Source organism: Xyrauchen texanus, chromosome 5 (genome assembly GCF_025860055.1).
Source record: "Xyrauchen texanus isolate HMW12.3.18 chromosome 5, RBS_HiC_50CHRs, whole genome shotgun sequence".
In the NCBI taxonomy this organism is placed as follows: domain Eukaryota; kingdom Metazoa; phylum Chordata; class Actinopteri; order Cypriniformes; family Catostomidae; genus Xyrauchen; species Xyrauchen texanus.
In genome coordinates, this window is record NC_068280.1 from 4,607,668 (window position 1) to 4,731,330 (window position 123,663).

At 38.9% G+C, this 123,663-nt stretch overlaps 3 protein-coding genes across 3 annotated transcripts; all 3 read right to left on the reverse strand.

The window, feature by feature from the left end:
• Positions 1-1,096: 1,096 nt before the first annotated feature.
• LOC127643712 (actin-related protein 2-B) lies at positions 1,097-13,294 on the reverse strand. Its single transcript, XM_052126533.1, has 9 exons — positions 13,179-13,294; positions 10,664-10,774; positions 9,962-10,177; positions 9,794-9,866; positions 7,014-7,150; positions 6,779-6,928; positions 5,327-5,472; positions 4,011-4,143; positions 1,097-3,680 (listed from the first exon to the last, which is right to left on the reverse strand). The coding sequence occupies exons 1-9, from the start codon at positions 13,224-13,226 to the stop codon at positions 3,510-3,512; spliced, it is 1,185 nt and encodes a 394-aa protein (XP_051982493.1). The 5' UTR covers positions 13,227-13,294; the 3' UTR covers positions 1,097-3,509.
• A 1,828-nt stretch (positions 13,295-15,122) lies between these two features.
• LOC127643908 (cysteine protease atg4da-like) lies at positions 15,123-28,007 on the reverse strand. The gene is made up of 11 exons (XM_052126848.1): positions 27,712-28,007; positions 26,033-26,251; positions 23,901-23,984; positions 23,272-23,445; positions 21,723-22,080; positions 21,426-21,490; positions 20,952-21,103; positions 19,552-19,630; positions 19,391-19,467; positions 17,067-17,186; positions 15,123-16,874 (listed from the first exon to the last, which is right to left on the reverse strand). The coding sequence occupies exons 2-11, from the start codon at positions 26,208-26,210 to the stop codon at positions 16,695-16,697; spliced, it is 1,467 nt and encodes a 488-aa protein (XP_051982808.1). The 5' UTR covers positions 26,211-26,251; positions 27,712-28,007; the 3' UTR covers positions 15,123-16,694.
• A 3,371-nt stretch (positions 28,008-31,378) lies between these two features.
• mast1a (microtubule associated serine/threonine kinase 1a) lies at positions 31,379-94,294 on the reverse strand. The gene is given in 27 exon segments (XM_052126847.1): positions 31,379-34,239; positions 35,507-35,694; positions 35,827-35,960; positions 36,200-36,322; positions 36,441-36,670; positions 38,433-38,666; positions 39,059-39,318; positions 43,680-43,840; positions 44,169-44,278; positions 44,365-44,487; positions 45,478-45,579; positions 45,960-46,125; positions 46,236-46,368; positions 49,141-49,279; positions 49,826-50,034; positions 50,279-50,355; positions 50,645-50,712; positions 52,304-52,436; positions 53,884-53,985; positions 54,269-54,451; positions 54,453-54,479; positions 55,665-55,740; positions 56,206-56,363; positions 59,679-59,751; positions 67,232-67,307; positions 67,399-67,487; positions 94,137-94,294. Coding segments are annotated over 27 exon segments (5,148 nt in total). The 5' UTR covers positions 94,157-94,294; the 3' UTR covers positions 31,379-32,485.
• Positions 94,295-123,663: the final 29,369 nt, after the last annotated feature.

Sequence of the window (123,663 nt, forward strand, 5' to 3'; positions counted from 1 at the left end):
AACACAATCACCCCCCTTCCCTTTCCTACACACACACACACACACACACACACACACACACAGCTCTGCAAGATGATTGTATCACTAAGACCTCCAAAAAGCTCTTGAGAAAAGAAGACGAATAAGAACATTAGACTAGCATTATCCACAAACAAACTGATATAAAGAAAACTCTTGATTAGCTTGACAAAAGTTGTGGTATTTCATATTCAAATGTATTTTTTTTTTGTTTTGTTTGTTTTTTTGGTGCAAATATTATTTGCATATTTTTTTTATTTTTTATTGTAAATGTTAATTACATTATTTATTTTGTAAAATTGACATGAACATAATATCAGAATGCTAAACAGATAGATAGATAGATAGATAGATAGATAGAAATGTGTATATGTGTGTGTACAACCGTCTCGCACATTACAGCACTGGTTGAAAACACTCAGTTTAACGATTGAGTAATAAATCAACTTTATTTAAAACAGTGATCTGGCAGTATGCTACAAAAAAAACAAAAACAAAAAATGCAGAAAACAAACAAACAAACATCATCTGATCAAACTACAATACCCAAACATGGCACTGGAAGAATGCATGTAAGTGAAGTCAATAGTCATTAATTACATGTGTGAAGAGTTAAACACACAAACATCTCTGACCCACCTTCCAAACAACTGTCATGAGTACAAACATGAAAATTATTATTATTATCGTCGTTATTATGTCACTCATATCAAATCATTACATAGCGGCTGCCTTTGGGTCTGGAATGAAGCGTCTGACCGAGCGTCTGAGCCTCTTTGACACTCCCTGGACATTCGCTGGAGCTCAACTAGAATGTGAAAACTTGCTCCCCGACAACAAACAGAAAAGAAACAAACATGAATGCAAAAATGTAAAACACAAAAAAATAAGACAATGTGAACAATCATGAGCTTCCTCTGGGGAATAGAACAACACTGAAACTCATGATGAGAAGAATGCCGGGTTATTGTGATTGAACGACGACATGCTAATTAAAGCCAGACTCGAGAACAGCAGCGCAGCCGTTGCAGGTATGAAGGTGTATTAGGGTAACAGATGCATGCTTGAGCTGCTGGTGTTTAAATTCTGCATGTACAACAGCCAGGGGAATTTCACGAAAACATGTCAAGGTTGCACTTTTCCCCGGAATTTAAAGAAATAAAAATAAGAAATTGTATTTTTAATAAGAAACCTATTTTTAGGACCATTAAGACTTGTTTGGAATGTGACAATGTGACAAATGTTTTCATGACAATTAAGCACATTTCCATTCCCATAATTTTAATTACCCTAAATTGTCCAGATTTATTTTAATTATTACTCTCAATGGTGATTATCATTTGCTTCTCATTACTCTATTAATATGTTAACTAATATTTTTTACTGTATTGCAATTATGGTAATGAGAAGAGCATGTCTTTCCACATTATGATAATAAAAATGGCATTTTTGCTATTTTTGCAGTAATTAAAATAAATATTTTCTCCTTACAGTAATGATAATTGCATTTTTGCTATACTACAATAATGAAAATTGCATTTGTTTCTCATTATGTTAATGAAAATGGCATTTTTTCACATTATGCAACATTAAAGTTATGATTTATTTTTCTCATTATGGTAATGACAACTGTATTTTTGGTACATTACAGTAATTGCAGTTGCATTTTTTTCTAATTATGGTAATGCAAATGTCATTTTTCTCCCCACATTATGGTAATGACAATTGCATGTTTGCTACATTACAGTAATGAAAATTGCATTTTTGCAATATTATAGTAATGAAAATGGCATTTCTTTCTCATTATGTTAATGAAAATTGCATTCCATTCACATTACAGTATTGGCAATTGCTTTTTTTCTCATTACGGTAATGAAAATGTCATTTTATCCCACATTATGGTAATGACAATTGCATCTTTGCTATATTACAGTAATGAAAATTTATTTTATTTTCTCATTATGATAATGACAATTGTATTTTTCCCTGCATTATGGTAAGGACAATTGCATTTTTGCAACATTACAGTAATGAAAATTAGAAATAAATTATAATTACCATAATGGAAATGTCATTTTTGGAACATTACGGTAATGAAAATTGCATTTTTGTCCACATTACGGTAATGAGAATTGCATTTTTATTGCATTATGGTAATGAGAAATGCTTTTTTTTTGCATTACGGTAATGAGAACTGGGAGGGGAGGATGTGCTTAATTGTCATGAAAATATGAAAAAATCTTCATGATTATTAAAAAAATCATATTCTATTGAAAATGTTATTATTACTTTTGGTGAGATTTACACAGCTACTGAGGCAGCTTTAATGGTGAAAATTTCACAGAAAACAGGTTGTTATACCTTCCATTCAAATAAAGTGTGAAATTGATACAATTGTTTATGAAGCTCCTTTAAACTTCAAGGAAAACTGTTCAAGGAACAGCAGGAATGACATTAATAGAAAGTCTATATGTTACACATTTTCTACCAAAATAAGGTCGACTAACACTGCTCGTCATGAATTTGGACTTGAGTGCTTTTAAAGTGAATCAAATGACATGAGAGCACTCTTAATTTTCCGTTAAATGCTGTGTGGGGAAATATGGTCCCAGTTGCTCCCGCATTTTCTGTCAAGCGCCCCAAACACGACAATTAAAGATATAGAAAGACAATACCTTAAGATAAAGAAAGGAGGTAGACATTTCAACAAAAGTAGTTTGCTTTCAGATCAATGTCTATTTGATACCATCGGCCACAAATATTGTATTTATTTTCTATTTTTATTTCTTTACAGGGATATTTCACTTAAAATGTATATAAAAAAAAAAAAAACTATCAACATTTACTTGCCCTCATGTTGTACCAAACCCATATGACAGATGTCCAAGCGGCTCTGTCCCCGGTCATCATTCACTTTCATTGCACTCTTTTTGTGTAACACAGGTTTGAAACGACATGAAGGTGAGTAAATAAAGACAAATATTATCTTTTTTTGGTGAACTATCGCTTTAATAGTAAGCTGGCTGCATTGATTTCAAATCATTATTACAAAAACAATGTTTAACCAAAGCAACTTATTTTTTTATTCTTAAAAATACCTTTTTTGTATTGTTTTGTCCCTCTACTTCCACCCCAGCCCACAATCCTTATGTTTCTTGCCAAGTTTTGAGCGATATTTCGCTTCATGAAGGTCAATCTTAATTGATGAGCAAATAAAAAAATGATGATGCATGAGGATTAATTTTGGCAGCATAAATGGGTTAGTTTTATGTTATAAAATGTTGGTTTCCTGTTCTCAGGTGGTGATTATGAACCATTACATTTGGAATGTCGTACAAACATTGATCACTTTTTTTGGATTGTGAAGGAAGTTCAAGTATTTTATCGATATTACCAAGTATATTTTCATATCTACGCTGCCAAAATGCCACCCTGCATGTCTGCGAGTGTGAGTTCAAGTACGTGACGTTGTGCGTGTATGCGAGCGTGATTTATCTAACGGTGACCCCCAGCTTCTCCAGAACACGCATGCCCTTCTCCTGGTACTCCTCTCTGGTCAGCCAAAAATTGTCTTTGTCCTTCATGATGTCAGCTAGCACGGCACCACCCAAAAACACCATGTGTTTACGACGAGGAGGATCCTCGATACGGATCTTAAATTTCTACAGAAAGAGAAACACAAGGTTCGGTATAATAGCAATGCTAGGTATGTGAGCAGCAATTACCAAAAAAAACATTTCCTCAAAAAGGTCAAATAATGTCCCTGAAAATCAGTTCTGGAGGGAAATATTGTGCCTTCATAAAATAAGTTCCTATCTGAGACTGCACTTCCATAATAGTTGATAACTAATCTCTAACATGCTGCTGAATGATGATACTGCCACCTTATGGACAAGAGAAGTTCTTCCTGGTCATTTCTAGATAAAGTGGAAATTGGCAATTCAGCATCATGTGCTGATTGTGTTTATAGATGTTTGTTGTGTCGTCTGTACCGAGAGTTTGTCGACGTCTCCCTTCAGCACTCTCTCCAGATAGAGCTGCTTCAGTTCGCGCTCCAAACGAGACGGCAGACCTGGATACATCGTTGAGCCACCCGACAACACGATGTGTTTGTAAAACTCAGCCCTGACACAAACACACAGAAAAATGAATAATATAAAGTACATGCAAAAATATAATGTTAAAATTGTAAAATTGGCTCTAACTTTACACAGAAAACTTTTATTACACTAAAATCATCTTAACACACATATTTGTTTATGTCTTGTGGCTATACTTCTGAAACAGTGAGTATTTTAACGTTTACCGGTTGGCCCCATTGACTTCCATTAAAAGTGCTTCACTGGAACCCAGATGTGCTTATTTGTTTTTTAATAAATGAGGGACGAGTCAAAATTTTCTTTTTGTTGTGGTTAATCAACATTATGCCACAAATGCTGTCGATAAGGACCGATACAGATTTCCCAATTCGATTTTACTAATATTTTATTGGTATTTTGGTCATTTTAAAATGAACAAATCCATATATTCAATCAATAAAGAAGATATTCTATTTCCTATATTATTTGTATTATGTTTATCGTTCAATAGCTTAATTTGTACTATTTACAAGTATTTGCGTTTGTTGTGCTAAAAACAGTACTGTCTCTTTAAGAAAACAGGCATTTCTGTAAAGAGTGTCTGTTGATGAGCTTATATTAACAAGAGAGGACTCGAACGTCTTTATCTCATCTGTGCCATGCATGATTAGAATTAATGTTCATGTTTTTGTTGTTCAACTGATTTATGAGAAATGAGATTATTCAATGTAAGATGGGTCATGTGGATCATGCAAAACAACTTCTTTTTGTATTGAACATGGAATATTCCTTTAAACCATAATTTGCTAATTCTTTTAAAAACAATGGGAATGCAGTTTTATGACCAAATATTAGTAAGAAAATCATGTAAAAATGATTTGAGGACTATTTAAAATGAAGGCAGAAATAGTGAAAATCTTAAAAGTAAAGGTGACCAGTCACAGCATCTAAAATACCCACTTTCATACATTATGCATTTATACAGTATATACTGTAAGCTAATATCTTTATGTTGATACAAATCAAGTTCATGGACTTATGACACAAAATCAGCTTCCCTCATCTTAGGAGTTTATGCCACTTATATCAGAGTAACATTTCAGTTCCTAATAAAGTTATTGACCACTGGTGAATAATAATAAAGATGGATGTGACGTTTTCTTGCATTTAGTGCTTGCCACGTGTTCGTTTTTGGAGCTAGCGTCTCTCGCTGTTATGAAAACACTGACCTGGTGTCGATGTCAGCTGCCTGGATGGTGTTGAAGAGCAGTTCGGCCACGCCCACTCCCTCAACGTTAATGAGGTGAGGCTGAAACAGAGCCTCCGGCGCCTCGAACCGCTCGCCGCCCACTTTAATCACCCTCCCGTCAGGCAGCTGCAAACAAACAAACACACACACACTTAGAAACAAGCTAGCATTCAAATTTTCTTAAATAATTAATGTAATGTTCCAGGTTCAATATATGTTCAAGGAACAGTTCACCAATAAAATTTTAATTATCTCATCATATACTGACACTCATGCCATCCCAGAAGTGTATGCATTTCTTTCTTCTGCTGAACACAAATAAACATTATTTTAAGTTCTGTAGGTCCATACAATGCAAGTGAATGGTGACCAGCACTTTGAAGCTCCAAAAAACACAAAGGCAGCGTGAAAATAATCCATACGACTACAGTGGTTTAATCCAAGTCTTCAGAAGCGATGATATTGGGTGTGGGTAAGAAACGGATCAATATTCAAGTAATTTTTTACTATAAATCTCCACTTTTACTTTCACAGTCTTCTTCTTTGTTTTTGGCGATTTCCATTCTTTGTGCATATCGCCACCTACTGGACAGGGAGATTTTAAAGTAAAAAAAAGACCTAAATATTGATGCAGTTCTCAACCACACTTATCATACAGCTTCAGAAGATATGGATTAAACCACTGGAGTCGTATGGATTACTTTTATGCTGCATTTATGCGCTTATTGGAGCTTCAATCTTCTGGTCACCATTCACTTGCATTGTATGAAACTACAGAGCTGAAATATTCTTCTAAAATCTTCATTTGTGTTCAGTAAAAGTAGAAAGTCATACACATCTGGGGTGAGAATTTTCATTTTTGGTGAACTGTCCCTTTAAGTTCAATCAAAAGTACTTGTGGCATAATGTGATAACCAAAATAAATTATTCAGACTTGATTTTCGCGTGAGAAAATGGTTAACTAACCTTGTATATGTAAAGTTAAATCCATTATTACAACTTTGTTGCCAGGACGATGTAACACCGGTAAACCTTGACTGGCCCCATTCATTTCCATTGTAAATGCCTTAATGTAACTTCAATATTTCCTTTTTTTTTTTTTTTTTTTTTTAAGTCTAATTATTTTTGAGGTTATCAACATTATTCCACAAATGCTGCTGATTAGGCACAAGCTTCCCTCTTTTCATTTTGAAACCGTTTTGAGGGAGCTGAATAAACAACACACTGTTAACAAAATGTTTCTTTACATTCTCTGTGAAGGATACATGTTATGTGATTCACCCAAAACGAGGTCCCTAAGTCGGCAGCATCCTCTCGCCTACCTTTTGGATCAGCCTTCAGATCGAGAGCACTCCAGCCTTAAAATGCTGCCTACGAAGGAAGCAAACTAGGTTTTGGAACAGAGCGCGTGTGTAGAGTAGTCTGAACTCACTGTGTAAGACTCCACCAGCACTGTGGTCTCCAGCGCCAGCTTCTGCTCCTGCTCGACGTTATAACCCACGTAACACAGGTTCTCCTTCATCATCCTCACCGTCTCGAAATCTGCCGAGTGATTGAAGGCGTAACCCCTCAACAACAACAGCTAGAGAGACAGAGAATGTGTGTTAAGGTTCCTTTTTCACTTGATACAGTAACGGTGAGAGTGTGTGTGCATTTATGGCTTGTACCTTGATGAGGTAGCGCGTGATGTCTCTTCCTGCGATGTCCAGTCGGCGTGTGAGATGAGGGAGAGAAAAGCCTTCGTACACTGGACAGATATGAGTGACACCATCGCCAGAGTCCACCACCACACCTGTCAGCAAACCTGCAAACGCACACACAACGGGTTGATTTTTGTTTTATTAAAATGAACAAATTTCAACTTTTTTCTTTTTGTTATATGAAGGTCACATTAAAACTAAACTGGAAACTTTTTACCAGGCCTTCATCATTTATTTTTGGTGCTTTTTATGTGTAGATTTGACTGTTTTAGCCTTGTCACAGACTTTTCAATATAAAAAAATACATAAAAATCTAAGCAAAGAGTGAAATAAACAAACCATAACAATTTTTATCGCAGAATTTTGCACTTCAATAATACCAATGTATTATCCGTAAGTGTGAAAAGACCGACTTCACGTCAAAATAAAAGCGTGACGTGCGAAATTTAAGAAATTACAAAAGAAATAGATTACTAGTGTTTAGTTAAATGTATTTTATTATTATTATTATTGTTGAAAATATATCTGAAGCAAGTGTGCTGTGTTGTGCAGCACTTTATTTGACAGAAACAAGACCAATGTTGTGTTTTAGATTATGTTGTAAGGATCTTTACCAGAAACTATTTAGGAGAGACGGGCCACTTCTATTAAAATTAATGGGAGAAATTGGAACGCCCAACGGTCAACGGATGTATAAAGGAAGTCCCGCCTTAATGGTAAAAGAGCCAATCTTTAGCGTAATATGAAGGAAAAAAAGCACAATTTACATTTACATTACATTACATTTATGCATTTGGCAGATGCTTTTATCCAAAGCGACTTAAAGTGCACTTATTACAGGGACAATCCCCCCCAGAGCAACCTGGAGTTAAGTGCCTTGCTCAAGGGCCCAACAGAGGCATCTTGGTGGTGCTGGGGCTTGAACCCCCGACCTTCTGGTCAGTAACCCTGAGCCTCAACCACGGAGCCACCCAGCCAGCATGACTGGAAATAACCTCCCGAGAGCATCCCAAAGATGGCCGACAGTGGACTGACTTGCTAGAAAAACTTTGTCTTTACTAAAGCTCTTTTTTTTATTATTTTTAAAGTATCTGTTCGGTTTTTACTTGATTGAAGATTTGATTAATTTAATTAGACACATTCGGATTAGTGCGTACTCCAGGTAGGGAAGGAGGTGTTGCCCCAAGTGAAGGAGTTCAAGTACCTCGGGGTCTTGTTCACGAGTGAGGGGACAATGGAGCGGGAGGTTGGCCGGAGAATCGGGGCAGCGGGGGCGGTATTGCACTCGCTCTATCGCACCGTTGTCACGAAAAGAGAGCTGAGCCGGAAGGCAAAGCTCTCGATCTACCGGTCAATTTTTGTTCCTACCCTCACCTATGGTCATGAACGCTGGGTCATGACCGAAAGAACTTGGTCGCGAGTACAAGCGGCCGAAATGGGCTTCCTCAGATGGGTGGCGGGCTTCTCTCTTAGAGATAAGGTGAGGAGCTCAGTCATCCGTGAGGAGCTCTGAGTAGAGCCGCTGCTCCTTTGCGTCAAAAGGAGCCAGTTGAGGTGGTTTGGGCATCTGGTAAGGATGCCCCCTGTCCGCCTCCCTAGGGAGGTGTTTCAGGCACGTCCAGCTGGGAGGAGGCCTCGGGGAAGACCCAGGATTAAGTGGAGAGATTACATCTCCACACTGGCCTGGGAACGCCTCGGGGTCCCCCAGTCGGAGCTGGTTAATGTGGCTCGGGATAGGGAAGTTTGGGGCCCCCTGCTGCCCCCGCGATCCGACTTCGGATAAGTGGTTGAAGATGGATGGATGGACATACTGATTATGAAATTAAGTAACATTTAAATGATAGAATTCAGAAAAAAGGAAAACGTGTAATTTGGGGAATTTTTTTTATAGAATTTAGATGCAATGTTTACTTAATGGTGCGTTCACATACAACGCGAAGAAAATTTTCGCCTCGCATTGCTCGCGCGAGTTTGACCGCTGGATTATAAATGTGTGTTTATATGCGAACCAGCGAGTATTCCCAGTTCTCTTCCGGAACAGGACAGGAGGAGGGTTTTCTACGACTTGGTTCATAGTAAAATACAACCAATAGCTGGAATCAAGTAGACGCGCATATTTCCAGAACTTACCAGGTAGTCCAACATCCTCACTCACTTTCCTGCAAGCGATGTCTTTTTTTCGTCCAGTCTCTGTACATGTATGACGTTGTGTCACACAATTCCAGGTGCCCACGCACCGCTACAACCATGTTTTCATAAACGTTTCCAGATTTCTTCTGCTACTCCATCAGTGACATCCGGACAATCTCAATGCTGATTGGCTTTCGCGACAACGCGTCATGTGGATATTCGTTCGAATTGAAAAACTTCAACTCAAAGCGAAGGTCACGTGAATTCGCTTCATTCACACCACCTTGCTCGAAATCACGTCTATTCGCATATTTGCATTGACTGTGTGTAAATGTGCGATTTGTACGAAATGCTCGCATCGCGATGTATGTGAACGCACCATAAGAATTGAGAATTGTTTTAGGCCTCGTTCACACAGCAGCAGAACGATTGTCAGACATGTTTTGATTGCTAAATATGGTTGCGTTCACACATAGGACGGTTATTTACAAGTGTGACAGCCGCGTTCTACAACCGAACTGAAATAACCAACCCGCACATTTTCAAGCCAGAAATGTGAATATTTTACATGGAAAACTTCAAAAAAGGGGTTTAATCTTCATTAACAGGTTAATTACCTTGAGCGTAGAGAGTGAGCACAGCCTGAATGGCGATATAAACCCCTGAGAACTGATAGGTCTCAAACATTACCTGCAGGGAGACAAGAAGGTCAAAGTTCAAATAAACACAAACCTTACTGAGCCAGCAAAGTCAACAGAATGCACCAAATAGGAGCACACACACACCTCAATGATCTTCTCGCGGTTCTTGGTGGGGTTCATGGGCGGTTCTGTGAGCAGGATCTTGCAGTTTTTCGAGTCAATGTTGAGTTTCTCTGGGCCAAAGGTGTAATCCCACAGGTGCTTCATATCGTCCCAGTTTCTCACGATGCCATTCTCCATCGGGTAGTTCACCTCCAGCATGGAGCGCAGCTCGCTCGCCTCGTCTCCCACCATCAGGTCCTACAGGTCAGAGTGGCAGAGGTCAAAAGGTCAGCAGACTCAATGACTCAAATGTTATCTTTTATTTCTAACTGAGCTGAGGCCGTTTATGTCGATAGAGAATTTGTCTTTTTTTTTTCAGATTTTCTCCCCTTTTCACCCCAATTTGGAATGCCCAATTCCCAATGCGCTCTAAGTCTTCGTGGTGGTGTAGTGACTCACCTCAATCATCCATCCATATGATCTCATTTGTTTATGCTTATAACAGATCTAGGATCAACAACTTAAGCAACATCAAGCCAAACTCTATTGAAATTGTGAGTCAAGCGTGCTGTGTGCTATTTGTATGACGCACGGTCACTTATGAGGTTCCATCGCTGTCAGCGTGCTGCCTTAGAAGGCAACTGCCTATGTAGGGGGTAGCCAGCATGACAGATAGAACACTAGGTTTTGGAACAGAGTGGTATCTGTAGGGAAAGGTGTAGGATGCCGTTTTTAACAAAATACCTTGATCTCAATGTTTCCCACTTTGGCAGTGGAACGGATGATGGGTCTCCCGACCAGAGCCGGAAAAATGTGTTCCGGGAAATTAGAGCCGGCATACCCACACTTCACAAACTGAAACAAAAAGAGAAAGAGTTGAATAAAATGACAACAACAAAGTTACCATCCCAGATTTTGCCCTGAAAATACATGTCACACATCAAGACATTACATTTGAGGGAAAACAGAGAAATCTTCACAAGTGTTCAGTTGAGAAAGTAACTTAAAGAAACTAAAGTATTGCATTATTTGCATGTGTCTGAATCTGTTGTGTAAAGTGTGATTTGAAAACAAACCCACTTCCTGTATGTTTAGCACTCAGTTTGGTGTGAAAACTTCAGGCCTTCATAGTGATTCATTCATACAACTTATGACTTTTTATTATAAGAAAATACCATTGCATTGTGTTCTGTGCGTGTGAATTATTTTTATATTTTTTTTTTCAGACATTTATCACAGTAATGTTGGCTTGGACATATTCCACGGTAATACAATGTTTTGTAATATGCAGTATTACAAATGTAAATGTAGTAATATTTTTAAAAAATAAATATATATATATATATATATATATATATATATATATATATATATATATATATATATATATATATATATATTAGACATTTATCGTGATAATATCATGTTTATCTTGGATATACATGGTAGTACTGAGTTTTTTATTTTTTTTATATAGTAATATTTAGAATTAAAAATAATATTTTTTATATTTACAGTTTTTTTCAGACATGTACCATAGAAAAACAAAACTGTTAAAAAAAATATGTACCATGGTAATACTATGTTTTTTAGACATTTACTGCAGTAATGAACAATTGATGTATTTTTTGGATGTAATATCTAGTAGTAATGTTTTTCTTTATATATTAATATTTTATTCAGGCATGTACAAAGGTAATACAATGTTTGTTCGTTTTTGGATGTGGTGATATTTAGTTGTAACAGTAAATTTTTTTTTTTTTAAATATATATATTTTTTAGACATGTACCATAATAAAACCACATTTTAAAAATAATTTACTAAGGTAATATGTTTTTTTTAGACATTTACTGCAGTCCTAATGATTTTCTTGGATATACAAGGTAATAAAAAAAACTGTTTTTTTTTTGTTTGTTTTTTGTTGTTGAAATATTTAGTAATAATAGTAATATTTTTTTCAGATATATATTTTTTATATTTCATTTTTTTTCAGACATAAACTATTAAAACCTTGTTGTTGCATGGTATCATGGTAATACAAGATATATATTTTTTACATTTACCATGGTAACAAGGTAACACAAGGTAATAAGGTAATGTTGTGTTTTTTTTATATAGTAATAATTTTTCAAATATGTTTTTTTTTTTATCATATTTACATATATTTGTTCAGACATGTACCATGGTAATATTGTTTTTATTATTATTATTATAATCTTTATTGATTGATTGCATCAATATTTGGTTATTTCTTGTACATACAAGGTAATAAAATATTTATTTGGATGTAATAATATCTAGTAGTAACAGTAATATTAAGTATTACTAAAACAAGTCGTATTTGTTTCATATTTTCAATATTTTATCCAAACATGTACCATGGTAAAACCATACCTGTTCAATATGTACCATGCTAATACCATGTTTCTTGTGAAATAGTAATACATTTTCAGACATGTCCTGTGGCCAGGGGTGTAGATTCGTAGATGGGTAACCACCCCAATAATCAAAACAAGCAAGTACAACAAAGTGGAAAATTGCCATGGCAATATTACCATGTTTTTGGGGACATTGACCATGGTAAATCTTTTTAAAGACATGGTCAAAATGTATTTTGGAAAATGTACCACAGTAAACCCATCAAATTATTTGAATTATCCTAAAGTACCGTGTGAATACCACGATGCATTAATATATCTTTCTGCACCATGTACTCAAATATTACGTGAGAATCTGGTGAAGAAATGTTTCAATGGTTTCGCGTGCAACTTCCTCTCTCGGCCAGATGTGAGTGAGATTAGAAACTCGGAAGTTAGTCTGACATTATCTTTACCATATCTTTATATAGACACAAATGCACATGCATCATTGATCTAAACGTGCAGAAACATATAAAATCATTAATAATACACAATCTGACTGTGACCTAATTAAAAAATAAATGAAACCACTTAAAAATATCAATCATATCAAATCGAATAGATAGATATGTACGGTTCATGCAAATTACATTCATTTATAACCTATCCTGGACTATATTTTCAATGCATATGATCATATGTGTTGTACTGTATGTTTTGCATACTTCAGGTCGTGTTTAAATCACAGATTATCACAGTGAAAATAAGGTGCTATCAGCACACACTTCCTGTTCCGCTTCATCTCTCTCATACAATCCCTTGTAAAAACAAGCACAGCCCCCAGATAAAGCATCATCCGGGTGGGATAGACCCGTGTGAGGTCCCGCGAAAGACTCACCCCTGTCCCGTTGTCACAGACCACCACTTTCCTGCCCTGACTGTCCATTATTCCTCAGTGTCGGTGAATCCGCCCTGTTATCAGCGCTGATGCTGCTGTCTTTGAGCAGGCGGAAGTCAGCGCCCAGCCCTTCCCACCACGCAAAAAAATAAAAGTCCTCGACGCACCTTCATAATAAGAGTCGCTACAAAATAAATGTTTCCCATACGGCTACCGAATAAAAAATAAAAGTCCTACAACTCTCACATTCCTCCTCTGCCAAAGCGAGTCTTGTACAGAAGACAACCCTCCGATTAATTAAATCCTCACGAGAGCCGCGTGCAACATTCACACGCTGTTATTATGTTTATACCCTACACCTAAATCTAACCTGACCACTAAAGTTAACCCCTAACCTACTGTTGCCACCTGTCCCGTAAAATACGTGATCGTATTTCAAGATAAAATGATGAGTTTCATATTGAATCAATACGGTCAGATTCACCATGGTGAAATCATTCCAGATCGCCAATTTAACATAGTTATAAGTTGGAAGATTTGCCTATCGTGGGTAAGGGAACGTCTGAAAAGTCCACACATTGTGCTAAAATGATGGAGTGTGTTGTAAGGGAACGTCTGAAAAGTCCACACATTGTGCTCAATCTGTGGAGTTTTTTATATATATAAATGATCAATAAGATCAAACAACGAATGAATACAATCATAAAGACAAGTACAGGTGAAAGAAAGAAAAAAACAAATAATGAAAATTATAAAAAATATAATAAATAAATATATATATATATAAATCACAGGAAAGTTCTCATTTTAGCATATAAGAAAGGATATACATTTTTTTTATTAATAATGCATATTAACTCAATGCATTTGTTGCTAAAACTGTGGAGGATGTGGTTAGTGTCCATTAACGGCTCAATATACGACAATCTTTAATTTGTGTGATATGAGCAGTATTACTGTCCTGAATTTAAAACAATTTGGTCATGCAGTTTACCACTGTGACTGTTGTTTTCATTGACTGATGAGTTCTGAGGCAACAATTTATGTCTATAACGTTTCCGCAACATTACACTCACCTGTATAATGCGTTCTGTATTAAAAATCTTAGACGCTTGCCCAGTCTCAAAGCCCACGGCACAAGCCTGATATACACTCACTTAGAACTTTATTAGGAACACCTAATAAAGCGCCCAACATGGTCTACTGCTGCTGTAGCCCATCCACCTCAAGGTGCTACGTGTTGTGCATTCTGAGATGATATTCTGCTCAGCACAATTGTACAGAGCGGTTATCTGAGTTACCGTAGACTTTGTCAGTTCAAACCAGTCTTGCCATTCTCTGTAGATTTTTTTCAATGTTAGCCAATCACAAGTGTGCATTTACATTGAAGTCTTAAAGGGCCAGGCAGCTTAAAACGGAGCGTTTCAGACAGAGGGCCAGAGACAGGGTGGAAAATTATTATTTATGACTAAATTATGACTGTTTTGTGCAAAAACAACTTTACTAACATTCTAAGTGTGTATAATATATATATATATATATATATATATAGAGAGAGAGAGAGAGAGAGAGAGAGGTCATGAACCCTTTAAGGGCAGCTACTGTACAGTGCTAAGTGAGGACAATTGAAAACTTACAAGCAAATTCTCTTCTCATATTGCAATATTTCTTAAATAAATCTTACATTTAATTTATTGTTTTTATGTTTAAATTCTGAAAAAAAAAACTCCACAAAGACAGGCAAATTGCCCTCGTGTTCACTGGTCCAACAGTGTAAGCATGTTCTGATAGCCTTCTATATATTATATATATATTATATTATACTATATATATATTATATTATACTATATATATATTATATTATACTAATATATATATATATATATATATATATATATATATATATATATATTACAACTTCTCAGTTCAAAAACATTTGTTCAAATGGTGATAGCAGTTTAGCTTTATCAGTTGCATCCTCAGACAGAACAGTGCTATAAACATAAAATAAACCGCTTTAATAGGATTTAACAGTAACAGCTAATTCTGTTGACCTGAAAGAAAAATCTGAAAATCAAACATTTACACAGATTCCGGCATCAAAATCGCTGACACACGGTCTTCAGAGCTTGAGGAGGTACTAAGGCTGTGATTCCCATTAAAAGGCTGTATTAAATGCAAGACAAATTCAAATACAGCACACCTTTTGTTGAAAAACAAAAACAATCAGTTCAAGCACAAAGCTGTGAGAACTTACACAAAACTTTACAAACCTATGCATATCATACAGCAACATGGAGGTTTACCCAGACCAGAGGTCTTATTCAGTGTCATAACTACCCACATTACCCACCAGCTCTAAACATGGTCTCAGACAGAGCAAAATACTTAAAATACCCGTTTACCTTCAAAAAGACAGCAACACAACAGCAGGATTGTGTGAGAAAGACAAAAGAATGAGCATTTCGTATGCGTGTATGTGGTCGAATCAGTATAAAAATGGCAATTTTTACAAACTGTCTATAAATGGAGATGATTTAGTACTGTAGCTACTCTCCCTAGAAGTAGCCGTCCAGCCAAGATGACTCAAAGGGCACCACAGAATCCTCAATGAGGTACAAAAGGAACCCTTGAGTGACAGATAAAGACTTGAAGGAATCATTGGAACTGGTGAACATCTCTGTTCATTAGTTTACTGTATGGAAATCATTAAACATATATGGTGTCCATGGCAGGACACAACGAAGGAAGCCGCTGCTTTCCAACTAAAACATGACTGCACACCTGAAATTGACCAAAGACCACCTTGACAATCCACGATTCTACTGGTAAAACGTTTAGTGGACTGATTTTATTGGGAAGAACACGCAGATGGATTTAATGCGTTAATATGGCCGAATCAGCTTAAAAATGGCACAGAATGTTCCACATATATTTAGGGATCAATGCCACAATTATGGCCGACTCTCACAAAGAAATGGGATATCCCCCCCCCACAAAGAAATAAAGAAATGGTTTTAGGACCATTAAGTTTTAGGCACAGTGCTATGTACATTCCCCACTCAAATTCTCATTACTGTAATGTTCAAAGAATTTCATTCTTTTTACCGTAATACACAAACGTAAATCATTCAGCCTGGACACAATGAGTTTTAACAATTTAAATATGCACAATTGTACAAATACTTAATTTCAATAATATTTAATAGCTTTTGCATAGTTTTGCATTACGGTAATGACAATTTAGAGTGGAAATGTGCTCATTTAACATGAAATGCAAAAAATCTTAATGGACTTAAAGATAGGCTTCGCTTACTTGATGCGACATATAATGTCCTTTGAATTTGGGGTGTACTATGACTTGGACATGTTCTGGCAGGCTTCTTGAGATTCACCCTTACACAAGTCAGCTTTGCATGAGGCACTGTTTGTAAGCAGCCATCATGTTTTGCAGTGCACAAACATCAGGAACAGCAGTTTATTTCAGTGCAGCAGGATTTGGGGGTTATATGCTCCTCACAGGAGCACAAACTCATCTGTGCTTCCCCTCTTTGTATTCCTGCTCAGTCTGTTGCATGAGAAAATGTTTGCTGAATCATCCACGGCCCCGCCGCTCTGCTCCTCCAGCCCATAGTTCTGCCCCCTGCCCTCCACAAATGTAAAGATAGGATACTTCTCTTTCGAAGACGACAAAGCCTGCAAAACAGAAAACACATGCTATTATGAGTAGAGTGACACTGCGAAGATCTTATATTGCACATACTGTATATTCAGCGTTGTATATTTAGAATAAAAAAGGTAAAAAAGGTGAAAGAGAACCAAAATATTAATAAAACAGGGAACCACAATGAGCTTGTACGGTTTTTTATTGGTTAACAGGACACTCACTTCACTGACCGCTGAGCACAAAGACTGAAAATCTTCCTTAGTTCGTGCGTAGAAGCCAATCGTACAGCTGGGATCCATGCGATTGAAGTTCATCTTCCTGGGCGAGTTACAGTGAAACGACTAGAAGGAGAGAAGAGCAAGGAAGATTCAGTTTCTCACTATATATATATACATAGTCAAACTTATAGTTAAAGATGATAATGAAACCATAACAAAGTCCCTTTATAGAAGAATCAATGTAAATGTGCTATGTTTATGTTTCAAACTTGTTTAATTGTCAAAAAGTACTTTTTATCCAGAACTTTTGATTCATCTAGAATAATTTCCTGGATTTTTCAATCATATTTCACCCCTAAATCAAAAGGAAATACAACATTTTATTTTGCTTTAGAAAATGAAGCATATGTTTTGCTAAAAATGCCTATTTTTGTTATATATCATGGTAATATTTGTTGTGGTAACATTGGTAATAATGGGAATATTACTGCCTTCAATTTACGCTGATTTGAAAAATCTAATCAGAATTACAGTGGCAAGAAAAAGTATGTGAACCCCTTTGAATGAGCTGGCTTTCTGCATTAATTGATCGTAAAATGTGATCTCATCTTCATCAAAGTCACAAGTTTAGACAAACACAATGTGCTAAAGCTAACAACACACAATCAGTTATAATCTTTCATGTCTTTATCGAACACATGCCATTAAAAATTCACAGTACTGTGGAAAAAGTAAGTGAACCCCCATACGCTAAAGATGATAAACAAGCTAATTAGAGTCAGGTTAAAGTTTAGAGTCAGTTAAGTTAGCCATTCACAAGAAGCATCTGCTGATGTGGACCATGCCTCACAAAAGAAGAGATTTCAGAAGATTTGTTGCTTTGCATTAAGCTGGAAAGGGTTACAAAATTATCTAGAGGAGTTTAGATATTCATCTGTCCACAGATAGGAAAATTGTCTATAAATGGAGACGATTTAGTACTATAGGTACTCTCTCTAGAAGTGGCCGTCCAGCCAAGATGACTCAAAGGGCTCCGCAGAATCTTCAATGAGGTACAAAAGAACGCTAGAGTGACAGATAAAGACTTGAAGGAATCATTGGAGCTGGTTAACATCTCTGTTCATGAGTCTTCTATACAGAAAACATTCAACAGGCTTAATGTCCATGACAGGAAACCACGAAGGAAGCCGCTGCTTTCCAACAAAAACATTGCTGCACACCTGAAGTTTGCCAAACACTATCTTGACACTCCACAACGCCACTGGGAAAATGTTTTGTGGACGGAGTTAAATTGTTTGGGAAGAACATGAAGCACTACGTATGGTGTAAAAAGAGCACTGCATACCAACATGAAAACATCATCCCATCAGTGAAGTACAGTGGAGGAAGCATCATGATCTGGGGCTGCTTTGTGGCCTTGACCGCTTGCCATAAGAGGAAAAAAATTAATTTCCAAGTTTATCATGATATCTGACAGGATAATGTCAGGATGCCTGTGCACCAGCTGAAGCTCAATAGAAGTTGAGTGATGCAGCAGGACAATGACCCTAAACATCAAAGTAAATCCACTACAGAATGGCTTCAAAAAGGAAATCCACCTTTTGGAGTGTCCCAGTCAGAGCCCAGACCTTAACCCCATAGAGATGCTGTGGAATGACCTCAAGAGAGCCGCTCACACCAGAAATCCTGCAAATATGGCTGAGCTGAAGCAGGTCTAAGGAAGAATGGTCCAAAATTCCTTCTGAAAGTTGTGCAGGTCTATTTAGGAAATTACCAGAAACGTTTGGTGGAGGTTATTGGTGCCAAAGGAGGATTGGCCAGTTATTAAATCCAAGGGTTTACTTACTTTTTCCACAGCACTGTGAATGTTTAATGGGATGTGTTCAATAAAGACATGAAAGATTATAGTTGTTTGTGTGTTGTTAGCTTTAGCATATTGTGTTTGTCTATACTTGTTACTTTAATGAAGATGAAATCACATTTTATGAGCAATTCATGCAGAAAACCAGCTGATTCCGAAGGGTTCACATACTTTTCTTGACACTGTATAAGAAAAATAGGACACATTACGGAAATGAGAATTAACGATGCATTAATAAATATGCATGACTGTCATGAAAATTATGTCAAAATTTAAAACATTTTTTTTTCCTATTTTTGCTTTTGATTTTGGGGTGAAATGTGATCTGAAGATTGTTTTCATGAGATTCACCCTTTAACCCACACACTTTCCTTCTCAGATGATTCAGTGACAATTCAATTAGAGGCTCTGATGTAACTGAAACTCTTTTTATTTATGAATAAAAAAAGCTTGTTTTCAGTCTCACCTCCAGAGAGAAGTTGCCCTGGGTGACATCCACGACCGGCTGACAGTAGTGCGGGTCTAGATACAATAGCTGCTCATCTGGACGACAGAGAGAACCAATCAGACAGCAGATAGGAATGCAATGTCCATCAACAAGTAGTGCTTAACAGACCTTTTACTAACCTTGAAAGCCAATAAAAAAGAGGGAATGCTTGGGTTTCCCTCCAATAATTCCTATACAGCATTTCATTTTGAGAATGTTCTAGAAAACAACAGATCTTTCATAATCAACAAATGTCAACATGCGACCACTATAATAGAACACATGTAACATAATGAAACACTTTACAATAAGGTTCAATTCATTAACATTAATAAGTTAGCTTATGTTAGCTAATGTGAATTCAAATTAACCTCTTAGTAATTAATAGTTATACTTAACTAAATTTGTAAACATGACTTAATTATTTATAATATAAAAAGTAGCAATTCTAAAATAAAATAATATTGAACTTTATTTGTAAACATAAACAGAATACATTATTTTTATATAAAAATCATTATAAATGTTTTATAAAATAATTTCTATTTATTTGTCAGATGAAAAAGTGAAAAATGTTTAATGTTGCCTTACAATTATTTAGTTATTTTTTTGTTAATTCATAAATATAGGAGACTACAAAAATATTTCTAATACAAAGAATAGCCATTTAAAAAAAGAATAATATTGTACAACATTTGCAAACTAAATGAATATAAAAATCAATATAAAGTTAATATAAAATAATTTATATTTATTTGTCAGTTTAAAAATGTTGAACTACATTTGCCTTTAAAAATTATTTAATTTTTAAATTATTTAATTAACAAATATACTGTAGGTAACTACATTTCTAAACATTACGTAAATATTTATAATACAAAAATAGCCATTTTAAAATTATTATTGTACTACATTTACACATTAACCAAAGACATAATTTTAATATAAAAAAATCAATATAAAGTTATTATAAAAATCTCTACTTGTCAAATTGAAAAATGTTGCATTTTAAAAAAAAAGTATTTATTTTTTTATTATTTAATTAATAATACTTAACTACATTTGTAAAAATAAATTAAATTTTTCTAATTCAAAGAAATGCAATTTAAAAATGTTATAATAATGTACAACATTTGTAAACATTAATTGAGTACATAAGTTGAATTTAAAAATCAATATAAATGTAATATAAAATAAATTTCTATTTGTCCATTTGAAAAGTGATTTAAAATGAAAAATATTGAACTACATTTGTAAATATTAAATGAAGGCATAATTTAAATACTAAAGCTATATAAATTAAATAAATCAATATAATATTATTATTATAATATTGTAAATTAATAAAATGTGTTTATCTGAACAGGGATTTATTCATTTACACTTATTACAAATAATTGATACACATTATAATTGATATTTTTTTTATTTTAGTTTTTTTTTTTTAAAGTAGTTGTCCTCCATAATAACGTACTGTTTTTTTTGTTTTTTTAGCACAGATTTTAGTGAACACATTTAAAGTATATGTTTGTACTGGTACCTTAACACACTCAATGTATGACGGGTTTAATGATTCTCCACCCAGCCGTACTGGCACTAGAATGATGATTGATTTCCATGCTGTACTGCTAGACTCTGGCAGCTCTTGCATCAGTGACACGTCACACAACCGCATGACATCTCCTTTATATACTGCACAAAACAACACAAAAACAGAAGTGGGAAATAACAGTCTCTTACAAACATGCACAAGATAAACTTGTAAAATTCCAGTTTTCAAATCAAAGCAGAATGCAAAAGCAGTAAGACTAAATCAATAAACATTTGACTATAGCTACATTTGGATTTGATCCTACCATACTACTCTTTCTGCTGTTATAATAAACGTCAGAATTAGTAAGAGTTGTAGAATCTCTACGATAAATGGGTCATGAGGTCTCCAACTATGTCACTATGGGAAACTGTTTCTATGGTGATCTTTGCAAGTGATCATAAATGCCATTTTCAAACGCACCAGTGCAGTCCTGAGCCACGTATACAGCAAGGTGGTGAAACTCTGTGGTTCTAGCCACTGCTTTTCTGAAAACACACATACAACCACATTCATAAAGGTTATTAATCCCTCAAAAGAAATGATAAAAGTTAATAAAAAGTGAAAGTCATCCAGGTTTGGAACAGTGAGTAAATGAAGAGAGAAGTTGCATTTTTGTGAATTTCGTGAAGAATTTCTATGAAAAGAAGATTTAAAAAAACATAATCAAGAGAATGAGATTACCAAAGGATTTATTATCTGCACAGAACTCTCTCTCACCTCAGCATATGTGCCACGACCGACGGGCCGTACCAGTCCCCTGCTCTCTTCCCGGACTCTTTTCCCAGCTCCACCAGCTGGTGTACACTAAACGGAGCAGAAGGCTGGTCCCCAAACCAGGACACCACCTTCCGGTGCAGAGCTTCCACCTGAGGGTCATGGGTGGTTGCAGGGCATTGCCCGTACACCTGTCTGTGACCCTCACTGATGCCAGAGGATGGGTCCTGTTGGGAAATAGGGCTACTCCAGGATGAAGTGAAGGAGGGCAGGGACATGCCGGCCGGACGGGATGGGGATCGGGGCTTCAACACCTCAAAGTCAACATCTGTCAGCGGGTGACAGTCGGGCCACCTCCAGTCTGGATTACACAGAGGAACAGAAAGAATGCTTGTGTAAGATTTTCACTCTGGCATTACTGTTTTAAGATCTGTACTTAACAAAATATCAGTGTCCACTGAAGGGAACTATTGTTATCCAGATTAAAAGGCAATTTAATAAAATAGATTGTTACGAAAGTCCTGTAGTGGTCAACCTATATGGGATTTTTTTAATGACCAATGTAGATACCAATCTAGCAAGCAGAGTGGGCAATATATATATATATATATATATATATATATATATATATATATATATATATATATATATATATATACATTAATGTCTAAACTGCTGGCAACAAAAGTGAGTACACCCCTAAGTGAAAATGTCCATGAAATGTAAAGTATAAGTATAAATGAAGAAAGATTCTAGATGTTTTTAAATAAATAGTAAAAAAGAATAAACAATTGTATTATTATTATTATATATCATATACATATATATATATATATATATATATATATATATTAGTATATACAATAAAAACACGAATAGCTGAAAAAAAAAAACATATTCAGACACCTGTTGTTGAGAGTGTTACCGTGGAGACATAGTGCATGTGGAGGCTTCACGCTATTCTCAGCGGCATCCACGCACAACTCACCACGTGCCCCACCGCGAGCGAACCACATTACAATGACCACGAGGTGGTTACCATGTGACTCTACCCTCCCTAGCAACTGGGCCAATTTGGTAGCTTAGGAGACCTGGCTGGAGTTACTCAGTCGAACTCACGTCTCCAGGGGTGGTAGTCAGCGTCTTTACTCGCTGAGCTACCCAGGCCCCTTATGTTACTTTGTAACACTCTTTCACAGAATTGTCTTTGTTTTTCCGCAACATTCAGCACAACACTTGAACATGAACATAATTCATGTTTTAAATATATTCTACATTATTATTTTAGAAATGTGTGTAAACTAAGTAATGTATACTAAAGTAATTAACTTAATTGAAAATCAGTAAATGTAATCTGATCACAAGAATTTAAAATGTAATATGCTACACTAACTTTTGCACCGAGATTAAAGTAATTAATTACTTTTTAATCAGATTACACCCAACAATGGTAATAGGCCACTCGTGTCTGTGTGTTACAGAGATTTTAGGAACTTTGACACATATTGTTTTATTATATCTGCAATTATGTCCCAGACAAGGTAGATTAGACCTGAAGGCATGTGGTGCTGCATTAATCCCTGCGCCAGCAGCATTTGTCCACTGCGCAGCATGCAGCCCCAGCCGCAGTCTGTGGTGAGGCCGGACCCGTCCAGCTGAGGAAACTCCCTCCTGTATGTGAGCCACACACAGGACACAAAAGCATGCCGGAAACGATCCACCTCATCTGTCCAGGAGAGAACCCAACACACATCCTTTTCAAGACATCAGTATCACATTCCTATTTTTACTTCATTCAATTAATTAGAGGTGAAGTGTTAAATTTTTCTATGTTAAAATATCCTATTAGTTTAATGTGCAGATTACTATAAGCCATTAGAGTCCCCCAAAAAACTTGTTTAAGCAGCCTTACACAATCAATGCCAGAAAGTTATGCCCACTTTTCATGATCCAATCAATTCTGATGGATAAAGTCAAATCCGCCCTATATATTTATCTTTGAATATCCTGTTTCACTCGGAAACACAGTGTGTGCTGTGGGTTGTGTTTCTTGTTGACACATTTATCTTGTCACAGATTAGGCATGCTATCATCACCATCTAATTTACAGTCATAACGAAAGTTATATCAGGTATAGAAAGAGCCTTCCAGTGTGCCTGTGAAAGAGATCACATGACTTACCTTCGCTATTGAACAGATACGACTGGCCCATGAGTGTCAGAGGAGACGTCTTGTTGAAGGTAGTTTTAGATTTAACAGACCATCCTGAGTAAACACAAGAAGACACAGGAACTTGATCATTATTCACAAAAAAAATGTCTTCATCGGTATTATTGTCCCCCTCCCCATAAAAAAATAACTAAAGATCCTTCAAACAAGCTACATTTATTTAAGAAGCAAAATTGAACATAACAAGTCTTAAGATAATATATTTTGAATTAAGGTTATTTTCCTTAACATTTTAGAGTTTTTTATAAGGAAAACAAACAAAGATATTTTGATGGAGATAGGGTATAAATATACATCAATACAATGTAAGTCAATGAGGTCCAACCCATCCAAGCTCCAAAAAGGACATAATGGGACCATAAAGGTAATCCATTATTGAGCTTCAATTCATATCCGCACCAAGCAGAATGCAGATGTCAAAATTTATTGTGAAAAGGGGGTTCCATTTTCATCTATTCTTCCCCCAAAACAGATCATGGAGACCATTTGATGGAGCTCGAAAATTTGGTCCCTACCAACTTGTACTGTTTGTATACATTAACAAAGTTATAGCATTACAAAAAGTATTCATCCTAGTGTCCAAAAACATCTCCAAACAAATAAAACATAATCATTGTACATAAGAACTAATTACACATGCAAACACAACAATGCCTAAAAGTATGCATAGCACGGACACATGATTTTAGTAATGAGATTTCACAGAATGATTTTCATTCTGTGTCATTGAGTCTGTTTCATGCACTTGGCTCCCTCTCCTGGTGGCCATATGTAACAGGCACCAATCAAATGTCTCTCTGCCCAAATATGGATGATTTTCGTACCAATCTGAACCCAATCCGATTGGTTTAGCATTCCATGATGCTACATAATTTCTGGTGACGTCATTTGATAAAAGAAAGCTAACGTAATTTCAGCCAGATTGCAAGACGCCAGATGCTGTGTGCACTGTGCATATTGTGCTTTGTGTCAATTATCTATTGATCTATGCATCCAATTACCTTGTGTGTGGGTTTTGAAAGATAATCGCCATTTCTAAATAATGTTATGAGATATTTAATGCTCTCTTACATTTTTGTGAAGTTATAAGCAAAAACATGGGTTATAAGAAACACCTTTTTACATGTAACATGTAGAGCGCAGGCATATGCGCAATGCAATGCCTTAAGTCATAAGCAAAAATTCAATGGACAGGGCCATGAAGTTTTGGTATTTTCTTTAAGTCTAGGTGCAAGTGAGTTTGGAGAAGTCAACAGCACAATGTGCAAAAGGCTGGACCAAGTCCAATTGAATTATGATTGACATCTGCATCCGATTATATAGTCCATTCCCTAGAGCACCAACGATTTAAAAAAAGGCAGAACATTAATACATTGGTAGTGTAAATGGACTGTATACAATGAATTAGAAGAATTGAAAATTACGTTCTTCTGTGCATTAACTGCGTCCTTGATGAATGTTAGACATATTTCTATGACAGAGACACACTCCTTTTATACACATGGAAAATGTGATTCTCGTCAGAATTTGAATGTATGATACATCAAATTAAGTAATTATTATTAATCATTTTCATCCACTGACACACAAATCTCATAAGATTTTGTTTCAACAAACGGCTTCAACAGTGATTGAAGGGACATTATTTGATGTTCTGTACTTTCAGAATTTGGACATGAACTTTACTACCCCCTGCTGGTGAAATCTCTAAACTACAAATACATGAACTGAAATTGTACTTTGCGCTGAGTTAAGAAGTGGTGTTGAAACGTCTTAACGCACCGACCAAATTCTTAGGAAAATTGCAAATTGCACTTTGCGGCACTTCATTTACATACAATACACCCACAGTAGTGCAAACACTACTACACTTAGAATAAGCGTTCTCACGAAAATACTTTTTTACTCACTATATTTTCTTCTGGAATTAAAACAAATAGTCTGGTTGTATTCTACTCTATGAGCTTTCCAATGATATATGACACATGGCTGTTTGAAGAGTTTGATGTTTTTACTGATTACAAAAATATGTACAGTGCAAAACCTGGTTACTAAACCACAATGATCATGTGCATAAAACCAACCATATTTGACATTGTTCCATGCTGACATGAACTTGGCTTTGAGACGATCCACTTCAACGGGTTCTGCAGGCACTGAGCCATGGCCAATGTGGCGTCTGGACTGTGGTGCTGCGGGCTTCTCCTCGTGTGCTCCGGCACCTACTATATATTGAACGGCACTTGGAGACACGGAGTTCATGCTTCAGGCTGTATTCAACAGCACTACAGAACAACTCCAGTCTGAAAGAGAGAAAGAGAAGGTGTGCTATAAGGACATGAGAGGAAAGTTTGAGGGAGACAGGATGAAACTGAACATAAGACCAGGTTCATCCATGGCATTACATCTGCTATACATCTGATAGCATCACTGTGACACACTACAGCCACAGTACATTTTCTAACAGTCACGGAACTTTAGTTGCTCACTGCATGATGATGTCATTGTATGCACTTTTCAAACTTCAAAACATTCCACCTGTGTGTTGTGTAAACAAACAAGCAGTCTGCAGACAATGAGCCTATCACGTGAGATCTGACTGAAAGCAGGTGTGGTGACTACCATGAGATTTTTAAGCACACATTAATTAGGTCATTTTACAACTTCCTTTTTCCTTGTAAAAGTAAAGCTCTAATTTATCTTAAGGAAGTATGAGCTTACGGTCAAATAGAAGGAAACGAAACATGTGACTAGTTTAGAATAGGAGAGAATGTTATTACGCAACAATGCAAATTCTGAGATTCAAACCAAATAAATAATAATTTGGTTCATCCTAGTGCACTACAACTGCTTAGTGGATGCACATGCAGAATTTTAAACCATGTGACTTATGATTATTCAACAAATAAAGTGAACACCCAAGTTCATTACAATGGCCATGTTTAGAATAGAACACTACCGTATGTACTGTACTAGTCCTGTAGTATGCAGTATGTGTATTGTGGAATAAAGCATACTGTTTCACTTACTATTAAAAAATAAAATAGCAGGCCATTTACAGTAGTACACACTGTGTGCAGAATTCAGTAAGTAGTAAGCTAATATTCCATTCGGAATGGCATACTATCTAGTATATATGGCAGAAATACATAGTATGTATGGCAACTATATTATATCATTCAGCTTTATTCTATGCATACAGAAAATGTGCACCCTGTGCACAGTATGCATACTACATACTGCAGCAATAGTTAGAATAGTATGGTAGTATGCTATTATGAACACAAAATGTCATATTTCCCACGATTTTTACCGTGACTCATTTTATTGGGCCACCAATAAAGACACTAAATATTTTTATTTCTGAGATAATAACTAAACACCATTAGCTAAATTAAGAATGCAGCGCAGACGTATATCGTAACATACTATTGTTTTGCATACTATTTTTAAAAAGTAGTACGCAGGATACAGTCCGTACTGCACAAAATGTAGTACAATGAATAGAAGTAATCCAGTGTGCACACAATCAGGGAGATGAAAATTGTGTGGCTGAATGAGCAATAATTTCACTGGAAGTCATTCATTTTAAAACTGTATAAGTATACTATACTGTCACCTACTTTCCATCATAATACTTATAATGGGTTACACCCCAAAAATTACCTAATAAATGGAAATTGAAGACCTCCATTGTAGCAAAAAGCCTTTATAACACATTTGGTCTAGCAAGACTAAATATTTGAACTATTTAAGGTGTTACCTTCACGTTAAACCCGGCATTTCTGTATTTCCTCTAGATGTTTCCCAATTTATCCAATAGATAGTACAAGATGCCCAGTGCCGAGCTGCCCAAGCGGCTGTCTGGATGTCTGGCAAGGACAAGCGCAATGTGAGACCGATTTCAGGCTTCGTCAGACACCGTCATCTGGTCGAATATCGATAAAAGCTGAAGTCATGGGTTTTAGGCCTCTTTGTAACCTCGCACGGCGGTTGAACTGTCTGCTGAAATAAATAGTGCTTAAAAAAGTGAGCGATTAAGAAGTACACAGCCGCTTCCTGTTGTCATTGAGGATACACTCCCTCGACCCTCCCACCAAGCGACGTGATTGGTCAGATTTGACAGTTGCCGTTGGATGATTGGAGGAATTAGCCATCGATCCACACTTACGAGACACTGTGATCAATGAATTGAGCTTTTGTGTGTGCGTGTGTTTGACGTCAAACACATAGAACATGATAAAATTTCAATAAAAGAGAAATATAAGCAAAATAATAGTTTGGGAAACAAAAAATAAACAAATCATACATTTGGAAAATGATCAAACGTTTACAAGTTCAGATAATTTTTTGTTTGTTTTTCCTCCGTTTTACAGTCATAAAGTAATTTTTCGAAATCTGTAATAAATACTACAATTTTGGTTTATTTGATTATTATTTTTTTTAAATAAAGAATGCAAAAATAATCTTATAAAAAAAATGATTGGTTATGTGTCAGACCATGCCTGAATTTGTTAACTTTTTCATTTTAGTTTATTTGTTTAATAATTTTACATTATTAAGAAATCGTATTTATTATTCAGAATAATTACAAAACCCCAATTTGATTGAATCCTTTAAAAAAATATATATATACAAATAATAATAATAATAATAATAATAATAATAATAATAATAATAATATATATATATATATATATATATATATATATATATTTTTTTTTTTGGTACTATACCATATTCAACAATACAAATATTATATGGTTGAATGGAAGTGTGGTACAAAGCAATTATGTTGTATTTTGCAGTAGGACTCTGACATTAAACTTAACGGGAAAATACTGTAAGTTATGTGTCAGGCATTTACTAATGCACACCTGAATATATTCACAGTAGTAATCAATAAACAATAAAGTGTTGTGGCAGTGTTATGCTTTATTTACACTGGAGTAATTCTGTTTGCAGAGCACTAGTAACATCATAAACATTTTTTTTCATGGACACAATGTCAACTTCACTCAGTATGATAACAGCAGCATCTAACCTGTTTGTGTTTTTGCAAAATGTCATTCCAATACTGTGAACTAATAATCAATAACTCATAGTGTAATAAGGGAGGTCAAAGGGTCAAAGATCTATAACTTAACATCTTATTATCCAAAAGCAAAAGGAAAGAAACATGTAGTTTTATACAATCTCTTTATTAATAACTTCACCATGCACCTCAGGTTATGGTTTGATTGATATTTGCTGCAAGTGGTGTACAGAACAAAATAAATAGAATAAATAGATTCAAATTGACACAGCCTGTCCAAAATGCCGCATGAGTGAAATACTGTAGGTATTACCATTCAAGACTCTACTGAAGGACATTCACAATAGAACAGAAATCTGTATGTCTTCACCTCTATGTACATTACTGTACTGAATTTTGGACAGTTATGTAATACAACACAGAACGTATACAGTATATACTCTATAAAAACAAATCGGACACAAAATAAAGTGCATTCTCAAAAAGTAACCTAAAAAACGGAATTATAACACAAACACATTTAAGTGGAGAACAAACTTTTTATGTGTGGATTCTTGTTTTCCATAGGACACAGTTCACTCTGATAATCTTTTCTGCCATTTTAAATCAAATTATTCACAACAGAGTAAGACACAGGTTTTATACTAGATTAACTGAATATTTTAAAACATTAGTTGCGTTTGTTTTCAATAAATGATACTGTTATACATAATATATAGTGGAAACATTCAGGCCAGTGAAGTGTTAGCTTTCTGAAACCACAAATGAGAATTTGTGCATGTAAAGGGGCCAAATATGTAAAGAATCATAACATTAAACATGTTAACACAATCACCTAAAGAGTAATCTTTACATTTCTGTGCATATGTAATTGTCACTACTCCATTTCACATAGATATAGTCTTCCAGTATATACCTTTTTGTTTCTGTATAATACAATGTACTGTAAACCTATTGTGATTTTAATAGATATAAAGAAATATACACAATCACTGAAACAAGATACAAAATGGCAAAACATATCTGAGATGAGAGAACTGTTTGAGAGATACAGTGATAAAATACTTAGGGAAGAATTAATAGATCCCAAAGGCATTATCATGTTACTGTAAATCTATACCTATGTATGGTATTATGAATTACAACTTAATAAAGCACTCTTGGTAGCGTAAGATGTAAAATAACGACAGTGTCCATGTTAGCCATCAGATGTCAATATAATCCAATCTATTCCTGCCATGCCTTAAATATCTTGAAGATTAATTTGTATTATTAACCAATATGTTTATATATACAGCTGTGGTAAAAATTAAGAGAACACTGCAAAATGATTGTAATTTAGAGCAATTATTTGCAGAAAATGACAACTGATGAAAATTACAAAAAAGATGCCGTGTTTACAGACCTCCAACAATGCAAAGAAATCAAGTTCATATTCATTTATAAACAACACAATACTAATGTTTTAACTTAAAAAGAGTCTTGGTATGCTCTCTCTCCCAGTCTTTCACATTGCTTTTGGGTGACTTTATGCCATTCCTGGTGCAAAAATTCAAGCATCTCATCTTTACATTTTACATTTATGCATTTGGCAGACGCTTTTATCCAAAGCGACTTACAGTGCACTTATTACAGGGACAATCCCCCCAGAGCAACCTGGAGTTAAGTGCCTTGCTCAAGGGCCCAACAGAGGCATCTTGGTGGTGCTGGGGCTTGAACCCCCAACCTTCTGGTCAGTAACCCTGAGCCTCAACCACTGAGTCACCACTGCCTATCTTTGTCTGATGGCTTGTGACCATCCATCTTCCTCTTGATCACATTCCAGAGGTTTTCAATGGGGTTCAGGTCTGGAGATTGGGACGGTTATGACAGGGTCTTGATCCGGTGGTCCTCCATCCACACCTTGATTGATCTGGCAGTGTGGCATGGAGCATTGTCCTGCTGGAAAAAACAATGCTCAGAGTTGAGGAACATTGTCAGAGCAGAAGGAAGCAGGATTCATGCATCCTTCACAAAGAGGAATCTGCCCGATTCAAGCCTTTCTGTAGCACTCCCAGATCATCACCGATCCTCCACCTGGTCATCTATGATTGGACGGAGGCCCGGAGAGGCCTTCAAGCCACAGTGTCTCGCACCAACTGTGAAATTTGGTGGAGGATCGGTGATGATCTGGGGGTGCCACGTACAAGGTTATCCTGGAAGAAAACTTGCTTCCTTCTGCTCTGACAATGTTCCTCAACTCTGGAGTGTTTTTTCCAGCAGGACAATGCTCCATGTCACACAGACAGATCAATCAAGGTGTGGATGGAGGATCACAGAATCAAGACCCTGTCATGGCCAACCCAATCTCCAGACCTGCACCCCATTGAAAACCTCTGGAATGTGATCAAGAGGAAGATGGATGGCCACAAGCCAAAGCTGAGATGCTTGAATTTTTGTGCCAGGATTGGCATAAAGTCACCCAACAGCAATGTGAAAGCCTGGTAGAGAGCATTCCAACATGCATAAGTTAAAACATTATTATTGTGTTGTTTAAAAATGAAAATGAACTTGTTTTCTTTGCATTAGTCGAGGTCTGAAAAAATGTCTGATCTTGTACAGTAGTGATAGACCGATATTGGCCAGGCCGATTAATTTACCTGTACTTGGCCATTCTGAGATTATTGTATGTTAGGCCTAAAAAGTCACATTTTGCTCAAACAGTTCCATATGATTCAGTTATATGAAAACAGACAGTGTGGAAATTGCTTAAAAACAATTGTTTACAGATATTTTCTTTGCTTGTTAGTGAACTATAATCAGATAACAGAGTAAGGCCAACAGACTGCAGGCTATAGTGAGCCCAAATTGCCGTAACGGCATTGACATTTACTGATGCTTGAATAAATAGTGTATATATTTTCACTATACAGACCCCTAAAACCACCATAAATGTGCTGTTCAAACAATTTCTGCAATGTTTATAATCCAATACTCATGTAGGATGTAATCTAAAATCGTTCAGATATGTATCACTTAAATCCTTATGAATTTTCTTTAATGATCTCATCCATTAATAGTCATATTTCTATCGAAATACCCAGCGCCTTGCAGAGGTATTCGGTGTATTTTAATATTTCTGTTTGATTGTTGAAGGAAATAGTGTGTTTGTCACCTTAGAAAATGGAGGGAAATTGTTTTGGTGTTCACAGTATTCAGCATCATTTGATCTGTTAAAGCACATTGACCCTGCCTTTATACCTTGATGCACAGGCACCACAAAACATGCACACATTCACTCTCTTATACAGTATACAAACACCCAACACACATTCACATACAATACATAGGTCATCATTTCCAGCTCTGAATGTACAGTAAATAACAGCCTTGTAGTCATTTTCTTTTGTTCAACATACTTGTCTTCACTGGCTGGAATGTTCCTAAATGTCTAAGTGCTTGAAAATACTGAATTTGGCTAAACCACTCAATAAAGGCATTTATTTCCAAGACTACTATGAGATCAAGAGCCATTCTTAGGAGTGCTGGCAGTCTTCACATGCAGAGAGGTGCAAGCAGGGCTTTGATCGAGCCCTTTGGAGCTCAGCCGACACCCAGAAGCGGCCTCAGTTTTTCCTGGTGCACATGCTTGTGTCATCTCCAATGAAACGGTGGTATCTTTGGCCATGGACCCCTCCTGCGTTCCAACCTTAATCGGGCCTATGGATTTCCCAGGGCTGGTCAACTGAGTGAGCCATCCACATCTTTCACCAGGAAACTGAGGTTGAGATTTGGCAATATCTGGAGACAATCCGGTTGGAGAAGGTGTAGGAGATGGAGAATGCTCCTCAACAACCTCCAAGAGACATTTGTCCTCCCAATCAAACGTTCCACGGTAGCAGCTGACCGGAGCGAGACCCTTTTCCTGCCTCAGTTTGCCCAAAGCAGAGCACTGCACCTGGGGTGGATGAGATGGTAAAACCCCTTTGGCTGGAGATAAGGCAGTTCTCACCCTTACGTCTGAAGTTCTGGAATGATGATCTAATACACCCTTTTTAAGACTCTCACTATCAAAAGGTGCTTTACTTGCTTTGGTTACCTCATTGCCTGTTGTCTTTCCAGAGGCAGAACATGGTGTAGTTTTCTTGAGTGAGGTTGATGTCTTCCCAACTTCTTGTTTTACTTCTTTCTTGCCAGCATCCATTCCCAATTCTTTTTCCAAAGAGTCTTTGATAATGACACTTAACGTACTCACAAAGGTTGAAGGTGTATTGGTTCCTACTTGTTGGCTTTGGGTCGTCTTACTTGGAATCTTTGAAAGACTTCCTTGTTCATCATTGCCTGTTTTCTTGATGATCCTGGGATCAGTAGTTTTGGCAGAAGACACTGTGGTCAGAGGTGATGGAACAGTGGAATCTACACTAGGTTTGGATTCTGTTGCTACTGGAGAAGATTTGATGAACGGAGGCAGCCCAGTCTGGTGTTTGACCAGGCAACCTTCTTGTAGAGTGTAAGAAATTTCTGCACTTGGAGATTTCCCTACTTCATCAATTCCAGGTGGACTATTTCCACCAGAGGGAATCTTCTCTTTGACCAACCCAAGTTTAGGATCACTAACTTGGCTTGGTTCACCAGTCCTCTCCTTGTCTCGTTCCTTTTCTCTCCCAGCAAGCAAAACATCTCGACTCAAAGGGGACTCCTGTCTGCCCAACTTCCTCACTGGCTTAAACATGCCCGTTTCAGGTGGTGATGGAGAAGTTGCCGGGGCAGATGCCAGATTCTCGCCTTCAATTTCCATCAGACTCTGCAGGCCTAGCTCGCAGTGGAACCCATCCTTACGATAATCCGAATGTCCAACCTCCAAGCTATGCTTCCTCATCACCCCAATACCTTTCTTCTCAGATGATGCTGAAAGAGGTGACCCAAGTTTCTCTGCTGACTGCACTCTTTTGAGAAGTGGTGACCTGGGTGGCTCAGCACTCTTGGGTCTGGGCCGAATGATCGGTGGGGATGAGTGAAGTTTGGCTGGGAAGGTTTGGGTGGTATTGGAACTCCCGACTGTGTGCCCGGGCAAAGGAGGTGGAGAAGACTGAGTGGGTGATGGTGTATGAGCAAGCGGAGAAAGAGGGATGTTGCCGGCAGACTTGCAGCGGGCTGACCGATATTGGCGGTGTAGTTTGGGGGAGAGTCCATGCAGGGAGCTGGGCCGCATGTGCTGGGTTGTTGCAGGGGAGTTTGGGGTACTTGAGGCTGGAGAGCTGCCCTGAGAGGAGGCACCTGGGACAAAAACATCAAAAGCCAATTACACTGATTCTAAAATTACATTTGAAATGTATTTGTACATTTAAAAACCATTTTCTTGTGAATGAGCTCTACTTCTTATTCACCAATTATGTTTCCTAAACACAGCAACCAATGAGCATGAGAGCGCTAAGACAGGTATTATTATAACAACATCTCTGATTTAAACCTCAATACATTTCTATCAATCAGTTCTTTCAAACTATTCATTTACTTCATTCAATAATACTCATGGCAATTTACATGCTCTAAAATATCAAAGTAGATGTTATTTATTATTGTATATTTTCACATCGGTGCATAAATAACATTTAAACTTCATTAAATATCATTCTTTTTTGTGCGTAGTGAAAAACATGCCTAGATTGTTTGTAACTATATTTTAGAGTATTTTATTTTTTATATACTTATTTATATACTTTTATGCCATTTCAGATTGAATATATAAATATCAAGATTGGTGTTTCTACAACTCTGGGCAATTTCATGTCCCATGAGATGATTTGTATTTAAGCAAACACTTTTTAATTTAGAAAAACTTTAACTTTAGAAAAATAAAGTTAAATAGCCTCTCCATTGTAAACAAAATAGTTTTTTATAGGGCTGTAATTTTGCCAAACTATGCAAAAAGTGTGAACATTTCATTTAATTGTGTATATTTAGGATCATGTAAGCTATAAAATGAGCCTTAGCAAAAAGGTAGGACATTTTCTTCCAAAAACTTTGAAGATGTAACTTCCTGTTGAGTGACTCCAGACAGGTTTCCTAAGCAACCAAATTGGCCCGGTTGCTATGGAGGATAGAGTCACATGGGGTAACCTCCTTGTGGTCGCGATAAGTAGTTCTCGCTCTCAATGGGGCGTGTGGTGAGTTGTGTGTGGATCGCGGAGAGTAGCATGAGCCTCCACATGCTGTGAGTCTCCACGGTGTCATGAACAACGAGTCACGTGATAAGATGTGCGGATTGACGGTCTCAGAAGCGGAGGCAAATGAGACTTGTACTCCGCCACCCGGATTGAGTAACCGCGCCACCATGAGGACCTACTAAGTAGTGGGAATTGGGCATTCCAAATTGGGAGAAAAAGGGGATAATCAAAAACAAATGTAACTTCGATGTAACAACCACAGAATTATATTAAATACAATACATCATTTAAGATAGTGGTTCATAATTTAAGATAGTGGAAATGACACTGTGGTGGCCCTTTTAAGCATCTTTTTTGCTCTGTTTTTATCTACTCACCAAGGTGGGATGAGTCGGGGCTTGAGCGATAGCTCTGTGTGGGGGAGTGAGCAGACAGACTGTGTGTAGGAGAACCAGGGAGACTTTCACTGGACGACAGGGATCTGTTCAGAGACGACAGACTACGACTCGTATGCAACAGGTTGGACTGCTTAGTTAATTTGCGGAACAAAGAGCCACGTCTCTTACTGCAAATGATAATTGAGAGAAAGAACTCAAAACTAAAGGAAAACTAGCTTGAGAAAAATACAAATAGACAAGATTTGCTTGATGTTGATGTTCTTCAAATGAGATTATGAGTGTCGTCATGCACATTGTACCTCTCCTGTCCCTCTTTGACTGTCCTCTTACTGAGTCTGGCCATCTTGGACTTGTAGGTGGACTTGCGTGCTGGTCCCACTTTAATGGATGTGTTCTCAAAGGGCGTGGTGGTCACGGTCACCTTGTTTCCACTCTGAACAGTGAAAAAGAAAGAATTATGGAGGCCTTTTTGGATCTTTATCAGTGATGTTTTCTAGGGCATGCTTGACTACTAGTATTGCTTATACTAAGGGGTAAAATCCTAAACCCAAGTATTAAACTTCTGTTCGCACCTTGTCCCATGACTGACATGACATGACTGGTATTTTAAATAATGTGGCTAATGCTATTACTTTTTGAGCTGTGACTTATGATTCTGATATGTCGTCTTACCTTAAGAATGAGCTCTACAACCTCAGTATGGACCAATCCATGCACAGATTCTCCATTGACGTGAGTGATGAGGTCACCAGCACACAGTCCCGCCTCCTGGGCGGGGCCTCCATCCTCCACATGCTTGAATAAAGACAGTTATAGCAATTAAAAGATTATAGCACCTTTTTGTTTTAAAATGAGTACAATACAATTATAGCTTCATTGAAATTTTCTGTTCTATCATTTTTGTCTTTCTTACCCAGACGATGTGATGTACACTATAGATGTTGGTATCTCCCATGTACACTCGAATGGCTCGCAGGGTGAAGCCGTACTTCTTGCCAGAGCGGTGGATGGTGATTGGTGACCGGGGAATCGTGACTGTGGGGCAGTAGTCACGGCTGGGGGAGGAGTCTCGCGATGAGGGGTTGGACGAGAGAGAACTAGGGGACATGGGACTGGCCAGCGGAGAGCTACTGAGCTGCTCAACTAGATATTGATGATTTAAAAAGCAAAATATGTATAATATAGCCTTACGTGTAATCAATGGGCAAATCTCACGAAACATGTCCATGTCACATTTCACCTCAAAACAAAAAGTATATCCTTTTCATTTAAAAATGTATTCCTTTTTTTAGGGATTGTGACTAGAGCTAAAATTAAACCGTGAACGCATGTAATTAATTAAAAAAGTTTAACTCGTTAATTTTTCTTTATCACGATTAACACATTTACCGTTAATACAGCATAGACCAGCATAAACACTGGTTGGAAGGGTGAAACCGTTGTGACATGTCCGCCCGGAGTCATTACACAGACTCAAACCACAAACACACACAAAAGTGATTCAGTGTCAGTGATAAAATTGTGAGGAAAGGAGCTCTTAATGCTATTTGTTTTACAAAACAAGCAAAGATGAAACTTGTGAAAGAAATCAAGTATTTTTCAGCCTATGTAAGGCACATTTTAATTACCACAGAAGCACGTCAAGTCTTAACTCTCATCAAAACACAGAATGAGACGTTTTTGTCTTCAAGCGCTTTTCATGTGGAGTTCAAAGCGTTGACACCCTGATGCGAAGGGTGAACGTGGCGTCACGCTTGCTGTAACAAAGCAGATAGCCACAGTCTGCCGGCTCATTAATATTGTGGAGGATGACAATTTGAGATTTAAAGCCCATTGCAATGAAAATGCAACCTATGTGGAGACTAGTTCTTTCAATTAGTCAAACTCCCGCTTAGACTTTGAGAACCGTTTAATGTTACTTGAATTGGTGCAATTTTAGAGTATTTCTATCTTTATACTGTGGAAGGCTTTGTTTGGAAAATGTTAATAAAGCATTATATTGTTACATATTGTTTTGTTTTCTTTCCTAAGATGGAAATAAATGCATTTTGAGAAGAAAAGAAGTATATATAGTGTCACATTTCAGCACTTTCAAAATCTGCGATAAATCGCGATTAACTGGCGAAAAATCAGGCGATTAATCACGATTGAAAAGTTATTTGACTAACAGCACTAACTGTGACATTATTTTCATGACAATTAAGCACATTTTCTCTCCAAATTACATTTTTTAAAAAGTTTTCTTCACATTATTTTTAAATGGTGATTCTCATTACAGTAATTCTTTCTTATATTATACCAAATAAAATAATGTAATACAATGATTGTTTTGATTTCAATCAGCATAAATTTAAGGTATTACATTAAATACAAGCATTGCATTAATACTTTATAATTTCAGTCATATGTAATAATTTCAGAATAGCATTAATTGTCATAAAAAATATGTAACAATGCAAAAATTCTTCCTTTTCTTTAAAGGTAATTTGCATTAATTTTCCTATCTAGATTTTTTTACTAGCTAAATATGCAGTAAGAAAAAGAAGTAATTTGTTTGTTGATTCCCCAGAAAAGTGTGGCTCTGTGGCTAAATCAAAACATTGTTCTGTTAGTTTGAGCATCCCAAAATCCCAACCAATGGAGTGAGTTTGAGGAGGGGCTATCTGTTTTTTGACAAATGCCAGACTGTCTGTTAAAAATAATACTTATTTTCCAATTTTGTTGCCGATCTTACATCTTACTCCTTGAAGTAAAAATAATATTTTTTATATTTACTTTTTTTTGTTTTTAATGGGGTGAATTATGTTCTTGAGAGGTTTCGTGAGATTCACCATCATACATAATCCCACAATAGTGTTCAAGAAGAATGTATATCTCCCCCTGGTGTTTGGAGGCTGAACTTTACCTCCAGGTATGATGACAGACAGCGCAGTGGTAGATGCAGATTTGATGACCTTGTTGCCAGGCCTCGAGGTGCGTTTCTCCCCGTCGCTGGACAGTTGTTGATGACGAGCTCGCCGCAGCACCAGATCCTTGGTCGCTCGCTGACTGACGGGGTCACCTGCAGCAACCATATCCCTGGAGACTGCAGCAGGTATGGCTTGTGGTGCTGTTATCTCACCTGGTCTGGATGGCTTATCTGCCAAATTTACATTTAAAGATTTACATTTCTCATAACAATCTCAGAATAAGGTGTTAAATATAGTCTGATCAGGCTCAATCAGTCCATTTAATTGCACTTTCTCTATCTGGAAAGCTCTAATTTTATTGGCTAGCTTTATGCAACTGCTGTGAGTAATGAGTAATGCTTTTTTATCGGTCTGCCTGGAAAGCAAGTTGTGTTATAAATTACTGGGTTGATAAAATTAGCGCTTTTGAGGAATAACTAATCAGTTAGTGGCATTACTGTAAATCTTTGATAGATACTCAGAGCATTGTTTGAGGCTTTAATTGCAAGAAAAATAAATATCCACAAGCAGAACTGTGCATTTTGTGAAATAATCAGTACATTTAGCTTTAGCATCCACTCACCTGGCCCTTTACAGGCACTTATTACTTCCTTCCCAGCGTTTCTCTGTTCATTAGCACTGGGTGAGGATGGAGCAGCGACTCCCTCTACTGATGATCCGGGGGCTTTAGCGCCAATCTGTCGTGCGACAAGCTCTCCATCATCCACTTGAGGAGGGGCAAACCGGTGTGTGTCCATCAGTGCTGAGAACCGACGTCGGGCGCCCATTGGGGGACTGCAGTCTCCCTCCACATACAGAGATTCCGAACACGACAGACGCTTCCTATGGAGATAAAATAGACAGAGAGAAAGAGAACGTTTGAATGTGCCACTCTATAATTGGAGGGTAATTAAGGAGATACTTAAAGGGACAGTTCACCCCCAAATTAAAACTCTCTTATCATTTACTCACCCTCTTGCCATCCCAGATGTGTATGACTTTCTTTTTTCTACTGAACACAAATGAAGATTTTTAAAATAATATTTCAGGTTCATACAATGCAAGTGAATGTGACAAAGTCAGCATAAAAGTAATTTATATGACTCCAGAGGTTGAATATACGTGTTTAGAAGCAATATGATAAGTGTGGGTGAGAAACAGATCAATATCCAAGTCACTTTTTACTATAAATCTCCAATTTCACTTTTACATTTTTCTTCTTTTGTTTTGGCAATTCACTTTCTTCATGCATATCGCCACCTACTGGGCAGGAAGGAGAATTTATAGTAAGGACTTAAATGTTGATCTGTTTCTCACCCACACCTATCATATCGCTTGGACCAACAGAGCTGAGATATTCTTCTAAAAATCTTCGTTTGTGTTCTGCAGAAGAAAGAAAGTCATACAAATTTGGGATTGCATCAGGGTAAGTGAATATGAGAGAATTTACATTTTTGGGTGAACTATCCCTTTAAGTACCACCTTAATTACCCTAAAATTACAGAGTTTTGGGTGAACTTGAAGGTGGCATTTTAATTTGAACATTAAAAAAATTAAACTCATTAATCCAATATTAAACCCTGGATGCAATTTGAATTATATATATTCTTTTTAAATATATTAAAATCACTAAATAATTCAAGAAAAAATAAATAATAATTTACTATTGGCAGACCTGCTCTTTTGTTTTATAACTCCTCATTCAATGTAATTGGAACCACTAACATCACTGGGAAATATAATTATTTATGTTGATTTTCAAGATGGAGGAAGATATAAAAAACTACCTTTAAGTTTAATATCACTGTTAAAGGTGCACTCAGTAATTTTAAATTTTTATTTTTAACTCCTAAAGACATGAATTATATATAAAATATAATAAAATATGAAATATTGGAATATAAGTAGGAAATCATGAGCACTCACATTAAAATGAAGACTCCAGTCATATCAGTAATCTTATAAATGCTGTTTTATTCTACATGGAGAGGGTCCGCACATGGGGGCGGCCATGTTGGAATCACATGACCAGCTGAATACTACTTGCTAAATCTCAGTAACCGTCCTGTTATTTGACACTCTCACTCACTGATTAAAGTCATCATGGCTGACTGTGAATACTAAATTTCTACAATAGCATCTGAAACTGAAAACTATTGATTTTAAATGATGCTGCATCCAAACCACTAGGTGTCAGTGTCAGTACAAGAAGACACAAAGACAAAAGATTCTGAGTGCACCTTTAAGTATAAATGTTTGCAAAGAAATTTTTATTACAACCAATGAATTGTTTGATTAAGAAGTGCCTCGCTGTAACCTTGATTTTTGCTTTTTATAAAAAGTTATTTTGTGTCAGGATCCTGTCATTTTGGTCAGTCATTGTAATTGTGTGGTGACAGGATCCTGACTCTTCAGTCTAGTTCGGTTTCAGGTCTGGTTCAGGATCCAGACACTCATGCTCCATGTCTCATCTTTTGGGAGTGCATGGCTTCGGGTTCAGTTCTCTTGCCATGCGCTCTCCTGTCAGTCTGGTGTGTTGTGTGAGTGCACATGGCTTTGTTTGTCTGCCATGTGCTTCCCAGACTCCGCCTCCTCGTTTCACTCTTCTTACTCTCCCTCTTTGTTCAAAGCTCCTGATTGGTCTTGTATCTCAGTGGGTCTTCTGTTGGTTTATCTTTTAGCGTGTTTATTGACCTGGGGCCGTGTGTGTGTAATTTTACTCTTATTCCTAGACTTAAGAAAAAGTGTGATTTATAAGGTGCATAAGTGTTAAGACTTTGGCCTAAATTGTTTAAGAGTGCTGGAGAGGTATCCTAACCTAGTTAGGAGTAGCACAATGACTGTTACACGCAGACAACACAGGAACCGTGTTTTGGACTTCTGAAAGTGGAATTTGGACTAATTGGTTTTGTAGTTGAGCTTAATGAAATCCATCAATCATATTTTTTAATTGCAGCACATTTTTTCATTAAATTAATATATTGAGGCTCATTGTGTTGAATTAAGCATTTGAAAAATGTGATGGGCTACATACCTAAACTATCAGAGGGCTGCAACCACTAATTAATAAAATCTAAATATAAGAGCCCTTGACTACCAGGGGGCCCTTGACTGCCTGGGGGTGCCCTGGGCTTTAAGGTTGCATGATGTAGTTTGGTGACCCCCCCCTACTTGAAAACCATTTTGGGCATGAACAAGCCTCCGCTCAACAACTTTTGGGGACCCTTGGAGATACTTGGCCCCAGGGCCTTTGCAAGTCATAATCCGTCCCTGGCTATGATCAAATATCGCTGATATGTTGAACGTCAAATTTCCGCCAAAATGGAACCGTGTTTAAATGAAATCTTACACGTAGCTGCAATGGGATTGTTTTATTTGTTTAATTATTTCATTGTGTGATTCAAATTGTCTATTTACATTACAACTATGGAGAATTTTAGATTTGATAACATGAAAAGCATGTGTGATTATATTGCAAGATTTTGCCTTCAATTTAGTCATTGTTTGAGGAAAACATTCGGCAATATGTGGAATAATGTTTAAAATACAGGACATTAAATTTGGCTTTCTCAATTGATTAATCAGAAAATGACCTATTATCAAAACATTGTTTTATAATGTGTTGTATTGAGTCATGAATGAATGAATGGTGTCATACCAGCTGAGACATATTACCCTTCCAGGCTCACTATTGGCTGATTTAGTGTTTCACAACACTTAAGTGTCACCTCAATCAGCACTTAAAAATCAGTCTTAGACTTTGCTGAAAGTTGTTTTTAGCATCTTTATAAAAAGCTCCTACTCTGCTAAGAATATTTTGACACTTACATCGAATCCTTAGACTATTCTTAAGAGCATTTCTGAGAAGTTTTATACATACGGACCCTGATGTGTTTTTTCTCTCCCTTCTGAGAGCTTTTGTTTGTACTTTGATTTATTTTAATAAAGCCCTTCTTGAAAATTGCCTGAGAGTTTTTATAAAATTAGTGACAGTAAAATGAATGATTGCTTCTCTGTACATTTGAAATACAATTTATTATTTTAAATTTTACTTATTTTTTACCAGTGTTGGGTGTGTCTGATTACAAAATAATTAGTTACTGTAATCGAATTAATTCTTAGTCAAAAAAGTAGTCTAATGCATTAAACTTTCAATCCTTTAAAGTAATTACTTTTAAGTACATGACTTGCATTAAAGTAATATGTGTAATACATTTAAAGTACGTCTGTTAGCGTTTCAGTGACTGCTGAAAGGAGTGCGACAACGAATGAGGAGGAAATATAGACGTTTTGAATCTGAAACCGAAAACTTTTCTGGGAAAAGTGATTTAGAAGGTTACTTAAAAGTAAAATAATTAGTAATAAGATTACAGTTTAGATTAAGTAATTAGTAAAGTAATCTGATTACACTTAAATAAATAAATAAAATAAAATGACTTGTTTTGAGTAACTTACCCAACACTGCTTTTTACCTTTTTAGCAGTATCAACGATCCTATATTTCACTACTAATCCTACTATTTTTATGATATTTTTATATATATATATATTTTTTTTATTTTATCCCTTTTTCTCCCAAATTTGGAATGCCCAATTCCCACTACTTACTAGATCCTCGTGGTGGCACAGTTGCTCACCTCAATCCAGGTGGCGGAGGACAAGTCTCAGTTGCCTCCACCTCTGAGACAGTCAATCCGCGCATCTTATCATGTGACTCGTTGTGCATGACACCGCGGAGACTCACAGCACGTGGAGGCTCATGCTACTCTCCGCGATCCACACACAACTCACCACACGCCCCATTGAGAGCGAGAACCACTAATTGCGACCACGAGGAGGTTAACCCATGTAACTCTACCCTTCCTAGCAACCGGGCCAATTTGGTTGCTTAGGAGACCTGGCTGGAGTTACTCAGCACGCCCTGGATTCAAACTCGCGACACCAGGGGTGGTAGTCAGCGTCAATACTCGCTGATCAACCCAGGCCCCCTTTATGCATTTTTTAATTGAAAAATATCACTACTCAGTTGCCTTTATTGTTCTGAGTAAAACATTGTTTTGAAACACGTGGATTTCTATATGAACTGTGTACATTGCAGTTAGATTTTCTTGCCACCTAAAATGAGTGACAAATGCATCTTCATGTGCAGTAGTATAGTGATATATCAAACAAACAGACATGTTTTCTCCTGTCTCAGACACGTACATCTCAGGTGATCCTGTTCTCCAGCTCTTATCCCTCATACTGAAGCTCCCCAGACTCTCTCTCTTGGCCATCTTGTCATCACGGCGACCTTTGTGCTCTCGTCGGGTGACTACAGGGGTCTTCTGCTCCAGTTGGGACAGATGTTCCATACTGCTGTACACCTGAAAGACACACAACAGTGCCAATGACTGCTTTGACTACACTTTACTTGTGGCGTATGCTCAGGGAAGGCTTGATTTTTGCAAGTAACGTGTCAAAGAGCAAACATGGTAACCTTATGTTAAGGCTCAGTCATATAAACTTTTGCACAGTGAAATTCTGCAAGCGAAGAAGGTATTGCCGGATGTAAAATCTGCAAAAACGACTTCAGGACGCTCCCTATGTAGTCAGTAGACAGCAAGGCAACACACAAAGTGTGTTTTTGTGCATGAGAGGGTGCATTTGAGAAAGAACGGATGAAATATGGATGCCGTTATGTGTCAGACTGACCTTGCTAAAGCGTGGTGAGCACGACGAGAACTGTCTTATCTCCACCGGCTCATCATCGTTCGTGTCATCCTCATCGTATGAGTTGATGTGCCGATAGCGCTCAGACCGAGCTGATATAGAGGGAGAGAGAGAGCTATGATGAGAGATGTAAGGATGAGTCAAGGGCAGAGTTAAATGCAAATGTGTGTGTCCTCACTGTCGAAGTAGCTGGTGTCCTCTTCCGACTCCAGATGAGGGATGAACTCGGCTTTATGACGGAGTAAACCGTTCCAGTCCAATCCCGAGAAAAACAAATGCTGCTTCACTTCAAACACTCCACCTGTTCGCAAGAACACAAATGTCAACAAACACACAAAAGACGATGTAAACAAATAAACTGGCAATCCTAGTTAGATATGGCTGCTATGCTAATGCATTGTGGTACAAAATATTTAAAGGAATAGTTCAACCAAAAATGAAAATAATTTACATTTACTCACCCATTCCAACATGGAAGAGAAAAGGAGATATTTTTAGTGCATGCAAATGAGATTTGAGAGCTACGGTGGACTAGACTTGTAGTGTAATGGTGCGTTCACATACAACGCAAAGCGAGTGTTTTGCGCGGCGTGATTACATATAAAGTCAATGCAAAGATGCGAATAGATGCGAATTCACGCCAGGTGGCGCGAATGAAGCAAATGGCTCGACTCAAACTCATAAAATTTCATTCGTTTCATTTGCATATTCGCACGTGTTGAAATTCGAAACTCGAGCGAAAAATCCGTATGGCGCGTTGCCGCGAAAGCCTATCAGCATTGAGATTGTCCGGATGTCACTGACGTACTGACATAGTAGCAGAAGAAATCTGTAAAAATGGATGAAAAAATTGTTGTAGCGGTGTGTGGGCACCTGGAATTGTATGACACAACGTCATACATGTACAGAGACCGGACGAAAAAAGACATCGCTTGGAGGACATTGAGCGAGGAAGTTGGACTACCTGGTAAGTTCTGGAAATATGCGCGTCTGCTTAAATCCAGCTATTGGTAGAACTTTACTATGAACCAAGTCGTAGAAGCCCCTCCTCCTGTCCTTTTCAGGAAGAGAAGAGGAATACTGGCGGGTTCGCATTCATCATCGTGTCAATGCGTCCCATTTGCACATGCACCTGCTGTTGACTGTACTAAAGAGTTTCACAAAGTAGCCATAGTGTGCATGCGCCAAACGTGTTCATCTGCTGAATATACTTAAAGATTTTACCTTGAAAGTCTGAGCGCTTGACTGAGTGCAAGAGAGTAAACGGGACGCAATAAAGGATGGTGTTTACCTGTACCCAGTCGCACAACTGGGTTGGTCTGCAGCAAGGCTGAAATCAGGCTCTGAGAGTCACTAGGCAATGCCTCATCCCCGTCCGGCCATTCAATATCATCTACGTAAACAAACATACACAAATCTGTATTGTATATATATACAGTATATATATATATATATATATATATATATATATATATACACAAATGGTATATACAGTATATATCTGTATATATACCATTTCCAAACCTATGCTTTGGAAGAAGTTTTTGGAGGAAAAGAGTATTAAAACACTGCCTGTGTTTTTTTGGCACTAATCAACACCTCTGTTACTAAAGTTAGTGCTGGTGTTGCTTGGAAGCACTGATGTGAAAGCATATTAGCAGCAAAGCTCAAAAAGTGAGACATGTCAGGACAAGACGTGTGAAGCCTAATTACACTTTAGGATTCCCCTTAGTGTGAGAGACAAGATTCAGTCACGACTACCGTTTTTATTACCTGTGATCACCTGGCCGAAAAGCTCTTCGGGTGTGTCTCCAAAGAATGGCACACACCCCACCAGGAACTCGTAGAGGATGATGCCCATGGCCCACCAGTCCACTGGTTTCCCATAACCCTGCCTGAGAATCACTTCTGGAGCAATATACTCCGGTGTGCCGCACACCTGATGACACAGAGAGATAACGGCCATACACGTACTGTAGATAGATGGGCTACACATAATGTTTTAAGGTTATTGTTTAAGACTCACGTTTGCCACATTGAGCTGCATACCTGTTTGTCCAGGAACTCTCTGGTGTCCTTCTCGATGTGTCCCTCATACAAGTTAGTGGTGAGATTCATGAGTCCCATCTTTGACAGGCCGAAATCAGTCAGTTTAATGTGACCCATCGATGTGATCAACAGGCTGTGGAGAAGAGGTATGAGTCATTAGTGTACACTTAAAATCAGATTACATCAGAGTATTTGAAAATGAAAAACAACTAGTTTGATTCTTTTCTAGCACTTTACAGTAACTTTTCTTAATAAGTTATGCTTAAAGCTGAAGTGTTACTTTTTCGGTGTTAAAGTCTTTCTCCTATCCCAGCTTAATATGTAAAGACAAACAGTGTTGGGGGTAATGCGAAAAAATAACGTGTTACGTAATCAGATTACTTTTCAGAGTAACGAGTAAAGTAATGCAATATTTATATTTTAGAACACAATATCTGAGTTACTTTTTAAATATTCCTTTTTATACACCACTGATGTCCCTGTATTGTGAGAAATCAGGAGTACAATTGTGCAAACTTCGGGGAGGAGACATAGTGAATGATTGGCATTGTTGTTCTATAGAGTTTGAGGCCAGAGTCACTTCTATTTAAATGAATGAGAGAAACTGGAACACCCAACCAAGAAGCTGTAACACCCAACAGTCAATGAATGCAGAAAGGAAGTCCCGCTTTGCAGGTAACAGCTAATCACCTTTTAGATACAGACATCGCCTGTCAATCAACTCACTAATGTGCATTTCGTGTTTAAGAGTAAAATGAGGTCAACATTCGGTTGAGTGAAACACGGTTGATTCATGTGTTAATATACACTGCATTCAAAAATCAGTAAACGCATTTAGCCAGAGTGATTATAAATTTGCGTTGCGTTGAAAAGAGTCAGTTGAGGTGGTTTGGGCATCTGGTAAGGATGCCCCCTGGCCGCCTCCCTAGGGAGGTGTTTCAGGCACGTCCAGCTGGGAGGAGGCCTCGGGGAAGACCCAGGATTAGGTGGAGAAATTACATCTCCACACTGGCCTGGGAACGCCTCGGGGTCCTCCAGTCAGAGCTGGTTAATGTGGCTCGGGATAGGGAAGTTTGGGGCCCCCTGCTGGAGCAGCTGCCCTGCGACCCGACTTCGGATAAGCGGTTGAAGATGGATGGATGGATGGATGGATTATAAATTCGGTGGCACAGAAATTTCACACAACAGCTTTAACCATTTTTTTTATTTAGAAGATATACTATGAAAATTTTTATGACTTTTTTTGCATTTATGAATTTCCATTGCATTTCCAGTAAATGCATGTAAATCATAAACTTTAACATTCCATGACAATGAGAGCCCTGAATTTAGTTATTTTGTAAAATATATTGATAAAAAGTGCATGACAAATAAACAGAATGACAGTCAGACAGACAGACAGACAGACAGCCAGGTAGACAGACAGACAGATAGACAGACATACAGGCAGACAGACATACAGGTAGACAGACAGACAGACAGGTAGACAGACAGACAGACAGGTAGACAGACATACAGGTAGACAGACATACAGGTAGACAGACAGACAGACAGACAGCCAGGTAGACAGACAGACAGGTAGACAGACATACAGGTAGACAGACAGACATACAGGTAGACAGACAGACATACAGGTAGACAGACATACAGGTAGACAGACAGACATACAGGTAGACAGACATACAGGTAGACAGACAGACAGACAGACAGCCAGGTAGACAGACAGACAGGTAGACAGACATACAGGTAGACAGACAGACATACAGGTAGACAGACATACAGGTAGACAGACAGACAGGTAGACAGACATACAGGTAGACAGACAGGTAGATGGAAAAAAGCAAGATATAAAAGAAAGAAAACAAGGCAAGACTGAGAGAGAAACAAGCAGATTAAAAGCCTTGTTTACATTGAATTGATTAATTTTTTGATAGTTAGAATTTGATTAGTCTTTTCCCATATAAACATTTTGTTAATGTACGTTTATGGGATGTTTGGGAATACTTGATCGCCCCTATGCGAAAACCATAATTCGAATCAATTAGAAAAGTCAAAGCAACCCGAATCAGAACAGCCTGATGTTTGGTGGATGTAGCTCTAAGAAGATTCACAGTCAGAAATGTTGGTCTTGGTTTATGGATTTTGAAAAAAATCACTTGTTTGTACAGCAAATATAAATATAAAGTGTCTAATCATAAGACAAAATGCACAGCACTATAAGATTAAAGCTGATGTGTTTTTAGATGTTTCACATGTTTGTAGGTATATGGATCTAATCTAAACTAATCTAAATCTAATATATAGACCTGGAGCGTATTAAGGTAAACATATATCGCTGTGCTGTCCAAAGAGGAGGCAATCGAGACTTTTGGACTCATTTGAGAAATGGAAAGACAATTAGAAATGAATTAAAAATGCCAGTGGAGGGATGCCTTGAAGAATCATCACCGGTGCAAGGTAAGATTTGGGATATGATTTGCAGGCCTAGATGAACAAGCTCCTCCCGAACTTACATATGGAACTTAATTAAAAAACTTTTCTCCGATCTTAATATGAAGAGAAAACTATAAGTAGACATTCATAGGTTGATTTCCTCAAACACTGCAACTTGCGGCTCTGTAGCGCTTTCCAAAATTGGTCTGTTGCTTTGAGTGGCCCATCCAGACTGACACCACAACACTGCCTCAACCAATGGAGTGAGTTTGGGGCAGAACTATCTGTTTTTTCTACCAATGGCAGATGGAGTACGTGTTTGGAAATCTGTCTGAAAACAATGTTTATTTTTAAAATTCCATTTAGTGATGCTACTGTTAGTAATTACACTCTTCAACTGAAGCAACTCAAGTCAGCTTTCATTATCTATTTTAATAATGGCAGAAACTTGAGGGTATTCTCTCTCACTCACTTATCTGGTTTTAGGTCTCGGTGTACGATGCCATAATTATGAATGTACTCCAGAGCCAAAACTGTCTCGGCAAAATACATGCGAGCCATCTCCACAGGCAGCGCTCCAATGTTCTTCAGCAGAGTCGCACAGTCGCCCCCTAGAGGAGAAAAATAGAGGGGCTTTTAATGGTTACAACCATCAAGAAATCGCAAACTTCCTCCTCCACACAATTAGGCAATCTCTAGTCTACAAATTCTCGGTCTGGTCAAGAACTGCTCTTTTTACACAGAGTGAATAATTGCAGCAAACAAGACTTTAAATCGAGAGAAAACAAGAATATTCCCTCAAAATTCCCTCAAAATGTTGAAGCTGAAATTGTCCATTGTCTGACAAGACTGATGGTAAACACTGGAAGTGACAAAATTGACACTGAGTGCAGTTAGACGGTTATTGGCCAATGCTGATAATTACAAAATGGCCAAATATGAATTTTTATATCTATTACTAGTAATGACATCAGTTAAAAGGCCTGCATCACATGGTGAGAATCTGCTAATACAAATAAGCTTATAAAAATAAGTCTCATCTGCACGCTTGAATAATTTACATACTAATGTGCATGTTACGAGCACACACTGCTGAGAGACTGCAGAGAAAGTGTGTGTGTGTGTGTGTGTGTGTGTGTGTGCGTGTGATGTCTTACCCTCTACGTACTCCATGACCATACACAGGTGTCGACGAGTCTCGAATGAGCAGAACATGCTGACTACGAATGGGTTTTCAGCGAAGGTCAGAATGTCCCGCTCCACAAATGCCTGCTGGATCTGGTTCCTCAGGATCAGGTTTTGTTTGTTGATCTTCTTAATAGCGAAGCGCTGCCGTGTCTCTCTGTGTCTAACCAAATACACAGCTCTACAAAGAAAGATTTTTAGCCATATTTAGACACATGCACAGCTCCAAAACCTAGCAGGCTCCCAATGTAGGCAGCATTTTAAAGCTGATGTGTGTCATTTTTTCTCAGTGAGTAATTTAAAGGTTGATTTCCCTGAAAAGTGTAAACACTGTGGTTCAGGAGCACTATTAAAGAGCCATCCTGTCCACCTGAAAGAACTGCATAATATCTATATATCTATAAAAAGCGTTCACGTCTACTCACCCATACGCTCCATTGCTGATGAGTTTGATAGTCTGGAAGTCTGATTCACAGGGTGGTTTCATGGCTTTGAGTTTTCCCTGAGAGGAAACCAGAGAAAAGCGAAAATTAATACAGAGGAAAAAAGTCTAGTGCAGCATAATTTCACTCTCTGTGCCGTTTCATTTCTAACACTTTCATCCTGAATCTCTTCTGCTGGAATAATTGCCCCAGTTGTGCTGTGAAAGTTTGCAAAGTCCTAATTAAAAGTATGTTTCCATGTTTTAATTTTTGAGTGAACTTTTCCTTTAATTTTAGATTTTTTGTTGTTGTTTTGTACAGCTAAACAACAGCATACACATTTTTACTCCACACATACACACAACTTACTTCTGCTGAGTCATCTGTCTCTGGAGTGTGCGGTCCCTCGCTGTCATAATTCTCCAAATTCACCATATCTGTAGGCGAGGATGATATTCAGTTAATAAACATGTTATTACAATGTAATTTTTACAGCCTTTGTGGACTAAATGTTTATGTTTGTATATATATGGTTTGATAAACCGTGTTATTCACACGGTCTGCTTATGTTTTGAACTTTTTTAGATTTGTAAATCAATGTTTACAAAAAAGTTTTGTTACGATACCACAATGATAATTGGCTCTATTTTCATGAATGCGCAACGTGCTATGATTGCGCAACGTCTTGAGCAACGTCGCAAAGTGCAAATGGCCATGGGTGGGACTGTTGTGGGTGTAGGCGTGTAAACTGTGGGAGTATTGTATCTAAATGAAGTGGTGCAAAGCACAATTTGCTATTTTCTAAGAATTTGGTTGTTGTGCTAAGATATTTCCATCACCTCTTAACTCAAGCGAAGCAAAGTCCTGCATTTGCAGATTGGAGATTTCACCAGCAGGTGGTAAAAAAATGTCTAAAAAGGTGCCGGTGGGAAAACGAGGGAGTAAAATATTTTTTTTTTACCACCTGATTAAATTTTCATTTTGTTAACTTGAATTTGGAAATTTTTTGGTTTATTTTTTTTTTGTTCCAATAAATGTATAATGTTTTTTTTATCAATGTAGAAGTAATCACCAGTCATGTTTCAGCATTATTTATAGTTATTTATAAAATAAGTCTTCAAATAAGATGCACAAACATTCAACTTTATTGAATATATATATGTCTATATATATGTCTTATAACCAATTAAAACTATCTTATGGATGTTTTTGTTACTGTATATATATATATTACAAATATATATATACAGTATATATATATATATATATATATATATATATATATATATATATATATATATATACATTATAATTTTTGCAGAAGAAATTGGATAACTATGAATAGGTAAGAATTATAATTTATGAGAGGTTATAACATATTATAAGGTGTATTACAAGACATTACTAATGCATTATAAATATGGTCTTCATAGATGTTACCAAAATTTAATGTAGTTCCAATGCAAATGCATTAAGTATACTTCCATTCAAAAAATGTGTATTGATTGCATCCAATGAAATATTCAATAGTGTTGCATTAGCATATTTGAATTAACTAAATTGATCAAGCAGTAAAAATCAATTTTATTAGTGCTTTTGTCCCTGAAATGCCATGTGTTATTTGTGCATTGAGGGCAGAGAACAGTAGAACAGAGGGGCGGTTTGTAATATCTTTATAAAACAGCTCCATTACTCTGAGCTGGCTGCGTGTTGTCAGGTTCACAACAAAGTTAACACCTTTCCTGTGCTCTTGGCATGAATACAAATCTCCCAACAGCTCGAGATCCACATTCACCTGTTTTATAATCTCAACATTCTCTTAGTATGACCTACATTTCCTTGCCTACCTCTAGTCCTCTTTCTGACTTTTTATACGTTAGATGCTGTCAATAAATTAATAGTGTATGTTACAGTGTCCATCCAATGAACAAAAATGTATGTGTGCATGTTACATAAAATGCCAACAAATACAAATGAGATTCCCTCTTGAAACAAACACGTTTCTTTCATTGAGTTTGCTTCTCTCACCTTCCAGAGGGTCTCTGGTCAGACCGAGCTGGCTGATGATGTATCGTGGGATGTCCGTTTTAATCAGATGGCCCTCTTTAGCATGGTCTTCTGCTGCCTCCAGTAGATGGTAGAATTCTTCAGGGTTAAACTCCTGAACAAACAGAGATATTATTTAATGGCGCTGATGAATGCTTGATTCGGATTGCTTGATGTTTCAAGTGTTTGAAGTGCAAAGTGATACAAATAGTGAAACATTCCAATACTGATATTTTAAATATCAGCACACTTATGCGTGTCCAATCAGATTAGAGGACCGAAACAAACCGTTGTATAATATTTGATATATAATTGGTGAATGACGTTTGAGCTCCTAAACGTGTGATTCTCAGAAAACCTGTCAAGAAAATGTCCAGGTCATATTTAACCCACATCAATAAAAAAAGATGAAATGATATGCATAAAGAAAACAAACAATTAACAGATCAAAATAAAAGTCCTTTTTAACCTAAATCTCCACTTTCACTTTCACATCTGAAAGTCACATGTGGTGCCTGTTTGGTTTCACTATGACATCTGAAAGTGAAAGTGGAGATTTAAAGATAGAAAGGACTTATTTATTGTTCTGATCTCACCCACACGTATCATATCACTTTTGAAGACATGGATTAAACCACTCATTTGGGTTACTTTTATGCTGCCTTTATGTCCTTTTTGGAGCTTCAAAGTTCTGGCCACCATTCACCATTCAAAAATCTTTGTGTTCTGCTGAAGAAAGAAATTCACACACATCTGGGATGGCATGAAAGTACATTTGAATTTTTGGGTGAACTATTCCTTTAAATAATATATAATTTTTTCACTTTGTGGTAATGACAATATCATAATTACAATCTTTTTATTGCATTGCGGTAATGAGAATTGTGCGGTAAAATGTACGTAACTGTCATAAAAATAATATAAGAATGTAAAAAAAATTGTAATGCCTTCATTTTCTATATGCAAAATATAACTTATTTTTTCTTTCTTTTGATTTTGGAGTAAAACAGCACCAGGACTAAGCGAGCAGTATGCGCAAGTGCCTGGAATTATCTGCACTAATTAGTGGGTCCACAAGGTGCCCGTTGCTCTCACGAAGGAGGGACATTAATACGAATTTCATAATTTATTGTGCATAGTTATCAAAATGTGGCATAATACATCTCCAATATTTCCAGAAGAGAATTACAGGAAAATAACAAGCATGCTGGTTTAATCTTGGGCCAAAAACACACAATAACACAGTCGGTTATGTCTGAAGTGAAATTAAACAGGAAGGACAAAAAAACTTTGATGTGTGTTTAAAAAAGATAGGATTTGTATGTTACACCTGGCAGTGTACTAAACACATGTTCCTGGGGATTTTGTTTGATCATATCAGCTGTTGTTTTTGTTACTCTGAAGCTATTCAGCGCATCATACTTTCTTCTGCTGACCCTTGGCGACCCCATCAGACAGTTGCCATGGCGACTGCAGAATGTAGGCTAAGGAGACGACCACACCAGTGACGGGCGGTTCAAGTCGCATCTGTTTCAGTGTGTGCTTGTGTGTGTGACTCTTACCAGGCATTCGAGCAGGCGGGCAGGGCGAGAGATGATTATGAAGAGTTTCTTCACCAGCTCTGTGATGAAGGTGAGCTCTGAACTCTCTGATCGCTCATACGCCTGACCAATAGATCGAGAGAGGATGATCATTAAAAAAATAAAGATACATAAATAGTTGATTCTTCAACAAGGAGCGCTTTGGACTACTTCAAACTACTGCATTTTTCAAGAGGACAGAAAAGTTTGCTAATTGTAGAGTCACTCACTTAAAATAATAAAAACCCAAATGATAAACATTGAGCTAATGTAATATTACTTTTAATAAAGTGAGACTTGACTTTATATACATTATCAGATGAAAATCACACACATAATCTGGCTATACATATCGGCACACGCTCACATCATTCAGTAGTTTCTCAAGGTTTTCCTGGAGTTCATAGAAGTATACGGTGGTGATGAGGCCTTCACGAGATTTAGTCAGGCAGTTTCGGGAAAGCTCGGCGATCTGATGGTGGATGAAGCTGAGGACCCCATCGGCCAGCGGCAACACGTTCTCAGGTGAGTATGATTCGATAAAGTCTGCTCAAACGCTCCTCCATCTGAGCTGTGGCCTGAACACAATGCAAGGACAATGTTTAAATAACATTTTATTAACAAACCATCCTAACTGTTCATCTTGGGGTTGAAATCAGGGTCCAAAATTAACCATCGTTTAAAGTAAAATTTGGCTTTGGTGCGTAAAAATTAAATTTTTTATTTGAATCAGTATAAATTGAAAGTACTATTAACATGATATGAAACTACTTTACAATTAAATTTTTTTTTTTTAATGTTTAATATAATTCATATAATTTAATTAATTTAATAATTTATCAAATTAATTTACAGCAATTGGCTGATGTTGTAAAATTTGGACCCTGAGCGAAACATCCCGCCAAAATATAAGTATGTCCAGCGATTAAATAACATTTGGCAGATGTGTCCCAAGGTGCGTCCCAAACCGCACATTTCAGCACTAATCTACGTCATTTTGTAGTGTAAGTAGTGCGAGTAGTATGTTAACACTGAAAATGCAACAAAAATATGTAAGCACGAGTACCCGTATGATGTCATTCTTGTTCCGTCAAAACGGAGCATGGAATGTTGGACACTTGGCTTGCCAAATGTAGCGGAAGGGCGGAATTATCTGGCTGCGTTGCTGATCAGACAAAACAATTAAATAATGGGAAATGTAGCAACTAGCAACCTTACAAATGTGAGTTGAATGCTTTATCATCACCCAAAGCTGTCTGAATTTGTACGTTGTTTGAGATACAAGTGTTGAACTGAGGTTTGCTAACGCGCTAAAGCTAATGACAACACATGGCATACTTCCGTCAGCTGTTGAACGCTGAATGTGCATGCAGTAAAAAAAATTTAAGTGTTAAAGTTTTACATTGCAACTGGCCCAAAAGTTGTTTCTGTATATCGCGGCACCATTTTGTGGTCCGTTCTGCATAACGCGGCGGCTCATTTTAGATTATCACGACCCATTTGGGCCATTACGCGGCCAACACACCGGCCCGCTAGGTTCTCCTGATGGCCAGTCCGCCCCAAGTTGTGTCGGCCCACCGGGAAAATGCCTGGTGTATATTGTAAGTGCATAGTGTATAGTGCGTCATTTGGGACAGCTAAAATCTCTGTGCTATAGCTTATATCCCTATAAGCGCAGGGATACACAAATTATAAGATTTAAAAAACAGTGAAGACACTTAATGATCTTATATTAGGCTACAGAATGCATGTGTTTCTCTAACCTTAGGGAAGCGCTCCTTATAAACATGGTTCATCATAACAATCTCATTGTCACAGCAGGAGGGTGAGCGCCCTGGACTACACAAAGAGAGAGGTAGAGAGAGGAAGAATGTTAAGTACAGGAAGGAGCATGTGAGGTGTTTTAAAATAATTACAATTATTGATATTTAATCACTACCTGCATCTAAGAGCATATACACTACCAATCAAAAGTTTGGACTCGTAATTTATTTTTTTCATTTGTAACATTTTCGGATTAAAGTCATCAAACTATGAAATAACACAAAAGGAAGAATCAATATTCTTCTTATATAATTAGCTTCTTCAAAATCCCCTGCATGAGGTGCATGCCCAGATGCTTTTTAAACAGTATTGAAGGAGTTCCCCACATGCTTTCATAAAGAAAATATCATGTAGTCACAATTTACAATTATCTAGAAAAGTAATTTCAAGCACTTAAGCATAAGCCTTTAGATCATTTTGACTGGTTGTGTATGTATGTATGTACTTCAAGAGAGTTTGCTGAAATGTGCAGATGTTTACCTAAGACTCCGAGAGCGTGGCCGCACATGTGGTGATCTCCTGCCATCATCATCAGTGATGCTCTCAGTGCTGCCGAAGTGTTTGGATAGAAAATGCAGCTCGTCCAGTGTGGGCTGAAATGGCAACTGATGCAGCCGCTCTTGAGACGAACTGGAAGACTTAAAAGCATAACAACAATAACAGAGTAAACAATAACTCCATGCATATGAATGCAACACATTATACTTCAGTGTAGGGCTGGGCGGTAGGACGGTATACTGTGCAACGGTAGAAATGTGGCAACCAGTAGAGATTTTGCTACACTGTTCATACCGTAGTAGATCTACAGGATGGCAAGAAAAAGTTTGGAATTACAAGCATTTATGTACAAATTTGTCTTAAAATCTGGTTTGACCATCTAAGTTGCAATAATGAACAAACACAATCTATTTTAACAAATAACACACAAATTATTGTGTTGCTCTTGTACATACTGAGGACATCATTTAAACATTCACAGTCTAGGTTGGAAAAAGTATGTGAACCACTAGGCCATTGACGTCAACAAAAGTTGAGTCAGGAGTTGGCAAACCTGGCATCCAATTAATGAAACAAGATTAGAGGTGTGGGCTAAAGTGACGTTGACTTAAAGCTTAAGAGAAACGCTTAATATCTCTGTTCATGAGTCTACTATACACAAAACATCAAACGGGCATAGTGTCCATGGCAAGACACCATGAAGGAAGCCGCTGCTTTCCATCAAAAACATTGCTGGGCATCTGAAGTTTGTCAAAGACCACCCTGACACTCCACACGCTACTGGGAAATGTTTTGTGGACTGATGAAACTAATGCTGAATTGTTTGGGAAGAACACACGGCACTACGTATGGCATAAAAAAGGGCACCGCATACCAACATGAAAACATTATTCCAACGGTGAAGTACGGTGGAGGGGAGCCTCAATATTTGAGGCTGCTTTGCTGCTTAGAGGCCTGGACTGCTTGTCAGCACGAGGGAAAAATGAATTCCCAGATGATGAGATCACAGTTTATGACCAATTAATGCAGACAACCAGCTAAATTCAAAGGGTTCACATACTCTTTCTTGCCACTGTAATTGTGTGGATATTTACATGTGAGAGCAAGAAACATGAAGTAATGTAAAAATAAAGAGCAAGACATGTTTCAAGATGATTCAACATGTTAATAAGGGTTGATTGTTAGGCACAACCTAAAACAGAGTTGAGTTGTTTGAGAGAGAGACAGCCATGTTGCACTTGAGCTGTATAACTTCATTTATTTGTGGATTTTCGATGTGTCTTTTAAGTCCAGGGCAGACGTACAAATGAGTCAAGTGAATTGTGAACAAAAGAACCAGGCCAGTGTTAATGATTTTAGCTTCCACTTGAGAATCCCTTGTGTTTGTGAGTGAACGCCTTTGGCTTTCTACACAAACATCTCACTGTAGACTCAATGAGAGGCTGTAAGCAAATCAACATCTCTTTCTCAGTATCAATGCCTCTGAAAACACATTAACCAATACACTTCTTCCAATTAAACCATCAATTCAGCCAACTACATCCTCCATTGTCGGCCACTCAGATCCACAGATTTGGTTAGGGAGTGATTAGCCATTAGCATAGTCACCTCAAAAATAAACAGATTATAGAACCCATGAAATGGTTCGACAAACGCAATTTTCTTTCCTGTGTATTGAAATGGGACATATTGAAGAGCTTGTGCTTGTTTTTAAGGAGCCTATAGATGAAGACACAATGCCAAACCATGATTTGCTACATGAAATTGCTAGTCAGAAGTAGGTGGTATTGGGACAGGTACATACACATTTTAGAAAGCCGTTAATTGGACATAAATGTGTATGTACCCCTGTGAACGAGATGAGTCATCAATAATTCTGGTCTGCAAGAGAAAGACTGTGTATATTAATCTGGTAAAAGTTAATGTTGTTCATTTTTAGGCGTACAAAATATTAATATCTACATTCTTAACCAACACATAATAGGTAGCATTTTAAAGCTACCTGAAGCTGTACATTACAGTGCATGTTGGCATTATATTTCAAAGTGTTTAGATAATTTATTAACAATTTTGCACTGTACATATTATTGTAATCTGTAAAAACATCAAACTGATCAAATAGTCATGTTTCATATGTCATATGTACTATCTGGCAAAAAATACATTCGCTTTCCTGGATCAGATGATGTCATCGCAAACGATATAGTACATTGTTCAGCATCCTTGAATGCTAGACCAAATGTATAAGGATTCAGATCGCTGCAAACAGATATGGAAGTCATCCAAATGTGGGCAGAGAGGAATGTTCACTGTAATTTCATATGGCCACCAGGTGATGGCGCAAGTACATGAAACAGACTCAATGATGGCTCAAATGACACAGAATGGAACTGAATGAGATCTTGTTACTCATGCATACATGATTTGGGAAGAGAGCATACCTTTATAGTTGTTTTGTTTGCATGTGCAATTATAAATATATTTGTTTGGAGAGGCTTTTGGACACTTATAGATGTTTATGGTCACTAGGATAAATTATATTTGAAATGCTATAACTTTTGATTACTTTGTTGTATCGACCCAAATATGTTCTCCATGGTGACATGATAGGAAACAAAACAAAAGCATTTAGGAGCTACCTTATTTAAACTCTGGAAAATATCCTGTCAAATCACCTTGTTTTTCATTGTGTTTCTATACCAGGTTTGAGAGTGGCTGAAGAAAGCAACAGTGAGAGTTTTCTGAAAATGAAGTGACAAGTCTCATCAAAAAAAAAAATGAGGATACAAACCCCAAATATTCCTAAATGGTACATGTAACTCCTCAGAGGTATCCATATTCATGAGCGGAATGTAACGTTGAGCTAATTATCTTCAGTCAGATTTTTGGCGAAAATACAAATTCTTATTAAATCTTTCTCAGCTTCAGAAGTTTTATATAACAGATCTTTAATAGCAGAAATAAATAGGTGGCAATGATCAAAATATAGTATTTCATACAATTAATAGAAGATTTAATCTTCTACTCTATTCAATCTACTATTTTTAAATTCTCAATTCATTTTGCTTCACTCTATTTTGACTCCAGTTTTAACCCTTCCCATATTGTAATTTTACATACAATTTCTGAGGTTTAAATGTGCCGTTACCTGACAGATATCACTCAAATAGGTGTCCTGAGAAATAGGGCTGTACTAAACAGCAAAAAAAAAAAAGAGTAATGTGGAGCGGCCAACACTTTTAAACCAATCAGAAACACTCTCTGCCTGTCAATTATTTTGTGTGTTCAAGTTATCTGACATCACGTTGGCTGATATATCTTGGAGAGCGGTTTTTAGAAACAGAGGGCATGTTGTTGAAGATAGTGAGCGGTCTAATGCAGTGAAACTGAAATCGCTTTTTAATTGTTTTTTATTTAACTGCCCTACTCAATAAATTAGTCTATTTCTCTTTTACCGTTGAGCTGGGTGTGTTGGTGCCATATCCAGAGGAGGGCAGAGAGGCAAGAGACCAGCGCCTGCCATCAGCCCTACAGAGAAAGATAGAGAGAGGAATTCATCAGCATACTGTGTGCAGTGAAGCAAAATAATGTAACCCTTGTGAAAATGTACCTAAGTAACCAGAATTTTTCAACTGTCTGTTGTTATAAAACAGTACATTTTCAGACAGTTTTTTATGAAAAAAAAAAAAAACGAATGGGTAAAATACTTACAACTTACATGCAATATAATACTAGAACCATGATGGCTGAAAAAGTGGGCGGGACCTGTTGCACTCTATTGTGCTAGACATAATGTCTCAACCAATGGCGTGATTTGGAGATAGGACTACACGTTTGTCCAAATAAGTGGAGTGTTTTTTATTTTCACTTTATCAAAATTTGCTTTATACTTTATAAATTTAGTTTGGTCCTGCTAGATGTACAAAAATTGCACACTGCACCTTTAAGCAATTTGTTTAATGTTAAATGTAACTGGATACATCAGCTACTAACTGGAGTTATCACAGAACCTCTTTGGGAGAGATAGTTATTCTGTTTCATGTGGTGGGTAGCATTCTTGTGTGGTTGCTAAGCAACCACCATATTTCTGCACTGTTTAGTGTAGATTTTAGTATGGGCAGCATTCCCAGTAGTGTCATTAAAACTGTCATCCCACGACATTAAGGAGAAAGCGCATTCAAAGGAGAAACTGTGTGGGTCCACATAAAAGACAACCAAAATTTTGGTCTAAACTAAACTAAAGACAACTAAAATATATATGTTTTAATTTTATTGTAAAAAAAAAAAGTCAGACATACACATGTATAAGTAGGTTGAGAGTGCAGGGAAACCGGCTCGATTGTGTCATTTGCAGTGCCTCATGGAACTGGCCATGCTGCAGAGCTCTTTTGACACAAATTGCACAAATTTTTGTTTTAAATGTTGAAAAAACACAGACTGATGACTTAAACAGAAGCATATACCATCGGGTCTGTCTTTTAAGGTTTATCTCAAGCTAAAGATTTATATTAGCAAAATCCAAAATTAGTCCTCGGAGGGCACGGGTGCATCAGACAGGAAAGAATGCACTGATTGATCAATCAACTGTCTCAATCTCTCCTTCACACTTATCTTTCCCTTACAAAAATTAACTGTAGTCAAACTGCAGTCTGATTGCAGTATTACTGCAATCTATGAAATAAAAGGTGCAGATGTTGTACTGCACAATGACAAACTGTACTGCACATACAATGCCTTTTAACTGGAGTACTGATATAGTGCACTACAGTACCGTTGCAGGTCACTGTAGTACTACTACAGTTCAGTGAAGTATACCTGCATTCCACACTGGTATAACTGCAATACATTGCAAAACAATAGCTGTTCGGTGTTGTACAATCTCAAATCAAAGCAGTTTGTGTAGTTCACCTGCAGGTCAGTGCACTTAAACAGCTGTACTGCAGTATAAATGGAGCTTCAATTGTAAATGCAGTTTTCATATTGAACAAAACGTCTAGGTTACTATTGTAACCCCCGTTCCCTGAAGGAGGGAACGAGACGTTGTGGCGATTGTAGTCACACTAGGGGCTTGTTTCGAGAGCCTCGGTTATTGAATTTGAGAAAAGGCCAATTAAAAATTGACGAACAGAATTTGCATGTCCCGCCCCCGGACATATGGGTATAAAGGCGTAGAATCGTCCATCTGTTCAGTCAGGTTCTGCACTGAGGAGCCGAGAAAAACGTTCGGCCATCGGTGGCTTGGTACAGTGTTGTGGCAAGGGGAACACAATGTCTCGTTCCCTCCATCAGGGAACGGGGGTTACAATAGTAACCTAGACATTCCCCGTCTGTCACTCACTCGACGTTGTGTCGATTGTAGTAACACTAGGGGTCCCGTTAAATAACGCCACTTACACTGAACCGTGTTACGTGATCTGCTGATGCCAGCATAAGCAAGCTGTTGTGTGCCAAAGAAGCATGGGCATCAGACTGCACGTAACCTACCCCAAAGCCCCACTAAGATGTCATATTGTTTTTATTAGGTTCCCGGCATCCGATCAAGGATTTTCCTTGAGGGGTGGGAAGAAGCGACGTGACAAGCTTGGGAGCTTTTTCTCTCTCTTTGTTTCTCCTCATAAAGTGTTAGATGCGGCTGGGGCCATCTAGGGCTGGGACGGTTACCGCATTACCGCAATACCGCGGTCACGTGACTCCAACCGCGGGTCTGAGCTTGTCACCGTCGTCACCGCAAAAAAACAAAAACAAAAAAAACATTGGCCTGCACATGTGTGCACGTTGTGTCTAATGACATGGATTTGTTGTGTCTAATGACATGGATTCATTGATTCTAATGATATGGATTATGTCTAATGATATTAGCCTACATGGATTCAAGGTTTTCTAAACAAAACTTATCAAAATATGGAGCAAATCCGACCTTTCGCGAGTTGGGGAGCGCAATGTTCCATGACACATAATAACATTCCATTTGTATTAGAGATGCTGCGGATGGGCTATTATTATTTAATCCACAACCGCATCACAAAACTCATCTGTCCGCACCAATGTTTTTTGATAAATTTTCAAAACGCATCCATGGCGCTGACTGTTTTAAGGTCTGAGCGATGCAAGGCTGCTGCCGCGAGGCTAGAAAGCTCTTGGCTGTTCTAGAAAGGAGACTGATCCAATGCAGCAAAGATATTTTAAAGGCTAAAGTCCCTAGTAGGCTATAGCCTATTGGCTATGTTGTATCCCCAGAATATCAGCAGTGAAGTCCGTTTCGATTGAGCACAGGGATAAAAATAAATAAATAAATAGTAACGTACATCGGCAAACCTGACTACTAGGCTACTGTAGCCTAAAATTTTATCATTTTGTTTTGAATTTTGTTTAAAATGCATTTTAAGATTTCTATTTATTTCTCATGTCTGTGAGGCAGTAGGCCTAGCCGCGAGTTTCGGTTCATTTATGAGAGAGCTCACGCAGCAAGAGATCGCATCGGCGCTTCCACGTCCTGCTGCTGATTATATGTCTGCTATATTTGCTTCTTATTTATTAATTCCAGGCAATTAGAAACAGTGATTAAAATTAAGATACAATTTATACAAAACGAAATTTTAAGTTAAAGAAAGGCTTTCTACAAAACAAAACTTAATAAAGTGGTCAAAATCATGTCTGACCCATCTTCAATGCGAATGTATCTGAGAATAATCTTAAATAAGGAAATCTATACAGTGATTAGTTCATGCCAAATTACTGCTTGATGAAAATTTGACTATTTAAAATTGTGCTTGTTTTTTTCTTCGGATGTAGGTGACAATATTTAAAGTCTGTCTATCAAAAGCGACTTCTGATGTGTGCGCCAAAGTCTGTCGGGGGGGGGGGGACTTCTCTGATCCAATGTAATGTATTTAATGCGGTTTACCGCTATACTGCGGTAATATCTTGCTTTTCAACCGCGGTTAGAAAAAATCCATACCGCCCCAGCCCTAGGGCCATCTAGCATCGGGGAAGGTGTTCTTTTCCGGTCCTATTCTTTCTGGGCGAAAAGACCCCGTGGTGACCACATCTTGCCCAGGCTGGGGAGGTGAATATGTGGCAAATACGTCACATGGGCCTGTTACGCCAAACATGGAAGTGGCACGGTGGTAGGTCCTGCCTAATGAGGGAAGAGCTCTACAAACATGGCGACCGGGGCAGCGGGGTCTGTCCAAGGGAGATGCGGGTCCACCTGACAGGGGTTACTGTGATTACCAGCACCTATGGAGCACCTATTCCAGTACAGAGTAATTAGTACCCGTAGTGGGTCTGGTCGGGAATTCCTCAGCTGAATTCACGAGCCAGAGGGCTGGGGAGGAAGAACATCCAGGGAGCGTGAGTTTGTGGGCTCACCTAGGAGTAAAAGTGCACGTGTTCGCCTCAGTGGAGGAGAAAGACCCTAGCGCAAGTGGTATACCTGGTCAGTTGTTCCATGTTACTGAGTTCTACATGCTCAGACCTGACAAAACACAGGACGAAACCAACTCAACCCGGAGATTGTAGAATCTCGTAAGGGTATTGGGTGTTGCTCAGCCCGCTGCTCTGCAGATATCTCCTAAGGAGGTGCCGCTGGCCATTGCCCACGAGGATGCCACACTCCTTATAGAGTGTGCTCAACCCCGCAAGGGGGCAGGCACGGCCTGGTCCAATAGGCCAATGTGATGGCGTCGACTACCCAGTGGGCGAGCCTCTGTTTGGAGACAGTGTTCCCTTTCCGCTGTCCGCCAAAGCAAACAAAGAGTTGCTCAGAGCATCTATAGCTCTGTGTGCGGTTCAAATATGTATGCAAAGCACGTACCTGACACAGCAATGATAAGGTTTTGGTCTGCCTCCTCCTGGAGCAGCACTTGCAGGTTCACTACCTGGTCCCTGAAAGGGGTCGTAGGAACCTTGGTTACATAGCCTGGTCTGTGAGGATATGTGCATTCCTACTAGGACTTATTTAAAGTTCAACAACGACAAACTGTGGTTTAGAACAGAGCTCAGGCAGCATTGTCCGGCCAAAGAGGATGCTTACAGGGGTGGGGATAAAGTCTTATACAATCAGGCCAGTAACACACTGAAGAAGAAAATCAGAGTGGCATTAAACAACTCACAAACTACAGGACTCCTACCCCCAACCCTGTGGTGGACCAACTACCGGCTGACGACCTGAATGTTTTTTACTGCAGATTTAAAAGTCCCAATCTCACACCCCACACCCACTCTGACCTTCATTTCACACAAACACCAACACCTCCTGCAACCCCCCTCCTCCCTCCTCCTGCTACTCAACATGCACTTAAGATTTGTGACGATGATGTCAGCCGGGTCTTTTGGAAACAAAAGACGAGGAAAGCTTCAGCCCCAGATGGCATCTCACCAGCGTGTCTTCGATCCTGTGCTAACCAGCTGGCCCCCATCTTCACACAGATCTTCAATAGATTACTGGAGCAGTGTGAAGTCCCATGCTGCTTCAAACGCTCAATCATTATTCCTGTCCCAAAGAAACCAAAAATCACAGGACTTAGTGACTACAGACCTGTCACCCTGATGTCTGTGGTCATGAAATCATTTGAGAGACTGGTGTTGACCCACCTGAAGAACATCACTGGACCCTTTCTAGATCCCCTTCAGTTTGTTTATCGAGCAAACAGGTCTGTGGATGATGCAGTCAACATGGGATTGCATCATATACTGCAACATCTGGGCAAACCAGGGACATATGCATGGATTCTTTTTGTGGACTTCAGTTCAGCTTTCAACACCATCATCCCAGCTATCCTCCAGACTAAACTACACTCTGTTCTAAGACTAAGACTAAGCTCTCTGTTCCCACGTCTATCTGTCAGTGGATTACCAGCTTTCTGACAGACAGGAAGCAGCTTTTGAGACAGGGGAAACTCACTTCATGCACCTGTACAATCAGCACTGGTGCCCCCCATGGATGTGTGCTCTCCCCACTACTCTTCTCCCTCTACACCATTGACAGCATCACCAAGGACCCCTCTGTCAAGCTCCAGAAGTTTGCAGATGACACCACTGTCATCGGCCTCATCCGAGATGATAATGAGTCTGCATACAGAAGGGAGGTTGAACTGCTGGCTGTCTGGTGCAGTCAAAACAACCTTGAGCTGAACACACTCAAAATAGTGGAGATGATTGTGGACTTTAGGAGGAACACCCCAACACTGACCCCTCACCAATCCAAACAGCACTGTGGCAGCAGTGGTGTCATTCAGGTTCCTGGGCACACATTGACTCCATTGTGAAAAAGGTCCAGCAGAGGTTGTACAACCTTTGCCAGCTGAGGACGTTCAACCTGCCACAGGCACTGCTTATGCAGTTCTACTCAGCAGTCTTTGAGTCTGTCCTCTGCACTTCAATTACTGTCTGGTTTGGTGCAGCCATGAAATCAGACATCAGAAGAATACAAAGGACAGTTTGGACTGCTGAGAGGATTATTGGTTGCCCCCTGCCCACCCTTCAAGAACTATACACTTCCTGAGTGAGGAAAAAGGCTGGAAAAATCACTCTAGACCCCACTCACCCAGCCCATTACTTATTGAACTGTTGCCTTCTGGCGGACGCTACAGAGCACTGAGCACCAGAACCGTCAAGCACAGGGACAGTTTTTTCCCTCAGGCTATCCATCTCATGAACAGTTAAAACTGGCCCATTGAGCAATAACTATGAGCAATACACAGTTCAGTCTTTTTTATATTTATCCAACACATCCAACCTCTCCTGCCATTTCATTCCTTTTTTTTTTATTTTGCACTGTACATAACAGATATTAGATTCACACTACATATGTGTATGTGTGTGTGTCTGTGTGTGTATGTATGTATGTGTATAATAATATTTTCACAAATTTCTAAGGGGAATGTCAGTATTGATTTTGAGCTTTGCTCTTGATATCAGACATGTTTGAGTCTGAGACTGTTATGCTGTTGAACAGAACAGCTCTATTTCACTGAATATTTCAGTATAGCCAGTGTCGACTCTGACAATGTTTTATTTTTTTCAATAATATATAACCCTAACACTAATCCAGGTGCAATCAAGGGTCTTATTCACAATGCACACAAACTCAATTTGTCATTCAAATCTGATCTTAAGGACTGAATGTACACACTGTCATTTTGCAAGTGCTGAAATCAAATCAGTTTGGTCAGTGCGGTCCATATGAGGTATATCTATATCCAATATTGGCGTCAGCACAATGCAGAGAGGGAGCCTTTTTTCTAAATCAACTGAGAGTAGCTGTCAGTATGGAAATAGAAGACGGAAGACGGAAAACTGAAAATTATATTAATGAATTAAATCTGAACTCAAGAACGTAAACGACGATGGCATTTCTGTGTTTTACACATTCATGTATATTTTGTGTCTGAAATTGCCTCACTTGTTCACTTATACGACATTCACTAAATAGCAAACACTAAATAAAAAGTGCTAAAAAAATTAGTGGATTCAGACAGAGATAGACAAACTACTGTGCGCTTTCTTTGACATTATATACACATTGTGTCTCAAATGACCAAATAAATAAAAATATATAATTTTTTTGCTTAGTGGTTCTTGCGCATATCATGACCAACCGCCATGACATCATGCTTCAAACCAATGAGCTTTAATGTTATTGACGTGTCACCATATTTGAGTGGGGCTCTGTATACAGTACATAATGACTTAAATTCGGCCTGTACATCATAAAAAGTGATCGTATGCCTTCAGAAGACTTGGATTACGAAACATAATTCGACATTTTGACTACTATTATTACACTTTTGGGTACTTATTTAAGCTTTAAAGTGAGTCACTTTGAACTGCTACTGTATGGAAATCAGATATCGTGTTATTCTTTAAAAGCGTTCTCCTTTTTTGTTCCACAGAAGAAAGTTACAAGGTATGGAATGACATGAGAGTGAGTAAATTATGACAGAATTTCCTTTTTTGGGTGAACTATTCGTTTAATGGAGTGCAGGATCTAAATGAGTTTGTTTACCTTCTGGACGATGCAAAAGAGAAATGGGCTGGGGCGCTGGGGGAAAATGTCCTGGGACTGTCCAATGGGCTACTTCCTGTCAGACAGAGTGAAAGTAGTTAGTACTAACTTGAACGTGCAAGTACTTCACATGATGTCATAGGTGCAGAAGAGTGATGAGTACTGACCTATGTGTCCAGGAAGAGGAGAGTGTGGGCGGGGCAGAGTGGGAGATGTGCTGGTCAGGATCAGACTCTTCCTGTTACTTGTACGGCAACTGAAAAACAAACACAACACATGATGTGAGGCATGTGGGGGGGAGTTACAGCCAGACACGAGAGGCGAACGAGGAAGTAAAACGAGATGCTGCCACGGCAACAACGGCGACAGCCTCAGCAGGAAAAATCAGCATTGCAATTGGCTGGTTAGGTCACATCCAATAAAACACAAAATAGCATGAAGCGACAGCCAATCAACTCACTAATGATATGATGCAATATTGTGAAAGTTCATTTGAATTATGTGAAGAATAAATTGAGGAATATTTAACAAGGATTTAGCTTACCACACCTGATCATTCATGTGTCTGTGTGTGTCTTGGCGAGTATTGATTGAAACTGGTCAGATCATCTGTTCTGCTGCCTGCCTTTGCTTTGCTATTTCTATTGTAGTATTTTGAATATCTTGTGCAGTATGCAGTATACAGTGCACAAGTTTTCCATTCCAAAAATATTGCATGCAAAGTCTCAAATTTAAATATAAGCCAAAGTTTGAGTCACACAAACAAACGCACACACACAAATCCCAATGTAGCAAAGTATCAGCTTCAAAACAAGTATATCTGAAGAGCACAGAGCCACAACATGAGGGGAAGACAACAAGAAAGAGGTGGAGGAACTGGCATAAATATATAATCTTCTAAAAATATATACATAAAAAAGTAAGCAGTTGTCAGACTCTCCTTGGCTTTCTCTTTCACTGTGAGGAGCGTTCAAGAAATCACAATGTAGCAGAACAGGGAGAGTGAGAGTTTAGTGAAATATTTAGCAGTACTGCATTAGCATCAGACTGCAGAAAGAACTAAGTAACGTTTTCCTCCAAACCCCCAACACAGAAATATTCAACAGAGAGAGAGAGAGAGAGAGAGAGAGAGAGAGAGAGAGAGAGAGAGAGAGAGACGTCCAGCTGAGATAAAACGTTAAACAGACACAATCACAGATCAGAAAACTGTATGATGTTTGAGTTTGAAGGTCCACAGTATTCTTTTCATGATCTTTTTACCTGCTGGCATTTAGTTTTTATGTGCATTATTGGCATGACAAATATTTGTACATTTGTATTTCCAAAGAATTAATAACATAGCTGCATACAAATAAAATAGCGTAAAACTATATGCATAAATAAAGAAAAAAGTGTAATTGACAAAGAATGATAAAAGGGGTGAATTTATAGAATAAAAGTGTAGTTAGAAATAAAGTCTCTTGCTCTTCCTATTCCTGTCTGTCAATCTTTATTTATCTGTCTCTCTCTCTTTCCTGTCTCGCTCTGCCTGTCTTTTTCTCTCTATATCTCTGTCTCTCACTATCTCTCATGCTTTCCTGTTTTAATCTGCCTGTCTTTCTCTATGTTTGTCTCTCTTCCTGTCTTTCCCTCTTCTGTCTGTTTCTCACTCTTTATTGTCTCCCTCTGCCTGTTTGTCTCTCATCCTGTATGTCTCTCTCTATCTATTTGTCTCTCAGTCTGTCTCGCTCTTTCCTGTCTCACTCTGCCTGTATGTCTCTCTCTATCTATTTGTCTCTCAGTCTGTCTCGCTCTTTCCTGTCTCACTCTGCCTGTCTGTTTCTCTCTATCTATTTGTCTCTCTGACTGTCTCTCTGTCTTTCCTGTCTCACTGTCTACCTGTCTCTCTCATCCTGCCTGTCTCTCTCTCTATCTGTTTGTCTCTCTGTCTGTTTCTCGCTCTTTCCTGTCTTGCTCTGCCTGTCTTTGTCTCTCTATCTGTCTTTGTCCCTCTGCCTGTTGCTCTCTATCTGTCTGTCTCTCACTCTTTCCTCTCTTTAAGCCTGTCTTTTACACATACTGTCTCTCATGCTTTCCTGTTTTAATCTGCCTGTCTTTCTTCCTGTCTCTCTCTCATCCTGTCTGTCTCTTTCTCTATGTTTGTCTCTCTTCCTGTCTTTCGCTCATCTGTCTGTTTCTCACTCTTTATTGTCTCCCTCTGCCTGTTTGTCGCTCATCATGTATGTCTCTCTCTATCTATTTGTCTCTCAGTCTGTCTCTCGCTCTTTCCTGTCTCACTTTGCCTGTCTGTTTCTCTCTATCTATTTATCTCTCTGACTGTCTCTCTGTCTTTCCTGTCTCACTCTCTACCTGTCTCTCTCATCCTGCCTGTCTCTCTCTGTCTGTTTCTCGCTCTTTCCTGTCTCACTTTGCCTGTCTGTTTCTCTCTATCTATATATCTCTCTGTCTGTCTCTCGCTCTTTTCTGTCTCACTCTGCCTGTCTGTTTCTCTCTATCTGTTTGTCTCTCTTACTGTCTCTCTGTCTTTCCTGTCTCACTCTCTACCTGTCTCTCTTATCCTGTATGTCTCTCTCTATTTGTCTCTCTGTCTGTCTCTAGCTCTTTCTCATCTCACACTGTCTCTCTGTCTTTCCTGTCTAACTCTCTACCTGCCTCTCTCATCCTGCTGTCTCTCTCTATCCATTTGTCTCTCTGTCTCTCGCTCTTTCCTGTCAGTTCAATTCAAATGTGCTTTATTGGCATGATAACGTTACGATGTATTGCTCATCCTGTATGTCTCATCTTCTCTCTGTCGCACTGCCGTCTCCGGTTGGCCTATATCCCTCTCTAGGGCTAATTAGCTTGATTAGGGGCCGGGTGTGCAGCATCACGACCCGGCCCCGCCCTCCGCCCTGCCACAAGGGTATAGGCCTAGTTCCGCCATGCTTGCATTGTTTGTTGTGTTCCTCTGGACTCTGAGGATAATCTTATAAAACTCTACATGCATGGTTTCAATCGGGTTTTTGCCCAATTGTCAAATTCATGATTCAGAATATGACCACACACTTCGCTGCCATATAATGCAATAGGTACTATAACTGATTGGAATATTTTGAGCTATATTCTAATTGGTATTTCAAATTGTATAGATATTTTGGCTTTCTCTTTCAGTTCATTCACAGCCTAGCTGAAGTTTCCAGTTGCACTTATTTCCAACCTGAGATATGTGTAGTTTGTGGCTTGTTCAATTTTGGTCATACCAAGGGTGACATTTTGTCTCTTTCCCTGACATCTGGGTCTTTTATGAAATGTTAGTACTTGTTGTTAGTGTTGTTAGGATTAATAGTCAGGGCACAGGTCTGACAGAACTTGTGCAGGATGTATAGGCTCTAATGTAAACCCTCTTCTGTCAGCAGGACCAGATCATCTGCGAACAACAGGAACTTTACAGTATGTTGGAGTCATACAGTATGAGGCCAGGTGCTGCTGATTGTTCTAATAGTTTCAGCAGTTCAAAAATATAAATATTAAAGAGGGTCGGTGATAGAGGGCAGCCCTGTCTCACACCCTGCCCTTGAGTGAAGAAGTGTTTGTTTATTTGTTTCTATTTGTCAATCAGGGTATGTAGGGTGAAGATATGGTCTGATGTTCTATAATTTGTCAAGAATGTAATCTGATGTTTGCTTAAGACGTTGTGCTCTGTAAGGAAGAGTTTCAGTTTTGTGTTTATGATACTGGGCAATATGAGTCCTTTATTCCATGACCAACACTCAGAACGAAGCTGAAGAGTTTTAATATAGCCAAACTAAATTTGTGGTAACTAAAACCAAAAAACTAAATTTTATCAATTAATAATATTTCTGTTATTGAGTAGTCTAAAGGATTTTGGTACTTGCCAATTGTGTATTCCATATGGTTTCATTTTTTGTATATCTGGGTTTGTTCTGTATGTACTTTGTACAAAGTAATTTTTCAAGGTATCTCCATTTTGTATGGTTATTTGTTCATGTGTGGAGTTTGCATGTTCTCGTTCTCCCCATGTTGGCACCCGGGCTTCCTACGGGTGCTCCGGGTTTCCACAACAAGTCCAAAAGCAAGCAGGTTAAGTGAATTGGAGACTCTAAATTGCCTCGTAGGTGTGAGTAAGAGTCCCCCAGCCACTGGGGGTTGCGAAGGAAGGTCATCCGGCGTAAAACTGGTGCCAAGTCAAATATGCGGATCACGGATGATCTGCTGAGGCGACCCCTAACGGGAGCAGCCGATAGAAGAAGATTTGTTCATGATGCTTTTTATTCAGAAGAGTTTAACTGTCCCAGAAACTGTTTGAATTTATAGATTGTTCAATTGTTTTGAGCCGATTTTGGATGCACTGTCCTCTCTTCTTTCTGAGTGTTTTTTTATACTTTTTAAGTCCTTCACAATAATCAAGGTGTAACTCTGCACTGTCTGGTAGTCTATGTTTTTGGTTAGCGAGTTCATTCAATTCATTGCTTATGAATCTTCTAAGTGGTTTTAAGTAGTGCCCGACCGATATATCGGTCGGCCGATATTAGCCTTTCACCAATATATCGGTATTGACGTATATGTTTACCGATATGCGCAGATATGAATCTACTTTCAGAACATATAATGCAGAAAACAATGCTTAAGAATTGGTGTCATTATGTAGTTGTCCAGCAGAGCGTGAGCCGACTCCATTGTTTACAGAGCTGACTCTGAACTGACAGTGGCTCTGCAGACAGGGTGGAGTTAAGTGTTGCAGTGTTTAGAGGGGCGGAGTTAAGCGGCCTCTTCTCGGTAAGTTGCTAACTAGTTTATGAAATACATACTGGAAAGTTAATAAAAAATTACCACACCATTTTCCCTTTTCAACATAGCTACTATAATGTTAACCCTGTCCCTGACAACCATGTCACTCATGTCTGTTTGATGTTAGCCAGCTATAGTTTGTCAGTGCAATCAGTAATGTAGCAGATTGAAAGGAAAACATCAGAGCATCTTTTTGCAGCTCAGTAGACAACGAGACGGTGGTGGATTGTTTCTGTTGAGTGTTGATTTCACGCTACGCTGTTACCTAGGTGGTGATACGCAATGCTGGAAAGTAAATAAAGTCCATCCTTTACGCTCCATGACAACGAGCTTATAGCTAACTAGCTAACCACGTAGCTACTTTCATTGCTCGTCAGCTGATTGGAAGCTAATGTGTAAACATGTATTCACCAAACTGTTTTGTTCAGGATTCACAGTTCGGTACCCCCTTCAACCGACCAATTCCGGTCATTGCATTTATAAATATGTTTTGTCCTTTTTAGATACACAGTAATTTGGTTGTGATCTGATAGGGGTGTTAGTGGTTTGACCGTGAATGCTTTGAAAGAGAATAGACCTAAATCTGTGATCATGTAATCAACTGCTGAGCAACCATGAAATTAACTGTAGGTGTATCTTCCAAGAGAATCCCCTCTCAACCTGCCATTGACGATGTACAGACTGAGGCTTTGCCAGAGCTGAATTAGAAGCTTCCTGTTTTTATTTACTTGGGGATCAGAGTTAATCCTTGGGAAATGAATGCTGTTTTGTGGCAAGTTCTGTCCAAATACATAGTTATTCCCACTGTCTGTGGTGAAGTCGTGTGGGGATCCTGTTCTTGCATTTAGATCCCCAAACACACCAGCACACTTCCCTGGGCCTGGAAGTGGTTGATTTGACTGTGGAGAGTCTCAAAGATGTCTTCATTATATATTAAGACATGTAAACGGCACATAACAATACATCTTTTGTTGTTTGACTAAACTGTTTATTGATTTTGAGCCAGATATTGGATTCTTGTTTTTTGACTAATTTGATATTTTGATCAATTTCTAGTTCATGCCAAATGATTGTACCCCCTGAATCTCCGCCCCGTGTAATCTGTTCATGTTTTCAGGATGATATAGATATTTCACAATAACCCAGGGGACAAATAGTGACCTCATCAGTTCTGTGCCATGTTTCCAGTCATATTATTTAGGGATGCATGATATCGGCCGGCAATATATTATTGGCCAACAACCGGAAAAATCTAAATATTGTTATCACAGCGATAACGGAAATATACCGATATTTACACTGACAATTACACGTTTTTCCTTCAGGCAGAGACTTGGGCAGCCTCAAGCGACAGTGTGCGTGCGTACACACAGCATGTCTGCGTGAATGAAAGCCAAGCTCTTGTTGCTCTGTGAGGACTGTTTTAACATCTCTGCACCTTGTTACATTGTTTTGGGTCTGGTTTTAATTCTGGATCATCTGCTGTAAGTAGCAACATGCCATTTCCCATATTTTGTTTATGTTTCATGAGACAATAAATTAAAACTTGACAAAAACATGTAAGTATGTTACTTGGGGGCGATCAATTTTTGCGTATTACGTCATGAAACATAAACAGGATGTTTGAAATAGCACATCGGTACTTGCAGCACAGCACTGAAATTAAAACTATCCCCCCAAAAAAACCTGATGGTTCATAGAACACATTTTCAAGATGGCTAAAAACACTAGATTGTAATTTAAACAAATCTGCTTTTATTTTACGAGTTGAGACTTTTCTAACATTATGACTCATGGCTATTCGATCTGTATGATGTTATCTATTGCCATTATGATTGTTGTGTTCACATTTCATAAGTTATACGATGGAACTGTTACAGATTAAACAAACATCTGCGAATGAGCCGTGCATAAGCACCCATACATAACGCACACAAACCACCATTGCACTCGCAGTCTTGCTAGCATAAACATTACACTATTTATACAAAGATTATGGTTTGCGTATTTTGTTGTTTCATGTTCATTACATGGAGTTTATAGCCTCATTTTGGTTTAAAATGCACAGCTTTTAGAAGTTCATTATTCTCTCTCTATTAGTGAGTCATCAGGATTACTGTAAACACTCATATAAATGACCACCATGCAATTGATACAAGTGCATTTTCATTTATTTCTCATTAAAATCAGCATACATCTGTAATATAGGCACAGTTCTAGTTCGTTGTATCTGCCAAACCTTAAATAGCAGCAAGTCCAAATTTTAAGCTATTAAATGACACATATTTTTTCAAATGAGAAGCTTTTAATGAATTAGCTAGCAGCTCCAGGTTAAAGGATTAATAATATTTCAGTATCAGCGGCACAATGAGCTGTGAATTATCATTTATCGTATTGGCCCAGAAATCCATATCGGTGCATCCCCAATATTATTATGTTTATGTTTGATAGACTTTTCTTAAAATCCAGGGTTTGGCTTTTACATCCAAAACTGGATGAGTTAATGCCCTGGATGTTCCACAATGTGACTGTCGGTGGTAAAATGTGGTCAACATACAATCTTAACAGTCCTCTAGAATAGAACCAACCCAACTTGAACCACATAAATATATATATATATATATAGCTCAGGAAAAAAATAAGAGACCACTGCAAAATTATCAATTTCTCTGGATTTAGGTACCGTAATTTCCGGACTATAAGCCGCAACTTTTTTCCCACGCTTTGAACCTCGCGGCTTATACAATGACGCGGCTAATATATGGATTTTTCCCGCTTTCAAATTTTATTAAAAAAAAAAAAAAAACATTCTGTGACGTGCTCAGTTTTTTGGCAGCGTGAAGCTTTCATTAGACCAATGAAATTGCCGAACGGGTTAAGGTCAAACAACTTTTTTTGTTTACTGTTTAGATTAAATCGAGCGCGCTCAAACTTCCCATCATTCTGATTACGGTAGTCATTTTGTCACCCTCACCATGGCAAAGACATGGAGAAACGCATATGATGCTGCTTTCAAGTTGAAGGCGATTGATCTGGCTGTTGGAGAGGGAAATAGAGCTGCTGCACGGGAGCTTGGTCTTAATGAGTCGATGATAAGACGTTGGAAACAGCAGCGTGAGGAATTGACTCTAAACTAAAGCTGAGGCTATTCTGAGGCTATTCAACTCCGACACCGAAGGAGATGACTTCAGTTGTTTCAGTGCACAGGACGAGGAAGATAGTGACCAATGACTTTCTTGGTAGGCTACTGTTTACTGCAAATGTTTTATTACAAGCCGTGTGTGGCAGCGGGGGCGTGGTCAAGCGCCCGTCCGGGAGAGAAAAGCTGTAAGGGCGCTTACACCTGCGCTAAATTATGTCTAACACCGGTGTCTAATTTCAAGTGCCCTGCTTCACGTGTCCTTCTTGGGAAAACTGTCACACGGGCACCAGTGTGACAGTTTTCAGCAGGGCACTTGATGTTCCAGGTAAGGCTTTTAATGGCCACAGCAATGTTTACAATCAATTTTATAAAGTTTCTCAATTCTTCTATGCGCCAACACTAGACTGACGTCTGTCACTCTCTCAGCTCTGTGGCTGCTGCCTTTTTATGCCGCCCTCCCCATGCTTACTGAAATTAGACACCGGTGTTAAGACATAATTTAGCTCAGGTGTAAGCGCCCGGGCGCTTGACCACGCCCCCGCTGCCACACCGTGTTTCGTTAAAGCCTGTGTAAAGTTCATTTGTTTCAATGTACCGGTAGGCACCTGCGGCTTATAGACAGGTGCGGCTTATTTATGTTCAAAATAATATTTTATTTAAAAATCAGTGGGTGCGGCTTATATTCAGGTGCGCTCAATAGTCCGGAAATTACGGTATGTGTTTGAGTAAAATTTTAATTTTAGTTCTCTCTTCCTGTCTCACTCTCTGCCTGTCTTTCTCTCTGGTCAGTCTTGCTCTGCCTGCCTTTCTCTGTTCCTGTCTCACTCTCTGCCTGTCTTTCTCTATTCCTGCCTGTCACTTGCTCTTTCCTGTCTCTCTCTCAACCTGTCTTTCTTTCTACCTGTCTGTCTCTTAATTTTGCCTATTTCGCTCTACCTGTCTTTCTCTCTCTCTGCCTGTCTCTCACTCTTGCCAGTCTTGCTCTGCCTAACTTTCTGTTCCTGTCTCACTCTCTTCCTGCCTGTCTCTTACTCTTTTCTGTCTCTCTCTGCCTGTCTTTCTCTCTTCCTGTCTGTCTTTCACTCTTGTCAGTCTTGCTCTGCCTGCTTTTCTCTGTTCCTGTCTCACTCTGTGCCTGTCTTTCTCTATTCCTGCCTGTCACTTGCTCTTTCCTGTCTCTCTCAACCTGTCTTTCTTTCTTCCTGTCTGTCTCTTAATTTTGCCTGTTTCGCTCTGCCTGTCTTTCTCTCTCTCTGCCTGTCTCTCACTCTTGCCAGTCTTGCTCTGCCTGTCTTTCTGTTCCTGTCGCACTCTCTGCCTGTCTTTCTCTCTTACTGCCTGTCTCTTGCTCTTTCCTGTCTCTCTCAACCTGTCTTTCTTTCTTCCTGTCTGTCTCTTCATTTTGCCTGTTTCGCTCTACCTGTCTTTCTCTCTCTCTGCCTGTCTCTCACTCTTGCCAGTCTTGCTCTGCCTGTCTTTCTGTTCCTGTCGCACTCTCTGCCTGTCTTTCTCTCTTACTGCCTGTCTCTTGCTCTTTCCTGTCTCTCTCAACCTGTCTTTCTCTCTTCCTGTCTGTCTTTCACTCTTGTCAGTCTTGCTCTGCCTGCTTTGCTCTGTTCCTGTCACACTCTCTGTTTACATTTATGCATTTGGCAGACGCTTTTTATCCAAAGCTCTGTTGTGCATGCTTTCCTGTCTCACTTTGCCTGTCTCTCTCTCTATAACCATTTGTTTCTCTGTCTGTGTTTCTCTTTTCCTCTCTGTCTCTCAAGCTTTCTAGTCTCACTCTGCCTGTCTTTCTGTCTGTCTCTCACTTTATGTCTCCTACCTTCTGCCTGTCTCTTGTTTTTTCCCTATCTCTCCCTCTTTTTCCAACTGAAATCATACTTCTATGTGCATGTAGCCTGTCTCTAGCTCTTTCCTGTCTCTTTACGTGTGTTTTTCTATCTTCCTGACTCTTTCAGGCAGTAGGAGCGAGATTGTCGAAAAAGCAAAAGTGTTTCATTTTAATCCAAATGAGCGTCTTTAGGCATTATAACTCACAAAACAAGCACTGTCACATATATGCATGAACATTACATTTATATAGCGCTTTTCTGACACTACACTAAAAGCGGTTTACACAGTGAAGAGGGGACTCTCCTCAACCACCACCAGTGAGCCGCATCCACCTGGATAATGCGAGAGCAGCCATAGTGCCCCAGTACACTCACCACACACCAGCTATTGGTGGAGAGGAGAGAGTAGAGTGATACAGCCAACTAATGGATGAGGATTATAAGGAAGCCATGATTGACAAGGGCCAATATGGGGAATTTTTAATGACCACAGAGAATCAGGACCCTCAGAACGTTTCATCCGAAATGAATAGTGTCTGTTATATAGCTGATAGCTGGAGAATTGAAGTGTCTTACAGAGTCAAAATATTTGTTCCCGCTCTGAAACAGAAAAACTAACAGCATGAAGCAGATTTCATTACCACAGTTTCTGCTGTAGAATATTTTTCATGCTGCAAGACTGCTATTAGTTAAGAATGCGTGTGTGTGCGTGCATATGCTTGATCCCTGCTGGATCTTAGCTCTATCCAAAGAGGGCCATAAATCAGTGACAAGCAAGCAACTGACACACACAAGGCCGCCCTTGATGAAAACAAACCCGTCTGATGCTACCCTGATGCTGGAAATCCTGGACTGTATTATGCATCACCACACACACACTAACACAAACATTATCATTCAGCAGCACTATAACCCCATTTAGCAAAAATCTTTCTGTGTCTCTACTCTGACTCATTCTCTCAGTAAGTGTTAACATATACTACAAAACTCTGATAGCTTCAAAACTATAAAAATAAACACATTATAAAAAACTGACAACGGAAACCGTGATTGCCTTTTTTTTAAACGTCTGGATTTCCTCCAGAATTAAATCAATTCGTATACAGACATACGCACATTGACTAAGCCACCAGAACAATGTAAACGAGGTGTTTACATGCAAAGCGAAATCAGGATAATGGGTCTAGATCCGCCGTACAGGATTTGCTTAAACAATTTATGATTTCCCCAATGTAAGAACACTGTTTAAGTATTTAATATATTGTTGGCTTATTAAGTTTGTGCATGTAAACACACTCATTGCCACACTCACAGTCTCTCTGTCAGAGGGAATAGTAGTGTAATGAACTAGCTAATGCAAACACCAAGCATCAGTTTGCACCAAGGTCTATAATACATGGACATGAAAGCTATCCATTCCATTCCCAATCATCTCAATGGCAGCTGCTCAGCTGGCGCATGGCGCTTGCCCTCCATTCTTGTTCATGGGCACTCAGATCCAGACACAGAACATTCTGAGCAAATCACATAAGACATAAAATCATGGAGCCAAAGGAAAATTACATCAGGACAATGCTAATTTTGCTGTTGGGACAGTCCCAAGCCCTTCACTTGCAACTATCCTGAGCTGTGACATGAAAGGTAGCAGACATTAAAAAACACAAGTCAGTTTCATCTTTTTAAGAGCCCCTCATAAAATAGTAATATCTAGTATAAATATGACATTTTTGCTATTTATTTTATGCTTGATAAGGCAAATTGCACAATCTGAATACACAACAAATTTTAAATGTGCATCAATGGAGAAACCGGCTTTTTGGCCACATAATGATGTATGGTGAATGGTGTTCATAGTGCTTCATCTAGCTTTTCTTATTCAATGTAAATACACGTTCGGTGTGAACAGCCCTTAACAGTTCTTAGAGTTGTAGAATCTGATCACACCATTTTCACACCATAAAAGATCCTGCAACACTTTTAACAAGCACCAAAGTGTGCTTTGCATAATTTGGCTTGAGATGAACAGCTTAATATATTCGGATGCAATGTGTTGGATGTGCGTTATGTGTAAACCCTGACATTTAGTTCTATAATGTTGTTGAGCTGGTTCATTCTTTTCCGAGTTTTCAAAAATGGCTCTTTTTGGCTGCACATTGTTAGCCAATCAGAACAGTTTTAAGGAGGCCTAGACCAAAACTGATCATTTCAGTCAGAGGGCCAGATACAGGGTGCAAAATGATCATATATTACTAAATTATTACTGTTTTAATGCAAAAAAGCATTTCATGACCCCTTTAATGAGAGGAATAGACTGGAAAATCAACATTCAGAAGTGGTGGTGGGCTAATGTCATCTGTTACTACAGCAACCGTTAGAGTAGAAATGTAAAGCGCTCTATTCTTATGTTTTGCTTCACTTATGGCTGATGACCTGTAAAAAGTTCAACAGAGTTTTAACTTCTCTGTGTTAATCATCAGCACAGCGACTCAATCCAATAGAGGAAACACTCACAAAATACTGACTCATATAAAAGAACATAGTGACCACATTTCACAAATCTGAACTACTGCATGCAGTAAATGCTCAAATTACAGCCCAGTACAATATCTATCTATCTATCTATCTATCTGTCTATCTATCTATCTATCTATCTATCTATCTATCTATCTATCTATCTATCTATCTATCTGTCTGTCTGTCTGTCTGTCTGTCCGTCCGTCCGTCTGGTCATATTTCACCCCAAAAAAGACATGCAAAAATATTTTTTACTCAAAGAAAATCTTGCCTATTTTTAGAAACGCGTCGCTTACAAAAATTTTGGGAGGGAAAACTGTACCCACTAAAAATAATGTTAATTTTTTTAATATATAATAAATGGTTCTAAAAAATAGGTTTCAACTTATTTATGCAAAACATGGTTATGTGAGATTCACCCAGGAAGACCATGCAAATGCAAACCTGAAAAGCTGGAGATTTTTTTCTGTCAGTTTCAAAGGATTATGGGGGCAGTGAAGCAGAAAGCTAGCAGAAGCTCAATGTATCTTGATCATATATATTTAGGGATAAAGAGAGAGAGAGATCTACCAAAAAAATCGAATAAAGGGAGTAAAGCAGAGAATAAAGATGAGGTGATAAATAAAATGAATTGTTTTTTGTGATATATTAAAATAGTTTAGCTAATACTCTACTGTGCTGACACACACCTCAGTTAATTTTCCTGTAACATGAAATCTGTATACCATCACAAGGTGAGAGGTTAATTCTGTTGTTGAATGACCCTGTCAGCACCACAATTATCCCCTGATTAGAATGTCAAAAGATGCAGAGAAACAAAATGTCAGAGACATAACTAATGAACTCAGCATACAGCAGACATTAGCCTGTTAAACACAACATAAAGCACAGAGATTGAGCAGTTATACACAGCATAAAACACAAAGATTCACTTTTCAAACGCAAGATACAGCAGAGATTCCTCTGTCAAACACAGAGATTCACCTGTTATGGCCAACATACAGCACAGATATTCACCTATTAAACACAACATACAGCACAGGGATTCACCTATTAAACACAACATACAGCACAGGGATTCACCTATTAAACACAACATACAGCACAGGGATTCACCTATTAAACAACATACAGCACAGGGATTCACCTATTAAACACAACATACAGCACAGGGATTCACCTATTAAACACAACATACAGCACAGGGATTCACCTATTAAACACAACATACAGCATTGAGATGCTCTGTTAAACCAACAAACAGCACAAAGACTGACCTGTTACATACAGCACAGAGATTCACCTATTAAATACAACATATAGCACAGCATTTAAAAGGTGAATCTCTGTGCTGTATGTTGTGTTTAAAAAGTGAATATCTGTGCTTATATTCACTGTTTAGACACAACATAGAGCATAGAGATACACATTTTAAACACAACATACAGCACAGAAATTAACTGTTTAAACTCAACAAACAGCACAGATATTCACTTAATAAACACAACCTAATGCACCATTGTGAGAGGACATTTTTCTGTGCAGGCCACTAGTGAAGGAGGGGCAAAGCATGCCAGACACTTAATTCTGCTCTAGATATCTGCTTTTTAATATTTGTATTTAGGGCTGAATGATTTGGACAAAAATTATATTGTGATTATTTTGAAAAATATTGCAATTGCGATTTGAACAGCAGAATGATTATTAAAATAAAATTAAAACTAAATTTAAAAGACATCGCTTGGAGGAAAGTGAGCGAGGAAGTTGGACTACCTGGTAAGTTCTGGAAATATGCACGTCTACTTGATTCCAGCTATTGGTTGAACTTTACAATGAACCAAGTCGTAGAAGCCCCTCCTCCTGTCCTTTTCCGGAAGAGTAGGGGGAATACTCACAGGTTCGCATTACTCGTGCGAACACGAGTTTAAACACACATTTATAATCCAGCGGTCAAACTAGCGCGAGCAATGCAAGGCGAAAATTTCCTTCGCATTGTATGTGAACGCACCATTAGACACAACGTACTCCACAGGGAATCACTTACAGTATTAAATGCAACATACAGCTCAGAGATTCACCTTTCTAACATATCACCAAGGGTGTGGTGATGTAAAGTCACATAAACCAGTAAGCGTTCAGATAACAATCGGCAGCTGCCAGTAGTCAATGGCAGATGGAAGTACCTGCCAAAATAACTGGAAGTGGGAGGGGCTTGTCGTTGGAATAGCCAATCACTCGCATTCTTGAAGGGAAGTAGTTTCTTCCTTCATAATAAAAGCGCCAACTGTATATTTGCTGAAAGCGCTAGCAAAAAGGTACAACTGAACGTGTTTCAAATAAAAGCATGCTTCTGCAATGTCGTATTTATTATTGCTCAATGTGAACATTTCAAGTTCAGTTTCACATTGTGTAAAACCGTAATGTCAAATGATCTAATTCAGAAAACAAGACCTGTAACAATAACGACAATGCTAACAATATTTAGTCAAATCTTTATACATAGGATTAAAGAAATATGTTATAATTATTTTATAATACGAACTCAACCGCTAACATTGAGAAATGCCTCCGTTTACTGTTGCCATTCCTTACTGGTTTATCAATTGGCTGCTGTGTCTGTTTGGGTGCTAATGATTGGCGGATGCCAGCAGCAAGTCCCACCTACTCTTCAAAAGACATCAGCAGGCACTTCCTGCTGCCAGCTGCCGCTTTTTCAGTGAACCCCCTCACACATAAATTCTGGTTGCTAGGCAATTGGATATCAGTACTAGAGCAGATACTGGTTTTCACAGATTCACAGAAGAGAAGAAAAGTCAAAGAAGAAAAGAACAGATGAGTGTGAAAATGAATGAGTGAAAGAACATGCTCAGAGGAATATTCTAAGAAGGGGTGAATGGGATCAATTTAGACTCAGAGTAATGTGAGAGAGCAAAGCTAAAGAACCATCTTCACTTTCTCTGCTCATGGTAGGAAGGTGGAAGGTGGAAGGAAAGAGTGATGGAAAGGACAAAAATAACTGCTGGGTGACCAGGTGTCCCAATTACCCCAGAACAGTCCCGGTTTCATAAAGTGTGTCCCGAAAATGTTCTGCCGTCACCTGGCACACTGATTTAATATCCTCAATGTCCTTCTAGCTACTAGGGTTGTGCCGATGGACGATATCATCGTCCATCGTGATGGCTGACCAACATCACGATGTAGAGCCACCATCGTGATGCCACGCCCCCTTTTGCGAGTCTTGCTAGTGTGACTCACTAATCCTAGTCTCTTCTATAGTTAACCTAAAAACTTTGCAGGGATTGCTCTGTAAATTAAATTGAGAATATAACTAATGCATATATGCTATTTTAAATACTGTAGTATATGCCAGAGACGTGACGTGTTAGTCTGTGAAAATACCGTGTCAGGCAGGCTACACAAATATTGATCTTGACATTGTTAGCTTCTTGTCTTTTTTTACATGTCTTACACTGTACATTTAGATTAAAATATTTTATGTTGTAGGCTACAAGAAAATAGCCTTTATTAATGAATTATTAGTAGTTGTAGTGTCTCAGAAAATCTTGCTCATTGTCACATAGCTCTTGTATACACTGAAGCGGCATTTTAAGATAAACCCAGACCAGCGAACGTCAAATAACTTTTGTCTGGTTAATACTTTTAAAGAAAAATTTCCTTGGCCATAAATCCATAATGTCAAATCAAATGAAAGAAACAAGGTGAATATGAATAACACACATTTATTAAAACATAGAAGAACAAGAAAACGGGAACAACACTCAGACCGAAACTCGCCATTAACATTTCACTTATAATTAGCAGCACAATTAACTTCAGCACAGGCTACAAAATAAATTATGTTATTGAAATATTGTAAAGTGGTCATATGAACTACACAAATGAACGTTTAAAAAATAATATGCAAAATCGAATAGCTCCGCAACGGATGGCGAAAAATGCGTAAAGTCGTCTAATATCTTTCACCATAGACCATGTTTAAATTTCGATGTTTCTGGCCAGAAATACCAACATATTCACTTTATCTGGTTTTAATAAGCTGCGGATTGGAGTAACTACACTACCCGCTGTGCTGAAGACCCGCTCTGATGGAGTACTGGTAGCACATATGCACAGATATTTCCGTGCTAATCTTGCCATGAACGGAAACCTTTTGTCGTCCTCTTCCCCATCAATGGCCATTTCCTGCAGGTACATGGTCATTTCTGCCTCGACCTTTTGCTCAACAGTGAGCGTGGCTGTGGCTGCTCTCTTCGCAAGAAGGCTGCCCAAAGACGGCTTTTTTTTCTTAGGCGCAATATATTAAAAAGCCCGGATGAGTAGGCTACTAATTAGTTGGGCTAGTAAAATAACGAAATTATAGTTTTTCAGTAGAAAAACAATATCTATGTAAAGAGATATATTAAAATAAAAAGTGCTTAAAAGTGCACAACTCTTCTTAAGTGGAAAAAATATTTTTACCCCTTACGTGCAACCTATTGGAAAGCGCAGATGAGTCAGTTGGGATAGTAAAATAACGAAATTATAGTTTTTAAGTGGAAAATAGTATTTATGTAAAGAGATATTAAAATAAAAAGTGCACAACTCTTCTTAAGTGAAAACTAAAAAAAAAATGCTTCACGTGTCGTGCAACCTACTGATAAAGCGCCGACGAGTCATTAGTTGGGTTAGTAAAATAACGAAATTATAATTTGTCATATATATATATATATATATATATATATATATATATATATATATATATATATACATATATCCACCCACCCACCCACCCACCCACGATATCATCGTCCATCGCGATGTTTTACTGTCAACATCGTCAACTGCCAATTTAGGGGACATCGCCCAACCCTACTAGCTACTGTCTCAGGTATCATATGTGGTTCTCACTAGGATGATATTACAGAAGTAAAGCTGTTTCTGTGCCATTGGAAGTTGATTTGCTGACTCTTCTAAAACATCTTTAGAAAAATCAGCTTGCAATATATCTGGTTGATAAAGCAATAACTTCATGCGCTTGACACTGCTTGCTGTCGTCCTCTCAGTGAAAGCAGTTTCTCATGTTATCTAGCTAGCTAAGCTGAAGAACTGCCCATATGAAAATGCAAATGAGGTGTTTTGTTGTCACTGTAAATGTGCATCTTCCATTTCCCACAGAGGTAAATAAGAACCTGTAGGTCACCTTTTACATATTTACAGGCAACTGATTTTCATTTATAGAAGGGTGGTTTCAACTAGCCTACCGAGTTAGCTTTAGTTAACAGGAAAATGTTGTTTGTCCGAAGTGTGAAGGATTTTTTTATCCTTCCCATGTGAAGCAAATCTGAGAAACCAGTTCTGTTTCTCATTAACACAATGTAGAGTGGAGGAGGGCGGGGCCAGGCTGGAACAGTGCACGCCTGGTCCCCAATCAGCCTGATGGGGGCGCGCGAGGGATAAAGGCGGCCTGAGGACAACTGGCAAATGCCCTGTGTGTGTGTTTGTGTGTGTCTTTTATTTAATTAAATATTATTTATATTGTTAAGCCGGTTCTCGCCTCCTCCATGCCCATCCAAACCCCCTTATACTGGTGCCAAAACCCGGGAAGGAGGAGGGATGCCCGTCGTAGAGTCCTCGACACTGCTGTCCACCCAGAGGGGGGGCAGCTGCCATCCGCCAGGGGACGGAGTAGCCCGACCACCCGGATGCGGGGAGGGTTGGGACTCCCTGACCGCCTGGAGCGATAGAGTCACTGCCAGGGGCGGAGGAGTGTCCCAACGTGCCGCCAGAAAAGCGGAGGGGCGTTCTGTCCGTTGGGGGTCGGAGGTTGGCTCCAGTTTGCCCGGGAGAGGTTGGAGGAGTGATCGTGACTGTGCGACGGTGCATCAGAGAATCGGTGAGTGAGCTTCTTTTTCTCTCTCTCGCCCTTGGCTATTTTTTTTCCCCTCCCAGGTCGAGGAAGGCAGGGATGTGAAAGTGGAGATTGATAGTGAAAAATTGTCTTGATAGTTTTCTAAGTTCACAGGAAGAATAGTTAATTAGCAGTAACGCCAGGTGCACATAAAAGATTAACCTTAAAAATCAGTATTGGCATATTGTGCACAACTGTTCCACATGAGAAGTGGTCTGCCAAACGCTAATCCCATTCAACCTGATGTTGATTGTATTCATCAATGTCCTTATGATATCTATTTAATCTCTTGGTAGCAGAACGAGTCTTGTTTGTGGTAAGGAAGGACGTTGTTCCATCTTTATCTGATTTCTGGTGTACAATAATAAAATAGCCAGACATAATAAATCCTATTAAGCTCTAGATCTGTGTTGCTCCTACAAACTGATCTCAAATCTGCTTGGCAGTTTCTCACTGGAACATTTGGTTCAGGATCTGATGCAATTCACTAAAACACAGATCAGCTTAGCTGGTAACTTTTATCCAAAACTTGAATGTAATGCCTCGTTTTGGACATACAATGTTGGGCCAGAATTTATTCTGACTGGAAGTGACAAACCGATATATATATCTATATATAAATATGACAAACCAATAATTTAACTTATAATTCAAAGATTAGCAGATATCTGAGCTTCAGAATACACACTTTACGTTTTCTTTTTTGAAAGCATGCACTCAAAATGATGTTGACATTTAGATGTATGTAGTAAAATGTAATGATTTATGTTATTCATCATGATTTGAGAATGTTTCAAAGAGCATTTTGTGAGCTTCAATGAAAGCAAGGAATCACATGGTCAATGTCACAGTTTTGTTAGTGACAAAGAAATTATTAAACAATATTCCTTGTTCAAGACAAGTTAACCTCAATTGACAGCATTTGTGGCATAATATTGATTACCATAAAAATGTCTTTGGATGTGCCCCACCTGTTCTTTAAAAAAAAGCAAAAAACTGGGTTAAAGCGAGGCACTTACAATGGAAGTGAATGAGGTCAAGGTCTTACGTTAGTTGGGATGTAAAATAAATAAAAGGTGATAAATAAATACTAACGCAACAGGCTGGAATAATAGACATTTACTAACTTTATGTAACGATGCAGGAGGAGGCAGACAAGGGGTTGGATCCAAATGCAGTGATTTATTTAACAACAGTGAAAACTATACGGGAAAAACACAAACAAAGGAAATACCCGCGATGGGGAAACAAAACGTAAACACGGAAAACATGAAAGGCAGAACCGGCAGGATGAACACGGGGAAGAGCACGAAGACAGGCGTCCACAAACATCAACGATAGACAAGGGAATGGAGAACAAACAGGGTATATATACACTGGATACAAGATGATGACAAACTACAATCAGGTGAGCACAATGACACACGGCTGGCAGTGATGAGTGCTGGGGATCATAACATAGGCCCCCCTCAAAAGGACCGGATTCCAGACGGTCCTAGAGGGGAAAAGACCCACAAGAACAACAACCAGAAAAAATGACCAAGGAGTGAGGGGGGTAGACCCGGGGGGAAAACCGACAGATGAAGGGGGGCACAAGGGACACAGAGACAGACCAAGGAGATACAAGGGACAATTAGACAGACCAAAGGGAGGCAAGACAGGCAATCCAAGGGGGCAACGTGGGGCAGATAGACAGTCCAGGGGGCAACGAGGGGCAGGCAGGAAGTCCAACGGGGGCACAGAGGGCAGGCAGGAAGTCCAATGGGGTGCAAAGGGCAGGTAGGAAGTCCAGGGGGGCGCAGAGGGCAGGCAGGAAGTCCTGAGGGGCACAAAGGGCAAGGACAGGTTCAGGTGGTCTGGGAGCTGGCCACCGGGCAAGGACAGGTTTGGGGGGCCTGGGAGGAGGCCACAGGACTGGGACTGGGTCAGGAGGTCTGGGGGGAGGCCACAGGACGAGAACAGGGTCAGGAGGCCTGGGAGGAGGCCACAGGACAGGGACTGGGTCAGGGGGCCTGGGAAGAGGCCACAGGACAGGGACTGGGTCAAGAGGTCTGGGAGGCAGCCTCAGGACAGGGCCAGGTCCCGGAGGCAGAGCTGAGAGGGGCTCTGGAGACGAAGCTGTGGGAGGTTCTGGAGGCCCAGGAGGCGGAGCCAAGAGAGGCGGACCCATGGAAAGCTCTGGAGGAGCAGGGGGCAGAGCTGAGGGAGGCTCTGGGAGCTCAGGAGGCAGAGCTGAGGGAGGCTCTGGAGGCTCAGGAGGCGGAGCTGAGGGAGGCTCTGGAGGCTCAGGAGGCGGAGCTGAGGGAGGCTCTGGAGGCTCAGGAGGCGAAGCCGTAGGAGGCTCGGGAGACGGAGCTGAGGAAGGCCCAGGAGGTGGAGCCGAGGGCGGTGGCACCGCAGGAGGCTCCAGAGGCGAAACTCTGGGAGGCTCGGGGAGAAGAGCTGTAGGAGGCTCTGGAGGCAGAGCCGTAGGAGGCTCTGGAGGCAGATCCCTAGAAGGCTCTGGAGTCTCTGGGAGCAGAGATGTAGGAGGCTCTGGAGGTGGAGCCGTAGGAGGCTCGGGAGGCTCTGAGGGCAGAGCCGTCGAAGGCCTGGTTGGCTCGAGAGGCGGAGCCGCAGGAGGCCCGGGAGGCGGAGCCGTAGGAGGCTCGGGAGGCTCTGAGGGCAGAGCCGTCGAAGGCTTGGGTGGCTCGAGAGGCGGAGCCGCAGGAGGCCCGTAGGAGGCCCGGGAGGCTCCGAGGGCGGAGCCGCCGGAGGTGGCGCCGTAGGAGGCTCTAGAGGCGGAGGCTTGGAAGGCTCCGGAGGTGGAGCCGAGGGAGGCCCAGGAGGTGGAGCCGAGGAAGGCTCAGGAGGCGGAGCCGAGGAAGGTGGCGCTGTAGGGGCCTTTAGGGGCGGAGCCGCAGGAAGTTCTGGAGTCTCTGGGAGCAGAGCCGTAGGAGACTCTGGAGGCGGAGCCCTGGAAGACTCGAGAGGAGGAGCCCTGAGTGGCTTGAGAGGTTCGAGAGGCGGAACTCTGAAAGGCTCGAGAAACTTGAGAGGCGGGGTCCTGGAAGACTCGAGTTACTTGAGGGGCGGAGCCCTGGAAGACTCGAGTGACTTGAGGGGCGGAGCCCTGGAGGACTCGAGTAACTTGAGGGGTGGGGCCCTGGAAGACTCGAGGGACTTGAGAGGCGGAGCCCTGGAAGGCTCGAGAGGCTCTGAAGGCAGAGCTCTGGAAAGCTCAGGAGGCGGAGCTCTGGAAAGCTTGGGAGGCGGAGCTCTGGAAAGCTCGGGAGGCGGAGCTCTGGAAAGCTCGGGAGGCGGAGCTCTGGAAAGCTCGGGAAGTGTTGGGTCTTGGACGGTAGAAGCTACAGGCGCTGGCTCTGGGACGGTAGAGGCTACAGGCGCTGGCCCGCTGACCGTGGCAGGCGTGGGCTCTGGCTCGCTGACCGTGGCAGGCGTGGGCTCTGGCTCGCTGACCGTGGCAGGCGTGGGCCCTGGCTCACTGACCGTGGCAGGCGTGGGCTCTGGCTCGCTGACCGTGGCAGGCGTGGGTTGGGAGGCGGAAGCCCTCCTTCTCTTCCTCCTTCGGGCGGACGAAGTTGGCAGCGCTGGCACGTTGGTCCGGGTAGGTAGGGGCTCAGGTTCGACAGCCGGAATCACGAGGGGTGGTTCCTCGGGCGCGAGTTTCCTCAGCACGAGACTCACGTACTCCCTCCACGGGTGGTCTCCGGGTTTCGGCGCCTCTCTCCGCCGGAATGACGGTAACCCGACACAGTAGATGGTCCTCAGGGCGTTGTCGTCGAACCCGGTGTGGATGGCGATCGTGGAGAAGAGTCGTGAGTACTCGCGGAGGGGAAGATTTGCCTCGGCCAGTTCAAGGAAAACCGCTGCTAGATCCATAGGTGGTCTATCGTTCTGTAACGATGCAGGAGGCGGCAGACAAGGGGTTGGATCCAAATGCAGTGATTTATTTAACAACAGTGAAAACTATATGGGAAAAACACAAACAAAGGAAATACCCGCGATGGGGAAACAAAACGTAAACACGGAAAACATGAAAGGCAGAACCGGCAGGATGAACACGGGGAAGAGCACGAAGACAGGCATCCACAAACATCAACGATAGACAAGGGAATGGAGAACAAACAGGGTATATATACACTGGATACAAGATGATGACAAACTACAATCAGGTGAGCACAATGACACACGGCTGGCAGTGATGAGTGCTGGGGATCATAACACTTTAATATCCTATATATATTTTCAATGTGTTGAAACTTGACACGCCCTGAAAACTGCACCGCTTCAACGGTTTCATGCTGAAGAGCCCCTTAAAAGTAATTTTTTTTCTTTCTCGTAAATGTAAACGAGTGTAAATATCAACATCACACTGCAAAATGATTGATGCAAATCACGCAAAACATGAGCTCATTGATAAAATATCAGCCTGCTTTTTTATTCCAACAGTTGCTCCTTTCCGGAGGCTTCAGTAAATATTTAGTTTATACGTAGGGTTGCGTTCTACCTAAGTTTAATGGTGCAACGCTCAAATATTTAGTAGTGCGTAAATTGTGACTTAGTGCCCATTTCCGCCACAACTAGGCTAAGTTGTTGAAAAGATGGTGCAACTGGCCCCAGATTTTCAGTACTGGATTAATCATGTCCTCAGCACGTCAGTCTGATAGTGCCATAAACTGATTCAGGGTCAGTGACCTGAACTCTGCACTGAACATCACAGGAACAACATCAACTCAAACACTAATCTGACAGATTACACAATCACAAACCAACAGGTTTATGAGAGCAAACCACAAACAAGATTATGCCGCATGAAAATCATCCTGTCATTTTTCATGCTGTGCTTTCATTTCCTGAGCGGAGGTTCTGCAGACAGTGAAGTCGTGCCGGTGTGTATAAAACTGTGTGTGGAATGATATATGAATGCTATGTGATCTCTAGAGAACTCTGAAGTCATGGGGCGGCTGTGGCTCAGGTGGTAGAGCAGGTCGCCCATTAATTGCAGGGTTGGTGGTTCGATTCCCGGCCCACACGACTCCACATGCCGAAGTGTCCTTGGGCAAGACACTGAACCCCAAGTTGCTCCCAATGGCAGGCTAGCACCTTGCATGGCAGCTCTGCCATCATTGGTGTGTGAATGTGTGTGTGAATGGGTGAATGAGTCACAGTGTAAAGTGCTTTGAATAACACTAAAGTAAAAAGGTGCTATATAAGTGCAGACCATATCGCCATATGAGTGTTTTGTCAATTATTGTTCTTGCTTACAAAAAACACTTTTATCTTCTTAATTATCATACACAACATTGACTCATATATCGCCCAAATCATTTGCTGAGTCCTGTTTTTGAATCCCAGAGGATGCTCAGCCCTTGTGGACTGACTTGACTTTTTCTGACTCTCTCTTAGAGTGGCTGCTCCAAACTCTCTCTTGTACGGTCTTTGATATGTGCTGGCAGAGAAATGGAAGAATTTGAAACTCGCATTTCATGTCGAGTTAAAACACTCGTTAACGACTCACTTGGACAGAGAAGTGCAGGATAAAAAGAGAGCGAAATCAAAAGGGAGTAGCAGGTGTTGTAGAGAGAGAGGAACTCCATTAACCCACTCTGATGTTCTCAAATATAGGCCAAGACATCTCCTCAGGCTCATCATTTCCCACTCTCTCTCCCAGTCATATTCCCTCGCCATATAGCTCTACGTCTGTGTCTTCCATATTAGCATTTGAGGCTCAAAGCAGCTCATCTCAAGTTTCAGACTAAAAGACCCTGTCAAATATCAAAACATACATACATTAGGCCTTAAATACACTCTATTAAACTACACAAATGCAAATACTTCTAGCTGCACAAGGTCCTTATCACGTGTCATTGTGCTACGTTGGCATTTAACTGACCGTCTAATGCATATTGCATATAAAACTGGCAGCCACTGTCTCAAAATCAGCAGTTCTTATCAGATTGGCTGGCTTTACAGATTCATACAATGACCACTGGAACAAGGTAAAAGGGAAAGGAGGAGGTGAGAATCGGCTTGACAATATAAATTATCATTTAATAATGAACTTAACCAAAAAGACAAACACACACAGGTGTCGGACAGCTGCCCATAACTCTCTCTCCGTCACACTGCCATCTCCGGTCGGCCCTTATCCCTCTCGGAGGCTTGATTAGCATGATTAAGAGCCGGGAGTGCGTGATCACGACCCTGCCCCGCCATCTGCCCTGGCACATTCCTCCCTCGTTCTCTCAGGCTGGGGAGCCCCCGGCAAGACATTTTTTAATTAGTAACAGAGGATTGGGCGCATCTTTTGAGCTAGCAACTGTGGCCGAATCACAGCCCTGCTCTTGCTCATGTGATATTGCTTTAATAATGGATGCCACACCCCTGATTTTAGTCCTAGTACTTATAAAAATGAAAACAAGTATGACAGATAAAAATAGACTATTTTACAAACAGATTTTTTTGTAGCGCAACCTTTGGTTACAGGACTAGCTGTAAATATAATATTGTGTAGTAAAATAAACATCTGCAACACAGTTGCAGATTTCTGTTGATATAAATGTTTTTTATTATTAATAATAATAATACAAAAATTCCAACATAAAAATGTTAGCTGCAAAAAACGAAATCCTGTAGACATCACTGACATGCACAAACACACACACATATTGCAGAATGTGACTAATCTAAGCTAACCAGCATCAGTGTAGACAGCATGGAGCGCCACAGGGGACATACAGAGATAAAGAAAGAGAGAGAGTGAGACACTTTAATCTCTCCTGTAACACACATCACACACACAAACATACAGACGCACACAATGCGCACGTGGCCGCAACAGCATATGTGCAACACACAAACACAAAAATAGTCAACATGATCACATTGGGAAGCCGGAATGTTCCAGTACCCTGACAGTGGCCCATTTACGCAGAGTTACTGACAAGCACCATCTCCCTTCAGACATTTTTGTATCGGTTCAAGCATGTTTACCTTTTCCTGTGGAGTAACCGGAAGTGCGTTGCGACCTGAGTTTCTAATGGCGTTCGCATAATCAGTGACTCTGTGTGATTCGGAGATTCCATTTTATCTCAAATAATACATTTATACTCTGTTGATGGTACGGTTTAGGGTTGAAGCTTGGAAATTTAAGAACGAATGGGTATGAAGTTGTTTCTGTGGTTTGTAAAAGCTCGCCTGGGCGAACATTTAGGAAAACTTCTAAATGACTGCTTAACACTTTCTTACTGCCATTGTGACCTGGAGCTCCACCTACCTTGATGCTGACAGCTGATTCGGTTTATTTTGTTCAGTCAGTCAAAATCAGTCAACATGAAAACACCGGCATGTAGAGTTATTAGCGTGCTGGTGCAAATTTACCTCCATCTGTACTATCATTCATGTAGAGAATTCATGCAATTTTAGAGTCAAATCTACTCAAAAAGTGCCCATTCACTCAAGTGCCTCATGTACTCATATTATGGCCACAAAAAGCGTGTTAGCGCATTAGTGCCATTAATTTTAAATATTTAAATGTACTTCTAAACGCCTCCCGCATCAGTGTGGCGGGTGTCTGGATGTTCGGAAACAGTATACCTTTGCTCTGCAGTTTAGAACTTATTTTAAGCACTGAACAAAGAATGAAAGAACTTCTCCGAAAGTACTGTATATTGAGGCTTTTAATAAAATATGCATTCCTCTTCAATGTTTTACATTTACATTCGCTTTTAGCGCCCCTCTGAGGACATTTTACCTTGAAACTGGAGCTCACATGTGCCCAAACTTTCTAAACACATCCTGCTTTGGCCACTGGGGGCAGTGCTTTGAATTTCGGTAAGCACAGACCGATTTTAGCAGCTAAACTTTTGACCTACTGTTGACGAATTCACTGTGAAATCAATCTGAAAATTGGCCACATAATCAGCCTGGCCAATATATCCCTCTTTCAAAATTATACTGTAGTTAAAGGAACAGTACATAAAAAAACATGTTATTATTTACTCATCCTCACCTCTATACTGTATATGTTTTCACTGTACAAAAAAAGGTGATTTTTAAATAAAGTATATGTTTTTAAATTCAGTTGAATTATTTTAACTGAATAAGCTACCCTCCGTCACAGCATCGCATTTTTGAATATGAACACAAACACAAATGAGATTTCGGAGCTTCTGCGGAGGAGAGGGAGATTATCAGTGAATAAAAACATACATTTCAGTAAACATGTTCCTCACACAATGCTCTCGTATGGCTTCCAAATACTTTAAATATTGTGTACAAGTATTATTGACCATTTTTTTTAAAGCTTGAACAGCCAGAGTCCCCATTCCCTTTTATTGTATGGAAAAGAGAGGCCAGTACATTCATTTCCTCATGAAGAAAGAAAATCATACAGGTTTGGAATGACATGAGGGTGAGTAAATAATGGTAGATTTGTCATTTTCTGCTATTCCCTTAACAAAGAGAGGATATCATTGCTTCACATGTGCAAACATATTTGCAAAACTGTCAACCTTCCAAGAAACAGCATGAAGGAGAGAGATGCTGACATCACAGAACTCAACAACAGTGCATCATCATCATCAACATCATCAACAAAATGAACAAAGTCATCATCATCATCAGTTTCATCACAAGAGGAGCAAACATCAAATCAAACAGAAGCAGCATGTTACTGATAAGTACAAATTCCACGAGTGATCCAATAATTACCTTTTGGTTCGACGGAACATGTTGCTAGACAAGATGCCCGTATGGCAGGCGTGGACGGACACACACACGCGCGATGAGAGGGACAACGGTAGCCGAGTGTGTCAGGACACACTTTAACACAGAGTCACAGAAAGCAGCCGTCTATGCATGATGACACACTCACATCCTCCTTCACACATGCTCTGAGCTCATCTGACTGTGTTCGGCTGTCCACGAACAGAGTGATGGAGATCAAGCGAGGATACAGAGATACAGAGAGAGAGAGAGAGAGAGAGAGAGAGAGAGAGAAGGTGGCTCTCAAGGGTAACGTGGTAAGCCAGGAAGTAAAGACAGCGGGCGGGGGGGTGGGGGGGTACTGAACAGGAGTAAACCATATGAGGGCTGTCAGTGTATATGTGTGTGTGTGCGTGTGTGTGTGTGTGTGTGTGTGTGTGTGTGTGTGTGTGTGGCCATTAAAAGCCTATCAGAGCTGAGGGCTCAGGGCTGTGGCAGTGGTAATGGAAATAATGGAATGGAAGTGACACATGGGAGGGGTAAAAAGAAAGAGAGAAAAGGATTATAGTCATGCTGTTCATGTAATATCCAATAGGTTTCTTGGGTCAAGTTCATTTTTATGTCAGCTAAAAAACTGTCTTTTTATAATATAATATAAAATAATATTGTTCATCATATATCATCTACAGTAATTTTATACAACATAATTTTTGCATTAGTATTGTTATTTAATTATGTAATGTAATACTATTTTCAAATAATATAATTATTATAATATATATATATAATATATTATAATAAATAAAATATAACAAATAAAATGAATTATTATAATAATAATAATATATACAATAATTTATTTTATATTATTATAGCAATGTTATATTAAATATATATATATATTTAATATAATATTGCGATATGATTATATATATATATATATATTACGTATATTAATGATGTATATATATATATATATACATCATTAAATCACAATTAATAATATAATAAATCTAATATATCTAATAAATCTAATATATATTTCAATTTTTTGTTGTAAGGTGACCTTGGGTGGTTTGAAAGGCGCCTAAAAATTAAATGTATTATTATAATTATTATATACAAATAATTAAAATATATGCAATTGATGTTTTTCAGGCAATATTCCAGAGGTTTCTAAGGCCATACAAGATTATTATTGTTGTATAGTATTATGTAATATAATATAATATTTAAAAAACATTATAATAATTATATTATTATAACAGTAAAATATAACAATATTAATGTTATAATATAAATATTATTAATATAATAACTACATAAAGTAGATCATTAAAATATATAAAATGTATGTTGTGCAGTATACCAGGTTTCATGGGCCTTACAAGATCACTTCAATTATTAAATCCAACTGGCCAATTTTATTAGTAAATATACACACAGAACAAATACAGAATATATCCAGAATATATACAAAAACGTAGATTTTGCTCTTATGAAAATAAATTGTTATTTTTATTCACCAAAGTGGCATTCAACTGATCACAATGTACAGTCAGGACATTAATGATATGAAAAATTACTATTACAATTTGAAAAAGTTTTCAGAACTTCTTAAACTACTTCAAAGAGTTCTCATCTAAAAATCCTTCATATGCAGGATACTCAGTTTGTCCAGATACTTCCAATACATGTGTCTGTCTTGTCGGGCACTTCTCATGCACCTTACAGTCTAACTGATCCCTCAAAAGCTCAATGGGGTTAAGATCCGTAACACTCTTTTCCAATTATCTGTTGTCCAATGTCTGTGTTTCTTTGCCCACTCAAACCTTTTCTTTTTGTTTTTCTGTTTCAAAAGTGGCTTTTTCTTTGCAATTCTTCCCATAAGTCCTCCTGAGTCTTCTTTTTACTGTTGTACATGAAACTGGTGTTGAGCGGGTAGAATTCAATGAAGCTGTCAGCGGAGGACATGTGAGGCGTCTATTTCTCAAACTAGAGACTCTGATGTACTTATCCTCTTGTTTAGTTGTACATCTGGTCTTCCACATCTCTTTCTGTCCTGTGTTAGAGACAGTTGTGCTTTGTCTTTGAAGACTGTAGTTACACTTTTGTATGAAATCTTCAGGTTTTTTTGTAATTTCAAACATTGTGTAGCCTTCATTCCTCAAAACAATGACTGACTGATGAGTTTCAAGAGAAAGCTCTTTTTTTTTTTTTTGCACTTTTGACCTAATATTGACCTTAAGACATGCCCGTCTATTGCACACTGTGGCAAATCAAAAACAAACACAAAGACAATGTTAAGCTTCATTTAATGAACCAAATATCTTTCAACTGTGTTTGATATAATGGCGAATTATGGCAATATAAAGTGATTTTCTAGAACCAAATTAGCAATTTAGCATGATTACTCAAGGATAAGGTGTTGGAGTGATGCTGCTGTCTAGATTTGATAAAAAAATATATATATATTTTTTTTTTCAAATATTGATGGTGCTGTTTTTTACATCAGTAATGTCCCGACTATACTTTGTGATCAGTTGAATGCCACTTTTTCCAAATATTGATACTTTGGATGATATTTAGTATATAACAAGACAGTAACTTAAAAAGGTTCATTTCTTTTTCAATAAGAAAACCATCATCTGAAACACAAAGCCATTGCCAAGTACATAGATTCAAAATGTTTAATGCAAGAAGTAAAACACAGGAAATCAAGTTCTGATTGGTGGATTTTGTTTTGACGTGTGCACAAAGCCCCACCCATCTCTCTCATCATGCCAGGGTCTCTAAAAATCTGACATCATCTTTGTGCCCTAGATAGCTCACCCGCCACAGTAAACCATGCCTGAACCTTCACAACACGTCATGTCACAGTTTGGAGGGTCCGCTGGGATAAGGGCCGCCTTCTCCCAAATCATACACACACATATGCGCCTGCATACAGGCCCGAACAGACATTAAAAGATGTTCATTTAAATAATGAATGATCTAGTTAATGGAAAGAGAGATGAAAAATAGATGAGAGAGACAGACAGAGAGAGAGACGCAGAGGAGGTTTTAGGAGTTACTGGGTCAAATTCGTAAATGGGAAAATAAGACCTGGAATAATGTATAAAGTGTGTGTGTTTGTCCTGACAAGTCTATGTGGCTGTGCGGTACAGCTAAAACAATTATATCTCAATATACATTATTCTGACATTGATGTATTTAGACTAAAATTACTCTTTTTTTTTTTTTACATTTACATTTATGCATTTGGCGGACGCTTTTATCCAAAGCGACTTACAGTGCAATTATTACAGCGACAATCCCCCTGTAGGAACCTGGAGATAAGTGCCTTGCTCAAGGACACAATGGGTGTGGCTGTGGGGATTGAACCAGCAACCTTCTGATTACATGTTATGTGCTTTAGCCCACTACACCACCACCACTCCAGAGGAACCATAATTTCGACCAATCAGCCACTGTAGCCAAATAGATTCGAAAGGTTTAATGCAAAAAGTAAAATCCAGTAAAAAATTAGGTTATCTAGATTTTAATTTATAACCTAGAGTAATTTAGAAAAAGCATGTTTTCACAACGAGAAGGAAGAATGACATTTAATCATTTTCATTTGGTAGTGCATTTGTAAACATTGCTAAAGTTGTGAGCTTCTTTAGATTTCTAGGTGCATGTGATATTATGTTGTGAAAGTCATGGCAGGACAGACAATGATGAGATCAGATGCTGACAATATCCAGCCGGGTTCAGCAGTCCTGGAAATGTCATATTGATTGTCTGCTGATTAATCTACTGTATCAGCCCAATTAAAAAGTGTGACCTGTACTGAGCACAAAGGGCTTGTATAAACAGACTAATCTGTTATCAGCTGGTATAAACACATACACACACACACACACACACACACACACACACACACACACACACACACACACACCCACACACAAACACACACACCCACACACATACACACACACACACACACACACACACACACACACACACACACACACATACACAAACACACACACCCACACACACACAAACACACACATGCAGTATATCAAATATACCTCTTTTTCAGCCTTTTAAGCATATTCAATATAAAGTATAATAATATATTAATTTTTACATTAGCTAAAAACATCTTTGTGTTATAACATAATGTAATATACATTATATTTGTGCTAATGAATATTTTATAATAATTCTATTATCATAATAATGTAGATAATAGAAATCATGTCTATTTCTATTTAAAAAAATACGCTTTTATATGATAAAAAAATGAACCTTTTAAGTCTTTTCAGCGCAATTACATTAATATGTATTACAGTTGCAAGAAAAAGTATGTGAACCCTTTGGAATGAGCTGGTTTTCTGCATGAATTGGTCATAAAATGTGATCTCATCTTCATTAAAGTCACAAGTGCAGACAAACACAATGTGATTAAGCTAACAACACACAATCAATTATAATATTTCATGTCTTTATTGAACACATCCCATTAATCATTCACAGTGCTGTGGAAAAATTAAGTGAACCCTTGTATTTAATAACTGGTCAATCCTACTTTGGCAGTAATAACCTCAACCAAACGTTTCTGGTCATTTCCTAATTAGACCTGCACAACTTTCAGAAGGAATTTTGGACCATCGGCCATATTCTCAGGATGTCTGGTGTGAGCGGCTCTCTTGAGGTCATTCCACATCTCTATTGGGTTCAAGCCTGAGCTCTGACTGGACCACTCCAAAAGGTGGATTCCCATTTTTTAAGCCATTCTGTTGTGGATTTACTTCGATGTGTAGGTTAATTGTCCTGCTGCATAGATCAACTTCTACTGAGCTTTAGCTGGTGCACAGGCATCCTGACATTATCCTGTCGGATATCTTTGTAGTAAATTCATTTTCTCAATGCAAGCAGTCCAGACTCGAAGCAGCAAAGCAGCCCGAAATCATGATGCTCCCTCCATCATACTTCAACGCTGGGATGATGTTTTCATGTTGGTATGCAGTGCTCTTTTTACACCATACGTAGTTTGAGTACATTTCATCACGATACAATCTTGTATCTATTCTCTTGGCCTGAGATACAATATTTGCTGATACTTCAAAGTCTGCCGCGATGCGAATTGATTCAGGGCCCTGCGATCAATATTCCAATAATATGTGCCTATTTTACAGAATCAATTAAAAGAAATTTGCCCTCAAATGCAACCAAAATATAATTTGATTATTTTATTCAGCTGTCTGTATCCACATTAGGACATCCACAACAACATAAGGTACTTCAGATGTTGAAAAACATATATACAGTTAAATTGTATAAAAAATAAAGTCGTTCATCAATCGTTTGATGACAGCTAATTTTTCAGTTTAGTCCAATTCTAAATACTTACATACCCATGACTTGTTTCCAATAAATGTTAATAAAGGGTTTGATGTGTAATAGGAGTGCTGGTGGCGTAGTGGGCTAAAGCACATAACTGTTAATCAGAAGGTCGCTGGTTCGATCCCCACAGCCACAACCGTTGTGTCCTTGAACAAGGCACTTAACATGCATGCTCAATGATATCGATGGAAGCCTGAATTAATTGCGTTTGTCATGAGAGCTCACATTTTAAACAGTGCCCGGTTGACATGCTCGCACTGATCCAGGCAATGGAGCTTGCATTTCGCGGGAAGCTTGGTTGACGCTTGCGCACACCGCACGGATAGCAGAGCACAATATGGCTTCAAAGACCATGCGCACATCCGTGTCCCACATGAAAAGCATATTTAGCACTCATAAAGTGAAATCAATTTAATAAGGTTGCTTCATCGCCTGATGGAAATACGTACAGATGTGGCTGACATGAGAGTATTAAAATAAAGGTACATCTTTAAAAAAATTTCTATATCGATATTTAAGGTGTTGTATCGATAACATTGGATAGTTGGTCATTGGATGGATGCATCGATCCAGATCAATGGATCATTATACCCCTAATACATAGTGCTGTGTGTTCTTCCCAAACAATTCAATCTTAGGTTCATCAGAACACAAAATATTTTCCCAGTAGCGTTGTGGAGTCTCAAGGTGGTCTTTGGCAAACTTCAGGCGTGCAGCAATGTTTTTGTTGGAAAGCAGCGGCTTCCTTCATTGTGTCCTGCAATGGACATCATGCCTGTTTAATGATTTCCTGTTTAGTAGACCCATGAATAGAGATGTTAACCAGTTCCAATGATTCCTTCAATGAGTCTTTATCTGTCACTCTAGTATTCTTTTTACCTCATTGAGGATTCTGCGGTGTGCCTTTGAGTCATCTTGGTTGGACGGCCACTTCTAGGGAGAGTACCTATAGTACTAAATCATCTCCATTTTTAGACAATCTGTCTAACTGTGGACAGATGAATATCTCAGCTCATCAAGATAACTTTATAACCCTTTCCAGCTTTGTGCAAAGCAACAATTCTTGGATGTCTTTTTTGCAAAGCATGGCCACGTCAGCAGATGCTTCTTGTGATTAGCACACTCAAAATATTTGAGTGCATTTTATAAGTCAGAGTAGCTCTAACCCACACCTCCAAACTCGTTTCATTAACTGGATGCCAGGTTTGCCAACTCCTGACTCTAGTTAGCTTTTGTTGACATCATTAGCCTAGGGGTTCACATACTTTTTACAACCTGCACTGTGGATGTTTGAATAATGTATTCAATATGTACAAGAACAATACAATAATTTGTGTGTCATTAGTTAAAACAGATTGTGTTTATTGTAACTTAGATGAAGATTAAACCAGATTTTAAGACAAATTAATACATAAATGCAGGTAATTTCATAGGGTTCACCTTCTTTGTCTTGCCACTGTATATAATGACATTGCATAACTGAAAAACAATACTAATGTAATGATGAAAAGATGAAAAAAATAACAATAAAATCCAGATATTTGCTCTGAAATGAGATAAAAGGTCATTTTATTCTTTTCTTTTTTGATTTTTCATTAAATTAATATTTAATGTTTATAAATTCACCAATATAACAATACATTCTAATAAACAGCAATATTTACCCATATGTATTTCTTTCTAAAACATTTGAATATATGAAAACGTCCATGGCTTTTGTTAACATTTTTCTGCGATAAAGCTTTCCAATCTTTGATTCGTTGAAACTTAGTGAATTTTAAACAGAGGAACAATTAAAACATCTCTGTTTTTTTCATTCTGGTATTCCTCAAGATGATAAAGGGTCAGGAAACTAGTCTAATGACACGAATGCTATTTAGGAGACTTAATGGCAAAATAAAAAGCTCATTAAAATCACTGCAATATTTACAATGTTGATACATTTCATATTGCAAGCTGAATTATTGTGAATGATTTGTGAATATTCTATATATTACCATGGTTTAGAAGCTGGAATAATAAAACATAAACCCCCTTTCATTTTTCTGGACATAAAAGCATTTCTTCATCTTTTCAAACACCTCCCAAAAGAGCTCTATTCATTTGGTATGTGTGTGCGTGTGCATATCTTTTGTGCACCTCTACCACCAAAAGACATGGGGTACTTCATATACCACAGCCTGAACCTTGGATTTAGGATAGACCTCACCGAAATGATCTCTGCCTGCATCAGCTTGGTCTAATGATGGACTACAAAATGGAATACACAGACTATCAATTAATGGCCAACAAAAGCCTTCATCAGCCAACTAATGGTAATATTTACATTATATTCATGATGTTAGTCAGAGCGGAACTGGACTAACATCAGGGAATACTGACACAGTCAAGAGTGTAAAATGAAGGTGTTTTGGTGCTGTATCTAAGCCATAAACAGGCATATGATTACACAAACAACACAGAGATAGACACAGAGGAAACAGTCAGCGTGAGTCTATCATCACAAAGCAAAGTTTAGCACCATGGCCAGCGCCTCACTAGCAGACTCTACAGCAGTGCTTCAGGATTTTACAGGCTTATTGAGAAATGGACACAAGTGTAACGCTGTAGTTCGTAAAGGATTGTGCTGGGGAAGTGCTTTAAACATTAGGTCTCAGCATTAACATGTTCATAGAAAACATCTGGACAATAAATGAGCAATCAAATCAAGTAAGGCAAATTTGCTCCACTCACCCACTGCTCTTCCTGGGTAAGGGAAGATCCTTCTGGAAAAGACAGAGATAGAAATTATAGACTGAGTGATTATATTACACAGTGTAAAATAATACCATCAATAACTGCTCAATACCAGTTTGCTTTAGGACATAAATATCAGTTTAAACCAAACAGGAATAATCTTATGCCAACTGCCATTCATTATGAGCCATAATGCTCTTCTCTTCAATAGTCTGAGAGGAAGGAGAGCACTTAAGGGAGAGCAATCCCCCAAATATTAAACTGGCAAATTACACAAACAAGGTCACTGGAGAGAGAGCGAGAGAGAGAGAGAGAGAGAGAGAGCGGGAAAGAGGCTGTGCAGGTGCACGTGATGGTGCACTAAGGGCTTGTGTCGGGAGAGGGCGGAGCTCACATTTATGACATTGTGTGTGACAAGGGTTTCCCTGCCAGCATGACTGGCACCACTGAGCAACTAATGGAGGATTAAGTGGATAAATAGACTTTGTGTTCTACACTTTTCTGCCTAAATCACATTTTGAAAAAATGAAAATGTAAGACGAAAATATAATTTTCTTATAAGAAAATTATAAGGAGAAATGTTCTAAAAATCACTTTCAAACGGTTTTACCAAGTTCTTATAAATGTAATCTATGAATTTATGTTGATTTCATCAAATTAAAAAAAAAAACATGTATATGTCACTGCAGTAAAAACTCATATTTATTGTTAAAAACATAGTTGACTCAACTTAAGCTTACGTTTTTACTATTCTTACTAGTTTTAATTAAGTTAACATCACTCTCTAAATCCTTAAGTTGTCATTAATAAAAACATTTAAGTGGTTCTAATTAAACAGTGCTTGAAATGTCACATTTTGGAATCATAACTCCAATATATCCTTCCTTTGAATTTTGGCTTTGTGTTTTTTTATAACTTAAAATGATCAAGTACAAAATTGGGGCTGTGTGGAATACCCATAAGCCCTTGCGCTTGAATAAATTATGTATGTTTGGTGAAAGCAAGGGAACTTGTTGTTGTTGAAGAGTGTGAAGAGTGGAGCTTGTGCCAACGATGAGGACAGGTAGATGTCGCACATACAATTGATTTCTCACTTCATTGTGTAAATGCTCCACTAACCATAGCATTGATACTAAACTACACAATGTCGTGCTTCCAACCAGCATGTATTTAGCATGCTAACATTCACTTTCATTGAGTTAGTAGTACTCAAAGCCAAAATTTAAAGCATGCACAGCACTGTGCAAAAGTATTAGGCCATTGTGAAAAACTTTCTAAGTGAGGATTTCTTTAATTGATTAATGAAAACTATTAATGTCGTAATTTTTTAATGTCATACAAAGTCCAGTAAACATAAAAAAAAGCTAAATTAATATTTGGTGACCACTTTTGCCTTTAAAACAGCCCCAATTCTCCTTGGTTCACCTGGACACAGTTTTCTTGGTTGTTGGCAGATAGATGTTCAAGCTTCTTGGAGAATTCGTCACAGTTCTTCTGTCTATTTAGGCTGTCTTGATTGCTTCTGTCTCTTCATGTAATCCCAGACTGACACGATGTTCAGTGGGGGACTCTGTGGGGGCCAGGACATCTGTAGCAGGGCTCCCTGTTCTTCTATTCTATTTACAAAAGGGATGTTTGGGAGTCTAAAATGCATATTTCCTATTGACAAACTAAAGCAGCAGATATAAATAACCATCCTATCACAAATGTATTGTGAAACATCTTATGCACCAACAATTTCTCTCTCTCTCCATCCTCTGCAGTCGGCCTTTATCCCTCTCGGAGGCTTGATTAGCCTAATATGTGACCGGGTGTGTAAACTCACGCCCTCCGCCCTGCCACATTCCTCCCTCGTTCTCTCAGGCTGGGGAGCCCCCGGCATGACGTACACACCCCCTCTTTCCCTGGGGAGGGGCGTGCCTTACGCCCCGTCAGCCGGCAGGTCAACCCCGTCTACCTGGACGAGGGAGGGGACAAGGGGAGGGAAACAGAAATAATTAAACAGGGGGGGTACTTACTGTAACAGTGTAGTACCCCCAAAAAAACACTAAAATTTAAAAGAGAGGGAAAAGGCCAACACACATGACGGACATGTCCGTAAACAATCTCTCTCTCTCGCTACATCCTCTGCAGTTGGCCTTTATCCCTCTCGGACATTTGATTAGCCTAATATGGGACCTGGTGTGTAGACACACGACCCCGCCCTCCGCCCTGCCACAGACATGCTTCATTAACATTCAAGAAGTAAAGAACATACTCTAAAAGTACACTTACTGAGCACTTTATTAGGAACTCACTGGTTCTAATAAAGAGCCCGATGTGGTCTTCTGCTGTTGTAGATCATCCAACTCATGGTTTGGTGTGTTGTGATGTCTGTGATGCTATTCTGCTCACTACAATTGTACAGAGTGGTTATCTGAGTTACCATAGTCCTTTTATCAGCTCGAACCAGTCTGGCCATTCTCCGTTTTTTCAATTTGTTCCCTATTCTGATGGTTGATGTGAACATTAACTGAAGCTCCTGACCCGTATCTGCATGATTTTATGCATTGCACTGCTGCCACACTCTTGGCTGATTAGATAATCGCATGAATAAGTAGGTGTACAGGTGTTCCTTATAAAGTGATCAGTGAGTGTATGTGAAATTGGACACAGCTTTTGTCTTATATGATAAGGTCAAAGGTTAGGGCTGAAGAGGGATCCATACTAAAGCCCATAAGCACAGTAAGAGGAAGTAGGACAGGAACATCTGCATCTCTGATACTAAGTCAATCGGTATTGATACTACACCAATCCCTAGTGTGGGCTTTGATCCAGCAATCTTCCGGTAATCCGCTACACTACAGTTACCGAATAAAAAAACTAATGATCAGTGATTTGAAGTGACCTAAACTGCTACTGCAATTTACTTTCTGAATACATGTTCCTGATCTTCACACGAAAATACATCAGATTAACTGATAAAAATGGGTTGCGACCCCTGTTCCATGTCTACATTAAGGTAATTAATTCAGTTAAATGCTAAAGTTCTTTCAGTATGTGGAAGAAGCATTGCAATTGGTATGCAGCCATCTTCAAGTTTCTCCCTTTGTCTCCAGTCTGATGGAGTGGCCACAAATTGAATCAATATAAGATGCAGAAAGTAACGTATCCATAACATGCACTTGACATAATGACATAAAACAATATTGACAAACACTGGGCTCATTAGGTCTGTGAACTCCAGTGATGAATAACATATCCAGCCTGCAGCCGAGACTAATGACACAGATTGGGCTCCACGCCCGGAGAGGAAAAAAGGCCCTCTCGTTTGAGCAGGAGATAAAACAAGGCATGGAAAAGTAGGATAAGGGTAATAACGCTGTTGATACAGTGCCAGAAAAGACTGTCAAAATCAGCAAGAGAGAGATTCAACAATAAATCTGAAGTTACTCCACAGATATACAGTTTGGAGTACCAGTGTGTATTTACTAAAACACTTTTGTCAACTTAGTTAACAAGTACGCTAACTTTTGATAACATTTTATTAGGGGGGAAATTGTTTGGTGTGGTGAAAATGATGGCTATTGGCAATTTACCATTTTCACACAATAAATATTGAAATGGTTTATGTTTATTTTACTAATTTGTATGTTTATAATGTATTTTTATCATTTAATATTGAAAATCTGGGTCTGGAACTAGGCTAAAATAGTACAATCTGTACATAAAAGCACTTTGAAAGTACCAAATATAATTATAAAGGCCAGGTATAAAGCTCCCAAGTCAGTTTTAATGTTACCTTCAAATAACATAATAAGTATAAGTATAATAATCAACCAAATAGTGGCTATCTTGGAAATAATACCAAGCAGCTGTGGCATAAAAGTACAGCTCCCACTTAAATGGGGAAATAATTACTTATTTCAAATTAGCAGTAAAATCTGGTATCATAACAATGGTATCATAAATTGGGCATCTTTAGCTCAATGCTGCAAATGACCAATCAGAAACAAATATTCCAGAGAGCCTTGTATATAAATTATTGTTAAGGCTAAAAATATATATATATTTTGCTATAACTCCCAGACCATATACATGTATTCACTGGTGAGCCTAATATGCTGTTGGTCCTCCGCATGCCGCCAAAACAGCGCCGACCCGCTGAGGAATTTGAAGGTCAGGGCAAAACCTTGAACCCTTCATCATGTTCCTCAAACAATTACCGAACAATGTGTGCAGTGTGCCAGGGCGCATTATCCTCCTCAAAGAAGCCAATGCCATCAGGGAATACCATTGCCATGAAGGGGTGTACCTGGTCTGTAACGATGTTAAGGTAGATGGCACGTCTCAAATTGACATCCACGTGAATGGCCGGACCCAGGGTTTCCCAGCAGAACATTGCCCAGACAATAACACTCCCTCCAACGGCTTGTCGTATTCCCACAGTGCATCCTGGTGCCATCACTTCCCTAGGTAAACGGCACACATGTACACGGCCATCCATGTGATGTAAAAGAAAAGGGGGCTCATTGGAGCAGGCGACCTTCTTCCAATGCTTCAAGGTCCAGTTCCGACACTCGCGTGCCCTTTGTAGGTGCTTTCGACGGTGGGTAGGAGTCATCATAGGCACCCTTGCCGGTCTGTGGCTATGCAGCCCCATACGCAGCAGGGTGCGATGCACTGTGTGTTGTGACACAATCTTCCCGTAACCATCGTTAAAATACTCTGTGACTTATGCCACAGTAGACCTTCTGTTGGTTTGGACCAGACAGGGTAGCCTTCGTTGCCCATGTACATCAATGAGCCTTACAACCAACACCCTGTCACCAATTTTGTGGTTTGTCCCTCTTTGGATCACTGTCGGTACTCACCACTGCTGACCAGGAGCACCCTACAAGCCTTGCCATTTCAGAGATGCTCTGGCCCATTTGTCTAGCCATAACAGTTTGGCCATTGTCAAAGTCACTCAGATCTTTACTCCTGCCCATTTCTCCTGCATTATGTTGACTACGAGTACTGATTGCTCGCTCACCATCTAATCTACCCAGACCTTGATATGTGGCATTGATAGGTGATGATCAATATTATTTGCTTCACATCTGAGTGGTCATAATGTTTTGGCTTATCAGTGTATATACACTCTCTCGTATTCTTTCCCCAAGGCGTTGAACTGTTGTGTGTCATTAATTTCCTAATGAGACTTTTCTATCCCAGTATAATCAGACCCTCCCTGAAGTCCATCTCAATATCCAGCACAGAGCACTATGATGTCTTGATGGAATAATGTGTGTCCACACTTGTGTCTCAGTAAGCATTTCCTGTAAGCTAATGCAACAGTTAGCATGTATAAGAATCAAAGTGGTTGTAGTGAAATCTAAGCATACTTTATGGGCACACACACACTGATCTGGGTAGTATCCTAACCCTTATCACTGTTGGTTTGGCACAGCTATGATGCACCTTCATGCAATAAAGCTGTTTCCAATTGTTAAGCTGTCTTCCCAGTATTACCAAGGGGTCAATGCCCAGATGGATATCTTTCTCAGAAATACTCCTCAAATAAAACCTGCTTTGGGTTCCGCAAAACTCCCTGGCATCCCTGAAAGCAACAACAAATTGTGGTCTCCATTTAATCACCCTTAATACTTCACAGACTGAAAGTCACTGCAAACTTTGCATCTCTCAGATCCAAATGGCTTTTTGGCAGATAGTAGAGCTGCAAACCTGGCTCACAGAGGGTGGATTGTGCATTTAAATGGACATACAGATGAATGTGAAAAATTTAAGTATTCTTTCATTAGGCTTAAAACGGTCAAACCATACTTCAATTTAATGACTATCCCCAGTCAAAGTCAAAAGAACATCAACTTTTAAAACGTGTCTCAAGATACCTGCATTCTGATCTATTCGTTGATCTGCTTCTAGCTTTTTTTAACCCAAAAATGCATTCGGTTTAAGTGGTGAAAATACGGACGGTCACGTGAATTCACAGATTTTACACCATGGTTGGGGAGTAGAAAGGGCGCTGTAACTGGGTGAACTTATAGCCCACACCTCAACTGAACTACGACTGACATGTATGCACACTTTCCTGCTTTCCTGACAATACTGATCAAACTGACGACTTGACCAATCAATAAATCACACTTCAGCTAATTCAAACAGTATTACACCTAACTCAAAGGAACACTAATCTCACCTAGACTAAAAATAAACCAATCTCATAACATAAAATGAAATAGTTAACATTAAAAAAAACCTTAAAACATAACTATAGCCCCCAATAACTTCTAAATATTAAATAACAACACCCCAAAACAGTCCCCAAAACCTGTTGATAACAGCCAATAGCAAGGCCTCAAGCATAAACAACAACAGACGTTTCAGTATATTCCTGGTAAGGACTATAATTAGATAGGTAAACATGCCATATTGCTATTTGTAATAAGAAAAGTCAAATTAGGCAGAAGTCTGATTGGTCCACTGATCTACAAAAGCCCCAGAACATGAATATAAATAGTGGATGGGGGCGTGCTGGCTAGCTGCCACTGTCATTCTATGTTGTTTGTACTGTAGATGCGTGTTGAACCATAAGGAGATGTTCCGTTATATCAGAGACAACTTAGCAGAGATGGGCCACTTCTATTAAAATTAATGTGGGGATAAAATCTTGTACACTCAGGCCAAAAACAGACTGGCAAAGGAGATTAGAGTGGCTAAAAGAACAGTTTTCAGCTAACGACCCTGCATCAGTGTGGAGAGGCCTGACAGTCTTTACCAACTACAAGACACCATCCCCCAACATTGTAGGGAATCAACAACTGGTTGACGACGTGAATGTGTTTTACTGTAGATTTGAAAAGCTCCAACCTTCCCAGCACACAAACACTGTATTTTATTTGCAGAAACCATGGTTTTGAATCAGATGCTGTCAGCTTTCTGAAGGTCAGTTTCTCAGTGGAAAAGTAGCGTCCAAGTGGGGGTATTTCTCCCTAATTCGTAGCCGGTGCGCAAGACTCGATCACTATAGAAAGTGTGCATGTAAATGTGCTTACTGCATGATTCAAACTGTTTAATGAAAGAAAGTTGAGGAAGCACTGAATTAAGGCTGGGCGATATGACATTATATATTGTGTCGAGTATATAAAGTGTCGAACAATAGAGATTTTGCTATATTGTGTCTATAGCGATACGTTAACATCCATGTGCGCAGTGTGGGCTTATCTATCAATTGGCAGGGCTCCCGGCATTGAACATTTTTCTGCTGCTGCCCAAGCAAATTCAATGACATTCATCTTGTGTGATTCATCATGGATGTGTTTCACGTGAGTGTTGCGCACGCTATCTCTGCAGCATGCAAGTGCATGAGTCCAACAGGCTTCCCGATATTAGTGCTCTACAGACAGGAGAGCACAGAGAGGGATCACTTGCGCTACTCAATCATTTTTTACCCTGGAAAAGCCCTAATGGAGAAAGACACCTCCACAGAGTGGGACAATTCCCAAACAAGTCAAGAAAACGAAGAGGAGCTCATTATTAAAACAGATTCAACATCTGTGGTGTGGGTTCACAAAAGCCAGCACAGAGCAGAACATTTTTCACTTTTTCCCTGAAGAGGGAGTTTTGAGTTGAGTCAAGTACAGTGAGATTTTATTTCTTAGGTATGACTGCAAACACTTGCTTCTAGTTACTAATTATAACAAGTAATTACTAAGATCACTGACAATCAAGCAGCAAACCTGATGACCAGTATGACCACCTTTCAGCCCCTGTACTGGAAAAGTGGTGACCTTTTTGAGAAATGTCTAGCTGTTTGTGGTGGAGCCAGATTGTGTCCCCAGATCCAGACCCAGATCTGCTTGAGCTTGACAACTACTTGTTTATTTTCAGTTGGATGAAAAGGGGGAAGGGAAAGTAGCACATACACATGTTTTGCCTTGACTTTATAAAACAGAAGATGGTTTCCACACTGTACCGACAATGATGTTACAGCTCAAAACCTCTTTTATACTTTTCCCGTTTTTGTTGCTTTGGGCAAGAACAGGAGAGGTGAAAGCAACCACCAAACCTCAAAGAAAATATTAACTACCCTAGTGCAGAATATTAAAACAAATCGAATCCTGTCTGTTATAAAAGCTAGGTGTTATAAATAATCATTTGGACAATATTAATAGCTACACAAAATAACTCTTGCATTGTGTCATCTCATGCTAAAATAATCAATATTAATAGACATGTTGGGATACAACCATGCCTTCAGAAAGTAACAGGCTTGACAGATTTCCCATTTATTTTGCCATTACTGGCCTTGTGCCCTTTTCCCATGACACATCAAGGTGTTAATTAGAAAGAAAATGCAATAGCTATATTTCTACAAATACCCAATCCTGACTCTTTTTGCTGTTAACAGAGCATATGGCTGTGACAAACCAGGTGTGATTTCTCAGGAGTGTCATTCCTATCATGCAGTACATCTTCATGTGGGCAGAGCACAAATAAGAGAATATCGGAGTGCATTTTCAAATAATTTCACTACGTTGGTTTGAGCAGATATTGTGATTTTTGCCATGTCCCTGAGTGCACTAACTACTTAAATGACAATGGTAATTTATTAAATAATATATATAATATTCTTCATCGAAATGTTTCAAACATTCCTTTCTATCATGTGCATTTCTGTAATTTCACTTTCAAAGGATTAGTTCATCCAAAAATGAAAATTCAGTCATTGTTTACCCACCCCTGTGTTGTTAAAACCATATATGACTATCTTTCTATTTCTTAACACAATGACAGAAATTGTGAGGCTGGGCATAGAAACGCATCAAATCTTCTTTAACAAGTTCTTTAGACATGTTTAGTCAGCTCTGTTCTCTGGATTGTGTGCAGCTGTGTTGTGTTCTGTTGTAGCTATCGCTGTGGCGGACCTGTTTTTAAATTAAACAAATTCGTTTTTGTTTGAACTGCCCAATGTCGCGAGGAACTGTTGCTCTCGTGCACTCTCATGAATGCGCACAGCAGATCAACGGTCAGTGAACATTTTCACTAAATAGTACATTCGATTTTGGTTTGTTTCTCACCAAACCTCATTGTACGCTTTCATAACAATCATGAGTTGCATACAATCATGTATTAGACTTCTGAATGATACTTTTGCATTCTTTTGAAGCTTAAAGTGTGGTCTTAATGGTCACCATACACTGTATGACATCACTGAGCACAAATCTTCATTTGTGTTAAGAAAAAGAAAGAAAGTCATATGGTGTAATAACAACACAGGGGTGAGTAAACTATGATTGAATTTAATTTTTTGGGCGAACTATCCCTTTAACTAACAAATTCCATATGGTCCAAAAAGAGACATTGGTTTTGAGACATTAAGTATTAGCAATGGGTTTAATTAATTTATGTTATGATTTGTGTTATTAGTTGGTTTGTGTCCCTCTAAAAAAATCCATCTTGCAGCTCTTTATTTGCATCATGTTAGGTTCAATACCGTTCATGTATTGGGTTAATAATCAAGTTATACTAAATTCAGTTTAAGTGCAGCTTGGCCAGTATTTCTGAAAGTTTGGTATAGCGCTTATAGAAATACTGTGAGTTAAAATGGTAACAGATGTGACCCATCACACCAAATTACAGTGAAAACTGTCAGGTGAGGGGTTTAAAAAGATCAATCAATTTAAAAAAAATACCTTACAGCAACTTCAAAGGAATATTCTGGGTGCAATACAAAGGGACAGTTCACCCAAAAATGAAAGTTCTCTTATCATTTATTCACCCTCATTCCATCCCAGATGTTTATAACTTTCTATCTTCTGCATAACACAAATAAAGATTTTTATAAGAATATTTCACCTCTGTAGGTCCATACAATGCAAGTGAATGGTGACCAGAGCTCCAAAAGCTCCAAAAAGGAGATAAAGTCAGCATTAAAGTAATCCGTAATACTGCAGTGATTTAAATAATGAGAACAGACCAAAATATAACTTATTTTTCACTGAACACCTTGTCATTGCAGTCTCTAGGCCTGATCATGATTTCAAGCTTGATTACACTTCCTAGTGAATGACGCATGCACAGAGCACTAGATGGCACTTTAGGAAGTGTAATCGAGCTTGAACTCGTGATCGACAAGGAGACTAATGTCAAGATGTACAGTGAAAAAGGAGTTATATTTTGGTCAGTTCTCATCCAAAACTAACTGCATCACTTCAGTAGACATGGATTAAACCACTGGAGTCTTAAGGGTTACTTTTATGCTGCCTTTATCTCCTTTTTAAAGTTCTGGTCACCATTCACTTGCATTGTATGGACCTACAGAGCTGAAATATTCTTCTAAAAATCTTTGTTTGTGTTCTGCAGAAGAAAGAAAGTTATAGACATCTGGGATGGCATGAGGGTGAGTAAATGAGATAATTTTCATTTTTAAGTGAACTAACCCTTTAAGATCAGTCGACGTTATTTGCAGCATAATATTATTAATTACAACAAAAAATTATTTAAACTCATCCCTTCTTTTAAAAAAGGATAAATTTGAGGTTGTGGTGAGGCACTTACAATGGAAGTGAATGGGGCAAATATTTGGAGGGTTTAAAGGCAGAAATGTGAAGCTTATAATTTGATAAAAGCACTTACATTAATTATTCTGTTAATACTCATATATTATTTGAGCTTTTAAGTTGTTTATATCGTCATTTTAGGGTTTTAGGGTTTTCAACCTTACGTCGTCATGGCAACAAAGTTGTAAAATTGGCTATAACTTTAAACAGGAAAGGTTAGTAAGCGATTTTATCACACTAAAACCATGTTAACAACACATTTTGTTTATGGCTTGTGTCTATACTTTTGAAACACCGGGTATTTTATCGTTTACCGACTGGCCCCATTGACTTCCATTGTAAGAGCCTCACTGTAACCAAATTTTTTTTTTTTTTTTTTTTGCATTTTTAAGAAATGGAGGGAAAAATCAAAATTATTTTTGTGGTAATCAATATTATGACAGAAATGCTGTAGATTGAGCCTAACGTGTATTGAACCGGGTATTCTCCTTTAATGTGAACATAGGCTACACGTCAACTCACCTGAATCCTCCGCCGGCGGATAATCCCGGTGTCATCCATAGCATCGCTCATTGTGACTGTCTGTCTATCTGTCTGTCAACCGGTCACATCTGTGTCCACGTGTAGATAAAACCCCTGAACCAAGGGTCTTCTGAAGGCAAAACAAACTGGAAAGAGTCGTTCAGCCGATTAATGCACCCTCTTAGAACACAATTAGGCTTAGTTTAGGTTTCAACCCCATTTAAAAGTTTATACCTTTCAAAATGTCCAAATCAAATACAGCGCAGAACTTTCTGTCTGTTTGTAAAGCTCTCCTCAAGTAGAGAAAATCAAATGTGCAACATACTGGAGCATCAACATCTAATGGGCGTTGAAGGGGATGCGCGAGCCACGTCAGAAAATCGAAAATTGTAAACAAACAAGATGATTAATTAATAATGATTAAAAAGCTTCAGTCTCAGCAACCAGAGTACAACGTGCCTGATTTATAACGGTCAGAAAAGAAACAAATATGTATCTCGGGTCATCTTGATGTGTCCGCGCGGGCACGATAGTGGCAGGTGCGCCACATCCCGGGCGCGTGCGATCGGAGAACGCTAATGGACCAATATCTACCCCCCAGAGGACATCGCCATCATATCATATTCGCCGCCAGCTGGAGCGATGTCCGACTCGTTAAGAGCATCATTCATGTGAAATGCATCCTAGTCTGATTCTCTTCAGGGCTTCTGAATGAAGTCAAGTAATCATTGCTTCCTTCCTGTGATATAGGCTACTAATGGTGTAGATCTGACATCTGCACTATAAGCTGCTGCCTCTGCTGGTAGATCCACATGTGTAGTGTAATACACTGGAGAATGCGTGTGCAGTGTATCTTCTAGCAGAGAAGCATGTCTAAATCGGAGTAAACCATATAGGTGGCGGCACGGGCGTAGATTCTTTATGGATGGGAGGAGGTACCCCCAATAATCAAAACAAGCAAGTACGTTACAACCCCCCATTATTTATACCATGATCAATGGAAACATGGGTAAACACTTCATGCTGCAACCCCCCTAATGTTCAAGCCAAATATATGCCTTTGGGTGGCGCCCAGCAGAATTTTATTACAGCTATGAAGATATTTAGCATTTTCATTATACTAGGTAAAATTATTAAAGGTTCAACAAAAAAAAATTATATCTGTCATTATATACTCAACCTCATGTTGTTGCAAACTCTGTGTAATGGTAGTCAGCTGGTAGGTAGATGAGCAGTGTGTAACCCTCACTCCCCTGGTGCCAAGAGGCACATTAGCGACTGATTAGGGCTGTAGCCTTTAGCGTCCTCGTTAGCGTTCAAATCCCGCTCTGAGCCAGGTAACAGTGGTGCCGTGACCCAGATGGGAGTGTGGTTTAGGGGGTGAGTGTAAAGGTAGGTAGCTGTGCATTATGTAAACCTCTCTCCTCTGGCCTCAAGTGGCACACTAGCTAACGCTAGAGACTGTAGCCCTTAGCCTCCTCGTTAGCGTGCCCGCCATTCACGCCGGAGACACTGGGTCAAATCCCGCTCTGAGCCAGGTAACAGTGGTGCTGTGACCCAGATGGGAGTGAGGTTTAGGGGGTGAGTGTAAAGGTAGGTAGCTGTGCATTATGTAAACCTCTCTCCCCTGGCCTCAAGTGGCACACTAGCTAATGCTAGAGACTGTAGCCCTTAGCCTCCTTGTTAGCGTGCCCGCCATTCACGCTGGAGACACTGGTTCAAATCCCGCTCTGAGCCAGGTAACAGTGGTGCCGTGACCCAGATGGGAGTGAGGTTTAGGGGGTGAGTGTAAAGGTAGGTAGCTGTGCATTATGTAAACCTCTCTCCCCTGGCCTCAAGTGGCACACTAGCTAACGCTAGAGACTGTAGCCCTTAGTCCTCATTAGCGTGCCTGCCTCCCCGGTTTGGATCTCGCTCAGAATGGGTTGAGTAGGACCTGTTACACCTGCATGACTTTCTTCTGTGGAATACATTAGGATATGGTTGGTAGAATTCTTTACAATCACTTTCACTGCATGAAAAAGCATGCAATGAAAGTGAAACATGACTGCATGACTGAGGCTACCAGTTCCTAACATCTCCTTATGCATGGACGGATTACCAACCGGGCTAATGGAGCCAGTGCCCAGCTACCCTTGACTGCCCAGGAAGCCCTGGGCTTTAAGGTCTGCGTGATCTAGTTTGGTGATCACCCCGCTCGAAAACCCTTTTGGGCATGAACAACGAACACTCAACAACTTTTGGGTGAAGGGGGCCCTTGATGATAATTGGCCCCAGGGCCTTTTCGAGTCATAATCCGTCCCTGCCTTATGCAATCCAATGGGTTAAGTGTCATATGTGTTAGCATGTTTAAACTCAGAAGATGTTCCCTCTCTCCAGCCCCTAAAATGCTCTCACTGTTAAAACACATTACTAAAACTGTGATGGATATGTTTACAGCATTTATTAAGAGCAAAAGTGGACATTTTAGACTTCCCCCAAGCTAAGCCATGGGTTCCTTGTTTGGTTTAGATTAAATCAGTTACCTATTCAATTACAGACAATATGTTCCTTTGAACAATGTTTGTGGGGGGTTGTCAGCCAGACAATGTGTCAAAATTAATGGTAGAACGTGCTGTATCTTTCACCCCCAGATCATCACCGATCCTCCACCAAATTTCACAGTGAGTGCAAGACACTGAAGGCCTCTCCAGATCTCCATCTAACCATTACATGACCAGTTGCATGACTGGTGAAGGTTTTTCCCAGCAGGACAATGCTCCATGCCACACAGCCGGGTCAATCAAGGTGTGGATATATTAATGCAATTATTTTAGCCCAAAGGCTTAACCCTCCTATATTATACAAAACAATGGCACCTCCTTTTGGTGGTTTAGATGTGTAAACGTTTTATTAGATTTTTTTTTGATGATGATACCATTATTTCTTCCCTGAAGTAAGAACAATCAAATTCAGCATTTTTGGGTGGGTGATTTATGCTATTATGGTCTTATTTACATGTACATTTTTTTAAATATACCATTAATTTGCATATACAAATAACCACATTTCTGGAAAAAAATTACAAATTCAGAACCTACAATTATCTAATTTGAAACATGAAGAAAATATGAGAATGTGGCATAAATTGGAGGCAGACTGCTGCCATCTGGTGGACAACATGTAAATAACATGACTTGAAAACCATGTCATACCAGTAACAGCCAGTAGATGACTGTAGCCACCTACTGTGTAGGCAACCTAATTTTATATTTTATCACAAGATGCATTTGGATATATATTTAGACATAATCAAACTATTATTTGTCTACGTTTAGCATTTTCAAATCAATTTGAAGTGTCAGTTTTTGCAGTTTATGTCATTTTGCTTTGCATGTCAAACCTGACCATGGCGTTACAAAGAGAAGACACAGAATAATCAATTTTCTACCAATATTTTATTTCAAACATAAATATTTAATAACTCAAAGTAAAAGCATAATAATGTCAAAAAAAAAACTTCAGGAAACATAAATGCTGATTTCTGAAAATTCAATCAGAGTAAACATTTTGCTATTTCAACTTTCTATAGTAAACATTTATTTTGCAAACATGTGTGTGTGTGTCAGATTGCTGGAAAACAATAAATGACTTGTAATGCCAACAATGACCAAAAGATAGCTGTAGAGCTCCACTGTGTGTGTGTGTGTGTGTGTGTGTGTGTGTGTGTGTGTGTGTGTGTGTGTGTGTGTTATTGCCTCAAGCCTTCATTTCTGAGTGTGTGTGTGTTATTGCCTCAAGCCTTCATTTCTGAGTGTGTGTGTGTTATTGCCTCAAGCCTTCATTTCTGAGTGTGTGTGTTTAGCACAGGCTGATTTATTGGTTTTATCCAATAAATCCCGCTATTTAATTCTTGTGTGTGTGTGTGTGAGTGTGAGTGTGTATGTTTTGAACTGAGGATGTTTTAGAGTCTCACCCTGTAATTTCTGTCTGGGTTGTTTTTTTTGTGTGTGTGTGCATTGTGGCTGATATATTTATGTTATTTGACAGATAATTATTTGTCTTTCCCATTCATTTTCAATGGTCGGTCAATTTTGCCGTGAATACCAAAGGTGTTGCTTTATTTGTTTTATGACCACTTTGACTTAATGAATCAAGCACATATTATTTGGTATGTTCAGATGTCAAATGGAGGAAAAGTCACCAAATTTTGTACGGCTCAGATAAATGTAACTCATTAGTTGGCTTGCTTTCCTGGTACAGATAATTAGATTTGCCTCAGACACAGGTGAATTATTAAAGCCTAATCAAAACATTCATGTTATTTCTCGATTCGTTATTTACAATGAGCGTCGGAGTCAACAGGAAGTTTGATTCATTTAGTGAAAGGAAAATTAAATAAAAACAAATAAACAGTATATTGCAAAAGATATCAAAAGACATCTATTTCAGTGATGTCAGTAGTGGAGGCATTTTCTATGTGCTATCAACACAAAATATACATATAATGAACAAAACATTATTTAAAGAGTGATGCAAAAAGCCCAGTTACATGAATGTCCCTATTAAAGTTAAGAAGTGGGTCTCAGAAACGAAGCACACAAACACACATTTAAACGACAAAAAGGATTAAGGATCTAATGTTGACTGCACTGTTTCCTGGGTCACCTGATTATTTACAGCAGCACGACCTTGATGACATCACCTGTTAATGTTCTTTCAGGCAGATCAATCCGAAATTGTGTTTATAAATAACTTACTTCAGGCCTCACCTTCCTTGGGTCAGTCCATTTTTATGCCTCCATCATTTATGTTAATATATTGGATAAAATAATAAACTCACAATTATATTTAATATATTATATTTAAAGATTCTGCCATGCAGAAATTGCTAGTAAATTTAAAAGACCATATTTTCAAGTAAAGGCTACACACAATTCTTGGTGGCTTTAACTAGAAATGTTCAAGTAAACTTTAATCACTCTTTGTTTGTACATTTTACTCAAGCAATGTAGCTCTAAATTAAGACTATTAAGAAGTTCACTAGCATTTAAAAAAATGAATGTACTTCCACAGCACAGGGACGCATGCTTTGCAGTTTATTCGACTATTATCACCTTGCTATAATGCAAAACACGATGACGGTGACAATCAACAGTTTTTACTTATTTATTTAAATATTTTTATCATAAATGGATATTTGGAATTAGAAAAAGAACTTCAGACTTCACAAAACAAAAAGTTTTTAAACGTAACAACAAAATCGAGAATAAAAACGGTGTAAATCAACTTACAAACAGTGAAACCGTGCAAGCTCATTAATTATTCAAGCATGCTTAGAACATCAGCTTTGAAAAGTGAAGTAAACTTCAATCAGGAAGACTTGCAGACTTGAGTGAGATTACATTTATTTGATGAATATACAACAGAAAAGTAGTGTCTCTCTTTGACGTAGGCCCCGTCTGGCGGTCCGAAGAAGTTGTACGGAGATAGGAGGCAGGGGTGAGGAGCCTACCCCCGTGCAGGACGGGACTCAACTGGTGGTGGTGGGGTGGTGGAGGGTGCCACGTTTCATTGATACACTAATTTCAAACGTTGCAATTTCATCACGTTGGGCATCGTCGGCAAACAGTGAAAATGTATTCCACGATTCCTGATGATATCTCCCAGGGGAAGCATGTATAAGGAGAAAAACCTAGACCCTAAAACTGATCCAGACTCCATATTGAACTTTTGTTTGATTTGACAATTCCTTGTTTACACAGACAAGGTGGTAACGGCCTGCTAAATAGGACCTAAACCATGCAAATGCAACTCTACCAATGCCAACATGATTCTCCAGCCTATTCAAGAGAATGTCGTGATCTATCCTGTCGAGTGCAGCACTAAGATCTAAAAGCACTAGAAGAGAAATGTATCCGCGATCAGATGATAAGAGCAAGTCATTTGCAGTCTCTGTACTGTGATGGGCCGGGAGGACACTACCTTTTCTATTATTTTCGACATAAACGGGAGAAATTACCGTAGATTTGAAATCGGTCTATAATTAACCAGTTCTCCAGGATCAAGCTGTGGCTTCTTAATAAGCGGTTTGAGAACTGCCATTATAAAGTTTCTTGGGACTTGTCCCGAGGATAGCGCGATTAAGTGAACATAGATGGATTGCACACAATGAAATTACGTTGAGACCCAATGCTAAAGAATTGTGTTGCGTTAACTCATTTTAAATAAGTTAATTGAGCATGCAGTAACAATTACGGAGCGAACACCATCCATTAGTAGTCTGAATCCATTTGAAGATTTCATAGCCATGCGATCATATCCTTTTTTGATGACAGTGTTGAAAATCACTTGGACTTTACGCAATATAATTACATTTGCATGTCAAACACAAATGTATTAAGTTCTGGTTTAGTATCCTTATACAGTGCACATCGGTCAATAGTCTAATGATTACTCAAATAATTTAAGTTGGACCAACATAAGAAAATGAATTGAATAAAACCTTAGTAAATTGAGTTTGATGAACCTAATGAAGTTGAGTTGAAACTACTATAGTACATTGATTAGACCTAATCCAACTAAATTTTGTTGGGCCAATGAAACTATTTTATTATTTTTGAGTGTACACTCATTCTACCTTCTGTGGATCCTGTTAATGTTCTTTATAGAGTAATGGTGTTAGTGTGTGACTTCCTGCTGTCCAATCCCTTCTCTTCATTACAGAGCCTCTGAAGGACTCCAAATAATATTAAACTCGGACGTGTCTGACCGCACAATCCAGGTTTAGCTGATCCTCTGTTGGGCTATCTGTGCCAAATACCATTGACGCACACTAGACACTGGTCTAATTAAGAGATTTGAGCCGTGTCATGAGGATGGTTGAGAATTATAAAGGAAGAAAAGGATTGAAGGGACACATTCTTCATGAAAGGGACTGTGTCGGAGAAGAAGTGTGTGATCTGTACAAAGCCAAGTGAGACTGAAGTTTGACTGACTGATAACTTTAATTTCACATCATAACATCATCAGCACAAGCCACGATTGTGGGAAGCTGCCTCCAATAAGGTAAATATAATTTGGAATTTTTTAATGACGTTTCTATTTCTATTTAATTTAATTTTAGTTGTTTTCACTGTATGTTAGTTTTAGTTTCAGTATAGTTTTTTCAGTATCGTCTTTAGTTACAGTTATGTTTTTTGTATATTTATTTTAGTTTCAGTCATTTAGTTTAGTATCTTATTATTTCGTTTTTTAGCACCATTAGATATCTCAGGGGTGTCTCATGTTAATGCTAAATTGTGGCGTTTTCATGTTTAATAAAAGTGGGTTGTAAAGGTCTCACATTTTAAAATATATTAAAATTAATGCATTGTCATTATTATTTTATTTTAGTACGTTTTGGAGTCATGAACATATAGTTTACAGTAGTTTACTTAGTTTACTACAGCACCTTTCGAGTTCGATCTTTTGAAAATCGTGTGACTGTGGTGACGTTTTCACAAAACCGCGTTATCGCGGCTGTTCCGAGGTGAAATGTCCACTGGGTGGCGCTAAAAGCAAGAGATTTTTAAGGTTAATTCTAGACCTAGTTTCAAATAATTGGGCGGCTGTGGCTCAGGTGGTAGAGTGGGTCGGCCACTAATCGCAGGGTTGGTGGTTCAAATCCCGGCCCACACGACTCCACATGCCGAAGTGTCCTTGGGCAAGACACTGAACCCCAAGTTGCTCCCAATGGCAGGCTAGCTTCCATACATTACATAGCAGCTCTGCCGCCATTGGTGTATGAATGTGTGTGTGAATGGGTGAATGAGACGCAGTGTAAAGTACTTTGAATACCGTTAAGGCTTAAAAAGGCGCTATATAAGTGCAGACCATTTACCATAATAAAAAAAACTACCTCCCAACAATAAACCTTAAACCTAATCCTAACCGATTGTGTCATAAAAAAGCAAATGCGCCATTTTGTGGTTGTGGCAGGGCGGAGGGCGGGGCCGGGTGCGTAGGATCACGACCCGGCCCGCCCTCCGCACTGCCACAGTGGTGCATCTTTGGGACTTTCAGCTATCATGCCGACTTGTGGGCTTGTGCGTTGTGAGTCATGCACTAGTAAGAGTGTGACAAGCAACAGGGCGAAAAGTAAGTGTTTATGAACTGATAATCTGCCGTTTTACTCCAGTGTTCATTTCACCAGGAAAGGTGAAATGAAAGGATTTAGTAACGTTATTCTACGAGACAAGGTTGGTCTCATAGATGTTTCAAAATGTTTTCATCGAGTTTGAGCTTTTTAACATAATAACACTGCTCCACTTTTGTTCCTTTAAATCTCCAGAACCAAAGTTCGAGTGAATCATGGAATCTCTGTCTCACACAGTACGTCGAGCAGACGCCTCGACACCACGCAGAACTCTGAAGGTCCCGGCTCGCGGGGCCTCCTCACATTTTGTGGGTTCCACCATTATCATCCTGTCCTCTTATGCTGTAGCGACGCTGGCTATGAACTGTGGGAAAAAAATCCAGGAACAACGGATGGGCACTGACCCTTTAAAAAACTAATGTGAGGACAGTTACTCCAGTCCAGGCGTTGATATTACACCCTGACCACGTTACTATGGACTGATGGATGACCTGCACTCTGAAGCACTTCAGCTCTAATGGCTCATAATGGAATTATATTTGAGAATACCTTATAATTCTCTAATCTCAGAGTATCTGTTTGATGTAGTGTGAACAGCATCTGTCAGCTCTGCCAAAGCTGTGGAAAAATATCAACTGCTGAATAGAGTCTGATATCAGTGGACTATCATGATACAGTATGGCTGCATATTAAAGACAAAGGATAGCATGAATGGATTCACGATGCCATCCGAGGCAAAGAGACAGCGGATTGCATACCACACTGACACCGTGTATGACTAAATAATGTCACTATTTTTGTCATTGTTCTGGATAATTAATGTATTCTTTAGTAATGTCTAAATGCAATACATTAATAAAATTAGCAATATTTCTCCATTTATAATTACTTTAAAAAGTTAATTAATATCAGAACTGTATTTTCTCTATCCTTGTTGATACATCTAGACAGATTAAATGTTTAAATGCCTCAAGTTCCATGATAAAAGAGACAAACCCCTGTGTTTTGCTATTTAAGAGAACTGCACTTATGCAGCTTTTTAACATATTTTTTAGAATAGAATAGAACCAGGTTTTTCAACTAGGGGCTATACAGAAATACAGGAACTATTTGAACTCATGAGCCCTTCAAGTGGAGTCGGAATTAGCATAATTATGAGTTCCAAGCACATGAGTGAGTAAAAGTCACATTTAAAGTGGAATTCTACATGATACCCAAGATGCCGAGTTGTGACATGGGAAGGGGTGTGTCGACATGAAAGATGATGGAAAACAATGATGTTGCAGAAATATGTCAACTGCTGTAATTTATTTCAATAATATTATTTTGGTTTGTTTGAAGCAAATGAATTAATAATTTATTAGATACCATGCATTAATAAATTATATTTTGTGCATAAGTGTTGCAGTTTTCTTTTTATTATTATTATCAATGTTTATTCAATGGTACAACAGAAAGAAAGCTTTTGCCATTGTGCATTTGTGTAAGCTTGACTTCTTGCGTAATTTGTTTCCCACTTGAATGCGTGACATGTTGTAGTTAAACAATTTAAACTTATAGTTTGTTTGGCATTAAAGAGGTAGTTCGCCCAATTTACCATCATTTACTCACCCTCTTGCCATCCCAGATGTGTTTGACTTTCTTTTCTTCTGCTGAACGCAACTGAAGATTGTTAGAAAAATATCTGTATGTCCATACAATGCAAATTAATGGTGACCAGAACTTTGAAGCTCCAAAAAGCACATAAAGGCAGCATAAAGATTCAACTTCGGTTAAATCCATATCTTCAGAAGAGATATGATAGGTGTGGGTGAGGAAAATATCAATATATTCAAGTCATTTTTTGCAATAAATGGCCACTTTGACCAGCCCTTACAAGAGGTCTTCCTCTTTTGTTTTTTGGCGTTTCAAATTTCTTTGTGCCACCTACTGGGGTGTTGTGCAAATCTGATTTATTTATACTTTTCTTTTCCTTTATCCCTCCCATCTTTTTGAAACTCTGCAGAACAAAAAAATGGGCGTTTTCAAACCAGGATGGATGTTTTTCAACCATTTTACATGATTTGCCTACTACATTGAGATTCCCTACTTTCACTGGATAGTTTAGAAATGTCCATACTGGTTTGGAAATGCCCACTGATTGCTACATTGAGATTCTCTACTTCCATTGTATAGTTAAAAGAAACTCCCATACAGAGTTGAAAACGCCCACCGATTG

Excerpts from the sequence above, each read along its gene's own strand:
- LOC127643712 (XM_052126533.1), bottom strand. The coding sequence starts at position 13,226 with ATGGACAGTCAGGGCAGGAAAGTGGTGGTCTGTGACAACGGGACAGGG. Across the intron at positions 6,929-7,013 it reads TCACGCGCTACCTCATCAAG|CTGTTGTTGTTGAGGGGTTA; the intron begins GTACAAGCCATA and ends CTGTCTCTCTAG. Across the intron at positions 3,681-4,010 it reads GAGACGTCGACAAACTCTCG|AAATTTAAGATCCGTATCGA; the intron begins GTACAGACGACA and ends CTCTTTCTGTAG.
- LOC127643908 (XM_052126848.1), bottom strand. The coding sequence starts at position 26,210 with ATGAACTCCGTGTCTCCAAGTGCCGTTCAATATATAGTAGGTGCCGGA. Across the intron at positions 19,631-20,951 it reads CATACATTGAGTGTGTTAAG|AACATTCTCAAAATGAAATG; the intron begins GTACCAGTACAA and ends GTTGTTTTCTAG. Across the intron at positions 19,468-19,551 it reads CTTTTTTATTGGCTTTCAAG|ATGAGCAGCTATTGTATCTA; the intron begins GTTAGTAAAAGG and ends TCTGTCGTCCAG.